The 143,020-nt window shown below is 47.8% G+C and overlaps 5 protein-coding genes and 1 pseudogene across 12 annotated transcripts in view; 2 read left to right on the top strand and 4 right to left on the bottom strand.

The window, feature by feature from the left end:
• Positions 1–19,767: 19,767 nt before the first annotated feature.
• Positions 19,768–45,432, bottom strand: LOC144144606 (eukaryotic translation initiation factor 4H-like). Of its 2 annotated transcripts, XM_077676114.1 has the most exons (9): positions 45,273–45,432; positions 43,827–43,962; positions 42,239–42,287; positions 40,797–40,861; positions 40,111–40,213; positions 38,356–38,533; positions 23,091–23,185; positions 22,133–22,288; positions 19,768–19,902 (listed from the first exon to the last, which is right to left on the bottom strand). In XM_077676114.1, the coding sequence occupies exons 1-9, from the start codon at positions 45,305–45,307 to the stop codon at positions 19,883–19,885; spliced, it is 837 nt and encodes a 278-aa protein (XP_077532240.1). In that variant the 5' UTR covers positions 45,308–45,432; the 3' UTR covers positions 19,768–19,882. The 2 variants fall into 2 exon arrangements, with proteins under 2 accessions (XP_077532240.1, XP_077532239.1); XM_077676113.1 differs by having other exon boundaries at positions 19,828–22,288.
• Positions 28,093–31,034, bottom strand: LOC144144603 (uncharacterized; annotated as a pseudogene).
• A 492-nt stretch (positions 45,433–45,924) lies between the features above and the next one.
• Pig-a (phosphatidylinositol glycan anchor biosynthesis class A) lies at positions 45,925–61,666 on the bottom strand. Its single transcript, XM_077676112.1, has 12 exons — positions 61,379–61,666; positions 61,099–61,255; positions 60,910–61,032; positions 59,981–60,156; positions 58,075–58,190; positions 56,849–56,956; positions 53,760–53,866; positions 51,787–51,869; positions 51,277–51,362; positions 50,350–50,533; positions 48,395–48,494; positions 45,925–46,099 (listed from the first exon to the last, which is right to left on the bottom strand). Exons 1-12 carry the CDS (start codon positions 61,402–61,404, stop codon positions 46,019–46,021), a joined length of 1,347 nt encoding a protein of 448 aa, XP_077532238.1. The 5' UTR covers positions 61,405–61,666; the 3' UTR covers positions 45,925–46,018.
• A 67-nt stretch (positions 61,667–61,733) lies between these two features.
• On the top strand, positions 61,734–63,574 carry LOC144144604 (2,3-bisphosphoglycerate-independent phosphoglycerate mutase-like). The gene has a single exon (XM_077676111.1). It carries the CDS (start codon positions 61,918–61,920, stop codon positions 63,448–63,450), a length of 1,533 nt encoding a protein of 510 aa, XP_077532237.1. The 5' UTR covers positions 61,734–61,917; the 3' UTR covers positions 63,451–63,574.
• A 3,022-nt stretch (positions 63,575–66,596) lies between these two features.
• Positions 66,597–109,680, bottom strand: Spt6 (transcription elongation factor Spt6). Of its 3 annotated transcripts, none has more exons than XM_077676117.1 (37): positions 109,526–109,680; positions 106,686–106,816; positions 104,806–104,916; positions 104,638–104,711; positions 101,854–101,970; positions 101,308–101,389; positions 99,948–100,029; positions 99,747–99,846; positions 98,781–99,206; positions 97,786–97,875; positions 97,037–97,182; positions 94,616–94,878; positions 93,284–93,413; positions 91,418–91,568; positions 90,892–90,987; positions 90,706–90,807; positions 87,069–87,212; positions 84,877–85,007; positions 84,477–84,594; positions 83,535–83,611; positions 83,072–83,207; positions 82,780–82,917; positions 82,049–82,216; positions 81,396–81,523; positions 81,007–81,172; positions 80,326–80,515; positions 79,808–79,956; positions 79,403–79,543; positions 77,469–77,575; positions 77,254–77,342; positions 76,924–77,039; positions 74,140–74,262; positions 73,307–73,540; positions 71,071–71,272; positions 69,887–70,029; positions 69,372–69,607; positions 66,597–68,144 (listed from the first exon to the last, which is right to left on the bottom strand). In XM_077676117.1, the coding sequence occupies exons 2-37, from the start codon at positions 106,789–106,791 to the stop codon at positions 67,946–67,948; spliced, it is 5,211 nt and encodes a 1,736-aa protein (XP_077532243.1). In that variant the 5' UTR covers positions 106,792–106,816; positions 109,526–109,680; the 3' UTR covers positions 66,597–67,945. The 3 variants fall into 3 exon arrangements, with proteins under 3 accessions (XP_077532243.1, XP_077532241.1, XP_077532242.1); XM_077676115.1 differs by having other exon boundaries at positions 69,372–69,610; XM_077676116.1 differs by lacking the exon at positions 109,526–109,680 and adding an exon at positions 109,363–109,381 and having other exon boundaries at positions 69,372–69,610.
• A 28,083-nt stretch (positions 109,681–137,763) lies between these two features.
• Positions 137,764–143,020, top strand: part of Coro (protein coronin) — a 21,140-nt gene continuing 15,883 nt past the window's right edge. The window contains exons 1-3 of one of the 5 annotated variants that reach the window (XM_077676121.1): positions 137,764–137,922; positions 139,134–139,334; positions 140,127–140,379. In XM_077676121.1, the coding sequence (XP_077532247.1) occupies positions 139,134–139,334; positions 140,127–140,379 (454 nt within the window). In that variant the 5' untranslated portion in view covers positions 137,764–137,922. Of the gene's footprint in view, positions 137,923–137,951; positions 138,119–138,463; positions 138,483–138,555; positions 138,703–138,727; positions 139,021–139,133; positions 139,335–140,126; positions 140,380–143,020 lie in introns of those variants that run through there. The other 4 variants (XM_077676122.1, XM_077676123.1, XM_077676120.1 and 1 more) reach the window with 4 other exon arrangements.

The following is a 143,020-nucleotide window of genomic DNA, read 5'->3' on the forward strand; positions in this document are numbered from 1 at the left end:
CCTATTAGCAGGCACGTGCGGTACAGAACATGTTTGAACCTCAAGTTTGCCTATGCATTTTGAGCATATTAGCTACTGATATCAATAGGCCCACTTTTCCGGATCAAAAGAGCCAAAATAAAAGTGTCTGCGTGCATGCATGTGTCCTACTCAGTGATGACCGCCATGAATGCTCAAGAGAAGTAAAACATGCTCATACATTTCGCCTAAATTATGTGTCACCTCTCTGTCGTGTGCTAAAATGCTTCGCTGGTCCTCCACCTTCGCAGAGTGGAATGGTTCGTGATGATTTTTCTTGCACTGCACACTGGAATGCCAGAGATATTCACACTCTCGTACAAACTTGCAAGCTCATTTGGAGCCGAAAACACGGCCCGCACGCCTGCTTTACCAGCCACCTGTTTAGTACAGTGTGAAAAGTTGTGTGTGTTAGGAATGAGACTCAGGGCTTTTTGTGCGCTTATTCTCACTCTTGTTGGCGCTGCTGTAAACAGACTCATCGCCACACTGCATCGGCAGTGCTCCAAATCATGGTCTGCGAGCAACCTGCCGACACCAACCACTGAACTTGCGTGTCCAAGCTTAGTTTTATTTCATGCGGACACGATCGGAACATCGCATTCAACAAGGCCGCCAGGGCTGTTCCACGCTTTGTAAGCTTCGAGTGGACAGAGGAAAATGGCATAAGTCATTCCTTGCGGCTGTAGGACTATTCGTCGAAAGGCTTTTCGTACTTAGCACGGCAGCTCGTAGTAGGTTAATTCGTCGCATGGGGCAAGTCGTAGTAGAGTAGTTCGTCGAGATGACAACTCGTCACAACGACGAACATGTTAAAAAAACTGGGGTTGATTCTTCTGTCATAGGAATCGGTAAAACACGAAACTGAAATGTGCAGCGAAATCTGCAGCATAATTTGCGAGTCGGCGGCTGTCTTGTGGGTGTGCTTGGCGAGCGACATCCTGCCAGCGGGTCGCTTCGGCAAAGGCGTACTGGCGTCATTTCCGTGATGGATATGACGTCAGTGAAATCCTGGTGTATTCCGGCATAAAACACTTTCGTGTTAAAATACAAAACCCGCAAGCGAACCCGAAGTATAACTTACTCTTTAGTACTAAAGGTTGCTTCCCCGCAAGAAGACCCCGTGTGCAGGGGTGCACTCTTTACAGGCCGCTTGCTTCGTTGTAATGGCGTCATTTCCGTGACGGATATGGCGTCAGCGAAATCTTGGTACATGCGGGAATAAAACACTTTCCTGTTAAAAAAAACTGTGAAGTGTTCTAGTTGGTACAGGTTCATTCTAATACTTCGTAAAACAACAGACTCAGGCAACAGACTCAACATACTCAACAACAGACTCAGGCGGAACAGTGCAGACTAACAACACTCTTCGGGAGCGCGCACTGCATAAGACCTCCCCATTCCAATGAATTCTGCATAATTCCCGACTGGTCATTCTTCACACCAGCGCCTTGCCGCCGAAAGGCCACCCGTCGTGCGCGTTTACGCAGCTGCACCGCCATGAGCCCAAGGCTACAGCAGGAGCCTTTTCGGCATTTGGTGATTAAAATATTGTTTTTAGCTCGTTGTTTTTCGCTTGATTCCGCAAAAATTACGCCCACGTCTATTTTTAATTAAAATAACAGTGCAAGTATCAGTTTTTTATTACTGTTTTGCATCAAATACCCCTATTCTTTGTTTTTTGGGGGACAAATGTTGACAAGTACGAAGCAACTGTTGCAGCTTTAGTAGTTTAAAATTGTTTTGCCTATATATTCGTCTCGTTCGAGAGTTCTAGCCGGACGGTCGAATCGAGGGACAGGCAGACAGAAATACGGACTATAATTTTCGCGTTTTAGTAACCCATGAAAGACTATCGTATATACAAATGACTATTATACCAGGCACCACGGTGCTCGCTGCCTTCTCCATGATGACACGTTTGGATGTATTAAATGTTGGACAAAGGAAGGTACGTCTTAAGCCAAATCTACCTTTTGGTGTTCTGATTATTCGATAGCTGAAGGCAGAAAAAAAGGGAGAATTTTTCGTGGGGCAGCTCGGCGTAGATTAATCGGAACAACGTGGTGGGCCTTTTCTGTTTTTTCTTCCCATGGGAGGACACTTCTCAAAAAATAGTGGCGCGTTTCATGCCCTGAAGCTACTCCTGTGCTAAAAGGCACACCGTATATTGCAAACCGGCAGAGTAATTTAGGCCACCTGGGGACAGTGATGCCAATTTAGCGGATTTTCCGCTAAATCTGGCGGATTTCATTTTGTTCTGACGGGGAAAAAATTAGTCTAGCGGCTAGTGGATTTTTTGGCGGGCCATTTTTATACATAGCGGATTTCTGGCGGATACCTCACGCAGTGCACCGATTCAAAATCGCCCTGCAAGAAAGACCTTATGACTTTGCTTTCAAGCTTGGTTAAAAAAGTCGCAATTCCGACAGAGCAGATTGACGTTCTGACGTGCAGACTTGAGGACCACTTGAACCCCAAGCCATATCCGGGCTACGTGTTGGAGACGTACGTTAACAACGTGAAAGCTCAGAAAACCGACGGGTTCTCTCTCGCAGATGAAGCTGTGATGCGAGAAAGCTGCATAAGGTTTATTACCACGCTAGTAGATCAAATCAGACAGCGACTTCCCTACAAGATCACAGTTTTCCAGGAAACATCACTCTTATCGATCGAAAACGCTTTGTGCGTCGTGAAGGAGCCATTGATTCCTCTGCTGGAAGCAATGGCAGTGCCCCCTGAGACAATAGAAAAAAATTAAAACCAGTGGAGCAAAATCACCCTCCTGAACTGGGGGCAAATATCATCCACGCAGTCGTTCTGGTGTGAAGTTCACTCCTGTAAGGACGCCTGCGGCGAAAACCTGTTCGCCGAGCTGGCCAGATTTGCCATGTCGATGCTCGTGCTGCCGTATTCAAATGCCGAAGTAGAGAGGACGTTTAGTCAGCTTAAAATAGTAAAATCCAAGCTGCGGAACAAGATGAAGCCTGAAACTAGAAACGACATCTTCGTCGTAAGAGCGGGGCTGAAGCGACACCAGAAACGTAGTTTTGATTACGAACTTCCCGCGGCAGTTCTTAGTGCCATCGGGACATCTGCAACGTATGTGCAACCAAGCCTCCTTTCTTTTCCCTGAACAAGTACCTGAACAAGTTCCTGTAGAGATGATATCAGACGACGACAGCGGCGACGAAGACCTCGATGTGTTTTTTGTTGACCTGTCAGTTCTTTTTTTCATCCGTGTGAACATTTATAACTTTTAGCCCCATCTGTGATGAGGTTGACAAATGACGACCACCGCCGCACTGAAGCCTCAAGTTTTCTAGTTAGACTGCTTGGAAGACTCTTTTATATGTTATTTCAGCTCTCGCAGTTTTGGGGAGATTCTAAAAATGATAAAGGTATTTATCATACGAAATTGCACTGTTTTTCTAATAAAATAGGCCCTAGCGGGAAATTTAGCGGATATGTTTTAGAATCTAGCGGAATCTGGCGGATTTCTTATGGCTTTTTAGTGGATATCTGACGCCCAGCGGTGGCAACACTGCCTGGGGATCTTTAACGTGCGTCAAAATCTGTACACATGGAAGTTTTCATTTTTCATATACGTCAGAAAAACGGCAGCTGGGTGCTGTGATTGAACCCGCATCCTTGTGGTAGCTGAGCCCTTGGCTCAGCCACCGAGCAGTTTATGAGGGTCGCACTTGTCAAGTATTTACACCTTCCAAGTGTGCGACCTTTTAGAAGCAAATTTTAGAGGGCCCTGCAACACTTTCGATAAACGCTTTCACTCTTTCCTACGCGTCTGGAAGCACTGCGAAAGCTACAGTTATCGCCAGCACGGAGCGGCAGTGCGTGTTTGGCTCGTCGCAGCAGCTACGCCTTCCGTTTCTACTTTGTTTTTGTGTCTTTATTTTTTAAGTTTCTATCTAAAAGCGTTCATTGCTGCAACTGAAGGAGAACCGGCCAACAGCCGCTACCTGGCCTCAGTGACGTAATTCGGGCCATCGAAGAACGCCAAGACCGGGAAAGAGAGAAAAAGCTTTTGAGAGAGTTTCCAAGTTATCTGATGGGCATTGAGCAGTAATTTCTGGCTGAGGTACTTTGCGACCCCATAATCTAAGTACTGGGTGTGCTGGGTGACTACGTTCTGCAAGCATTTAAGATTGCAAAAAAGTTGAAAAAGTGTCGCAGGGTCCCTTAAGAAACACAAGTATGTATGTACATTCTGGGTGTTGGCCTTCGTCGTTGAACAGTAAAGCAATTCTGCAGTCCGATCGTCTCTAAACAGTCGCAGCGAGGGAAGGGAAAAGTCGATGTTCCGCATCGCTGGCAGGCTGCCGGGAGTGTGACACTGCGCTTGCTCAGCCCTGCACTCTGCTAGCGCTACCAGCAGTAGCATCCCGTTGCAACATTGGTTCCTGTAACGATGAAGGGGGCGTTGATTGTGCTGTGACTGATCTGAAAGGAAAGGGCGTCCGAAGTTACGAAGTTGATGGTGCGGGAAAGAGAAACAAAGGCCGCGAATGGCATTGACCGCGCATTATGAACAGCATGGTCGAACCGTTTCGTCGTGAACCGGTAACCGATATTTCTTTTTTTATTATTCAGTTCCGATTCAGATTCAGCGGTCTCGAAAAATAACGGTTCCGGTTCGGGTTCAATACCGGCAAAAAAACTGTGGTTGATTCCTCTTTCATAGGAATGGGTAAAACATGAAAGTGAAATGTGCAGCGAAATCTGCAGCTGAGCATTCTTTGAAGGTCGGCGGCTGTCTTGTGTGTGTGCTTGGCGAGCGACATCATGCTGGCGGGTCGCTTCGGCAAAGGTGTACTGGCGTCATTTCCGTGGCGGATATGACGTCAGTGAAGTCTTGGTGTATCCCGGCATAAAGCACTTTCGCGTTAAAATATAAAATTCGAAAAGGAACAACCCCAAGTATAACGTACTCTTTAGTACTAAAGGTTGCTTCCCCGCAAGAAGACCCTGTGGGCAGGGGTGCACGTTTTACAGGCTACTTGCTTCGTTTACTGGCGTCACTTCCGTGACGGATATGACGTCAGCGAAATCTTTGTCTATCCCGAAATAAAACATTTTCGTGTTAAAATAGCGGTTCGATTCCGGTTTTCAGTTCGATACCCTGTTTTATTTACATAATTGATTATGGCGCGGTGGGCGCATCTCTGAGGGTTGCGACGACTTCAGTCGCTCGAGTTACGAGCTCCTTTTGGACCTGGTTGTCCTAGTGGCCCAACGCCTCCATTCACTGTTTAGGAGAATTAATGGCAGGGAATGGGTCTTCTGCACAATGCCACATTTGGTGTTGCACCATGACCCTTTCGCCGCAGCGGGGGCGAGCGGGGATGGGTAGAGGGAAGGCAGGACATGATGCAGGACAGCGCCCTGCAGGGTAGGGACTCCGTTTGTTGTTGACGTCAGAGGCGTTCCTCCTCTAGAGTGAGGCATGAGTGGCCGGGGGGAAGCTTGCAGCGGGAGAGGCGGTAATGCTGCGTGACCTCTCTGAAGGTCACGAGACTGTCCCTGGTTGATCTGGCTCCATGGAGGGTAGTGTCCACATCGTACGCCCGGATGACAAGAGCTCGGGGCTGTGGTGTGGGCCCGTCTCGATCCCTCTAATTCCCGTGTGAGCTTGGAACCATTGGAGTTCGAACGTGTGGGATGGCGAATTTAGACAGTGAATTGTGTGTGCCTGGGCCTAAATGAGACCTTTGGCGAAGTTCTGGACGGCCGTTGTCGAACCTGAGATTATGATTTCCGGTGTGGGCCAGCGCGCTTTCCGCCTCTTCAGCTACATGCGGGTGCCGGGTACGATAAGGCGGAGATAATGAAGAGTGAATAACGGCGATAGCGAATGTCTCTTCGTATCGACATTCTGCGGCGCCCACAGAGGGGGTAGCTCTGCAAGGGAGAAATTTTCGAGCTAGTGACATGGCTCGATGCGTCCGCCTTTCGGTATGAAATAATGGGTGCATATTTTGGGGGGTGGGTAGAACGAGGATGATATTTCTGATTGATGATTCAATGCTGCACACTAACGCATGTCCTTGAGCTGGGCCGATCCTAAGTCTTTCTAGGAGGAGCGCGGAGAAGCGCGCCATGCGGTTGACTTGGCCAGCGCGGTGGCCTTCTATATCAGTCCTGAGGCGGTATTATCGTGTTTTGTCTGTTTTGTGTCTGTTTGAAAAGTGTCTGTTTTGAGCAAGCCCTCATTGTTTAAAAGCGAATACCCGGATGTGACGCCATGCAAGCACGGCGGAGTTCTCGGAGCCACGCGGAGCAGACGATTTTTCGTCGCATTGCTGTTGGTTCGCTGGCGGAACAATAAACACATAAAAGATAGTTTAAAATAAGTTCAGTCATTTAAAATGTGTTTACAAGAACAGTTGAGCAAAATTCCACCCAAAGCCTGCCTACAACTGGAAGTATGTCACAGCAAAACGGACGCAAAACGGGCAATTACGAGAATACCGCCCCTGCTGTCGTATTGTATGCCCCTGTTTCCCCCCACTCTGGCAGTGGAAGCGTTCGGCGGTAACTGCAGGGCGGCCCGGAAGGCTTTGCAGATGAGGCAATCTACTCTTCTCATCTCGCTTTCAGTGAGGGAAACACAGGGAAGAGCGTATGTAATGCGGCTGATTAGGAACGCATGGACGAGTCTCAGGCGGTCTTGCTCGTGCGATTGGAAACCGCCGACCAGAGCCATGACTGGGCAGTCGTAAGGGGCCCCCAGTTTCGTTTGATCCTATCACTTGCTTGCTGACGAGCACTGACGACTATGTTTTTAGTGCCAGCCTGTAGTACGCCACTCTTGACAATACTGCGTCACGCAGTGCAGCGCGAGATTTGAAAGTTTCTGAATATTTTATGCGTTTTCTTTTTTCGGTTAAAAAACACCTTTTATGACTGGAATAGACCTCAGTTAATGACCAAAGGCTAGTTCTTTGAAAGTGAACCCGCTTTTATATTGTTTTAAAGGCATCTTTAATTTAACCTTGTTCGAAATATTTATATACATCCTGAATTTTTTTTCAATCCTTCAGTCCTTGGACGGAAAAATCATTTCAGTAAATTTATGCGTCTGGGAGATATTGAGAAAAGAATGAAAACATTTTTAACTTCTTTCACTTTCCCATAATTAGATTACTAAACCTTGGACAAAAAAATCAATTCAGTAAATTTATAGGTCTGAGAGGTATTGAGAAAAGAATGAAAACATTTTTAACTTCTTTCACCTTTTAAGAATTAGATCACTAAACATTGTAAATTTTTCCACACGCATTTGTACGAAATATTTTTCTGGTGCGAAAACCCCTTCTATAACTGTACGGTCCTAAAAGATATCTTGGGCAGTAACTAGTTACTAGTAACGCGTTACCGGTAACTAGTTAATTTTTTCAGTAACTCGTAACTGTAACTAGTTACTTTTAAGCTAGAGGAACTTGTAACTGTAACACTGTTACTTTTTTGTGGAGTAACTGTAACAATAAATATCGTTACAGTTACTTTGTTTCTATAAAAAATTATCCAACAGCAACACTCACACTCATTAACGACCGTTGTACAGTTTGCGCGTTTCACTTTTTCGGCTTTTACTCCCGAGAACCTTCGTCTACTTCATCTATGCCAGCTCACTCCCTTTGCATGGGTGCAAAAATCTGGACTAGAAATGTTTAGGCATGCACGTGTGCGTGGTGTTCCACGTGGTCTACTAAGGGCTCGAAGTTTCTAAGCTGCAGTATTTTCCTCAGCAGCGCGACATCGCTCTCACCCATACCCTGCGACACGCGCCCGTTGACGCTCCAGAACCTATAGTCCGATGCGCGGCTGCACCATTTTCGCCACATCTGGAGTGCAGTGAACAGGAAAACAAAGGCGAACCGGAATACAAAGGCGAACAGGAAAACAAACACCCACAAACGCCGCACAGCGCACTGAAACCTCTGCACTTTCGCGGAAGCCTGGAAAACTCCGGTGAGGGCGTCTCGTTCTCATTAGCGACGTGCAGCCCCGCTTGCAGGGTCAAGTCTAGTCTGTTTAAGTACAGCTTCTTCCCGCGAACAATTGAAAAATGGAACCTAGTACCAGGCGAAATTAGGTCATTGCCTTTGGAAAAATTTTTGCAGAATTTAAATTGATTGTGTTATGTCAGTTTTGCATAATTTTAATGTCTTGCTGTACTTATTATCTATTATGTTTAAACTTTATGAATAAGTAAATTTAAATGTGTTGTGTTTTTATATGTGTTATTCTGTGCAGGAAATTGTTTTGCATTCTATGTACCAACCCACTCCTGCGATAGCCCAATTGGGCTGCAGTATGTATAAATAAATAAATAAATAAATAAATAAATAAATAAATAAATAAATAAATAAATAAATAAATAAATAAATAAATAAATAAAACGACGCGAGGTGTCTTTCGGCGGCCTCGCGCTCGTCCAGCCCTAAGCGCACTCTAGAGTGTTCGATTCACAAGTCGCACTTGCTTGCGACCATTGTGCGAGACCCCTGGCCGTATTTGGGACCACGCGTTTGGGACCCCTGGTCTGGAGGCTTCATAGAGCTGTCAACAGAGCTCAAACGAGGTCGAGGAAGTAATAAATTTATGCCCCTCCACACATACGACGACCCCAACAATGGTGGCCCCCGGCTGCCCTCACACCAGCCAGCATCTTGGCCGGCAGACGTCTGACCACACTGCCACTGCACGAAGAAATGTTCTTGGAAAGCCTCGCGACTTCGTTTAGAGGGCTGTGGCCGAAACGAAAACAGTAGCTACAACTGCTCCTGAAGGTTGGGTGCAAGGAGTACTTCGGCGCATACCTCGGCAAAGTTTGAGCGGCTCACTTAAACTCACTCACAAATTTTGTTTTCGAATCACCACTCACTCAAACTCAGAGTCAATGCTTAGCAGTACATCTGCGCTCACTCAAACTCACAGTGAGCGCAAAACTCAGAACTCACTCGGACCCAAAACTCAAAATGTACTCAGAACTCAAGATGTACTCAAACTCAAAATGTATTCAGAACTCAAAATGTACTCAAACTCAAAATGTACTCAGAACTCAAAATGTACTTAAACTGAAAATGTACTCAGAACTCAAAATGTACTCAAACTCAAAATGTACAAACTCAAAATGTACTCAAAACTCAAAATCGGCTCAGAACTCACTCGGTCTCAGGAGTACTCAAACTCAGTCGGGCTCAAACTCACTCAAGCTCAAACTCACCATGCCACACTAGCCTTGCGCTCACTCAAACTCAAACTCACGTGTGAGTTTGAGTCCAAATGAGTCTGAGTGAGTGAACTCATGAGTGATTCCGCCAACCACTGCTTGGGCGAGCTTCGTTCGGCCTACGCCTCAAAGCAAACGAATGGAGGGGTTCCTGGGATCGGCGACGTGATTGCTGTGGAAGGCTGGGATTGTGAAAGCAGTGTTTTCCGGTCGAGACGGCAAAATCCGCCTTTGTGAGGACAGTGGGGAGGAGGCGGAGGGGGAAAACAGTAAAGCGTTCATTTCAGTTTCTATTCCCTTTGGAAATATCTTGTCTCATTCCGGGGATGGGGTTGGCGGGGAGTTGGGGCGAGAGAACGACTCCGAGGGACCACGGACAAACGTCGCTTCGGCAACGGCTCAAATTAGTCCCCGTCTCCGACCACAAGTACGAAATAAAAAGTTAACGAAGCACTTTCAAAAACACCTCCACAATCGGAGTACTCCCACGTCCATTTCCCCATTCTTCCAAGGACCTTCCGTCGATCCACCACCTCCGCCCCTTTTTCCCATTCTCTCTCACTACGCGGGGCAGTCAAGCGACGGCATTGTAGGAGAAAATAAATTAAGTTGACATTGAAAGATTGTTTCGGCTGTGTCGTCCTCCAGCTCTGTATAGTATAAGTTCGGCCTCTCTGATTCCAACTTTGAAAAACAACTAATTCTATGCTACAATCATGTTTCCAAATAAATTTCTTGCAGCGAGAGTGTAGCAACAAAAAAATAAAGTTCCTTATGATGGATAGCAAAACTTTCATAATAAAAAAAATGAGGCGTACACAACGATTGTTGGTTTGGGCATGTGAGTGCATCACTTTAGGTTCCCCTCGTGTAGGCTTTACTAGGTGTAATTTTTACTACCTGCATGCCTTCGTACGTTTTAATGAAATAAGCCAAATGTTTTTAGCTATTACTTAGTTTTATACAGTAACGGAAAAGTAACGACGTTACATTTTTGCAGTAACTGTAACTGTAACTAGTTAATGTTGGAAAAATGGTAACTGTAACTGTAACAGAGTTACTTTTTTGGATTAGGTAACTGTAACTGTAACACTGTTACTTTTTTTCGGTAACGTGCCCATGACTGCATTCAATCCAGGTACTTCGTTAATGGTGAAATTTCTAAAAATCCGAAACTTCGCTTGTCAAGATTTTTACGAGTAATTTCCCGGCGGAAAGATTAACGGACCTAAAGCGCTACCGTCGGATTTGGGAAAACACGATAATCTAGATTTTATTCATTTATTCTGGTTTTGAGCAGAATTTCCAAATTTCTTATTTATCCATTTGACCTATTTTTCTTCAGGCAGAAAAAGAAGCAAGAAAGAACAATGCGATAACCTCACGGTCTTACAAGATATATTGGAAATTTTAAGAATGCATTTCTTTGGAATATTTTTATTCGTACAATATAATCGTTAAATGGCCGTAAGATCAATATTTCTTAGTTAACACTTAAAACCAATTCGATAAATATATGTACATACCTTGGAATTATTGTAGGTAAAAGCCTTTCATCTAGGTATTACTCACTCAACCTCGTTAGGTCTGAGGGGTGTCTCCAAGTCCTTATATTGCATGTTTGCTATACGTTTGTACGGCTTTTTTTTTTTTTCGGGGGTAAGAATTGACGATTCACTTTACTGGTTTAAAGCGCATTGTGGTATGTGTTGTTACGGACGAACACGGCCCATCTCGTAGAGGGAGCGGATCGCGGGGGAGTTGCCTTCGTTCCGTCGTCGAAAAGGCGGAGTCGAAACTTAAGCTGTTTAATCCAAGGCGAGTAGAGAAAAAAAACTGTGGTTGATTGCTCTGTTTTGAGAATCAGTAAAACAAGAAAGTGACATGCGCAGCGAAATCTGCAGCTGAGCATGATTTGCGGGTCGACGGCTGTCTTGTGGGTGTGCTTGGTGAGCGACGTCCTGCTGGCGGGTCGCTTCGGCAAAGGTGTACTGGCGTCATTTTCGTGACGGATATGACGTCAGTGAAATCTTTGGGTATCGCGGCATAAAACACTTTCGTGTTAAAATATAAAACCCCAAAAAGAACAACCCTAAGTATAACGTACTCTTTAGTACTAAAGGTTGCTCCCCGCAAGAAGGCCCTATGACGGTACAGCACACTGTGGTGCAAAAGCATGACAACTCAAGCGGGCAGAGGCCCCACCCGAGCATGACAACGCCCTGGCTAGCTCGCCCAAAAATGAGCGCTTTATAATAACAACTCCAACGGCCAACATGCCTCGACAGGAAGTTTTCAAAGCTGAGTCAAGAACACACAAGCAAAAGCACTCTCACTAGTGAGTCAGGCGCAGGGGTGACCCATAAGCGACAACCAACGGCTCTGAAGCGATAAAGGGTCGCCAATTGCTGAGCTTGTACGGACAGGCACTTTGGAAGGACTCCGTTTCACCTGTTCTGGAGCGGCTGTAACGGAGACTCATCGGCCTCAAGCGGGCGCGTCGCGATCTCGCGAGGACGGCCTACACTCTTAAAAAGTTCCCGCAAGTAGTTTTCGCCACCGCGCTCGAGAATGACCAATTCAAGTGACGAAGAATGCAAAGTCGGCGACTGACGAAGCCCAACATATGATTTGACTAAAAAATGTGCTTGTGCGCAGGGACAACACGCAAGGCGTGAATGGCGTTTTACATTCCGCAGTGTCCCCGCGCATGTAAATGAATGAATGAATTTATTGTCAAGGAAAAGGAACGGAAAGACCACCAGCAGTCGTAAATTGTCCCGCCTAGGGGTGGACACCGGAACGCCTGCTGGTGTGGGGGGTTGGGGCAGAGGATGACAGATTCATAGAGAGGAGAGACAGAGGATAGAGGTGACATATTTACAGAAGACAGGGGAGAGAGGGGCATATTTACAAGTTAACACACACTCACACACACAAAGTCTGGTCCAGGAAAAAAAAAATAAAAAGTCCACTTTTTCACTAAGATTGGATGCTCGGCCACGTAATTCTCCGAATTCGCGCACTAAACCACTCCGATTGGTCACTCCGGAGCATTGGTCCGTCTGGAGCAAATCACTTCAGTGTCCCTTTAAAAGGAAAAGGAAGCGGGAAGAAGAATTTGTGATGGCCTCAGTCCACGCAGCCCTGACGCCTGGGAGCTCGCCAGCCTGTGTTGCTCACGTTTGTCCGCTGCATGGTATAAAAACCCAGTCCGCCCAAGTTTCATTCAGGCAATTAACTAGAAAGTATGCTCAATCGAAAATTGCAAACAAACGTGTATTGTTTTGTGCCCTCCTTGTACTGCGCCCGGGTAAAAGCATATTGTCGCTCACGTTGAGGCTAGTCACCACAGCGTCGCCGGTCATCCTTCTTCACAGAGCGGAAGGACCCTGAATTTTTTTTTAAAGCGAGAACTTTCTTAGGGGGACCGATAGTGTCCTGTCAAAAATCTAATGCATTTCCCCAAAGACTGGTTGGCCGACTGAAAAGCTCGCATAAAAAAAATTTAAAAGAAAGTCTTAGAACCTTTTTTTTGTAACTTTCCAGCAATCATCTGTGTTTACAGGTGAAGCATGATTTCAAGATAAAGGTGTATAAATGGAGCTGTATAAATGGAGGTGTATAAACGAATAAATGGAAAGAAAAAATGGAAGCTAAAACGTCGTTAGAGATGTTCAGGGCTGAGAAATTGGCCATCAGAAAGAAAACATTTCTACGCTAATTCCCAAGTCAGTGCTTAGCTTTTTAAGGCTAGAGCATGTTGCTTGCGAACTAAGAGCTTTGTGGGGAAGTATTTACAAAATGATGGGGTATGCGTGGTCTGCGGAAAAGAAACAGAAACTATGCGGCACCAAGTGTTAGAATGCGAGGGTATCCATCCAAATATACATGAGGGAAATATTCGGCTTCCAGAAGCCCTAGGATTTAAGCGCAGCACAGAGGAATTTAACTTCAAGGCTGTCGAGGCGGTGAAAAGAAGATTAGAATGCTGGTGGGCGAAAACCAGAGAGGGGAATGTTGCCTAGGGCAGTTACCACCTGTAAGAGGGAAAAAAGCATTTTGTGCCTGATACGTTTCTTTTTGTGCCTGCCCTAAGCAGCGCTAGTATTAAACCAAGAGTACAAAACATAGGTATATTAGTCCTTTTTGGTAAGATGACACGTCATCACCCCGCAACAAAAAGAAAACCAATAGCAATCATCATCATAGTCGTCGTGTAAGCTTGATTTTTGTATGCTGGCTTCCCCACATTGCCCCTTCTGCCCTTCTGCAGTGAAACATCGCCATCTACGAAGGATGCATGATTACACAAAACGGCTCTAACTCTTGTCTTATCAAAAGTATCCCAAAACAAATTGTATGACAATTACCCGCTAAGACGCCTCTATACATGCCTGAAACCGAGCTTCTACTGTGTAAAAACGGTCATTTGAAAATCCCAAAAAAAGGAACGGTCCTGGATAAGGCAATACACGTGTCGGTCATGAAGAAGGAGTACAATAATATCGATCTCATAAATCACGCATCGGTATACATTTAGATTGTTTGTAAATGCGTTTACTTAGTACGCAAAAAATCGTCGCTTTAGCGCTTCTCTCAACTTTCTTTAGGAAGCGGTGGTAGATTTTTTATAATTACTTTTTTTCAATTGATTCGTTTCAATTTTTCAGGCGGATGTCTAATCGTAAAACGTAAGTGTATTTGACCGTTCCTTCCCGCGACCTGTGCATTTCGGTGGCTGAAGTCTGCAACGGAGACCGCGAATCAATGCGCCAGCCAGAATTAAGTTCTCATGCATGAAGCCGCCTAACGTCCGACCAGGTCGCAGACCATGTACATTAAAAGAAGAAAATGCTTCTTAAAATTCCCAAACGAAGAGGCTCGCCAGTAAACAAAAAAGATCAATTGCATTAACTAACATCCCAGACAACTGCAGTTATTCATCAAGAAGCTTGCTCGCATTAGCGAAGGCCCGATGTTGAATGGCTGATTGTCCGAGTTTGTCTGTCTGATTTTAAACCTTCTGTTGGCTGTGTTATTTTAACCCTTTATAAGCAAGAAACCAGTACAGGCACGAATACGGCGGTCATTAAAGCGAAACAAGTAGTGCTATAGCTACTCTCACATAGCAGGAGCAGGAATAAGATCACCGTACTGCAGGGACCGATAAAGCGTCCTTTCTTTTTCGTAGAATACGCCCGCGAAATTATGGATTTTTCTACAATACCACGTACGCGCGCCTCCTCAATGGTTGAGTGTACTGCGCAGCGGAGAGGACCAGACAGAAAAGGAAACATCGGCGAAACGCGGCGAAAATAAAACTGCTGATGCGCTGGTTTCAGGCAGACACCTCAGGTAACATATTGACAGAGGGACAAAGTTTCAGCGCTAAACTTATTGATAGTGGAGTGTGGGCATCTTTTGGCTCTTGCACAGAAAATGCACATATATTATTTTTATATATAATCATGAATTTGGTCGGGGCTGTATAAAAGTGTCTCGGCTGTGGTCTGGGGTTGGAGCACGACTTTTTTTCACACACGAGGACGCAAGTCTAGCGGGGCCAAATGATTGCTGTCAATGAGCACAACCTCTTCAAGTAATGTTGTACACCATGGGAGGTTTGTCAGAATAGATCAGGTTAGTTAGCCTAATACAAAAATGAAGCTTTCTCTTGCACTTCAAAGGGCATTCTTCAGTCTCTTCTCTATCTCTCTAAACTTTTCAGTACACGTCAATAATTTAAGCATTTCTGTCTCTTTTCTTTGACAAACAGCCCTGTGTTACGAATCTAATCTGCTGCTTTGTGGTGGAGCCTCCACTACATGCGCCTTTCGAGTGGGCGCTTTTGTGTCGGTAACTCAAGCTTTCCGCGACAGCCAACGAATCCCAACACGCCCAAACGCGCCTGGGAAAGGCCGGCGCAAAGGCGCCTCGCTGTCTGCGTGATGCAAAATTCGGCGTCGGCAAACGGGACGTGTGGATACCGGAAACGGAAAAAAATGGTCCCGGAAAAAATGGTCCCGGAGAAAATGGCCCCGGAAAAAATGGTCCCAGTGACAATCTAGGAAAAAATGGTCCAATGTCAACGTTTTTCACTTCAAATTACTCAGATCTGAACGTTTTCGCGGTTTTGACTTTCACACTTCGCGTTTTAGCTAGAGGGTTGAGGAAGAGACGGAATGCTTTAATATTCTTATAAGGGGCAAGAAATTAACGCCTCTGGAGGCTAAAATCTAACAAAGCAAACCGGGTGGACAGACAGACGGATTGAAAGCACCAATTAAAAAATTTAGTCAAAGTAATGGGCGGACAATTTCGATTAATTAATTGGTTTGTCAATTCATGAATATTACGGAAAAAAAAAGCATTTCCAGATTTTGAGTTCCAAGTCTTTTTTTGTGCTATTAGGTCATCAACGCGGAGGAGTGGAAACCATGTACCTTCCCCATTTTAAGGCAATATCGTGCGTGCGCGCGCGGGCGCACGCGTGTGCGAGTTTTTTCTGTGTTTTGTATGTATGCTTTTTAAAGTTTTACAACTTATTGCTACCTACGCTATTCTATAACAAACAATTGTGGTACCTCCGCTGATTCTGTATTTTTGTGCAAATGCATGGCGTTACATGGTAAGTTTTCACAATTTTTTTCTAGTGTTTCAGTCTTTGTTTTGAGAAATTTTTATTGTCTTTGTTTTGGAGGGATACATGTGGTCTACCTCGTAAGCTTACATTTATAACTTTTTATTGTTCTATTTTTTTCTTTTTCTTTGTGTGAATTACTCCCTTCCCCGCTAGGGCACTCCTTGTAATCGTATCTTTGGTATGTTATACCCCTAAATATAAAATCTTGATGCAGTACATAAAACACCATTAAAACTACAGTATAGTGAGTATCAGACCTAGCAAAACACCGTGCTTAAAACAATGCGTAGAACTAACATCAAGAAGAGCGTAAAAATAAACTCAGAACATTCCTTTTAGGCCACTTTTCTACATTCCACGTCGAAACTATTGACGGCCGGGCCCATGAAATCAAGCGCCAGCCCGGCCCGGGCCCGCGGCATTCATCCTAACCCGGCCTGGGCTCGCCGATAATCCAGTTCGGGCGGCCCGGCCGGCCCGCGGGCCGGGCATTCGGGTAAGCCCTTGCCCATGCAGTGCTCTAATACACACTACTGGTTTGAAACAGAGATGCGCCGAGATTAATGCATGCCATTTGTGGTTGAGAGGAAACCATGGGAAACATCTGTCGATTAAGCTAGCGTAACGGCCAATTGGTAAATAAATGTGGGAGAGGTAATGAAAGCATTGATTGATTGATGGATTGATTGATTGTAGGGTTTAACGCGCCGACGCAACGCAGGCGATGAGGCGCGCCGTAGTGGAGGGCTCCGGATTAATTTTGACCACCTGGGGATCTTTATCCTGCGCCGAAATCTCGTACACACGGGCGTTTTTAGGCAATGAAAGCAACCCAAGCAGAATTTTGGTTACCCAAACGTTCATGGTTCGATTAACCAGCTTTACTCGAACAACACTACTTTTTCCTGCCTTGGCTTCGGGACCAATTTTACCGGGACCAACTTTTCCGGGACCATTTTTTCCTACCTTGGCTTTGGGACCATTTTTTCCGGAACCATTTTTTCCTACACCCGTGGATACATGCCCGAAGGACGCAGACACCGTTGCGGAGACCTCAGACCTCTTTCGCCTCTGTCGGACTCAGCGTGAGCCACTGCTACCGACCCATCACGAACTTTGGAGAGTGTTGTGTGTGTCTATACCATGCCGCGCCGTGTGCGAAAACCAGAGGGAACGCTTGTTTGACCGTTAGAGCTTTGGGTATTTACGAGACCCCCAAAGCGCAGAAATTCATTCCTGTTGGAGCAGTGAATCAATGCTGCCACTCTACTAGAGTCCTGTACTGTAACCTCGCCCTTTGGGGCAATGTTCTTGTCTTGCTTCAGCTCATCCCTCGCCATGCAGTAAACAAGTCTGCCTTCGGCTTCTTGCCTTCATCTTCAAGGCAGCAACATTTGCTGGCCGCTCGCTTCACTAAACTACCGCTCGCAACACGGAGGCGACGGAGCTCGGCTCGGGGACGCCTTCCTGAATGCAACAACGGGTTGGCAGCGTTGGGAAGGCAACGTCGCAATGCCTGCTTAGAAATGTGCACCAGAGGAGACAGTTGTAGCCACAGGTTGTCGTAATAAAGTTTTTTTTACTTTGTTTACAACATGGGAGAGAGATTTCAATCGAAGCCAAGAAATCCCAGGGATGGCTTCCACGGGGCGAAACCGGTAACATCAGCCTCTGCTCGATAAATAAAGGTTTTTCTTTCTCACTCTTAAAATAAAACCAATAACCCAAGCTTTAAAATATTGTCAGATTCCGGAAATGTAACCCCTCTTTCCGAAGAATCCAGACCACTGTACGAATTTTTTTCCATATCCATGCACACAGTAATAAGTAGTAGCAAAAAATCGATCTCCACTCACAAATAGGGTCAATTCAATTTTGTGCATTTTTTTTTCTGCCTTACTTTTCGGGGCGATAACTAATCGCGACAAGGTGCCATTTAAGCACAAGTTTTGTTCTTGTTTCAGCATAACTGTCAGAAGACAAAATTTACACTTGATTTATTTGTGTGACTAAGGCCTCCTCAGGCGGTTTCTCGGAAGGCCAATTTCACCGTCGCACCCTAGTTTTTGGTGTAAAATTGTGGGTCCGTGTAGGCTTTATAATTTGGGATTATTTGAACATGGGCGTTTTCTCCCTCACTTCAAAGTGCACCGCCGAACTCTCTTCTTTTGGACGGAAGACAGAGCCGGGTAGGGAGAAAGGGGAAGGAATGGGGGTAGGCATTCAGTGCAGGTCGGCGCCCCCTTTACGACGACGCCCTGTGCGCCCACCCCTAACAACTAGAAATTAAACTCAGGTCGGCTCAACGGGCCAAGGAACGAAGAATGATAGCAGTAACACTTAGGGACAGGAAACGAGCATCCTGGATCTGGGAGCAAACTCGAGTATAAGATATCATAGTTCAAATTCAACTTTTCGTGCAGAACAGATGCGTTTAAAAACTCGTTTTTCCCGCGAACTGTTCGCGAATGGAACGCGCTTTGCCCCCATGTCATGGAATGTTTGACCGTAGATGCATTTATGTCAGCTAGTTCGTTTCCTGTCCCTGAGTGTTACTCCTAACACTATTCGTTCCATGGCCCATTGAACCGAGTCAGCCGACCTAAGTTTGCTTTCTAGCTATTTAGTAAGGTGCCAAGTTTCAGCCCTGTATGTCATCACCGCCAGTATGCACTGGTTGTAGATTTTTCTTTTGAGTGACCGAGGTAGCTTACTTTTGATTATTTGGAAGTGCTTGCCGCTTGCTGCCCAACCTATACCTATTATGCACCGAATTTCGCTCTCGTGGTTGGGGTCAGCACTAACCAGATCTGCCCGAGCTAGTTATGATGTTTTACTTCTTCCGTTTCGTTTCCTAAGCTGAAGATGGCATTTTTGGCATGCTCATTCACTACTTTAGATTTCTTCATATTTATTTTTAACCCCACGGCCGCGCTTTCTGATTGTAGTTCCTCAAGCATTATTTGCACGTGTCCTGCAGTCTCATTCAGCAAGACTATGTCGTCCGCAAACCTCAAATATGGTTCAAGTGTTCCCCGTTCATCCTTAATCCTATTTTTTCCCAGCCAAACTTTCTAAATACCCCCCTCCAGACATGCTATGAACAGTTCTGGCAAGATGGTATCTCCATACTCCCTTTCGGATCGGGAAGTTATCGCTTTGCTTGTGGAAAGTTATCCTGCCCGTGTATTCCTTATATATGTCTTACGTAGGTTTCCTCTATCCATGGTCTTTTTGTAATTCTAGCACAGCCGAGGTGAGTACAGAATCAGATGCTTTCTCAGAATCTATAAATGCCACGTAAAGGGGTTTAATGTACTCTGTGGACTTTTCTATCACTTGACTGACAACATGGACGTGATCCATGGTTGCTCTCCTGAGCCCAGCCTGCTCTCTGGGTTGTTGGGAATCCAGGCTGTCAGCTATACAGCTAACTATATATAACAGTGGTAAACAGCTTGCAAACAACCGAGAGTAGGCCGATGGGTCTAATTTTTGAGGTATTTGGGACCTCCCTTTTTATGAATCAGAATGATGTTGCCTTATACCATGATAAAAATTTACGCCCATAAAAAATCTGAAGTGGCCAAGAATCACACGTCAATCAACACAAGGAAACAATGGGTGGGAGTGAGCCCGAGTGAAGCAGACGACAAAGGCGAGAGTTCCTCAAATGGCGTCGCACGAGTGCCCTTGGTCCCACTTTTTGCCTACAGCAGTTAGTGCAGCTGCCCAAAGGTGTGCCTACATTTTGTTTTAGCATTTTGTATCACAATGGTACAAGCGTCTTCGATTCTCTTTTGTGCTCAGCTGAAACGTCCTCTGGCAGTGAGGCGAACGCCTACCCTCCAGTACGTTGTTTTTATTCATAATCACAGAGTACAAAACTCTCAATCCACACAAAAAAGACAAGTCTTAGCTTTTAATAAACACAACATGCTGAGCTTTTCTAGGAGTGGCGCTTAGTCAGCCTCAGCATCGCCTGCAAAAGAAACAGAAACATTACGGCTGGCACCGACAGTCACTCGCAAAGCCCCTGCCCCCCTTCCCTTTGTTCACCACTAGCACGCACCCACCAAAGGAGAGACGACACAAGGAAGGTAGAGCGCACATCGGCCAGAATGAAAGTACCCACACTGTTGCATTGTAATCAAAATGTCAAGGCTCACCACAATGCACATTTCACTTCAATAAATCCTACCACGTAGCTCTGTCGCAACCATTCAGCAGTCATTCTGCTTCCAGAGACATACACAGTTCGCTCAGGTGTCTCTCGAAACTACCCTCACATTTAACAGGCCATAAAATAGCTCTGAAATCGCACAGGACACACTTTTTCAGCCCTTACCTTTTTTATCTTTTAAAAACAGTTGCGTATAACTCTTACCTAGTGCCTCTAAGTGCTGTCATGACCACAAAGGAATGGCATTACTTGCGTGCTGAACAAAACATTATTTCGCTTTTTTCTTCTTTTTTTTTTTTCATTTGGATTCTTATATTACTACTTGTGTTTCACTTCCCTCCTCGAGGTGCATCATTTTACACTGTTCCTTGCATTCTTAAGCAACAGGAAAACACAAAAAGAAGCTCCCTAAGCCAGACAAATACCAACTCTGCCTGAACTGGAAAGGTTCAGTCAAGTGCAAACCGGACAATTCAAAATCACCGTTCCACTCTTAGTCACAGCACCGCCAATGAGATTGACAGTATCAGCACAATTCAATCAATGCACTAAAAACATGGGTCACGTGAGATAGAACTAAATTAAGCTCCCTGCAGAGTTCTTCATGCAATGTTTGGAAACCAGCCATTGGAAGTGCCATTATTTCATTTCGCTAAGACTATTTTTCAGCATCATTCTTTTTAGTCCGACTGCCCAAGAGACCCAGTGCTAGAGATGCAGTCACCATTGCCATTCACATGATAGGACTTCATTGCCCTGCTTGCAGTATCATACGACAGTTTCACCATGCCCAACAAGGGTTTTTTAGAAGACTACATGTAACTTCACTGAACTGACTACATTTTACCAACCAAGCAACAGTTTATGAAAAGAACAAAGACTTTCCCTTCCGCTAAAGTTTGATGTGACTGAATTGACCATAATCTTTCCTACCAATAGATAAAATGGCTTATGACATGGTTGCACTTATGCACAGCGATGTGAAAAGAGAAAGAAAGAGAGAGAGATGTGAAAACGACCAAATCGTTTCGGGCGTAAGGGTTAATGCGTGACACACCACATTCGCACGCGCACACATCACAGCAGAAAGCGGAGCCCACAAAACAGCAGCAGCTGGCGACATGTGCCGCTAAGCAACCATTCCCAAAGCAGCTAAGGCGACACGAATTTCCAAGAATGGTCACGGCACAGGGCTCCCTTCCACAAGTAAACAAAGCCCTGCTGTTGAGAGCAGGTCTTTATTCTGCTTCACACGTGGGTGCAAAATGGGCCAATTTTCTTTTTTTTTTTAAAGCTGCCAAAGGAGAGGCAAAGCCCCCTTCTTTGTACATAAAGCTCCCCACTGAGACTTTTGGGGCTTGGCCCGAAGCTGAGGAAGCAAGAGCCACATTTCAACTTTTGGCCACGCTGCTCAACAGTGTACAGAAGCAGCACGGTAATTGCCCAATGGTGCGCCCTCTCCTACAAATAAGGAGGAGGGCCAGAATTGCCCGAGGTGCACAACAGAGCGGCAGCATCGCTCATCTCTGGGTGGCCATTTCCAAGAGCTTCCTTGGGTGCCAAGTCGGAAATTTGGTCTTTCCCTCCTTCCAACACCTTCTCAGTGCATGCACGCACTCCTCGCACTGCCCAGAGGGCCAGCAGTAGCGGCGTGAGCGAGTGAGTGCTGCCACAAGTGTGGAGGGAAGTCAGCGAGAAGGGGTTTAGCAGAAGAGAAAGGTAGACGAAAGGCCAGTCCGTCGCGAGTAATGCCCCGTGTAATGCACCACAAAGGCCGTTCTCCAAGCGTGTTCAACCAGGAAGGGGATGAGAGGAGCCTTGCGCACAGTCCCACAGTGGCAGCCCAGGAGGAAGAAGAGGGGGAGAGCAGAGGAGGAGGAGAGGGAGGAGCAGGAGAAGAAGCGGCAGGCAGCTCAGTGTCCCCCACCACCATCACCAGCGCGGCGGGACGAAGCAGCGGCCGAAGAGGGTGCCGACGGGCGGAAGGAAGGCAGGGGGTCACCCCCGGTATGGTGCGGGAAGTCATCACCTTCGGACGACTTGCGCGCCTTCTCGTAGACCTTCTCATCGCGCGGCTTGGCGCCGCCAAAGATGCTCGAGCGGTTCGACGTGTCCGCCACTTCGCACACGGGCGCACGCACCGTGCGCGGCAGCAGCTTCAGCCTGGGCCGCTGGGACAGCTCTTCTGCAGTGCGCCAACAAGAATTGGTGACGGGGGGAGGACAGAGTCAGCAGTCCACTCCTAGGAGCTACGGTAACCACCTTTTTTTATCACTAATTCCTGAAAGTATTGTGAAGCATCTTGCATAGCAAATTTCCATTATAAATTTGTTCTGTGTGGTACCATCTGCAGACGAAGTGTGTTAAATAAGCACCTTACAAGCTGTGACCAAACAGCATAGAAAGCTACCATAATGATGAATGTGGCAGCGCCTAAGGCCATGGCTACCCACTGCAAATGCTGTGGCCGTAGAAGTGCTCCAAGCGAATCTGCCAAGGGTTCAGTAAACGTAGCCAATGCATGAGATAAGTACATGGCCACCGTTCCAGCCCCTTTCCAAGAACACTGCAAGTAGAGGTAACCTGTCATTTATGCTACATGTGCTGCCGTGTAGTGTTGCGCTGATTGACACATGCAAAATCGAGTCGCTTGACCTGGCTAGTTAGTGCAACCTGTAGCATTGCTGTAACCATTGCACGGACACTGCTTCACAAGGTGTAGGTTTGGGCGAGTTGGTAAATCATACTGAACGTTCCCTACCCAGAATAGAGACAAAGACGACAGAAATGACCCAGGACAACGCGCATTGCTTCGTACTCTCTCTACCATCTTTGTCTCTATTCTGCGCAGCGAACATTCAGACACTGCCTTTACAGACCAGAAAGGCTTGCTTTACCTCAAAGAAGCCCTGCTCTGGCTCGTTGCCCCCTGCAATATTGAGTAGCCCCAATGGCTCCCCTTCCACGTAAACCGAAAGGCTTCCTACCTGATGTGGGCTCCCGGAACTCCTCAGAGTCCGCTGGCCGCCGGTCTCTGGGAGGTCCACCACCCCTGGACGAGAACCCACCCTCAGGTGGGCCCCTGCAACCACCACGAGAGAGCACGCCCTGTCAACACGAGCTTCCCGTGTTTCGATACTACGTTCACTCCCTTGGGCACGTAACCAAGTACCAGGACCCCCACGGTAGTGGTAACGGAAGTAGACCACCATTCATTTACAGCATTGCATCAGTTATCTGCACAGGAGGAACTTTACGCACATTTGGAGACTCACAACAGGCAGCACAAAGCACTGCAAAGCACTATTAGGCACACCACTGTAGGAACCGGTTCAATGCCATGACTGGTAGTGCCAGCAACTGCTTCTGCACGCTGCTTAGCACCGTGCAGGGCATGCGCACTTAGATGGTTACGCTGCAGTGAACCAGCCCAGCCTAGTGACCGCATTAAGGATTACCACGGAAGAGAAACTTTTGAAAGGATCACCCAACTTCTATGCACTTCCTTTTTATCAGCATCACTGACATGCAGGGCTGCAACTCTTTTCACAACTCTGCACAGTCAATGCGGCAACCTGTCAGTTTTGCGACTTTTAGAAGAGTTCGACGTCTCCGAAGCTTATGTAACTTGGACAACTTTGATGCTGCAAGCCTTGCCGAAGCATGGTGTGTTGCGTGTTTGCTCATCTCGACTAAGCAGACAGACCACCTTCATTTCGGTAAGTGGTAGGATGACAAGCCCCTGTTTGACGAAAGCAGTGAAATCACAATGCCACTTCTTATGCCCTTCCTCCCACCATGGTTGGTTAGGTGTGATAAAAGCACCAGGTAAGCTAGATCAAAATTCCCTTCCATAGGTACTACACGCTGAGTGAACGTGAACACCACAACTTTGTTAACACAGATCACGCCACAGTGAAAGTCAACTAGGGTCAGGTACAACTTGAGAACAACAATGGATAGGGCCTCTGCGCCTCATCATCATAGCATAGTGCGATACTTCAAGTATTTTGAACATGACACAAGTCTTTCCAATATTTTTTGGACTTGATCTGCTTATAAATTACTGCAGTGACGACAAACTATGTGAGAAAGGCAGACAATGTCACACACTGACTCCAATCTCTTTTCAAAACACATGGACATGCATTGACATCCGGATCCCTACGGTTCCTGTATCGACAGATTACGATGACAGATAACAACAGATTACGACAGATTACAATACACCATTCATGCGACTACCAGTTGCAATATGGCAGAAAATGCCAGAAATGTGAAAACAGCGGATGACGCCCCATACGGTTTTCAGTACTACGGTTTGTGACGTCACAAGAGTTGTGAATGGCGAGAGCTCACTGGAGAAGCATCTATAGACGGTTTCCTAAAATTGACAGTTTCGAAGTGGTTGAGCACGACAAATAAACGTAAATCAAAGCTTTCTGTGAGCTCATCGTATCTAAATAACACAGACTACAGATTTTGTACGCTGCGAGGCAGGCTGCTTCCCTTCCTATTCAGTCAGCCATCATGCTTTTCAGTTTCATTTTCAAAAAGTGTTGGTGTGCAATTAGCGCAGTAAATAACCTACAACAGTGAGCGCCCGAGCTTGTGCAAGCAATACACCCAGCAGGAAACAGCTAAAGCCCCTTCATTAGAGGTGGCAAAAGGAACAAGGTGCAATGCAGGTGGTTGAAGGAGCCATGAAGACAAAACAAAAGTTTCTTTTATTCGAAAGATTAGGTGTTTCATAGTACCCCAAGCGCTTTCCCGGAAGCAAACGATGCTTTATTCACTGAGAAATAAGGCAATTTTTTAAATCTCCCGCTAAATTGTACATTTCGTGACGTGAGCAATGGCGTCATATGAGCCAGTACGTGAAACAGACACTTACCGTATAATGCGGAATATAGGTCGAGGCGGAATATAGGTCGACCCCCTTACATTGTAGCCGAAAAAAGCAAAAAAAAAAAATAATAATTTGGTACCAACCATTGTTTTATTGAGGCTATAACTTAAGGGGGGACGAGGATCTTAAAACTAACTTTTTTATTTATGGGTAGAAACTTATGAAAATTTGCACACTGATGTGCTTTTCTCTGTAGATTTCAAATATGCAATTATATTTGAGCTGGTGCTGTTAGTTCAAAAGTTATCATACAAAGTCTAAACCGCAATTAGGTAATTTCTTACGCAGCTTTAATGAACTTTCGCATTGCATTTTGTCGCTTTTAATTACATGAATGGATAGCCAGAGAGTTCCCATACCCGATGACATTCTTCGTTTTTCTCTAAAGTCACGGCATCCTAAAAAAATATGTCAAGTACAAAAAATGGCAGTATTGGATATTTTGGCTCATCAAAATAACTGCAAGTCATCATTTATGCGTAGCCTAAACAGAAAAACTAAGAATGTCATCGGCTGCCTCAGGCTGTACTGAAAAAAATGGTACCAAGATTGACCTTATGAAGCAAAAATAAGTTTCCAAAAAGCTGCGTAAGGCTGAGGGAAGTGACCAAAAATATGAAACTGAGAAAACTGCATTTGAAGTTTGGCCATGTGTTATGAGATGAACCATCAGTAGTGTAGCTTCAAAATTTCCCAGTAACAAAGACATGTTCTTCCCATTTTCAAATCTGTCTTTGGATTCCAAAAATGTCAACTAGAACTGGAGATACAAAAGGCCAAGTAACGGACCCCAACAGGAATTTAGCAAAATTTATCGACTTCGAATCTGTTGGCATTTTGTTAGCGTTGTGAAATCTGGTGGTGTCTTGCTGGCGTCGTGAAAACTGCATTAGTCCTTCGTGAAGTGCCATCATCTATTACAGTGCACTGTGGTACCCAGAATATTGTGTACGGCAAAAGTGTGAGGGTGAAACTTGCTTTAGGTGCCCCCCTTTTTTGTTCTTTGGTGAGGCTATTTCATTCGCGGTTTTTATGCTGGAAGTTTGAGAGGATACAGGGGTGGGACACTGCGCAGTGCGTTTTCCGCAAATGCATCATGTTGTTGGCCCTCAAAAGAGTCTTTTGGGGAAAATAAATGTAGCTGGAAGGCAAACTTTCTTGGCCTCAGGGGATAAACCCATAGACGCCTTTTTCCTTCAAGCCGTGCATGGTGCGGCTATCTCCATCGGACATCACGGTTGTGTACTGCAGCCCATTCTTGGAGAGCGAGCGCTTGAACATTATCAGGGCTGCCTCTACCTCCATGCGTCCTGCACCACAGTCAATGTTTCGCTGACACTCATGGTCTGCCAGCCAATCCTCGTAGCCCTCATCTGAAGCTTTGGGTCTGATGGTGCAACCTAAGCAAAAGTTAGAGAGGACTACATGATCAATCACCAAGCCGGTGTACACTCCAATGATGCAGCCCACTCCAATGTGTGACAACCGTCCCTTTGTCATCCACGTGCCATCAAACATATCATCTATGTTGTTTGGCGGCTGACCAAGGTGTACAAGTCCTTGATGGCACGCACACTATCAGCTTCAGAGGCTGCTGCAGTGTCCTCGCAAACCTGAACCACTTTCCTCAAGTGCGCTTGGAATGTCTTGTGGTGCAGGCCTCTGTGGGACAAGTTCATACCAGCACAAAAATCTGAAAGAGCAGTCACCCCCTTCCCCATGCTTTGAATACTTTTCAAAGCCCTCATATTCACTTCAAAAAGAGTGATATTGCCAGATCCTTCGGTCCTTGGCGAGGAAAAACGTTCCACACGGTGTTCACAAATCGAGCACGTCACCTCGAGCTTCACGGCGAGGCCGTACTGCCGGTCAGGCTTCCTCAAATCCGGCGCCGCCAGCCCGCACTTGCCGCACCTGACGTGCGCGAAAAGGTCCTTCAGCATTGCAAAATCCACTAAGACAAAATCTGTGCCAGATTCTTCCTCTGAGTGCGCCAAATCCACTTCAAGGAGGTCGAATTTCCGCTGCGTTGCTGACTTAGTCTCCGTTCCGCGCTTGACCTCGTCCGCGTGTTCCGTACGCGCGGCGATCTCCTCCGCCGTGTAATACCTCGTGTCAAGCCGGCAGGACGTGCTTGGACCAGGTATGGATTCCGGAGGTGGTTGGTCAGGCGATGGGGCAGGCGAGGCAATACGAGGCGGCGAACGATTCTCATCCGGCGGAGTCGAGCGGCCCGAAGTCGCACCACGCGACCTTGGGATAGGCGGACGACGCTTTCGCTTCCCGTGCGCATGAAGGGTCGTCTTCTTCAAACGTACGTCTCCTGGCATCATTCACGAAAGTACGCAATGGAAGAATTAGAAGAAACTGTAAAAAAAAAACTGCTCTAAGCGAGCGCTGCGCCAGAAGAGCGGACTCCGTCAGACGCGCGTAGCAGACGCCATGATGGCGACCGCCATGACAGCAGTCGCGCCGACCAATGGGAGGGGTCGTATGGCGAACTCAAACCGCGCGCGCCCGCTCTAGCCAATCAGCGGCCGAGAGGTGCCTTCGGAAAACTGGCAAGGCCGGTCGTTCTACTCAAGCGACGCCATTTTGAGATATCGCAAAATGCGCACAAAGAAACAAGCTTCAAAACAAGACCAAGATGGCGGCGATCGGTCGGCTGCTTCGCCCGCGGGGCGCGCGGGAATTTGAAGCAACTTTTGCCCAATTCTGGGCATTTCGTGGCCCTCGAGGCGTTTCAAAACATGATTTTAGAGTATTTCCCGATGGAATTTCGCGTTGATATTTTGAAGGCAGGTGCTTGAAGGTACAATAATTCCAAAAATTGGATTTTCTCAAAATCAATATTTTGGCCATTTTTGACCATTCAAAGACCCGCGTCCCCCCTTAATTCGTCTCAGATTACTCATTTAAAACTGTCTGAAGTATCGTCAGACCACTCAGGGTTCGTACAGGTTTCGAAGAGAAAAATTCAAGGGTTTTCAAGGACTTTCAAGCCCCTGTGGGAGAATTTTTCAAGGCCCTCTGCGCGAGGTTATTTTGATTTTTTTACATCAAAGATCTGCAGACAAGGCTTTCAAAAGGCCCGACATATTTATTGCACAAAGAAAAAAATCTCACAATGCAAATTTGCTTGCACTGAACAGAAAAAATAAGAATAGGTTTATCATATATCACAATGCAGATTTGTTCATGTCACACACAATAGAAAATTGTTCTATTGCCCCAAATAGCATTAACTGCACAAAGCAAAAAAAAAATTAAGCAGCTCCTCCTAGCCACCCTCTTCAGGGGAGCTCCAGTCGCTTTTGCTGAATTTGGACCTTGATCGAGTGAAGCTCAGCTGTCTTGTCCTTTGCCGTCTTCCTGAGGCTATTTGACTTGACAATGTGTGTCACATCATTTTCTGCCTCTGCTTTTTCCGCATAGGCATCTGCAGAAGCCACGAGGTCATCAATTGTGGCTTCCAGCTTTTGTTTCTTTCTTTTCATTGCGTCAAGCTCTTCCTCTATGCAGTGCTTTTTCCTCTGCTTTGAAGCATCAAGGTCCTGCTTTTTCTGGGCTTCCAAGTATGCTCCGTACCTCTGCCTAGCTGCCGACACAGCAATCCTCAGTTCCTTAGTGATTGGAATTTGTAGGACACCACCTGCCTTCTCAACCGCATCACACACAACCCGTTGCGACACGTATGAAAGCTCCTTCAAGTTCTCTACGCACACCTGCCGGTTCACACTGAATCCACGTTCAACTGTTGCTTGGCCGTGACTGAGGACAAGCAGAAGTTTCACAATGCTCCACAACTCCGAGTAGGTTGAATTGAACTTCAAGAGGTCAGCATAGAATTCATCCAATCAGTGCCCTTGTCAAATTGTCTAAGTTTATGTTTTTGCTCATGCAGGAGCTCCGTGTACTCAGCCAACACTGTGTCTCGAACGTGGTCAGCCATTCTACCCACAGTGATGAGGGTATCCAACACTTTTCTGAAAAGAGGAAGGCATTCGTCTGGCTTTGTACACATCTGTCTTGGGTCCAGTGAAGAAAGGCCCCTAACAAATGCAAACTTCAGGGGGCTTCTCTCTAGAACCTTCTTTGTGGCATAGATCAAGAACTGTTTACATTCCATCCGGAACTGAAACACATCCTTTGCGCTTGCATGAGAATTCTTGATGATTTGCTCTGCCTTGTAGCCTATATCCACCTTTTCTAGTGGAATATGGTTCTCAGCATTCTCAAGGTCGACCTTCAGCAGGCCCACGATTCCTTTGGCAGACAGGACTGAACATTTCAGAAACTTTGTGAACAGCTTCCTTAGAACAGTCTCTAAATCCCTTGCGAGGAAAAAGGCCATTGCTTTGTCTGTCTGGTACTCTACCAAAAAAGGCTTCAGTGCATTTGCCACACACAATGCAAAATTCAACTTTGCTGGGAGCAAAGCATCACAGCTGAACTCCAACAAGTTGTTAAACGAGGCACATTTAGGCAGGTTGACAGCTTTTTTTCTAGCAGCCTCAATGTACTTGTTGATGTCAGACCACACCAACAACGCTCGCTCAATTACAGGGACATTCTCTAACCACCGGTGGGCGACAAACTTGAGAGGAAAAGTGTGCTGGCCGGTGACTGCAGAAAAGTCCTCTCTCCGTGCTGGGGCATCTTCAAAAAGTGCATTCAGACTAGACAACAGGCAATCAAGTCCCCATTTAGTTGCTGAAACTCCTGCCCTGTAAGCGTTGTGCACTGTGTGAAGCCCGCAAGTGCCTAAGTCCACACATTGAACCTGGTAATTTTGTTGCAAGTGCACTTGGATGTGCCTAAAGAACTTCAGATTAACATTTGGACCATCCATAGATATCTGAAGAACTTTTGCAAGGGGCAATGGCTCAAGGGCACTCAGCAACTTCTCCTGGATGTCATCAGCTGTAGAATGCCCCAGAAAAACGGAGGTATAATACCTCGTCGTCACTTTCTGAGCGGAGTCCCAACACCTCACGTGCACATCCATTTGCTTGCTTTGGAGACAGTCATTTGCCGACTCATCGAAAAGTACCACAAAAACTTCACACTGTTCTATCTCTCGCTGCAAAGCTGAGAGAAAGAAAGGCCTCAGACCATGACATGTCACATAGGCGCATTTCTTTTCACCACACGAAAACGCCTTTGCCACTTCACTGTCCGGGAACATGCGCTGAAATAACTCCCCTGCTTGCGATGACATCCGGTACGACATGTGGGATGTGACGACTTTCAGAGTCCAAATAATTTCAGCGTCAGTAACAAGCTCGTGCGTTTTGCAAGCGTCGTTTAGGCTTGGTGACGGCAACGGAGCCGTGGTAGCGGACTGCCCTGTCTCTCTCGCGACAGCAGTGAGATGGCTGTCCAACACGCGACCTTGCGTTATATTCACTGCAGCAATATGCTTGGCACTTTTCATGTGGCTTTTCAAAGCCGATTCACCCATGGCAGTCACATCAAAGGTTTTGCAGCAAAGCTTGCACTTAGCCCGATGCGGACTTGTTGTGTCCGGTGCAATCCACTGCTTGTAGTCGTCATGGTGGAGCCACGTAGTCTGAAACTTGCTTTTCCCGGGCATTGTCTCACATATCAACACATCACTTTCACTGAACCGAAGAAGCCACGTTCAAAAAGCGCTGAAATCACGATTAGACGAATACTAGCGCACGGACGCGGCCGTATGACTCAGCGAGTGATGGCGAGGTAGCGATGCGATAGCGATGGGGATGGAAACGGCTCGTTGTCTTCAGTGTTGCCAGCTGCCTAACAGAATCGGTTACAGAGGTATAAAAACCGGTGTTTTCTTGACTGCGGTTCAGAATGATTAAACAAGAACAAAAGTTCAGCAACAAAGTCCGTTTTCTTGATGACAATTACTAAATTAAATCTAGAATTCAAGAAATTCAAGACTTTTCAAGGACTTGTAAAAAATTCAAGGTTTTCAAGGGCCTTGAAAACAGACTTCTGGAATTCAAGGGTATTCAAGGTTTTCAAGGACCTGTGCGCACCCTGCCACTGCTTCTGGCTCGCTGTCGCCCACACAGCAGGTCGTCCTTGGTGCAGTCCAGGGAATTGCTTATGCAGCACTTAAACACTCGCAAGATGATGTCATCGTGAAGCGAGCGCAAAGCATGGGACACTCGTGTGCAGACCGGAGCGACAGCCAGTCTGTGCAGGCGGTCAGCAAACGTCTTGGGGTGTCCATTCGTAGAGACATCGCACGACGCTAGCGGACAAAATTTGCCCCTTTGTACAGCAGCACAGGTGCACAGAGCAGCGCCCATGAAACGAGACCTTCCGAGCGTTGCATACTGAGAGGTGCCCCTTCAGCTAACGCCGCTAGCAACACTTCTTTTGGTGATACCGAACTGGCGCAAGGCGGACACGTCACTGGCCTTGGAAAACCACCAACTTTTCTTTTAAATGCTGCTGTAAACTGGCACCAAGTGCCTAAACTCATTTTGAGCAAGAAGAAAATTGCACGAACATTTGCCGACAGCGAGAGAAGCAACAAAACAAAGATGGCGTCGCGTGCGATTGATGGTGGTGGCGATGGTGCCTTTGGGGTTTGGATGGGCTCGATGGGCTGCCCGGCCGCCAGATGACAACTGCCAGTGACTGCAATATAGGTCGAGGGTGACTTTTCGGCCAATTTTTCTGTAAAAAATCTCGACCTATATTCCGCATTATACGGTAGTTTGTCGACTCCATATAGCACCCGCATGCGAAAATGCCGAAACAGAGACGGCGGCCATTTTAAAAATACTAGTAAAACCTAGTGCACCCGCAGCCCTAGTCATGGAATCGCCTGATCCAGAGAACAAAACTCTCGCCGAGGAGCTCGAGCTTGCATTTAACAACCTCACACCACTTGAACGCTCAATGCTTCTAAGTGTACAAGCGGCAGGAGTTGTGGGATACGCGGATGGACCGGAAAGTGACCATTTCGCGATATCCACAACAGACGAACGCCCAGCCGTCGGCACCGCTGCCTCGTCAGCCCCGTCGCGACGGACGAATACAGACTGGTACGTATGTGCCGTATTTTTATTACGGTTAATAATAGTTCAATTTCAGTAGCAGTATCACTTATGCCAGTTGGCCGGTGTCGTGTATGGAAAGCCGTTCGCGCGAGCTCTCTGCTCCGATCAGAAAGATACGAGCGTCAATGCGCGGTGTGTACGGCACTTTTTTTACCCCAAGGTCAGAGCGCTTTGACGGCGATTTGACGAAGTCGGCGACGAGCGGCGGCGTGTCGCAGGAATGAGCTAACGTAACGGTCCCTGCCGTAATCACTTCGTCGGAAATGAAGTGAGCACACTCGTACTTCCTTTAGCCCCCTTTCTCCTCCGTTGCAAAGTTCACAAAACGTAGCCACTTGCTTCGCCGAGGTTCGTCGTTGGGCAGCGCATGAAAGATCTCTTCACCGGAGGGGATTTCGCACTCCCTTGACAATTTAACCGTACTACATGGGCGTTTCAGGATGCAGCAACAAAATTGTACACTGAAAACGAGCTTGTAACGGCAGCAGCAAGCCAACACGACCACCACCATTCTGAAACTTCTGCGATAAGTGGCACTATCTCGTCGCTGCTTGCTCTTCCTTTCTCCCTTCGTTTCTATTTTACCTTTGCTGGTTGGCGATATGACGACAACTTCCTGTGAAGGGATTAAGATACCAAGCAAGGTCGCGGCTGTGTGTGCTATACTCGGTGACAACTTGAGAACGGCACCGGAAGTTGCCGCTGTGCCTTATCACCGTAGCCGGATGTTTCTCCGCGCGGCGCAAGTAGGGCGTTACTGGGAATATTTTGAACATGGCGTGAGCCGTTCCCGTGATTTTTTGGACTTAATATGCTTATAAACGACTCCAGTGACGACAAAAACACTGCGTGAGACAAGGCAGACGATATCACGCATTCATAGCAAACCCCTTTCAAAACGCGCGCGCACTGACGTCACGGGTCCGCCGTTTTGACGGAGTGGTACACTACATGAGGTGGTGCCGTTCTTGAGTTGTAACAGAGTATAGAATGGTTCACTGGCCCCAAGGAGCCTTGTCTGCGCGACGGCGAGATATCCACCTCGGCCGACGATAGTTTCGTACACTTAGGCGTACATGTTTGCATGTTCGTTCGGAACATCAACCGTTTACTCCACCGTTGTTAGTGTCAAAAAGGAATAAGCAGTGTGTTTCACGGGCACATAGCTCACTATGCAAACTGGTAAGCCCTGCCTAACCTGCGCTTGCTTTTGCCGGCCTCCGCCAATCGCAGAGCATTCTAGTACAGTCTACGCTCGTTACAGCGGATCCGGCAACAACAGACTTTCGGTTACAACAGACTATTTCTGTTGGTTTGTCTGGTCGCCATGCATTTTAAATGGAGTCCGCTCCGCTCACAACGGACCCGGCTAGAGCAGACTATCGGCTACAACAGACTAAATTTTAGGCGAAAATTGTTTCGACTGAAAGTTTATAGTGGACTTCTGTGATGCCGGCACCCGATGTGCTTTTTCTTTGTTTATTTTTGCAAGAAAACTGCTATGTCTGGCAACATTGCTGGCAGCCGGGTCATTGGCGCAGCCAAGCCAAGCCAGTGCCAGTGGCTTTTTTTTGGTGCGACTAGCGGCATGAGCGGCAGGGTAGCCGATTTCACTGTCAGATAAATTAAGCGTAATTAACGCTGTTGAACATGAAGAAAAACAGGCCAACATCACCAGAAGTACAGGCCTGTCTAAGCAGACAGTCCGCTCTACCATCAAGAACAAGGCCTCTACCGATAAACGCGACTCCGGTGAGATTGAAAACAGGGCTATCGAATACTCGAAGTGGTGCACTCGGAGGAGAGTCTGCCCTCGTCAGTTTTTTTATGTAATAAAAAACTCGGGTTCAGTGAAGTTCAGCTTTTATTATTCCCACGCATGCATCGTTCCCATTCCGTTCAATGAAAAAGGTAAGCAATGCCTCAAGTAGGGGGGTTGTTCCCCGTCCATTGTGTGCAATCTGCCGGTAGTGCACAGTCCAACTGGTCTAACTTTCGATTTTACAGCTGACCGTCATCAGATTATTTCATTACAGCTGTTTCAATGACCAGACTAAAATCGCTAAAAATGTGGAAGCTGCCTTGAGGGAACGTCAGGCAGCTATCCGATTTGTTTGACGAACGGTTTAGGGAAAACCTGCCTCGTCGTGAGGGGATTTAAAAGAGCCTAGCTAATGTCGATGGCCACGACTGATGTTTTATAGCTGGTTAATAATTGCGCCTAGTTATATTCTTGCTTTATTTTCTCAGCTTATCATGCGTCTTTACACTCTTGACCGCATGCGCTAGGCCTTCTCCAAGTGCCGGGGCTAAGCTTTGGAAACGGTGTTTACGCGATTCTTTGCCCTCGCGCGAACACTGTGCAGAGGTGTTGCAGGTGTTTAGAAAGACCAAAGTGTATGTACTATGCATATGCAATGTCGATCAAAGTACCCACTTTAGGGCTCATACCCCCCCCCCTTTGCCGCCCTCTCGTCGGATACTGCATACTTCGGCTACAGCGGACGCTTTTTTCCGAATTCAGAGGGTCCGTTGTAACGGGAGTAGACTGTATGACATCATAGGTTCTGTTGCGGGAAATGAGCTGGTGGGTCACTTGGTCATTCCCTTTTTTCCTAATTATGTAGCTTGTTTGAGCGAAGTTTGCGTTGAAAGTGGTGTCAGTATGGCTCTAACGAGGCAATCTTTCGAATGAACCAAACTTGTGTTTTCTCTTCATGGCTCCTTTAAGCTACCCGCCTGATATTGCAATCACTTGTTCTAATTGCGTGGATATTGCTATCGGTAAAGTGTGCCCGCGCCAGACTGTGAAATTAACTCAGTGGAACTGGTTAGCGGCTCAATGTGCCCTTGTGCTTTTCGTTCACCCCAAGCCGGCATCGATAATCCGTAAAGCGCACGTCACTCTGCCCTTGTTATGTTTGAGACAGGGGGAGCGCCTAGCAATGACAACTCCTCAACACGGTTGCCGTGAAGAGTGTTTATTTCACGGTAGGTTCACACCGCGCAAGAGAAGGTAATATGAGATGGCTGTAATCGCCAGACGAGGTGAAATAAAGGCGCCCTCCTGAACGGAGTCATCCAGGATCCCGAGACGCCGCGCTTGATATTTGAAACGACGCTTGTTGCTTCTAAAGTGACTTCACTCGCAGCCGGCTGGATGGTATCTGGGAATCCTGAGTAGGCAGGCACACTGGCCGCTCGAGCATCTAAAAGAGTATCTCAGTCCATTGGCGAAAAATCAAACGTCCAAGCCAGTCTTCCCAGCCGGAGAAACGCTGCCATAGTCAGCCATGGCTTGGAGACGTAAAAGCTACTGCTGCCAGCATTTACACTTAGACCGCACCAGTGCTGTCGGTGCTTTGCTCCTAGTTTTCGACACAATGGCAACGTCACAAAAAAATGAAAGGGAAGCGGGTGAGATAAATGCCAGCTTTGTTTGCTTATTTCTCAGCAAATAACGCATCGTTGCTCGTTGAATAAAAGCCGAGAGAGCTACGAAATGTATGATCTTTCAATTAAACCATAATTTCATCTAGCCTTTAGTGTCCCTTTAAGGGGGGACACGGGTCTTAGAATGGTCAGAAATGGCCAAAATGTCGAGCTTGAGAAAATCTAATTTTTGGAATAATTGTACCTTCAAGCACCTGACTTTAAAATATCAACACTAAATTTGATCGGGAAATACTCGAAAATCATGTTTTGAAACGCCTCGGGGGCCACGAAATGCCCCGAATCGGGCAAAAGTTGTTTCAAATTCCCGCGCGCGCCGCGGGCGAAGCAGCCGATTGATCGCCGCCATCTTGGTCTTGTTTTGAAGCTTGTTTCTTTGTGCGTATTTTGCGACATCTCAAAATGGCGTCGCTTTAGTAGAACGACCGCCCTTGCCAGTTTTCCGAAGGCGCCTTCTGGGCCGCCGATTGGCTGCAGCGCGCGCGCGCGGTTTGAGTTTGTCGTCTGACGCCTCCCATTGGTCGGCGCGACTGCTACGTCAGTTTTTTTTGTTTGTTTGTTTCGCCATCATGGCCTCTGCTACCCGCGTCTGACGAAGTCCGCTCTTCTGGCGCAGCGCTCGCTTAGAGTAGTTTTGCTAGACATTTTTGCGGTTTCTTTGGATTCTTTCATCGCACACATTCGTGACTGATGCCAGGAGACGCACGTTTGAAGAGGACTACCCATCATGCATACGGGAAGCGAAAGCGTTGTCCGCCCACGTAGTGCGACTTCGGGCCGCTCGACTCAGCCAGATGAAAATTGTTCGCCGACTCGTATTGCTTCGCCTTTCCCATCGCCTGACCAACTACCTCGGGAATCCAGACCTGGTCCAAGCACGTCTTGTCGAGTTGACACAAGGTATTACACGGCGGAGAAGATCGCCGCGCGTACGGAACACGCAGACGAGGTCAAGCGCGGCATGGAGACCAAATCACCAACGCAGCGGAAATTCGACCTCCTTGAACTGGATCTGGCGCACTCGGAGGTAGAATTCCGGCAGATTTTGTCCTAGTGGATATGGCAATGCTGACAGACCTTTTTGCGCACGTCGAGTGCGGGCTGGCGGCGCCGGATTTGAGACGGCTGACAGGCAGTACAGACTCGCCGTGAGGCTCCAGGTGACGTGCTCGGTTTACGAACATCGTGTGGAGTGTTTTTCGTCACCAAGGACCGAAGAATCTGGCAACATCACTCCTTTCGAGTTAAACATAACAGCCTTGAAAAGTATTCAAAGCATCGGAAAGGGGGTGCGTGCTCTGTCAGATTTTTGTGCTGGGATGAACTTATCCCACAGAGGCTAGCCTACACCTCAAGACGTTCCACGTGCACTTGAAAAAAGTGTTCCAGGTTTGCGAGGACACTGCAGCAGCCTCTGAAGCAGATAGCTAGTGTGTGTGTCGTCAAGGGCTTGTACAGGGACCTTGCTCAGCCGCCAAACAACATTGATGTCATGTTTGATGGCATGTGGATGACCAGGGGACGATTGTCACACATTGGTGTTGTACAGCAAGCCTTCTACAACGTTACAACTCGGGAACCCCCCCACCCACCTACCCACTTAAAACTTCAGTGTTGCGAAATCAAAGCTCAGTGTTTTGTCACAGGATCGCCCGAACGTTTCCTGCCATACTGCCATAGGCCAACAAAGCTTGCCCTTCGGCTACTTTTTTTTCCCCAAAAAACATCAAGTCGTTTGACCCCTGTATCCTCTCTGCCCTGCATTTGACCCCTGTCTCCTCTCAAACTTCCTGCGCAAAAACCACGACTAAAATAGCCTCACCAAAAAACAAAAACAAAAAAAAAAGAGGGCAGCTGAAGCAAGTTTCATCCCTCCCTCCTCCGCCGTATCCAATATTCTGGGTAACAAAGTGCAATGTAATGAATAATGCCAGTTTACAAAGGACTGTTGCAGTTTTCACAACGCCAGCAAGACGCCAACCGATTTGAAGTCGATAAATTTTGCTGAATTCCTGATGGTGTACGTTACTTGGCCTCTGGTATCTCCAGTTGTAGTTGACATTTTTGGAATCCAAAGACAGATGTGGAAATGGGAAGAACGTGTCTTTGTTATACGGAAATGCTGAAGTTACACTACTGACCGTTCATTTCATAACACATGGCCAAACTTCAAATGCAGTTTTCTCAGTTTCATATTTTTGGTCATTTATGTCAGCCTTGCGCAGCTTTTTGGAAACTTCTTTTTGCTTCATAAGGTTAATCTTGGTACCGTTTTTTTTTCAGTACAACCTGAGGCATCCGATGACATTCTTCGTTTTTCTATTTAGGCCATGCATAATTAATGACTTGCAGTTATTTTGATGAGCGAAAATATTGAATACCGCCATCTTGACATATTTTTTTGGGGTGCCATGACTTTAGAGAAAAACGAAGAATGTCATCGGGTATGGGAACTCTCTGGCTATCAATTCATGTAATAAAAAGCTACAAAATGCAATGAGAAAGTTTATTAAAGCTGCGTAAGAAATTACCTAATTACGGTTCAGACTGCATGATAACTTTCAAACTAAAAGCAGCAGCTCAAATATAATTGCATATTTGAAATCTACAGAGAAAATTACATTTGTGTGCAAATTTTCATAAGTTTCTACCCATAAATAAAAAAGTTAGTTTTAAGACCCTCATCCCCCCCTTAACTTGTAGCCGAGTATAGAAAACAAGTCCAACTGGACATGTGATGATTCATGTATGCAGACAAGGGAAATCCACAGCCACTTAGTTCTTGTGCCCTAGCTTTGGTTCGCGACATGATTCAGCAGGGCGACAAACCTATCAAAGTCCCGGTCTCCTCCACGGTCCGGGAATCCTCCTCGATCCGGGAACCCTCCGCGGTCCGAGAATCCTCCGCGGAAGCCTCCACGGTCTCCTGGGCGGCCTCCTCGGTCACCGTAGCGCGGCGGTCCGCCGTCACGAGGTCCGCCTCCGCGGCCACCACCCCTGTCAAATCCTGTGAGGGGGCAAGAAGTCACCAAAGGTGGCCTTCGCAAGAGTCCGAAAGCATTTCTAAGGATTCACTACGTCACAGTTAAGGGGAGGAAGCGGCTTTCAACTTCAGATAAATGACCAAAGCATCGTTTTTTTGAAAGCCACATACTCAGCTTCTATGTATTCTATTCCGTGCGTTTGCAAAACTTTTCAGCGAAAACTGTCACAAAGTGGCATTGGCCGAGTGATCCTTTTTCTGGTTCCGGTCGTATCTTTTATCTTTGTTCATTCACAAACGCACGGACGGCAGAAAAAAGAAGACGCACAAACGAAGCCAGAAATAGATGGTGAAGTGTGATTGGCCCTCCATTCAGAGGGCGCTGGAACAGCCCTCCTTATTGAGCGTCGCTGCGGCAATGCAAGATGGCGGCCTTTTTTTTTCGTGTGCGCAGGATCGCACATGTGCTTCCGGGGACCAAAGGAGGGAAAGTATTCTGTCATTCAACAAGTGGAGAAGTGGGTTAAAGAATAGAGAGACAAAGGCCTGAGCGTATCCTACGAGGACATTCAGGGGAAGGCTCGCAGTGTCGCGAATGAGTTGATCACCCGCAGCGAGTTCAAAGTTTCAAAGAAGTGGGTTACAAACTTCATGAAGCGAAACGGGCTCAGTTTGAGAAGGCATACCACCGTTTGCCAGAAGCTACCCGACGCTTGCGACGAGAAGAAGAAAGCCTTCCTGGAGTTCGTTACTGAACTGAAGGAGCAGCATGCCTTCACACTCGGCCAGATCAGTAACGACGATCAGACGCCTGTCTGGTTTGATATGCCAAGTAAGCGGACTGTAGCAGCAAAAGGGGGAGCAGCAAGTGCGTGTGACGATGATGGGAAATGAGAACAACCGATTTACGGTGATGTGCTGCACTGCCGATGGCCACAGACTTCCACCCTTTATAGTGTAAGTGCAAAGCGATGCCCAAGGAGAAATTCCCCCCAAAAGTGATCGTTCGCGTGAATGAAAAGGGGTTTTTTTACTGGGGAGATCGTTCTGGAATGGTTCCGCCTTGTCTGGTTCCGGTGCCCAGGCGGTCTCCTAAAGCCGAAAAGCTTGTTGGTGCTCGACTCGTTTCGTGGGCACATCACGGAGCATGTCAAGAGAGCGGCGGCCAACGCGCAGTGTCAGTTGGCGATTATTCCAGGCGGCTTGACACCCGTTCGCCAGCCTCTCGACGTTGCTGTAAACAGCACTTTCAAGAATCGGATGGCGGCACTCTACGAGTGAATGGAGCAGGATGGCAAACCCCTGTTTTTTTTTTTTTTTTCAAGGTTATTATCAGTACGTATGTATGCCTTCTTTATTTTTTCGTGATACGGGGGGTCTAAAGTTGGGGCTTGGGGGGCGGTCGGCTTATATGCGGTGACATACAGTACTTATTTGAAGTTCGCGATGAAATTGGTATCACTGTTATCGAAACAAAGCAGTCTTTCTAATGAATCAAAATTTCATCTTGTCTTCATGGCCCCTATGAGCTGTGTTGAGCGTTCCACCTTGGGTGGGTGGTCGGGTGGGGGGAAGAGAGAGAGAGAGATGTTCACTCATACCGCCTCCTCCGCCGGGTCCGCCCCGCCTGTTGCCGAATCCCCCGCCGCGGTCACTCCGCCGGCCCTCGGCAATGTCCACTCGCAGCGATCGCCCCTGGAGGTCCTGCACAATGCCCACACGTGTCTCCCTGAGGCACAGTCCCGCAGAGGCCCTGCCATCTGCACAACTTTCAAGAACTGCAACTACTTCCCAGATAACCTTTTCGCTTGCTTCCAGGGTTGGCACAAGCTTGCCATCTCTCATGACAAAGGCAGCCACACCCAGAGTTTCACGAGTACCAATGGTTCAATGAGTGGGCGACGTTTGTAGGGTCAAAATGCCACTCCTGGTTTTCACCCCAAACAGGATTGTGCACGTCCCACTCCATGCTTGTAAATTTCACATTACAATCACAATAAACACACTGCTCTGGCTCTAAAATTTGTTTCTCTTAGCCTTTCATGCAATCAAATCTTTGAAGAGGGGAGGGGGGGGGGGTTACACAAGGGAATTTTGTACTTGGAAACAGAGTAACAATATGGCAACATTGAGTGCAACAAGCAGAATTGGCTGGTTTGGTGAAACAGTAAGTGAACTCTGAGGGTACTCGGAAAAGGCTAAGCAAAGCAAGGCACAGCACTTAAAATTTTAGGGTTACTGGCACTAACTCCTCTAATAAACAGGAAAGACCAAGAGGTTCACTTACAGCCGAGTCAAACTCCAAGGCTTCCTTCAGGGAGTCAAGGTCAAAGAACTCGACATAGCAGTAGCCTGAAATGTGGATATGTACACTTGAGCTGATGTCACAAAGAAATTATACGAACGGAGCAAGTGATGAAGTCAAAGCATGTTGTTGCAGAAGTCAGTTAGCACAAAGATCTACCTTAAATTTGTGCATTTACAGCAAACAGAGCCAACGCCACTTGGTGAATCAGCTTCACACCAATTTGGAGCTGATAATTGGAATTGATAAATGGTAACGACGAGTTCAAACAAAAGTAAACATAGAAGTGTAATTTGGTGCTCCAGAAAGCGAGCTTTTGAAGCCCAATCTTAGGCTTCCTACTATGTCACCGTCAATGGGCTCTGAAGGATGATACAAGTATTAAAGTGTCTGCACACAATTCTCTCACAGAAAAAGGGGGGGGGGGAGTGAGTGAGAGCTGACGTCATGATCCGCGCTTATCTGCTGCGGATACTAAGCCCTCTGGAGGTCAGTAGGTGCACTGACCTTCTAACGAAGTAGACCCACTAGAACACACTTGCCACTGCTTTGGGAACGTTTTGCACCCACTCCAGCTCATGAGTAACAGAGAAACCACGTTTTTCCAGAGGCTTCCTCTAGGCATGATCCAACAAGTGGCAATTACTGAGGCCAATGGAGGAGGACGACTACGCAAGGTGTAACAGCACCTTGAACCTGGATCCATTTACACTAACAGATACAAATACAGCACAATGTAGGAAACGGACGTGCCACACCAAAGAAATTCTGAACATCCTTAGGGGTCAAGCAGAGATGATTGTGCTGCTGCGAGTACAATTAAATCAAACAGGCAAAACTGAAACCTGCCATCTACATCATGCATAGTGGCGCTATTCGGTAGATCCAAATACCACAGCCAAAATGGAAGGGTGCCATCTACAGCATCATCTATGATGGGGGTCTACAGTAATCAGTCCTGGACTCATCTCGTTAGTCTGTGGATAGTCTGAGCCCTCTCCAGGGGAATCCATGCAGAAAGTTAATATCAGATTGCATCCTGGGCAGTGCACAGTAGGTCGAAGATATGTTCCAACTTCTTGGAAGACGGCAATGCCAGGTCAACCAGTGCCACTACCAAATTTGGGTTAAAGGTCTACCACAACCTCTGTCCCTGTCTCACGTGGCCAACACACATCCTCGCTGCCTCGAAAAACCTTGCAAGTTTACTGGCTCGTGAGCACATGCGGTGACTTTCAACTGGCACAAACGTAACACCACCGGGGAGAGCTTTATGTCAAAGGGGTAGGTCAATGGAGGAGGATATCCGTTGACGTTTATGTTTCAGTAGCGACAAAAAGAAATATAAAAAAAGAATGAAGAGAGAACACTGTCATGTACACCCCCCCCCCCAGGCGTGCTATGAAGAGGTGGGTGGCACGAACCCTTGAACTTGTCTGTCTCTCTGTCCCTCACAAGGCGGGTGCTCTTGATCTGCAAAACAAGCAAGGGCACAATGTCAACACACACAGAGTAGAAGACACCCCTATCCGGGAAAATTCCTGCAGGGCAGGCTGTACTACTACATTGTACAACAAAAACTACGGGCCAGCGTCACACGCCACAGCAGCACAGGGAGTGCACCAAACTTCTTCACAGTGAACACAAGCGATAACATGCAAGCACACCATTTCCTCTGCTTCAAAATATAAAACACTGGCTGCTCACAAAGTAAGGCTTGTGCAACAAGAACAGAAGAAAGATTAAAAAGCAGTTTCTTTTCTTGGCATCACAGAACTTCTTACTATACTCGGTGACAACTTAAGAATGGCACCGGAAGTTGCCGCTGTGCCTTATCACCGTAGCCGGATGTTTCTCCGCGCAGCGCAAGTAGGGCGTTACTGGGAATATTTTGAACATGGCGTGAGCCATTCCCATGATTTTTTGGACTTGATATGCTTATACACGACTCCAGTGACGACAAACAAACTGCATGAGACAAGGCAGACGATATCACGCACTCATAGCAAACCCCTTTCAAAACGCGTGCGCACTGATGTCACGGGTCCGGCGCTTTGGCGCCGGACCCGTGATACACTACATGAGGTGGTGCCGTTCTTGAGTTGTAACCGAGTATAGAGCGGCAACTGGCACTGCGGTCAACCTCCAGTGTGGGAATAAAGGGAAGAGTAGGCCTTATAATTGGCTCAGTCCAACACAGTGTTTTTATGGCCGTTGCACTATTCAGTGTGTGCTTAGGCGAGGCAATCGTGTGCGATCATGCCAAGGTGGAAATATGGGGCCGAAATCTCTGAGATGACTACTGTCATTTTGAAGCTACTTGGTGTTGGCATACAAGTGCATGTATTCTTGAGTTCCGAAGTCGTGCGGAGGTGCGGAAAACTGTAGGAAACACAATAGCTTCACGAGAAACATTTCATAAAAAAAAAAAGTCTTTATAACTAGTTGCCCCTCGAAATAATTGGGGTGCAAAGCTGATGTCTACCTACACTTTTCAATTAGGGACAGATATCACGCTTGACATTGCAATAGCCTCCAGCATGAAATATTGTGGACACAGACTATGACATTAATTAAACTAACAATGCATGGCCACAGCTGTGTCAAGCTTTCTCCTGCTGCACACACACCAACCATGCTTTCAGCATGCCACTAGTGCAATGCCATGAGCAGCAAAGCAGTGAATGATGGTGCTGCACATAATGGCAGGGACTGTGCTCTCACAGGGATACCTTGCACTCTTCAATTTTTTTCACGGAACGTTCACTTGCACAAAAAGACATTACAACAGATGATACACATGACACAAGGCATGTATTGGCATCTACCCTATCTGTTATCATCGTTTCTTTTTTTTTTTTGCACAAGTGAACATTGTGTATGGAACCCACACCTTGTTAGTTCTCTTAGCTACCAAGTGGCCACCGGGTGGCGTATGCACCGAAAGCCCTATATTTCATTGTTTACATCCGAGTGGGGCCTGATGGTACATTTAGAACGACCTTTACTGACCTTAATGCCGTGGAAGATCTCGTCGATGTCGCTCTGCACAACACCATCAGGCAGGTTCCCTACAAATGCTGTGAAGGGTGGCTCGGTGGGCATCGGTCTAGATGGCTTGCCATAGTGATCTCGATGGCCACCAAATCTGAAAGGACAGAGTTCACTTCTATGAAGACCCGTACCCCTGCAGGTGTGAACACACGCAAAGAGAAGCCAACTTAACGTCATGTTTAATTTTCTTTTTCGTATATGTTGTCCAGCTGTGATGTTTACTTGGGCAGGGTGTGTCAAGGTTTCCAGCACAGGTCGAGTGCAGCGTTTATTATCAAACATGTCCATTTCAAACTGTTCAACAACAAGTGCATTGCATCCAAGAACAAAAACTCCAAAAAAACCTATTCACTGACAGCCTTATGCGGAAATGTGACAAATTGCAGGCAAGATGATTACTATGAGTACAACAGCATTCAAGCGGGTTGCCTGCAGGAATAGACGCATCATAACAAGAGCTAAATAAATCCACCGATCTGAACACTGATATTTTCAAACCGCAGTTTCTTATAACTCGGCACCTCGGTGCGCTGCAAGAAGCCACGGGCTCGTGTAACACCTTCTGTCTGCGCTTAACGGCGATATTAAGATTCCATTTATACGGCGGTTGCAGAAAAATATTACCTAGGGACTGACTACAAAGGCCAGGAGATGCAAGGTTGGCCGGTATCAACCCTGTCTTGGGCGAGATGCCCGACCTACGCAGCAGGCCGGTGTAACGTCGCGTTTAATCGTAGGCAGGCGACAATGATAACCGCCCATGCCGCACAAGCTGCGTCAAAACGCAAACACCGAAATCCGCTCAAAACCGGGCAAATGTTGCCGGCGCCCACAGACTGAGCCCTAAAAATGCTCGATGGCCGGCTAAAAACGTGCCGTGAATCGCCCGCCTCTTGACATACACCCGAAATCGAAGTGGTTGACAGTGCAGTAGCCAACAACAGTAAACTTTACTCAAAAGTTACGCTAATTTCGGGCACAACTAGCAAAACTCGCGCAGCTGAAAAGAGGCGCAACGTTTACATCATCGGGTCACGTTTTTTTGGAAGCCGATCACGACCCGTTTTGGGCGACAGAGTTAAGTTTGAGCTTTGATACTGTCAGGCTCGGAGTTTCGCAATCGCCAACGGGCGAACGGTTAATCCAGGACGTCTGTCAGTTCAAGGCACGTTTATGAGTATGTTTACAGCCTGTTACGAACACGCAATTCGTTTAAGCCAAACGTGTGGCTTTTGGGGGGAGCTGTTGGTCTACGCTAACGCCGCATGTGCTCCCACACAAATTTACCGCAATATTAACGCCTGAACCCCCACTATTCCTTAACCTAATGTTTGCCGCCACTTCTAAACATGAAACTAAGGTCGCGAAATAAATGCAGTGGCACAAAAACGACGAATTACTTACCTAGACCCGTAGTCACTGTCATACCTGTCCGCCATGATATGATACAAAAGTCCCTGGGCGAGGACTTCGTAGAACTTAAAATTTCTTTTTTATAAATATTGCCTTCACTCTGTTTTTAAAAATATTTTTCCAAGATTTATTTGACTTTGTTAAATTCAATTATATTTATTCGGCTTTACTGACCACGTGCAGAGGCCGAGACCAAAAATGGCGCCACCCACAGAACGCCATCAGTACTGAAACGACTGAAATGGCTGTCGGCGGTAGCTGCTCGCAACTTACGCTAATGCGCGTATGCTTGTGTCCGAGGGCTTAAAAGTTTGCCCTAACTCCACCGTGCCCACGCACTTTTTTTGTGGCATCGACTACCTCCTTAGTCCGCCCTGTACGGCCCTCAATGCCGCTTGCATCTCAGCTCGCGCAGTCTCAGCCACGTGCACTTTGTTCCAAACCGTTCGACAGCTACTGTACGGGGTTCCCTGGCTGAATGCACAGACGTTAATTTTAGTACTAAGACGGCTCAATTCTAGCACTGCTACACGTCATAAGCTTTGAAGGCTTCACGGGATTGGGCTCGGCGCTAATCCAGAGCATGCAAGCGTTAATCACAGAAGAAAAATGCCCAGGACCCTCCCATAATCAAGCAGGAGGCTAGGGGAACAAGCAATAACATTCTTTATTTACACACTGAGATCAACTTGTCGAAAAAATTTCCTGAGACACAATGCTGTGACTTCCACACGTTTTCAGCTTTGAGTACTTCTGTCTTCGGATGTACGCTTGTTTGTATACTTGAGCGAAGGAAAGTCCACAGCCTTGTCGATTAACTGGAGACAAAAAAAAAAGAAAACAGGTACATTTCATTATAGGCACTGGACAGTGCCCAGAGGGCGACATGGAGCATGCAACACCCAGCACCAGCTTCGGCAGGTATGTGCAACACTGGGTCAGTCCCCCACACGCTGCCACGTTCCTGTCTAGGGCGCGCTCCTCTTTTTGCAGCATGAATGAAGCATATCAGCCGCCGCTTTTAGGTTTAAAACGAACTACGAGATTATAGATGCCGGACAGCGCCCAAAGGGCAACACGTAGCCCGCGACACCCAGCGCCGCCTTCAGCAGATATGCGCAACACTGGGTCGGTCCCTGCAAGCCGGTACGTTCCTGGCTGGGGGGCGCTCCTCTTTTTGCAGTGCGGATGAAGCATATTGGTCGCCCTTTTTGGGTTTAAAACGGAGTAAGAGTTTGTACAGTAATCCTGACACATAGTGCAGGTGAATGAAGAAGAATTTATTCGGCTGAACTCGCGTACGGGAAGGCATATAAAGGCCGCATAGGCGTAACGCCCAGAAGAGAAACGCTTGCACAGCCTACCGGCAGGCAAAACGTTCTCAAGATCGGCATGTTTCGCTTCAAAAGACAACGTAATTTATATAGTTCAATCTACAAAAAAGGAGGCTTTGTCTGCAAATATATCAAACGTTGCAAGATGTTTCCGTGCTGGGTATTCCATCCACGTCTGTGCACTTGCGACTGCAGAACTACTAACTGGACCACATGGGTGTTACATATAGGTCTTTGATATATGTTAGAGTATGAAATTCACATTTGTTTGTGTATAGCGAAAGTGCGCACGTTAATAAGTGCCCACTCTTCCAAGAAACCTTTGCAGTTCCACATGTAGCCCAGTACATAAGCTGTATACAAACACTCCCCGAAAAAAGAAACTCTTCACGAGAAAGCTATCACAAGAAATTCCATTGGATGGGGTGGGGGGAGTGGAGAGTTAAGCAGAACATCTAATATGCACATCGGAATAAATTACCGAATATTCATATTCAGGTACAGTAATCCCTCATTATGATGAAATCGCTTCTCAAAATAAACTTTGCAGGAAGTTAGTGCTCATCCTCGTCCCATCTCGTCTCATCCTGTGTCTGCCTCACGCTTAGCCTACGGGAATGCATCACCAACAAGCCCAACTCCACACTCTCGTCAAATGGCTGTGCACTTGCAGTGGTACCTCTAGTTCTGTTTGATCGTATCACTGGAATGCTAAAGCGCAGTAAACACACTGACAACATTGTTTTCAGCATTCCCCCTATTGCGTCATCATTGATGTCATGTAGCGCAAACTTTGACACTCAATGCTGCTTATCTTCCTTATCTTTTTTGGCAAAAACAACATCATTCTCTGGGGCCAGAGTAGGGTTAGGCCAGGTACCAGATGCTACCTAGTTACTCCAAGTAACACAGGATTGTGTTTCCTCTTTATGGCCTCATTAATTCCATTTCTTTCCAGCTACAGGAAACAGCCACATGGGATAAATTATTTAAAAAAATACAGAGTAAGAATGAAACTATTTTAGGATAAAGAGTGGAAAGTATTATTAAGGCTTTACCATGGTCCTTTACTGCCCAGGCACCTTCCCATATTCCCCCATCAATATCAGCTTCCAAGGACGAGGCTACGAGAACTAGTTTCCCCTGAATGTAGCCCTCACAGCAGACAAAGCAAAGTCCTGTCTGCAGGCTGCCTTACGATAGCGTAACAAGACTGTCATGTGGGCAGTAAGGCAGCTTAAAGAATTTTTTTAACACAAAGCACATGGCGACGGAACTTGACTATTTATTTAGAAATCAAAAACAATTTCCACCATAATGAAGCCATGATGAAAAGAATGGCCTCCTTAGAATGGTGGTGCCACATAGGGTATCAAAAACGACAAGTGTAATGTAGGGAGGGTAGATTATGTTATGACAGTCGATATCAACTCTAAAGTAACTCTTTGCAGTCGTCTTAAATGAGCGACGAAAGGAAATTGGATCTGTCTCTGCATTTGGCCACTACTTCCTGCACAATGGCGTCGCAGATTTGGTTTTCGATACCACAGGCGGATACCTCACAGAATGCCTTAGAGAGGCAGTCATACATGCTGGCCTTACGCTGTTTTCTTCTCTCGCAACAATGCGTTCCGAAAAATGCCTTTCGTCGGCTGATCTGCTTCAAAATCCTTCACCTTCTTGTAAAAATAATCAAGGTGGAGTAAATGCAACCAAACTTGTCAAAAAATTCAAGTGCCAACAATCAGTAATGGACACACGTGGACAATATCAACTCACCGAATTGGGCGTAAGATAGGAGAGAACAGCATGTGTGACATGAAGGACTATGACAACTACCCAGAAGACTTGGGCGAAGACAAAACCGGAGCGTTTCGTCCTATTTCAGGGTAAGGAAAACACACAGACAACAGCATCAATCGCCTGCTAACTCTCGGGAAAGGTAAGAAGAGTTAATAATTGACAGACCGTGGCTGCACAAGGCATAAAATATCGCACAAAAGCACATTTTCTATCATCAAATTTTTTGTCCCATAGAGGTTTTGGTTTTGAGTGAATACAGATTTCCCGCTCATGCCTTAGCATGCACCATGGGTAGCAGCACCTACGGATACATCATACATCTAGCGCTTTGCCCATAGAAGACATCCTGCTAAGGCATCAGCTTTGCAGCCGACAAGACCCAGGTTCGCTGCCAACTCCTGCAGGGTGATTTTTTTTTTTTTTTTTTTTTTTTACAGTCATTAAGAAGAGGGTTCATACAGACAGAGGCAATATCCGGGGTGGTAGGCTAGTAGTACCCTCGCACTAAAATCACTTGGCAACAGCATTTCGTAGCAGTCACAAAATACAAGGAGCCATGATGCTTTTGAAGTTTATTTCTGGGCGTTAAAAAAAAAAGGAAAAAAAAAATGGACCTGTATGTACTAGTGCGTAATTGATAACTATAATAGCACTGTACTTGTAAGACAGACTGCTTCATGGGGAACATGAGGTAAAAAAATCACGCCATATCCACGGAATGAATGATGATAAGTGGGGCGAAGCTCGAGAGGGAGAGATCATCGGTAACCGTAACTCTCCCGTGAAAGTTCGCCCATTACATCATTAAGAAAGACATAAGACTGTGTGCGTACATTGTACAAATCAACTTTTATTTTCGGAGTCAATGCTCCCAGGCCCAGACCTGGTGAAAGACCCCGCGCCATCGAGGACTACCCCGCACCTCCACCACAATTTGTCACGTAGGATGGGACACAACGGTAAAGAGCGAACTTGTGCCCGAACAAAACAAGAGGAAACGAGCAAAGGTCCTTGCGTCTCGTTCGATCTCCGAGAACGACTGCCTGCGTTCGTGGCGTGATCTCTTGCGTGATCTCCCCCTCGCAGTGCGCGTGCGCTCGCGCCTCCGTTGGCGAACACAGACAAGCTCGCGCTCCCGGTGCCGAGTTTGCACTGCCGGGTGCAGCCAGTTCTTGTGCGTGCAACGCGGCCCACTTTGCGACATCTCCGAAAGCATGCGGCGGTCACGTACCACGAGACACAAGGGATGGACAGACCCATGACTTAAGGAGCTTCGCCCCTAAAATAAGCAAGGAAAATAGATCAGACCAAATGCGAGAATAAAAATTAAGCAGTGCTTGCAAGATTTCCATGGCCTCAAAACAGGAGTGCTTGGCTTTGGAGATGCCTCATGCAAAAAGAAAAAATGGAAGGCTCAGAAGAAGGGGTCCACGGAGGTTAGCTCCAAAAGAGTGCCACAAAGGTTTCCCGCCTTGACATTTGCAGCACTGCTCCAAGCCACTGTTCTAACTTGAACACCTTTTCTTGATACCTTATTTCCTTAACATTTCCTCACCGCAAAGTCTCAGCCACCTAGACTAGAAACATTTCCTGCTAAAAATACACACGCAGGCAAGCAATGGAGAACCCACACATTTGCAATGTCTTCATAGACAAAAAAGTTATGCAGTTAGTCTCTGTGTAGTATATAATATGGAATAAGTAACCGAGGCAGTACCATGAATACGACCGACTATTCAGTGGACGCAGTTGGACTGCCAAGTTCAATTATGATGACTTGAAGAAGCCAACTGCCAAATGTCTGTTTTTTAAAATTTCAGCTAAGTGGCTTCATTTTCAAACGATGACACAGCACCCACCACACTATAGCTTTGTCGTCATCACACTCACACCCCCGCACCAGCAGGGTCCCACATAATAAACTGGCCCACCTTTCCAGCCTTTCCTGGAGCGAAACAGGAGGATCGCGGTCGATGGCGTCATACACACGCTCCGTACGCTTGGCCACGTTTTCCCAGCGGTACATCCGGCTCACTCGTGCGTGCGCTTCGGAGGGTGGCACGACGTCGCCTCGCCTGTGCCGCTCTATGGCACGCTCCAGACCTGCAAGCAGCCCTATTGCGGGCAGTACAGACATGCATCTTCAAGCAAGCAAGCAGTTTCCCTCTCTCTCTCTTTCCCTCTCCATTCTGGCCATTCCCCCGTGCAGCCAGAACTTCCCGTCCTGACAATGTAGAGTGCACAAATTTTTCACACCAAGCTCGGGTTTATGGGGCCAATTCACCACCAACCTGAAAGCTAGTCCCCATATGGACGTTGCGAGGGCATTCATGCCAAAAGAATTTGTGCGGGATATAAAAGTGTAATGTTCACACTGCGGAACAGCAAAATATGAGCAAAGCAAGAAAGACAGGACACAAAGGTGAATTTTGTCTTGTTCACTGCTGCGACGAGACAGCCTTGCCTGGATAGTAAGTAGCCTGAGCAGGTTGCGCCTGTAGGCACAGCACACTCTGTATGGGCGCTCTTACCACTTCATCATATTGACTGGCCACTGTTCTAGTTTTCTCAACGTTGTATGACAGTGCCTGCCCAGCCTTTAGCAGCTATCGTTATATTATCAACAGCCAATTGACCACTGAATGTTGTGTTGGCTAAGCGGCAAAGTCGTGGTACCTCGTTAGATGCCCAAGGACATGCAAAATGTTACCGTGTACTGTCGTCGCCAATTTCAACCAGTCCTCTATATGATGCAGACACAGGCCAGAAGACGTAGGCCACAAAGTTGATGCTTTTATTTTTAATTCTTCATCACAAGGGGGAAAAAAGATAAGCCTGGCCGAGGCCACTTGACATACCTCGCACACTGGGGTCACACAGCTCGATCAAGTCAGGCGGCAGGACTTCGGGTACGCCACCAACCCTGGTGCTCACAACCTGCAGGCTGGGCCACACGTAACACAGTGAGCCCACTTCACTCCACCAAGCTTGCCGAACAGGGACAGCTTCAATATGTATTGGCATAGGCGTGCGCACAGGGGGGGCAGGGGGGGCGGCCGCCCCCCCTAATCATCTGAAGGGGGGCGCCAAATTGGCCCATATTTTGCCAATGTAACACATTAAAGTAAAAATTTCTGCTCAGAAATATTTTGTGTGTTGCAATTTCATCGCATTGAAATAACAATTTTATAACCACCCCTCTTTGCACTGCGTCCTTCAGTGGGAAGAGGTCGGGAGTTGCTGTAAAAGGGGGGGGGGGGCGCAGCGGTAAGACTTTGCCCCCCCTAATTGAGAACTCTGCGCACGCCTATGTGTATTGGTCCTTTTTATATACGGAAACGAAAAAGAACAGCAAGAAAAGGGCTCACCCACAGGCACACGCTTCTACAATAGCCATGCAGAATGCTTCAGTCAGCGAGGCGTTGAGAAAAATGTCTCCTTGAACCATTATCTGGAAGAAATGACGCAGCATATCAGACAGGCTTCTTAGAGGTGAGACTTCAACCTGCAGGATTCATTCAAAGACGCAGACTGGACAGCCCAAAGGGAAGTAATAGGTCACGGTGTGAAAGCCTCGTGGGAAGTTGAAATGCAAACTGTGCATCTCGAGTACATTCACTCATATTACACAACGTCAGTGACAGTTTCAGGAAGAAACACAGACGCACCCGCTGCCATACTGCGTGGTCTCTCTCTCGCTCTCTCCACTAGCATCGCTCCCGACCTTCCTTTTTATCTCACGGGCCCCACAGCTCTGTTACTCTGCAGCACCACCCATCTGAGAGCAGCATCCTCTCTTGGGCCAATGGCGTCACAAGCAGAAAGCGCAATGTCATGTAGCTGATGCAAGTGTAGGCAAAGAGTTAACCAGGGTGTCTAGCAAATCGGCTAATTCAATTTCCCTGACTTTTCCAGGTTTTCCATGATCATTTTAGTTGAAATTCCCTGACCTATACAACAGGCGCCATCTTGTGGAAATGGTCCGTGGAGCATATAACAAGCGTAGAGAAAACACATTCTACCGTAGAGAAAAACACATTTGTCACAACTGCCCTAATTCTCAAAATGAACTTTGATTAACTTAAGTTTGTCTGTTCAGTTTGAGGTTTGCTTGCCTTCAGTTGCAGCTTGACAGAGTTTACTTCATCTTGCAGGGCAGAAGTTCCAAGTTGCGTTTCGGTGAGCACCTTTTGCTTTTTTTTTTTATTAACCTGGCTTGACATGCAACGTGATCCTAACGCATGTCTAAGACATGGTGATGCCTAAATCATATATCATGTTCCTTTTTGATCATGTAATTCTGGCTCCTGATGTCATAAGAAAGAGGTGTTTTCAAGATTAGCTCCCAAAAAGCACTGCCTTTTAAATTTCGCTGGAAAAAAAAAAGGCACGTTGTGCGTGCCATTTGGGCACCATCTACATCACCCCTCTGCGCAAGTGCACCCAACAACCTAAGCCAGCTGCGAGCTGTGTGAACCGCATGACGAGTTTTTGCACGCGATTCGTGCGCAGTATTTTCACAGCCATGTCGACGATTCGTGCCTGCAGTAGCTCCTTTCCGGCACAAGCAAGTGCGTTCGTGCCTTGAGTAGCATTTTAAAGAGTGGTTGAAGCGGTCGTTGGAGCTACCGCACTACTCCGCGGCCGGTGCCGCCGCCATGTTGCCGCCGCCTGCCACTCGGCACGCACCGTGCGAGTGGTTTCTGCGGTGGCGTCTCAGCGCGCCTCTGGCATGCGCAGCGCATTTTTACTTGCAGAAGAACCAGAAAACATTTTATGCAGTTCACGCTTTCATCACGCACGAACGTTTTGCATTCGGTAACTTCTTGGGGGCCTCCAACACTGGTTTCCCCTATTCTAAACCTGTGTGGGCAGGCCCCGAAGTGGTTTTCCCTGACTGGTACTACTTGATTGAAAAATTCCCTGACAATTTTCTGACTTTTCTCGCTGGCTCAAAATTCCCTGACTTTTCCCTGTTTTTCCGGTTTTCCCGGTCGCTAGACACCCTGGTTAACGAGGTGCTCCCCACAAGCTCATAACCCAATTTGCGTCCCTTTTAGTTTGTCAATAATATCTTTCAAAAAAGCACTCAGGAACTACAGGTTTTCTTGAAACTACAAAGGTGTTGGAGATTACTTGTGGAAAGTCAAAAGCAAAGAAGACACCAGGAACCCCTTGCACAATTAAGGAATCAGCAACTGAAAAACAACAGTGGTAGCTTATGTCACTTTTGCAGCATAAAATACGACTGCACAGTGTAAGCAACGTACACCTTTTCTCCTTTCTCGAGACCTCACATCATTGATGAAATTGAATGAGACAGCAGCATTCCGCTCCTTACATCTCTCACTGAGTCGTGCTCGACAGCTCCCAGCATTACAACTCTTTCTTGTAAACGATGCCTTTCACGGACTTCTTCAATCACCAACCGCTTTGGGCCATCGCCACCTAGGAGCAGGTGAGAGGAGTGCAGCACAGGTGAGCACTGGGGGCGACATGTTTGGCCAGCGAGCCACTCAATGAATCCTTCCACTTAAAATCAGAGAAAAACAAACTGTATCGCAGTTCACTGCCCAGTGGACGCGCACATTGGGGCTACTGCCGGAGAATTTATTTAATTAAGCAGTATTTAAATAAACCCGTGAGATCAGTTTCCTTCCACAGCAGTTCTGTTCAGTTAAAGCACCATTTGCCAAGGCACTTATGGTTAAACAGTTCAGAAGCAGTTTTGTTTCAATTCTCTTCAAGCAATTTCTGTTCAATGAAAGCCCCCTTAAAAATTGGATTAATCTACAGCTTTGTTTCTTTTCTCCTTCGCACTCATGCCGTTAGGGCATTTATTTGACTAGTGATGATAGCTTACGGAGTTAGTTCGATACTCTCGACCTACGTCTCAATTTTCCAACGCTGCAATATACATCAATTAGTGCTACATTTTGTGGGAATTGTAAAAACCCGCGATCCCGACTTGGTACACAGTTAGAAGACGTGGCACCTCAGGCGCTTAGAGACAGTGGCGCGGCTCTTCGACGACGGCGGGGTTCACTGTACTCCGTGAGGTGGCGTCACTGCTTCGTCGGAAGCACGGAGCTCGAGAGATGTGCTGGCGTGGAGAAGGGACTTCGGCAGTGGTGCTCGGCACAGGCGTGTGCTTGCGTCGAGCGGGGACAGCACAGCGTGCAGTGTTGTAGCAACCCGGCTCCTTCCCTTCAAGCCTGGACCAACCATCGCCCACCGGTAGCGCCAGAGTCAAACGACTCCGGCCACTCAAGCAACACGGGACCCATCAATGACGTAGAAGGCGGGATCACTAAGGTGGTCTTGGGAATAAACCGCCATGGAGGTTGGCATCGGTGGCCTTTGTGTCTTGCCTGCCTCCCAAAGCCGGTGCCGTAGACGCGGCAGTCGCGTGTGAAGGATCATCCGATTCAGACCCACACCACAATGTACTACTATTTGTGGTGTGGCTCAGCTGTGGCTCAGGCACAGCTGTAGCTCAGCTGTGGCTCAGCTGTGGCTCACGCACAGCTGTCTTTTTTTCTTTTTTTCATTGTCAGAAGAATAAATGCCGCACAAAGATGAGACAGCAGACACAGAAAAAACTGATTTCTGAACTGACACTCATTCAAACTCCCCGCCCCCCTTTCCCCCTGCAATGTGAATTACCCATCCCAAGGGTCAATATGAATTATCTTCCACAAAGGTACGGGTATTTACACGCAACAAAACATGGCAAAAAGTACGCGAAACACACAAGCTTAAAGGGACACTGAAGTGATTTGCAAACATTGTGGGATTACTTGTGCAAATTGTAGTCCCTAGGCCATGTTTTGACCACTTTTGGTGCGTTTACGCGGCTTTACTTGGCAGAAAAATCAATTTAAAAGTGCTGTCTTCCTCTCTGCATCCTCCTTGCCAGTTTGCTATGACGTCTGGTACAACGTTCACTCGAGATGGCTTGGCTTGACTGCGCTACTGCGAAGCTAGCCGACCCTCCAAGCTCTGAGAATGTTAGTCGGCCGGCAGCCGGCGGGTCGTCGCAATTCATTCACTCAGCTGAAACTAAGCCCCGACACCATTTGTGCCTGGAAGAATGCGCCTTTAGTTTGTTAGTTTGTAGACTGTACCAAGCTTAGTAAAGTCTATGAAGTCAAAGTAGCTCCACACAAGCACACATGCTACGCTTCACTGACTGGTACGCTAGTAGAAAATCTAAGGCCAATTAAAGCTGGGAGAAGAGTCAGCGAGGCTAACATAGGTACTAAGAAATTAAAGCCAACCAAAACTTCTATTGTAAAGCATAAGACCAAGGTGCGAGGAGCACGTTTTGCACTGGGTGAACTAGCACAGCAGTGAGCAGCATGACCACACATTTGCAATCACGCTAGAGAAATGATATTTGGGGGAATTTTGGGGACACTTATTGCACAAGCATTATCCAAGAAGTAGTCGTCTAAGCTGCCGGGAATGCTGAAACTAAAAAATAAATAAACAGGCTGCACGATATAGGTATACTTTGCATGTCCCTCAACAACAGTGCTGTCACAATGGCCGAGAGATCTCGCGCTGTAAGTTTATTTTTTTCGTAATTTGCAAGTTCGAATCCCTGATAACGCTTCTTTTTGTTGATTTTTTTGTACTTGGGTGTTGTTTTCTATACTGATTTCACCATTTTGCATTCAAACCTTCATTGTTTTATGAATGACTTTGGAGAATGTGTGCAGACTGACAATGAGTTCTCATTGGCGTGGTGTTGACATAAGCACCGACTGCTTGCGGGCACAGTGCCGAATCAGGCGACTCTTGGCCTGGTGCGAACACGCCTCTTACGACACAGAGACGAGACAGGAAATCTTCAAAGGTGGGGCAAAGAGCCTCGCATTTACAGAAATAAGATTCAGCGCAGCACGACAACACTGCTTCCTGAAGCCTCGTATTCAATGATGCAGAGGGTGTTCAGCCACTGCATACGCCTCGGCTAGCGAACATTAGGATTCTAAGCAATGCTTGCAGGCTTATCTGATGCATTTTACAGCCGCCAACATGGCAGAAGCGCGGTATACCGATTCCTGAGATATTGAGAATACCCAGCCAATGATAATGTTGGATACCAAGCATGTTGCTTCACCGAACCGAAACCAAAACTGGTTTGAATTCAATCTTGGACATCAACCAATCACATCACATTTCAAATGTGCGTCATTGCTGCCACAAATGTTGTATGGTAATTTTTCTTCTTTCAGCACTTTATAAATTAAATACTGCTTTATCGACCGCATAAACGATGAAAAGTGTGTTTATTTGAGCCAGTCTATGCGATGCAAACAAAAACAAAAGTTAGACAGATTCACTTCAGTGTACATTTAATTAAGAAAACTAAACTGTGTGTCCAAAAAAAAAAAAAAAGAAACAGAAGAAGAGTTTCCTCACCTATGATGAACCTCACTTGAGGGTACCTGCTGCAGATCACCGGAATCACACCGGCCATCAGGTCCACGCCCTTGCGGTACACCAGCCGGCTAACCACGATGATCGTCACTGGGAACACACACAGAGCACAAAACATGGGGGCCAGTTCCCAAGTGAGGGCTGCTTGAAAAGTGCCCCAGAATCCCGCTTGCTCTCACCTCTATGCAAAAAATACATGGTGGTCAACATAGCAAGTGCACGTATGCACAGCACTTGGAAATAAGAAGACAACAGGAAAGTTAATAAAAACTTTCTCCCCTTGACGGGAGAAAAGCGAAAAGAGTACCGTGAAAGAAAAAAAAAGCGGATCCACTACTATATCCCAAACACAGGGCCACAAAAAGTTTCTGTAGAAGGTGTGGCATGATAGGGGTGAATGAGGGAGATAAAGATTAGAGAACTGTAAAAACAAAAAAACGTGGAAAGAAAAAAAAAAGGATAAGTGAAAGCAAATGCTACAACCGCTTTGTGACTCAAGTTGCCCACCTTTCCCGCTCCATTTTAGCAAAGTTCTCAAACATTGTCTTCTATGTCAATGTACGTATTAAATTTGATTATCCAATCGTATCCACGAGCTCAAAGTGACTGCAGGCTCCAAGGAATGGGGCCCACATAGTGATAACCACTGCAATGCGCTCTTGCAAGCACCTCTTGCTGCTGCTTACAGGAATGGCACAGAAAGCAGAATGACAGCACTTTGCAAAACTGTATCTTCCCAGATGTGATAATATAAGCACGTGTCTACTGCCCACATCTCCTTTTTTCGGTGTCTTCAAGCGCCCTGCTATGTCCCCATCTTTGATAACTTGTGAGAAGAACCAAATTTCTAAAACGATTGTTTCTCAATAAATGCGTAGGTTTACGCTACGCTCTACTCGCAACAGCTCTTAAATGTAAGCATTTGACACTTTTCTTGTTGCAGTTTTCTCTCTACACTTACGTCCAATGTCCAACAGCTAAGAATTGGACGCCGACACATAAACAGACTAGGTACTGAAATGAACTTCTGCTGAATTGACCGATGCATGCAAGTTACTAATGCTACCTCTACATCCTTGCTCCTCCACTTGTTTGCTTCTCCTCCCACACCTCGTCCTCCTCAGCTGCCATCCATCTCGAGGTGTCTGAAGCCCGTAGCCTTCCAAAACAATAGGACTAGGATTTGCCTCCATGAAAAGATGTTTTACCTTGGTCTGAGGGCTTTTTGTTCAAGTCAGGGTAGAAGACTGCGGTCTCGACTGCATTTGGTATGACGGACACCCTCGAAGGTGGCACGTTGGCTCGTAACACGGTATTCTCTTTTCTGGGGGATAAAAAATAAATAAAGGAAACACGACGGCACGGTCAGGATCCTGCTAGAAAAGGAACGCGGTAGCTATTAAGGGGCTAAGCCAGTATTTGAACCATTTTAAACTTCACAAACACATTTTTCTTCAGCAGGAGCAGGGAATTAAGAAAATTTGGGCTTCAGCTGCCAAATCTACACATAGACCACAATGCATGCCTAAGAATTTGGCTTTAATAAACAAACAGCCGCTGGAGCTTGGTTACTCGCAAAATTTACACCTTAAATTACTCTGCACATGACAAAGCACTGGCTCTTGTATACGTTTTATGCTAGTAGCCAATATGAAGAAGTACACAAAAAATATTCGTTAGAAACAATTCTTGTCGTAGGTAATCTAAAAATTGAGCTAAAAAAATTGACAAGGGGAGCAATGAAGAACAGGCGGGACTAGTGCTCACTCACAATTGTGCTCATTCTGCAGAAAACATCGAACTATAAAAACCACTGTCAAGAGAACATACTGATGTGTCAACGACATACTTATTCCTTTCCTTTCTGCAATGGCGCACCTACACAATTTCATGCGCAGTCTGGTCATGACTTGAACCGACAATATTCATCTCCCAGAATAATGGACCGCACTCATGACAAGTCATGTACCCTTGACAGGTTGTTGATACACTTTCTGTTTTGGCCTATGTACTATCGTGATAAATTTAAATACAAACAACGGAGCGCGTGGCTTTCAGTACATGCCACGCATCCTGGCGACGGCCCGCGTATGCACAGTATGAACAAGTTACGAGAGTTCATGACCAACCTTGATATGGAAAGGCCATCGTATTTCCATCGTTCGTGGGGCGCCGAGCACGAAATAAAACTAAAGGAATATAGCTTCACGCCGTTTTCACTCATCGCAGCAGCAAAGTTAAATAACGCTTGCGTGAGTGGGTGCCGAACGCGCTGGGAAGACAAACCAAAACGCTCACACGCCGAACGACGGTGTTTACATATCAACGTTGGACACAAACTCTCGTAACTTGCTCGCACTGCGCATACGCTGCCCATTGCCAGGATGCACGGTATGTACTGAAAACCACGCGCTCCGTTGTTCGCATTTCAATTTATCACGATAGTACACCTTGCTAAATGTCAGCAGGACATGGTACACCACTTCGACTGGGCAGTCCACTTCTTACCACCTCTGGTGAAAGCACACAGCGAGCCTTTTTGGGGCAGACATTACCACACTGGCTGTACAGGCTGGCTGCTTTTTCCGAGTTGTGAGTTACCTTGTGAAACCATGGCCAACGTTTTTTTCCTTCACCACAAGATCTATCTTCTGGAATGGCCTGAATGAACTTGAATGAACTTCTCCTCCAGCAAGTATTATTAAGCTATCTTGTTGTAAGCTTTGCATGCACGAACACCACGAACGCTTAGAATTGTTTGATTATGTAGCTCTAGTTAAACAGAACTCTGGAGCAGACAAAGAAATCTTGCTGGTCCCTTCAGGTCCTGTTAAGCAGAAACCTGCATTAATTCCAGCTCTGACCATTTCAGTCATGGTTCACGAAGTAACACGAAGTCAGCAATCCAAGCAATACTTGTGGCTTTAGGCACTACAGCTAAATAAAAAAGGCTTGATATCAACATTCCCTTCAGATACATTACCAGATTTTGTAATTCCTTGTTAACTACATCCATTTTCAAACTGACCACTACAAATTACATGTGAAGTCGGCAATGTGCTTCTTTGAGTCTCCAGTTTGAAAACAAACAACGGAATGAACTGTCACCCTCACCCAGTGTGCGAGACGCATATGACGTGGTTGGCGAAAGCCAGGGACACGCTGAGCAGCTTGTTGGTGATGATTGCGCTGGCGTCCGCAAAGCCAAACAGCGAGTGGTCGGTGAAGACAGCCCGGAGACCCAGAGTGGCAGCATGAAGCATCACCTCCAGGGCCAGAGACGAGAAGGCCTTAAAAACATTGAAACCAAGACAGTGAATATAGGACACCGTGGCTCTTCTTTACCGAAGCCAAAGTAAACTTGGTCAACCAGTCTCACATCACTTCAAGGAAATGCCCACAGCAAGAACTAAAGGGACACTAAAGGTCAATAACATTTCTTTAACTAAAAGATCCCCCCCTTCACAGCTCTCCTGGCTTTTGTTCAACAGCCAATAATGTCTCGTTTTTTTAGAAGTAAAGAACTAAAGCTACTACCTCACGTTTTGGTCTGTCTATGTAGTTTTTCTTTTTTACTCAAGATAATACCTATACCTCCACGTTCTTCCTTGGCATCAGTGCTGCATGCCTCCAGGACGCCGCAGCATGAGCCCACCTCAGAATCCTAGTCTGTAGCACAACGCCTTACATTCCCTAAAAAATGTAAACATGGAAGACTCCCCTCCCCGATTTGTCATGACTCTGTGGCTGCCACCTGTGTCGTTACGACAGAAACTGGGCAGATCCTCAAGTACAATTGATATGATGTGTGTCTGCGCAATTTGTTTGGTGTTGTGGAGTATCTTTGCTATTTTGACATTTCGTTATTACGTTGCAATTACCTAAAAAGGTTAATTCTATTTGCAGCGTACGTTGAAGCGTCTGGTTGCCCGTTTCCAGCAACTTCATTCTTTTCAAGCAACGAGCTGCATTTCCAGCAAAAAACGACGACTTGTACAAGGAGAGGCGTACACTCATAACATACAAATAGAAGGCACACTTACTGAATGTGCGTGAACGACTGTGATGTCTTCCCTAATGAGGATGTTCCGTATGAGGGGAAAAGAGATCATGATGGTAGGCAACGTGCATTGGTTGTATATAACAAGGAATGGAAGGTAATAGACCTGCAAGAGAGCAGAAAGGTTGGAGTGAACATTCGTAAGGTGGTGCGGAGAACAATCGCCCTGTACCTTCAGTCCGCAGGTCATATACCGAACTCCTTTTCTGTCACCATAAGCGTGCGTTATGACGCACACCTTGTGTCCAAGAGATAACAGGCATTGGGAAAGCTGATATATGTGACTTTCTACGCCACCCGTATTGGGGTAGAAAAAATCTGAAACCATGCTGCAAAAACAAAACGAGTATGAGAAATCAGCGTCGTGAGCCCGGCGATGCGATTTCTTCCCAAACCAAGAAACCCGCCAGCGGAGTTGGATCAAGCAGTACCGCCAACAAAAACGTATTTACCATATACGGTGAAGCTTTCGTTCCATTTTGGTGACAAATAACTACGTCAAACGTGGCGGAATTGACTACTGTGCAACATAAACGACGCCACAGGCGAAACCATAACCGATGACACGAACTTCACGGAAGCGACCACAATCATCCTACAATCGCAGACTGCGCCTCTGCCAATGGGTTCGAAAATAAGGTATTGTCAAATTGCAATTCAAAGCGTATTTTTCATTCATTTTGTAACATCATTTTCATTGGTATTTCAACAGCTTCGTCGGCTTTGTTGTCCAATCATAACACCGAGTGTGAACCTTCTTTTTTTATTTATTATGTCTGCATTGTGGCGCCCCGTCACACCGGTCAGAAAAGTTTCATTCATTCCAAGCTTGCTCGCTGGTTCCGGGATTCGGGTCGCGGTTGTCGCGGTCGTCGCGGTGTCAAGGGTGTTCAAGGGTACGAGAAGTGCCCTTGGCTGGGGTCGGTTCAGTCAGTTCATCTCCACAAACACGGTACGGTCAGCGTGCGCCGTTACACCCTGCAGCCGCACTATGTCTAACGTCTGCCTGATCGTCATTGACGGATGGGGTGTGTCGAACGACCCGCACGGGAATGCAATCCTCAACGCCAAGACACCGGTGATGGACGAAATGGCTAAAGCGGAAGGTCAGTACTTGACCCTGGAAGCTTCCGGTCTTGCGGTCGGCCTGCCCGCCGGCCTGATGGGCAACAGCGAAGTCGGACACCTCAACATTGGTGCCGGCAGGGTAATCTATCAAGACATAGTCCGAATCAACCTGGACGTGGAGAACGGAGCCATCAAGTCCAACGCGAATTTCGTGAAGGCCTGCAACCGCGCAAAGACCACGAACGGCCGGCTTCACCTGCTCGGCCTTGGCAGCGACGGCGGCGTGCACTCGCACCTAAACCACATCTTCGCACTCCTGGAGGGTGCAAAGAGTAACGGCGTGCCCCACACGTTCATCCAGTTTTTCGGCGACGGCAGGGACACGAGCCCCGTAAGTGCCATCAAGTACGCGCAGCAGGTCCTGGACCACATTGCTCACATCAAGTACGGCTCCTTGGCCACTCTCATCGGGCGGTACTACGCCATGGACCGGGACAAGAGGGAAGAGCGCAACAAGATCGCCTTCGAGGGCCTCGTCCAGGGAATCGGAGACTCCGTGAAAGCAGGCGATCTTATCAAGCACATCCAGAGCCTGTACGACGCACCCGAACCCCAGCGGCAGACGGACGAGTTCTTCATGCCGATCATCGTAGACCCTAGTGGCCGCATCCAGGATGGCGACACCCTAATTTTCTGCAATTTCCGCGCAGATCGCGCGAGACAGCTGGCCGAAGCATTTGGCATCAAGCCCAACTTTGAGACTAACGTCATTCCCAAGGATCTCAAGCTGTTTACAATGACCCAATACAAGAAAGAGTTCCCTTTTGAGAATTTGTACCCCCCAACTGTACCGAAGAATGTTCTCGCAGAATGGCTCGCTGCTAAAGGCAAGACGCAGTTCCACTGTGCCGAAACTGAGAAGTACGCCCACGTGACTTTCTTCTTCAACGGCGGTCAGGAGAAGGCTTTTGAGAACGAAGAGCGCTCCCTCGTGGCATCGCCAAAGGTGGCCACTTACGACTTGATGCCCGAGATGAGCAGCAAAGGGGTAGCCGACGAAATGGTCCGAGTCATCACCGAGAAGAAGCATCCGTTTGTCATGTGCAACTTTGCTCCCCCCGACATGGTGGGGCACACTGGCGTCTACGAGGCGGCCATCAAGGGTGTGGAGGCCACCGACATTGGCATAGGCCGAATCAGAGACGCCTGCGTCAAGAACGGCTACGTGTTGCTGGTCACTGCCGACCACGGGAATGCGGAAGTCATGAAGACAGCGGATGGCAAGCCTGTCACGAAGCACACCACTAACAGGGTGCCCTTCTGCATGGTGGGAAACCACAAGTTCTGCAAGCCAAGTCACGTACCCGCACTTTGTGATGTGGCCCCCACCGTCCTTGCTTTGATGAAGATCCCTCAGCCCGCAGAGATGACCGGCAAGTCTCTTCTTGCCCAGTAAAGTGAGAGGTGCTGCTGAACTCTGAACTCCCCCCCCCCCGTGACTCCTAGCTACCTGTAGTTGGTTTTACTTGGTGTCTAACTTATCCGTGACTGAGAACCAATAAATTTGCTGTTGACTCCCAGGTATTTGTCATGGTCACTCGCAAAATCTGCACGGTGGCAATAAGAACGCTGAACTACGGTGATACTGCTGAAGAGAAACATTGAGCCAAAGTGAGGCAAACAGTAGCGCTTGACAGGGTTGCCTCCTCTGCAGTATGCTGGAGGAAACTGAAGCCCGGGCTTTACACGCAACTACAACCAATCGTTAGCATGGAAAGATTGTTGTGGTAGTTGCTTTTCACTCTTTGTATATACATACAGCATGGTTGCACTCGTCTGTTAGCTCGTCATTATTAGCAACACAGTAATGGAGGAAATGTAACTTTTTCACAAGCTGGTTCACTAATCTTTTTTTCCACAAATGCTAGTGATGACCCTACATGCACCACGTCACAGTATAACCCCCCCCCCCTTCGAGTGCTGCCACCACTGAACGCTGCCTAGCAGTACATTTGTGAAAGCATGTTGCCAAAGCGCATACCTGCAACCTCCTGTTTTCATGTGCTAAAAATGGTTACCGACGACAGTGTTAACAAAAAGGACGGCCACGTTGTAACTTAATAACGCAATTACCTTTGATGTGATTTCAGTGCGAGACAATCTGATGTGCACAAGTGTCGTCTGCCACAAACCAGCAACATAATGCCGGCATATAAAATGGAGCAATTTTAATTTCTCGTTTGTGAAGGAATTCATTAGAGACACTGGTTTATTTAGATTGTAAAGATGCAGCAAAGCAGTGATGAAAGTTGATTTGATGTACTGTGGCTCATCACAGCCATGCTTTTCAAAACGTCTGGTTACTTGCCTGGCCACAAGTTATGTTACAACATGCATGCAAAAGCAAGCAAAGAAATTTTGTCATGGTTGGAACGTGGTTAGCCCAAGATTGTCAAGCGAAGCTCTGTTTTCGCACTGAGCACGCGCAGTGAACACACAATGTGCCCCGGAAGACAAACCGACGCTGCTTGGCACAGTTGCCGCTCTAAGTGCAGCCCGCAGGCACCTCCTAGTGTCCTGCTCCGACGGCATGCCGACGTACACTTCCAGCCGCTCATCGTGCACTTAGCAGAAGGCAATCGGTTGCATGGCGCAGGGTACAATCGAACACCTTCCCACACCCCGCCCTGTGCCACCGAAACTTTCCAGAAATATACACAGATAAGTGCAAGTGGTGCGGTGCCGCAGCCGCCACGCTCCAACACATGGTTTGGGCGTGTCCCAGTAAACCGGAGACACCACATGTACGCATTACGAGGCACGAGCAATGGGAGGCCGCGCTGCTTAGCTCCCAACCCGACGTCCAAACAGCAGTCGTCCAGCTGGCGGAAGACGCCGCCAGGGCCCATGGGTTCCTGACCGCCGTCTGAAGGGGCGAGGACACTGCCACTCCGAAGCAGTGACTCCGTCTTAACAGAGACGACTATAATAAAGTTTTTTTCATCATCATCCCCCTTCCCCCTCTTTACAACCCTCCCCTTGGAATGAATGAGCTAATAGACAGTTTCATTTTACACAAAAGCACACTGCACTGGCTTGGCCTTGGCTGAGCTTGAAGGTCAGATTGATGCTACAAGCTGTTTTCTGGGTTTGTACCTGGAGTAAGAGGTTTCACCCTACGAACTTCATGCACCACTTCAATCTGCTTACGTGCTTTTAAAGTGAAATCTTGGCAATACCTATCAACTTCTCCACTGCTACATCCTATTTGTGTCTTTTTTTTTGCTTTTGTTTCTTCGTTTTTTAAATCCAAACTACTTCACTTTCAATCTCCCACAGTGAAAACAGAGTCTGCGTGTTCCTTCTTCATTGCTACGACGCGTTGGCGTCCCTCTCGTCGTTAGGTGCGAGAAACTTCCAACCGGCGGACTAGTGACACGTGCAACAGCTTGCCCATAATCGCAGTTGTATGCAGCCAGGGTAGCACCTGTTCTACTTGCATGCCGTTGTGTTTACTTTCCACACATTGCTCCAACTTTTCTTCCACTGCTGGCACTGTGTCAAGAAAGCGCAGTGGTACTGCACTGGGCTGCAACTGTAAAAACCCAGGTTCGAATCCCTCATGATTCGAGTTTTTACTCTTCACAGTGGCGACCGTTTTCTGTTCCGGACAATGGTTTTTCGCACTTAGGACTTCCGTCTCAAAAAAATCGAAAAGGAAATAGTTCAGTCTCACGAAGCCTGGTGTAGACATCACATGGCCACCAAGAGACGCAACACCACACAAAACCTGGCCCCCCATGTTTCCTCGCGAGGCAGTTATGAAAGCGCAAGTGTGAAGGAGAGTGTCCGGATAGTGCACTAAAATGCGTGGCCCACCTCATTTAAAAGCTCAGTGTGAATAAAGAATATGCCCCCAAACATAAGAGTAAAGCTTTCTGATGGATGCTTGAAATGCTGTATTCTGAAGGCACCTCTGCACGCCATACACAGCCATATTTAACACGTGGCAATTTAAATGTAGCATTACTTATGGTAGAAAGCAATGGCAGTACAGTTTAAGTAGTCACATGGCTAGGATTGGTGGCAATGCAATTAGAAATAACAGCAAAGCCTGAATGGGATATTTGGACACAAAACAAGGCCTTGTTCTACTATGTACGTGCAACTATAGAGTTGTGAAGCCTTTTGCTGCCGTATCATGTGCAAGCGATTGGAATTTGAAGTTTGCAACTCTGATACAAATACAAGCAGGAGGTACAGTAGAAGCAAAAACCAAGTTCATGTTCCTCCCTACCAGACCTCGCACTGCTCTTCTTACTAATGTGAAAGCATTAAACGACTTGTTGAGCAAAAAAGCCACTTTACCAGAAAGGCGGCGGATATGTTCCCATTGGCTCGGAGAAATGTGACTCCTAGATTCTCATTGGCTGAGAACGCAGCCTATGGGAATGGAAATTCAGGTTGATATGCAGCAGAGGAAGGGGGCAGTGTGGGTATGCAACGACCCGACGTTAGATTTGTACCCACAGCTTGACGTACGATGAGTAACAACATTGCTTGGCATGTTGTAAGGCCTAATGTTAACGAACACAATACACAATTTTTATCACACATTTATTCATTGTTTGATACTTGAAAAAGAGAGAGCAATGTTACAGTTTAAATACTGCTTGTATGAAAATCGTATGTACACAATAGGCCCACCGGTGCCACTTTTTGAACTGCCTACCAGAAAAGCGTCAGTGGCTGCGTGAAACTGACCAGGTTCCACAGAGCAGGCAAGCTGCAATTACTAAGTTACTCACCAATGAACAAATCTAGAAACGGCGCAAGGCGGCTCTCTACTCGAACACTTTACAGGGGCAATGAAATGTCACAATAAATTTACACACACCCTTTGTCCTTCACTTGCATCCACAAGGGCCTCTGTCGCCACACCCTTTGGCCACATTCCTTGCAGCTCGCTGCAGGCATGCCTGGCATGTGGCTCTATTCCTGGAAGAGCTATCTGGTTACTTTACACCACTCCTCATGTCTGCATCTCTTATTGAACGAGGAGACGGTAAAGGACGCTACACACAATGCCACATAAACCATTGTAAACCGAACTGCAATGGAAGCAATGCCATCTTTGAGCATTATTTAGAACGTCACCAAGGCCAGAGGTTCACTCTATCCCCTCTCCAAGCTCCCTCCCCACCCACCCCTTTTTTTTACACAACACAAAAGTACTGATGTTACCACACAAATTAAGAGCAAGGCAGAAAACCTGATGCTTGAGATAATAAAGCTGCGTGCATGAAGAGACTTCCATGCCTACACAATAGTGTGATGACTTGCTGCCACCTGAAAGTGCAAAAAGTGTGCGATAACTTGACAGGATAAACTTGATTGCCTGTCAATTTTTTCTCTCCTAATGCACACTTTGTTGGCGTTCTGTAGCAGAAAGCCAACAACAATGACATGACGAGAAAGAAAAAGAAAACAGAAGAGTGTAGCCCCAAGAGAGCCCTGCCTGCTTGTGACGACAGCCGAGACATTCCTTCACATGCCTGCTGAGATGCTACCAGACCCACGTCACACTTGCTTCTTCCACCAACAGTACACAGCATGACAAGAGTACAAGTGCAACAACAGTTTCAAAGTCACGTCGCCGTTTTTGTGCGTCTTCCTGAAGTGGACTCGTTAAATCGCCATCCACATGGATTCTTACATCTTGTAACCGACAAGGAGTCCTCTTTGCTGCCCACAAAACATCTGGCGAGCACGTTTCCTTTTCCAGTCACAGCAGCAGCCCCTGACCCGCCAAAAGAAATAAGCCTAAACAACGGAAAGAAAGGAGGAAAAACAGGCGACTTTCCACAGCACCGCGGTGGAAGAGGGAGAGGACAGTTCCGTCACAGCATATACACAAGGAGGTCCCGCCCCTTCCCCGAAGAGCAGGAGCGCTACTGCTCGTCGATGAGTGGCGTGGCGTCACCGGCCGGCGTGGACTCAATCATGGGGCTCGGGGAAGCCCGGGTGGTCGGTGTGCGGCCGCTGCGCGTGGGCGTGCGGCCGGGCGTCTCCTGCTGCTGCTCCATGCGCTGCTTGGCCCACTGCTCAGCCATGCGCTTCCAGTCGGCGATCGATGGGTTGCCCGTGGTCCTGCACAGGAGGCGTCACGCACGTGCTTAGAACACCACGACAGCACTAAGTCTCAGCCAGCTCAGCAGTGAAACGGCACTTCATTTTCGCTTTTTGCAACATCCCAGATAGAATACGGGAGGAAGAGGAAAGAACGCAACGAAGGTTGGGATGACACAAACATCACTGCACTGCCGCACTGGAGTGGAGCTGTGTTTTGAAGCAACACAGCGTCACCCGCACGACCAGCTTTGCTCTCGTGACGGGTTCAATTAGTTCGTGTGGACTATGTGGGCAAAAATATGGCATATGCTGCATTTAGCCTAATCTAACATGCACCTTTCTTTTCTAGTAAACTACTAATGAAACCAAAACAATAGAACTGATTTTGAAACCTAACCCCGTTAATAAGAGCAGTATTACCGCCCCCATCCCTTTCAAGAAAAGCTGCATATTGTTTATGTTAAGTTTTTTTTTCCCCTTTTTCTTGCTTCCCTGGAATTTCTTTTATTTACAGGAGTCACAGCACCCGTATTACTGAAAATGTGAAATACATGTACGTGTCATGTACTGGGCATACCTCCCCCTCACCCCCTTTCATCGCTGATGTGCTGTGGTTGTGCCGGGGTAGTACATACAATATTGCAGCAGGCAACAAAGTGTCTGCACCGCAGAAGCCAAGACTGTAGTAGCTGCCTTCATTCTATGCAGAAATATGATTGCAGCTTTAGGAAGAGGTCAGTTTCAGTAAAGGGGAATTTTGACAATCACCTGAAATGCAGCTGTCTACACTGTCCAAAATCTACCCAGCTTTCTCAGAAACTACTCAATTGAAGAGAAATACTTGTCGTAGTCCAGGAAAATGCTAATTTTTGTTTCACTCCACCAGGGTGCTCGATAAGCCCTGTGGTTGGTGCACTTGCCTCGTAAAAAAAGAGGAAGAAGCAGCAGCTTCTTAGAACTACTGGCAGCCTCCTGTCGCTCTTCTCCTCACCCGACCGTTACATGCCTCACTCCACCCTAAAGTCGATTGACACAAATTCTGTTTACAGCATCTCTAAATTCGTGCTGCCATTCTTTAAGCAAGTGCACTGTTACAATCCTGTGAATAGGACTGCAGCATCACATGACACAAACAGCACAGCACCCACTCCTGCCAGTTGCAGGGAGCCGGAAATGCTGGCCATTCATGCCCCCTGCTATTATCTTGGGGGATTAAATAGGCAAAAAAATCGAGGGGGCCCATACTTGGTGCCGGACACGACGGTGGGAATGGGGTTGGCCTGGATGACAGCCGCTGCGGCGGCCGCCGCCGCGGCCGGCGTGTGCCTGGGCGTGTGTGCCCCCCGGGGTGTCTGCTGTGCCGCCGCCCACGAGGTCTGTGGTGTCTGTGGGTAGCGGGGCGTTACCGAGGGCGTGGCCACAGCGTGGTGGTACGACGGGGTCACCATGGGCGTCGCCATGGCCTGGGAAGGCGTGTACGGCTGCTGCAAGGACGGGAGGGCACGTCGTGAGGCTCAACATGAAGAAGGAGGTTGCCAATGCTTGGCTTGAACCTTAGGCCTAACGTCACGCTTTGAGGACTGACAAAGTCAACCGGTGCCCATTAGAAGAAGTATTTGAAGCGGCGGGTGCCAGTTGACGTCGCAAAACCTCAATGCACAAAATTAGGCCTAAGCTCCAACATGAAACCGGCAGTCACTGCTGTTATTGTAGCAAGCTGGTACACCCAAATGCATATGAAAGGAGGAATGCAGGCTTACCTGGTGGTAGGAGTATGCGTTGGCATACGTTCCCCCGTACGGGGTTGGGAACGACGGCGTCTGTCCCGTGACTTGGGACAGAGAAGCAAACATGTGGCTGGGAATGTTTGCAGCTGCTCGCTGGATAGCCTGGGGGTCCACATCTGGTCAAGCAGGAGGAAAAAAAGACACGTTTCTTTGAGGTGAGGAGTTAAAAGAATGCAAAAATGGCAAGAAGTTTGGACCTGTAACCCTTTGACAACAACAACATTGTTGGGTCCCTGCGTATATTGTGTATGTACGTACCTTTTCTTTGGTTTAATTGAACAAATAAAGACTTCAAACCACTACGGAGCAGTCTATGCATGGTTATTGCTCACTGGTACCAGCATCAAAAAACTAAAGTAATTTTGCACCTGGTTGAAACAGTTAACCGCAAACAATACAAAAGTTAGCTTGCTCACAAACACAAGTACAAACTAACAGTTTTATGCCAGATGAAAATAGTTGGCAGTAAACAGAAGACTAAATTCAGCTTGCTAATGATTGGGCACTGCTTAGGCTTTTGTAAATTTTCTTTCTAAGTGATCCTGCAAAACCTTGGAATATGTGGCAAGCAAAATTTTTTCGCAAACACTTACCAATCCGGCAATTTTAATCAATGCGCCCATCCCATCAACAACTCCTCAGTCCTAAATTATTTTTTTAACATGTCTTACTTTAAATTTTGTGATGGCCTGACAGTTGGCAGTACTTTGAGCAATTTTGTCACTTGGCCCTCTTTTCAGAGTATTTCATTTTACTGGCTTTCACACACAGCAGATCATTTTGTGCGTGTGCAAGAAAGGAAAAGACTAAGACAACATAAAACACAAGAGCAAACACTTCGCTAAGACTTCCAGGATAGCGAGACCAAATTTACCAAAGAAAGAGCCTGGCGCAACAGGAAAAAGCCACGTAAGAAGGGAAAGCTGGGGGAGTTGGCAAATATTAGCAATTTCCTCAACAGTGCGACAAAGAACAGGACTAAGATGACAAAAAACACAGTTGTCCAGTGTTTCTTGTCTTAGCACCATTTTGTTGTCATGCTGTTCAAAAAATACTACACCAGCTCACCCAGCTTCCCATTCTAAGCTCATGAGCCTCAGCTCCCATCCCCAAGAGCGATGTGCAAGCCAGCCCGCACCCCCATTAACCCCACTCACTGGACATGTTGATGCTGGGCGTGGCCCCGATGTAGGAGGACTGGCCCATGGGGGTGCGCACTGCCGTCAGGCTGCTGGGTGTGCCGGGGATGGGGTCCCGGAAGTGCTCCTTGAACCACCGGAAGAGGGAGCCCACCGAGTGGAACATCTGCTGCCGGTACCGGAAGCCCTCCGGCGTCACCGTCACGTACTCGTGCCGCACCTGGGGGCACAGCGCGAGTTAAGCACACAAGCAAAGGGCGATTTTTGTGCAAAGTTGAACCAACATGGGTCTTTGGGACCAAAAAATTGCCCACACTTTTCTCTTGATTTGCAGTTTTTTCCTCCGAAACTTCCATACTTCGAACAGAACCAGTTACTGATAAAAGCCACAGAGGCCAGATTTCAGCAACCGAATAACAATTTTTCAATAATTGCCCACTTCTTCCCCACAAGTGGTATTGCAGTGATAGGAAATTCTTGAGGTACACCCCAGCTTGTTGTGCAGCTATGAAGATCATTTCTTTTGCACTGCGAAGCTGACTGTTTAAACCACATGATATGGGAAGCACATTTTGCGCATTTTGTGTTTAAGTAGTTGTTTAATTAGCGTTATTTTTAATTGGTTAGCAGGAGTACCTCAAACTAGAAGTTAGAATTGATGTAAACTTGTATGTGATGGCGAAACAAAAAAAAATTGCTTCCCATATTTCATTCTCCACAACTTCTGGTATTTATTCATGTTTTGCTGGTAATTTGTCGTGGAATCGTTTTTTCCATATTGTTCTCAAGAATAATCAAGGAAGATTTTTAATTAACTCAGAAACTAATTACATCAGATCAAAACTAATGGGATATTGGAAATCAGCCAAAAACACTGAACAAGCACATGAAGTTTCATCAAAATTCATTGGAAAGCAAAAAAAAAAAAAAAGGTTTCTAAGACCGGGGTGCCCCCCCTTAATTAACTCTGGTTCCCTCATTCCCTTATCTCATGAGCATTATGACAACATACGGAGGGCACAAAATCACATTAACAGTGTGAACCAGCTCTGCACAAGCAGAATATGAGTATAGGGCTAAACAAATTACGATTCTGCAAGCCAAGGCACTAGAACTGCCCGAATTCAGATTCTGTGAAAAAAAGAATGTGCAAGACACAGGTTGCAGTCCTATAGCGAACGATCGAAGTGTACTACAGGGTTCGTACAGGCTTCAAAAACAAAAATTCAAGGGTTTTCAAGGACTTTCAAGGACCAGAAAACACATTTTCAAGGTCCCGATCTAATGTTTTATCTGGGATTATTTATAGCTTTTTCAACGCAATGCAAAAGTTTTTTTATTGCACAATACCTAAGCACACTAGTGAACACCTAGATAGGCGCTAACGGGTTCGTGAATGCCCCCCAGCTTTATTTTTTATTTCATGGTTGGTATTTAGAGCTTTTTCTTTTTTCTTGGTGCTTTGCTCAGGCTGTTTGATTTCAAGACCGTTAATGTTGCCTGCATCACCTGCTCTGTCAGCAAGAGTATCAGCTGAAATTAAATCAGCAAGTGTTGCTGCAAGGCAGGACGAACTATGTACACGTTTACCATTTGCACGTAAGAGCAAACGCAGATGGAGCGTATGAGGCACAGCACACATGCAATGAGCGAGCATTCACAGACTAGATGGAAGATGCAAGATAGAGAACAGAAGCCGGCTTTCACGGGATTCTATTGTGGCATTGATTGGATTGAGAAGTGTCCACGCCCAATGTGGTTTCGTAATATGAAAATTCGCCAAACTTGTAATTTCACGCAACACACTGAATCCTGATTGTTAGAATATTTCTTTACATTTGTTAACAACTAAACTCCACGACAAACACTTTAAATTCTTGTAAAAAGACAGGGCCATTGGTTCTCTCCAGAAAAATCAAGGGTTTTCAAGGACTGTTTAAAAATTCCAGGACTTTCCAAGCCTTGAAATTGACACTTCTAAATTCAAGGGTTTTCAAGGTTTTCAAGGACCCGTGCGAACCCTGGTACTAGCCCCGAATTGGGCAGTTTCCGATTCTTTGTTAATTCACACCTAACCTACCAGCAAGGGTCCCAACACACCTTAAAAAAACGCGCGAACGCACGTACGCACTTGCACACGCACACACACACACACACGTGTTTGTGGTTAGCTTTTTTCTCCTTTTTTGTCTCAAACCATGATGATCAGCGTTTTCCTCTGCCCCTCTTTGCGGCAGAGCCGGTGGTCGGTTACCTTCACTCGCGGCAGGTACGAGAGGAGGAACTTCCCCGGGAACTCGCGCGAGGCCGAGACGAAGTAGTGTATCTTGGAGGGGTTGCGCTTCTTCTCCTCAGTGAGCAGCCTCTCGATGGCCTCCCGCTTGCCCCCCTCGGCATCCCGGAAGTACCGGAAGGTGGTCAGGTCCCGCGCATAGCTCGCCATGGGCTGCACGTGCCTCGCTATGATCTCATCTAGGTCCTCAAACTCCTGCAAAGGGAAAGGGAAGGCAGCAGCGCCGTCACTCAGAGAAGGACTCCAACATTACACTCCCGGCCCCGGCTGACGCACTGTGTGCAACAGGCTCAGCTTAGTCAGAGGCCGCTGCGAGGCACCACAGAGAGTAACAACGTGGCGGGACAAAAGAGAGAACATTGTCTGTAATATCTAAACGCCTGCATTGTAATTGTGTCTATTGTGCACACCATCGCAATGAAAAGCGGAACTCTTGAAAACGCCAGTTGCCCATGCCATTGCATTCAGCTGCAGCTCTGGGTTAGCATGCCCTTTGTCCTTTCATTTCCCCAATCCGTTACAACAAGCTTTACTTTGGACTGGCTTTTGAAGCTTTGCTCTGAAAGTAACTCGCCTCAAACTCTGACTGTTGTTGGAAGGAATACTTGCCCGGCACCACGCGCATGACGTCAAGGGCATGGCGTGAGGCGCGGGGCGGGAGAGCTTTATTCTCTTCACTACGCTACACGTGCGGGTGTAGCAGATTGTCCAACAACTGCAACAAGCAAACGTTTCCCGACCATCCTTGCTACACAAGGGGGCCGGAACTGCAAGCAGCGCAGCAGCCTGCCCACCTCGTTGTTGATCATGAGGGACGAGCCGAGGCTGAAGGCGTTCTCCTTGCCCTGCTCCTTGACGTCAATGTGCTGCAGGATGCCGTCGTGCACTTTCCACGTCACCGTCAGGTGGTCCACACCCTGCATTGGGGGGGGGTCAACAGAGAGAAGGCGCTCGCCACCGCACGCACCTATTGGCCGCGAGGCCCACCACTGGAGAGGCCGGCGCTGCGATCGTTTTGACGTCACTTGTAGGATCACCGTTCCTATCTTGCTGCGTAGTTGGCTTGCAGCGCATGACACTTCGCTTAGGAAGCGCGTTCTAAAAGTATTTTCGTGTTAATTTCCTTTGTTTGTAGTTAATTCTCATTGCGTCAAGCGCAGTTCGACGTAATCGTGACTGTATAACCGTATCAACTGTGGTAGATTATCCGCAAACACCATGAGCGTGGTGGTGTATTACGCATGCGACCGAAGCGTAAGCAGCGGTTTGTTTCCCCGATCAACAATGTGGACTACGATGATCGCCGAGTGAAGTTCCTCGATTTCCCTTGTTTGCAAGAAATGTATAAAGCAGGAAATCGTAAAGCGTTAACTGCTTGCAGAAGCACACGCACCCGCCGTGCCTGCCCGCACAGCCGACAGTGCGGCTCGAACCGACGCAGGTCGCGGCAGCAACTTGTCGCCGCTTTTTAAAACCACACAAGTCGTGGAAAATTGATTGATTGATTGATTGATTGTGGGGTTTAACGCGCCGACGCAACGCAGGTGATGAGGCGCGCCGTAGTGGAGGGCTCCGGATTAATTTTGACCACCTGGGGATCTTTATCGTGCGCCGAAATCTCGTACACACGGGCGTTTTTGCTTTTCGCCTCCATCAGAAAAGCGGCCGCCGCGGCTGGGAATCGAACCCGCGACCTCGTGCTCAGCAGCGGAACGCCTTAGCCACTGAGCCACCGCGGCGGGTCAAGTCGTGGAAAAGAAGTTCCAGATTTGTGAAAGTGGATGTTAGTGTGATGAAAAATTCTGATTGGTAGTGTCATCAGCTGTGGTTTTCAAAGCGATGCTCAAATATCTGCCGCGATTTACGCCGACCGGCCGCGGAGGTCGGTCCCGGCAGCGCCGGCCCATTCACGCACGGTGCGGCGAGCGGCCGAAGGATGGCTATGCTTGCGCGCAAGAATCGGCCGAGGCCGTGCAGGTATCTTGATCGTCGATCGCTTCAACGGAAATCACTGCGCTTACAGAGTTCCCAGTGCGGTGAAACGTTCTGTTAGGGACTGTCACTCGCAACTCTAACGGCGATGAAATATCTGCTGCGACGCCAAGCCCCCAACATCCGATTACGTGCATCCGAAGCCGGCTGCGAGCTGTTGGCGAAGGCCCTCCCGTCGCGCACGCGCGTGTTGCGTTTGGATTCCTCTAACTTCTTGAGGGCCCCTAACGCTCGGTTCTCCTATTCTAAATATCCCCATTACCCGAAATTATTAACGACGTGTTTCGCCTCGTACGCAGCCTCGCCTTCTGTGAGCAGTCGTGAGTTTCGAAATTGATGATTGAGAAATGCCGGCTTACTGTAAACATACAAAACACGCTGCAATTATAAATTACCACGCCGAGCACCTAATGAAAACTAAATATAGCCTTGACTGAACCCCCTCGAAGGCGTTAAAAACTCCGTTCATACCGTTCATACATTGCGGATAAGTCACGAAAAGTAAACATCAGCCGTAGAGAGTACAGGCTACGGCAGTGATCGTTAATCAAATCCGGGCATGACTATAAAAAATCGTAGGGGAAATAGGCACTGATTAAGCCAAACTGCAGCAGACCATAACAATACTTTTAAGCATGTGCGGCGAAGCAATCTGATCACCGTTCTCGCGTCATTCATTTATCAGGCAACACGAACAGTTCGCGCGGTGAGATCATAAGTGAGCGACGCGTTTCTGTCGCTGTTACAAGGTGTTTGCTTGCACACACGTCCCGTCACAAGTATTTCATAATGAATTTACAGCGTACTTTTCTCGGCATCAGTTGCATCGTCCTTGGCGTTAGCTGGCTGCGTATGTAAGAGCTGTGGGTCGCGATGGTAGCAGCAACTGCCTAAACGCGGCGGTGTCGCCGGGAACAAGCGAGTCGCTGATTGCTTGCCCGAATTATTTGGTTTACAGACAACTTTTTTGGTAATTTGCATCAAATCCACAAGGAGCGGGCGAGACGGTGGCCACAACAAAAAAACACGCTTCCACATACCCACAGGAAATGTGTTGTAGCAGACGACAACACGATTCGGCGTCCTACAAGTGACGTCACTCGTAGGTGGCGCCACGGTATGTCCTCGAGGCCAATACATCAAGGCCCAACAAGTGCGGCAAGAGTGATTTGATGATGGGAACTGGAGCTAGCCAGAGGTTTCACTTTTGCCATGTGCACCATTTCAACTCCAAACCATAGCAAGCAGTGCCACTTCACGGTATGGCCCTAGCATTAGCGAAGTTTGGACGCACACGCATCAAGACGTAGCATCATGATTAATTGAAAATGGACCAAAACAACAAAGGAGAGAAACAGCACGCTCAATTAACCCTCCATTAAAGCAACAAACATACACGACCGACTGTTACGAGCGAGCACAAGACAAATTGGAAGCCAGCAGGGGAAATTCGCCAAACAAACGATGCTTGAAAAACAGCGGCAGCATCTCAGACGAAGAGATCAGAAAAGAAAATCGGCATTGTCTTCACTCGCCACACTATCAGGGAATGGGAGGAATCCAGCAGGAACGTCGTCGCGTCTTACCTTGCTGCTGGGACGTATGATCACGTCCCCTTGGTCCATTGAGCTAAGGAGCTTCTCAGCTTCCTTGTAGGAGATGTTGTGGAATGACGGATGCACTATCACACGCTTCACATAGGCTGCAACAAAACAAACAGGCAGATGGGTCCGCATTAGTCACTCAAATAGCAAGTTCCTCTACCCCCAAACAATCCGCAAAGGAATACAGAAAACTTTAACTGTTACAGAAATCCGCTGGCTTTGCCTGCATGCAGAAATGCTTTGACACTGACTCCTTTTTTTATTGCCTTCCCAACAGCTACCTAGCCTCGGGTAAAAGTGCAAAATGCTCACTTTGCCGATTCTGCTTCTTTTTACTGTCATCGTTGACTTTCCTGTCTTTTTCTTCAGCCTCATAGTCGTAGTAGAGGTCCTTTGCAGGTCTGCAAGGGGCAAAGGACACAAGGTACAGGAGGAAACTGTGAGTCAATTTGCCAAGAATTGCACTGCATGACTGAAATGCACTCATGTAAACCAGCAAAGCTTAAACCCACATGTACATAACTCACCGCCATTCGTTGTTAACGTCAGCAAGGTCTGAAGAGCGGCAGGTAAGGTCGACTGCAAACCTTTCTATGTCGATCTTCGTTATTCTGCAGTGGAGAATCATGCCGGGCTGAAATGCAACAGAAGAGAAAAAGTTCTTAGCACAAAAAAGAAGAAAGAAAAAAGGGGAAAATATACACCGTGGCGGAAGTACAAGAAGGCAGGCACTGGACCCCCTTGGCTATTCACCACATACTCACAGCAAATTCTGCTCAACCCAAATACTTTTTAATGCGTACAGCTAAAACAGACTTTATACCCCTACTCTTTTTCTGACTTTTGACTAGTCCACAGACTATTCAGCACTGATACACTGATGAGGCCCACTTTCTAGGCCTGAAAATGTCAACTATTCTCTTTCTGGCCCTCTCGATCATGCAGATGATCTGCTGTTCGGGCTAGCTCCATACAGACTGTAGCCAAAACCACTGCCGTCATGTTCATGCCCATGTTCATCAAGCACCTTTGGTTGATGAGTGCTCCACAGACCACTTACAATATTCCCGTTTTGACAAAACAAATTCGCTTTGTTCTCAAGCTTTTGTTTCCCCTAGTGTTTTTGGCGGAATCTGGACCTAAAGTGAGGAGGCATGGGGCAAGATTTTAAATTTTTTGCCTCAAAATCTGTCCCTCTGGGTTCCTGTTGTTTTGCTTAGTAAGAAATAACCTAACGTGAAATTTTTCATGTGAAATTTAGCTTGATGATATGAAGAAGGCACCAAATTTTTTCCCAATCATCCTGGCTGATGCAATGGGAGTCTGCACTAGCAGGCTATTTGTCCTAACAAAGAATTTTTTGCATGTATTCGATCACGCCACTGCAACACACGTCTATCAATATTCATTCCAATAGCTCAAATACAAAATAAAAATTTTCCTAAGACCTATTTTGCGACCAACTGAACGGAACTCTGACAAGGAAAGCATGGAACATATTTCGGCACCTGTTGGGCAATACGCCATCCAGAGCACATCACCCGCCTCATTCACAACCACTCTCAACCCCCGGACTAGCTGCTTTCCTTCCTTCAAAAGCAGTTTTTTGGCTCCATCCTAACTCCATTGTCTGCTTCCCACCCTGATTACCAGGTGCTCCGAACCCCAACCTTGATGAGCCATACACGAGCGGAACTCTTACCAGCACTCGCAAGGTTAACACGCAAATCGGTGCCAGGGCACAATCAAATTACATACAAGCTGCTTTGGAACCTAAACGGTGAGCATTTAGATTCCCTTCTTGATAGCTACAACCGGCCCAGGAAAGAAGGAACAATACCCTCGCAGTGGAGCCACGCTGATGTTAACTTACTGCCAAAAGCAAACAAGCTCTTGGGGTTCAACAACCTACAACCTTCGACAACCTACAACCCGCGGTCGGCGCACAACCCAGTAGGCTGTGCGCCAACCGCAGTGCACAACCTACTGAAATAGGATAGCCACCCACCGCTCCAAACACTTTCTCTCCCTTCTCCCTTTTTCTGAATAAACGTTTTCCAATTAACCAACCTGAGACCTATGATAGCCCTTTAATGTTTAAAGGAGCATTTCAAGCACAATGTGAGAAGGTTTAACAAAATTTGCCTCCTTCATCCATATGACCATTTTTCCACTGAACATGGCCTCCCATCTTGTTGTTATAAGAAGGTTGTACTGTAGCTACACGGTTCCACAGCCTTGTGCACTCCTCGCTCAACGAGTGCAGTTGTAATTGCACAAGGCTACTTAATACGATGAAATGGTAGGTTAAAAGCTCTGAAGAGAAAGCCTCACTACAGGCCAACGAACATGTCCATCTTTCAGCCTTTACCAACCTATTGCACCAGCCGGGAAATAGGGGATAGGTGCTTTGCTGCTTCAGTGGGAGACACACGAAGCAGCAAAGCAAGGGCGCTGTCACCTGCACTCGCTCCTCCGGGTTGGTGACCTTCTTGTCGCTGATGAACTTGGTGTGGATGAAACCGTTGACGCCGTTGTCCAGGCGCACCCGAACGCCCATGGACTGGCCCGGGCAGTTGCCAGCGTCAAAGTGGTTCCAGACCTGCATGCCAGAAATGGGCCCTCTCCTTGAAACAGACTTTTAGGAAACTACGTGCATGCAGTCCAGCAGGAGCACAATGACGCATGCCGCGGGGGACACAGCGCGTGCCTTCTATGGTGTCAATGTACCAAAATTAAACACGGCGAATAGTGTGCAGGCAATCAGTTTCTTGCTACAATGCCCTCAGCCAGTGGTCATTTCGAGAAGGCGAAACGCAAGGGAGGAGGTGCAGATGCCTCCACATGAAGCGGAGGCTGCCCTCACCTCGCTGAGCTCGGGGAAGTCGTTCTTGAGGCAGAAGGGGCACTGCCAGAGGCCCGTCTCGTCATTGCGGATCGGGTTGGCCTGGTCCAGCTGCTGGCCATGCGGCTTCCGCCGGGCAATGCCCACCACTTGGCACGTGATCATCTTGCCTGCACAGGGGGGCAGAGGTGGACAGACTCAGCGGCAGCCGAGCTTGCTTTTCCCTCGCGTTGTGGCAAACACTCGAGAGCAATGTTTGGTGCTACCAAATGCTTCGGCTTTTTATCATTGTTTATGTAAAAATGAGCACAACTGTATTATTACAGTACAGCATACTGCACACTGTATCATGCCAGCAATACCATAATATGCTTATAGGGGCAGACCTTGCCTAAAACCAAAAAAATCACAAAATTTTACTGAAGAGTACATAGCTCTGTGTGCAAGCGTTAATGGTTGTTGGGCATCTCAGGTTTTGCGCATTACGTTCCCTGCAGCAGCAGAACTTCCAGCCACCAGTGTAGAAGCAGCAGCCTCACCAATGTAGAAGGTCTGCGGGGTCTCCTTGGTGAGCATGTTGAAGGTCTCCTCCGGGTTGGGGGCCCGGAAGGGGCTGCGCAGGTCCTTGTACCTGTGGTTCAGCTCGGCCCGGATGTCGTACAGCGTGATGCTCTTGTTGCCGTAGCCCTGCCGCTCCAGCTCCACCGCAAAGGCATCCAGGTCCAGGTCCTGCGATGAGTCAGGTGGGGGTTGGAGTGAGAGAGACGCAAGATCACCAACACTCAACGTCACAAAGAAACTTTCTGCCTACGAAGGCTGTTGCACACTGTCAGCACTGCACAGGTGTCATTACCATCGCAAGCTTGTCCCGAACTTCCGTCCTTCCCGTGATCTGGCTAAGTGCACACTTGGGTGTGCACTTAGCTATACAATGAGTATACCACACAAGGCTATCTGATGTGATTCAAGCACTGACACAAAGAACTGAAGGTTCACTCCTTGGTCCTTTTCATTACTGTCCGAGCTACGTTTGCCAAAACATGAGAAGTTTGGTGACGCTGGATGAGGGCACTCTCACTGCTGCAGTCAGTGCCAGCATCACAGTGCCGAAACAAACCAGCAGCAACCCATCCCAACGCAAGGGAATGGCAACAGCTTGCACATGCAGCCAGTAGCTGCAACGCTCAAATGCAACATCTGGCCATCCTCCCACTCCTTACCCTGAGCTTCTCAGGGTTCTCGAGGATCTCCTCCAGAGCCTCAGCGGGGTTGACGTCCTCGGTGACATCGTCGTACTCCAGGGCATCCACTGCCATCTTGCGGGCCCACTCGTACGCCTCCGGATGCACCCGCGAGCCGTCCAGCACTTCCACATAGGCGTTGGTGCTATAGGCAAAAAGGGGGGGGGGGAACAACACAACAAACTTTAATCAAGACCAGGTCTGTTGGAACAGTTAGCTTCACTTAAATTCAACATGAAAGTGACTACAACTTGAAAAAAAAAAAAAAAAAAAGGTCCCTGAAAAAGGAGTGGCCAAAAAAAAACATGGGTGGGGGTATGCGCACATGGCCCCCTTTGCTTACACTAAGGTGGTAGTGGTGGCGGTACCTGTTCTCAAAGGAGGTGGTGTCAATCTTGATGAAGCCTGCACAGTTGATGAACACCTTGGGCCCCATGTGGCAGACAGTGACAAGCTGGGTGCGGCTTTCCAAACGCTGGTGAGCCTGCTTCAGTGTCTGCGAGTCAGAGGGGAGAAAACCATTGCCCACGTCACACAAAACAGTCTCAAACCATTCGTAACATTGAGTGATTGTAGGGTTTAACGTGCCGACGCAACGCAGGCGATGAGGCACGCCGTAGTAGAGGGCTCCGGATTAATTTTGACCGCCTGGGGATCTTTAAAATGCCCCGAAATCACGTTCACAGGGGCGTTTTTGTTTTTCGCCTCCATCAGAAAAGCGGCCGCCGTGGCCGGGAATCGAACCCGCAACCTCGTGCTCAGCAAAACCATTCGTCACAACCGAATGCAAATGTGATTTCAAAAGGCGCCCTTTCTGCGCACGAGAGACCATGAAGGCAAAACACGAGTCTCATTTACTTGAAAGACTGCCTCGTCGGAACAACAGGCATGCTAATTTTAACAGGACACAGAGAGTGAGATGTAGGCACGTTATATCCGTTATTTTGTTACAGGCTGTCTCGCGTTGTTGTAAGTGCACAGATCGATGCGGAGGACGGGAAGAGAGGGCCCCATGGCTGACCTTGAGCAGCGAGGCCCCCTTGCGGGGGCCCAGGCCGCACACGAACTGCACCAGGAAGGAGGTGTGCAGGTGGGTGATGGCCAGGTTGATGTCCACGCCCACCTCGTTGGTCCGATTGACAAACTCCAGGTTGAGCGCATTCGTCAGGTCGTCCCTCGGCACCAAGTCCTGCAACAGTCAGACAGGATCAAGCTACGCACCACTTGTACCACTTGTACTTGAACTTGTACTTTCGGGTACAAGTTCGCCCACGCAACAGGAAACCGGTCTAGCATTGTGCGTGCTAGCAAACAAGTTATTGCAAAGGCAGTTAGCTGAAGTCAACATGAGACATCTTTAGCAAATTAGACTCACATGCCCGTGGCAGGGCCTGAGAGAAATAGCGACATTTGAAGTGCTCATTTATACGTAAGTCTAAATAACAGGTACTAAACTGCTCAATCAGTCATTGTTCTATTCAACTATTGGCTTGCAAACTAGGCGTCAAAGTTCGCACACTCCTGGTGATTTTTTAACGTTTTTTTTTTTTTCTTCACAACACTGACACCTAAACGACGGCACAAAAGAAAAGAGAGCAGATTGACTTCAAAGCACTCTTCTGCCAGAAGATGCGCGCAACGAATCTCCTCACTGCTTCGCTCTACTAGACCTAAAGAATGGCAGCAACTTGTTCAATAGTGCAGTGGTGCCCCCTCCAAAGCCAGAACAAACCAGCAGAGACAGCCCCTCACCTGGAGGGGGTGATACTTGAGGCAGAAGATCTCCTCATCGGCCGAGCAGAGCTGCGAGAACTCGACCAGGGGATCCTGCATCCGCCTGGCCAGTGAGATGGCTTGCCTCAGCAGCAGCGGGTAGTCCCGGAAGTCGTTCTGCACCACACACACACGACCACCCTCTCTTGAGCAAAAGCCACAACATCAAGAGAGCCCCACTCGTGGCCTCACTCTATTCGGACACAAAGAACCGTTGAGCTCAGGAGAGAGGGACGGTGACATCATGTGCAACAAGGGCCCCCACACGCACCTCAGCCTTCTTGGAGTTCATGTAGACAAGTGCGAGGTCATTGTCCTGAAGCTCCACATTGATGACGGGCATCTGCTCACTCTCTGCCAGGTCCGTCACCACTGCCTTGATGTCCTCCACGATCGTAAGGGCCTCCCTGCAAAGCATAAACACTGTACTGCACACACCAAGCGGTACACAAGAATTTCTTCAAGGGCGCACTGACACTGATGCGCCTGCATGCCTAACCGACCTTGGAAAGAAGCTGAGAGACCCACCCTTCTTTTCATTTGGAGGAAGGAAAAAAAAAAAAAAACATGCCACTGAGGCACACAAAAGCAATGCAGCACCAATCATGGCTAGCGAAATTGCAGGTAAAAAATATCGAGCAGCAAAGCCACCCCTGCGTGTCTATAAATCAGTTGACTAATTCACCCTGAACGTGCTGTTTGTGGAAAACATGCACACCCAATGTCGTACATACCTGGACTGCGCTCCGACGCATATGACGTGAGGCTTCTTGGTGCGGATGAACTTCCTGAGGACCTTGAGATCATGCTCCTGAAAGAACACACAGTGGAGTCCGTGAGCACACCATCACAACATAAAAGTTACTGCAGCAGGCCAATCCAGGACAAGTCCGTTGTGGTGCTAACTGAAAGGATTGCTTCTGAGCTCCAATACCAATTTCAGCTACGAGATAAAGGTGGGGGGGAGCTAACCCTTGAATATGTTTGTCATCCCTCAAACACTACGAAGCCTTCACTAAATGTTTATAAAAACAGATACAGGATCTGCCAACAGTTTTGAGAGAGTTATATTTGGCATTACAAGCATGTCATAGCTTCATATTATTAATTGGTTGAAACCAAAGCAGCTTTTTACTAGCAGCACAAAATTTCTAATTTCGCAGCGCAAGACTCTATAGAGAAGCAGGGAGAGCAGAAAAAAAAGTGCAGAGGACATGCACACAACCCAAAAACTGGGGTATTTGGATTGTTAAAAAGGGAGCTAAGGGGAAAAAAAAAGGAAAATTTAGAAGAAGAAGAAGGGGGGGGAGAGAGAGAGAGAGAGAGAGAGAGAGAGAGAGAGAGAGAGAGAGAGAGAGAGAGAGAGAGAGAGAGAGAGAGAGAGAGAGAGAGAGAGAGAGAGAGAGAGAGAGAGAGAGAGAGAGAGAGAGAGAGAGAGAGAGAGAGAGGGGGGGGGGAGAGAGAGAGAGGGGGATACATAAGGGCATTAGGCCTAACAGGCGAAGCCTCTCGTATTCCAATGCTTTCGATGGAACACCAGCGTGCTTGAATGCATTTATGCTGTACAAATTAACATGAGAAAAATAACACTGGTGGTGCTAAAAAGGTGCATGCAAGACAATAAGGCAGTCTGTGCAAGCAGTCCAGCTACCCCAGTGCTCCTCCCTTGGTCCCACCTTGAGTTCCCTCTCCTTCTCCCTCCAGGCGTTCTTCCTCTTGAGCAAGTGGGGCAGCCGGATGTACTCCATCACCTCCCCAGTGCCGTCTATCAGCGCCCCAAAGGCAGGAACCTCCCTGTGGAATGAGAGGACCTCTCTCTCACACGTGCACTCACAAGAAAAAGCATTCAGCAAGCATGTGGCCAAAAATCAGGCTCTGGATAAAATGTTCAAACAACAGTTATGCCTTATCTAACCTGTCTTACCTAACCTATGCCTGGAAAAATAAATTACTTCAGGTTTAGCTTGAAGGACCCCTCCAACGCTTTTCTTACAGGTACTCTTCGGGCCCTTTCGAGCGAGAAAAAAAGCAAAAGGGAAAAGCAGCGGCAGCAGCAGCGGCAGCCAGCATGCCCACCAGTTGTTCTCGTAGGCGATGGCGAAGACCCGGATGCCGTCCCGGGTGTCAAAGTCCTCGTCTTCCTCCATCTGGGGGTCCACCTGGTACGGGGCCACCTTGAGCCAGTTGTACAGCTTGCGGCTGCAGGCCTGTGACGCACGCACAAGAACCAAGAGGGGCAGTGGTATGTCACCAAACGGCACTTCCCACATGCGTGTGGCTGCATTTGTAGGGCACATCAGGGGCAGCAGGTATAAAACAAACACAATGCCAATGCCGTGTTCAACACTCATGTCAGCGCCACCTACAGTCGAACCCAGATATATCATACTATTGTGTATATTGGACAGTCTGAACATCCCCTCGAAAATCCCATGCAAAAGTATAGCGCTGTCGTACGTGTGTATCGAACTTCCAATCACGGCACATTCGATATATCGAATGCTGCACCCAAGTGTGCTTCTCCTGATGGGGTGGATGGGGTGGACTTGGTCAGAAGGAGGCGGCAGTGTGTTGCTTTGATGGACTTCAACACCTCCTCGCACGCTAGCATGGGGGCAGCCACAAGGTAGTGAGAACACAGGGAGTGAATGAGTGCAGAAGGCAATAGAGGAGGAGGGCAAAACGACTGGAATCGCTAGGTTTCTGGCATTTTTTTCTGCATGCTTGAGCAATTACCAGTGCCAGTGGTGGGTTCATACAGAGGGACCGATGCGGCATGGTGCATGTTTATTTTGTTTGCAGCACGCGTTTCGAAGCCATGGTCGCAAAAAAAATGGAAGAATTCGGATTTAGTGACGAAAGCGGACATCACTTGGTGGGTACAGGCCGCTGAAACGATGTCGGTTGCAGAGGGTATTCGAAATTCGTTGCAGCATATTTGAGCGCGATACTGCGCATCAAATCTGACATAAAAGTGAAGGCAGCACGGCCATGGCCCGGCCTTTCCAAAGCATATTGTGTTCAAAGCAGCTTCGTGCTTCGTTGCGCAAATCCAGACGAGAGGGGTTCCGATACCGAAGACGATGGCCCTGAGTGCCTCGACAGTGAGTTTAGAGAGCTGTCAACACTCACATGCGCCTTTCCAAATGACAACACAGCAGACGAGTTCGTAAGCGCCGATGACGATGTGCAGGCTGTGGCGAACACCACCGAAGATGAAGCAGCGAACCCTACAAGCGGCGCCAACAACATTTCCAACTACCTACTGCAGCCAAGTTTGCACCAGTGTTCAGGTTTGCTGCTGTTATAGCACAGTGGACAACGCCGCAATTTCTCATTTGGACAATGTTAGTAAGCTTGAAGACAACTTCATGAACTTTATGACACAGAAGGGGCAAGCGAAGCTCCTAGGCATTTTCCACACTAAATAAAGTGCAGTGGTCATAGCACTGTGGCTCGAATTTTCCGTGCTTTGAGGAACAAATCGGTAAGCTACCGCAAGTCACAATCTTGAAAAGCTTCCAGTGATGTGCGGAGTTATCAGAGAAGCTCCAGATGGATATTTTATATTTCAAATAATCGATATATTGAACTATTTCACAATCCCCTCGGAGTTCGACATATCCGGGTTCAACCGCATCATCAAATTCACAAGCTTCACCTGTCCGCACACGTCCAAAGCCACAAAAGAAGGTGGGGAGTGCACCAAGATGGTGCAGCACTCATTGACCCCAAGGTATGTGTGTGTGAACTATAATTCACGGACACTAGCACAAGGACGTCCCAACAGTACGCTGCAAAGTCATATTTTGAAACGTAATTATTCAGCTGCACTACCCCTCCTGATTGGAGAAAAATTGTGCAAAAAACACTGAACTTTTAAAGCACACGCCCACAGAGCCAAGAAGTCTAACTGGTCCACAAAAAAGCAACAGGCTGTTCCACTCATTTGTTTGAACTGACTGTGTTCACTGTTAGCTACGGTGAAAGGTCAGAATAAGACACGCAGGATCTGTATTCTTTGCATAGATATGAGGCCAGATAATATATTATTCAATGTTATTCACTTCAGTAAACTTCACTACTGAAAAGTTTTCATGTACTGAGCTTGAGCAGATTGTGAAGGCTGGAAAAATATTTGCTCCAAATATGGCTTGTGAAATGCATACTTGCGACTGCTGGTGGCCGTTTTTCTATTCTAGAGGCACGCAGATCAACTGAATTGTGCCACACGAGTGAGCAAGCGGCTGGAGGGAAACCCGCCTCACCTTGACAATGCCGTCCTGGGCTTCAGCGAGCAGCTGCGCCTTGAGCTCCTTCTCAAAGCTCGGGTAGAGGAACTTGCTGAGGGCAAAGCCAAGGGCTTCGCTGCGCTGGTCGTTCCACTCCTGCACAGTGTTGCTGAACTCATCCTGAAAAGGGAGGAGTTTGTTTTCTTTCCATATACTGGCTCCATCAAACAAGGAAGGGGACAGGGGGGCACAGTCCTGTTCCCTAGCAAATCCGGCCCCTCAGCATTGAAACCTGGGAGCTGGTCCATCGAATAAAGGGCATGCGTGCTGCAGAAGTGGACTCGGGGTGGTAATACCCGGCACTTGGCAGGACCTTTTGTTATGAAGCTGACCCCCAATTCCATAGGATCCACATTAAATGATCCAGAGAAAGTATCAGTGGCTGGATCGGGCCATGAAAAACACTCCGTTTGAAATAATGCCCGCCCCTTGTCAGCCTGCTGATGCAGATGACGACCAGGATTAAGGTTAGGTGAAATAGCTTCAATGCAAAACACGAGAAACCCTAACTGAGTTTAGCAGACTGGACGCCCCCCACTAGCATCTAAGTGAGCAGTAGGGGTGGCAGCTAAACCAGGAATAAGAGCATGGGCAACACCACCCTTCTGTCACCTCAAAAGCAGCCCGAACTTAAAGGAGCCATGAAGAGAAAACAAAAGTTTGTTTTATTCGAAAGATTAGGTGTTTCATAGTACCCCAAGCGCTTTCCCGGAAGCAAATGATGCTTTATTCACTGAGAAATAAGGCAATTTAAGCCAAAATTTTAAATCTCCCGCTAAAATTGCACATTTGGTGACGTAAGCAATGGTGTCACACGGGCCGGTCCATGAAACAGATACTTAGTATGTCGACTCCATATAGCACCCACACGCGGGAGTCGACCGAGACGGCGGCCATTTTAAAAATGCTAGTAAAACCTAGTGCACCCGCAGCCCTAGTCATGGAATCGCCTGATCCGGAGAACAAAACTCTCGCCGAGGAGCTCGGGCTTGCATTTAACAACCTCACACCACTTGAACGCTCAACGCTTCTAAGTGCACGAGCGGCAAGAGTTGTGGGATACGCGGTGGACGGGAAAGCGACCATTCCGCGATAGCCACAACAGACGAACGCCCTGCCGTCGGCACCGCTGCCTCGTCAGCGCCGTCGCCACCGACGAATACAGACTGGTACGTATGTGCCGTATTTTTATTACGGTTAATAATAGTTCAACTTCAGTAGCAGTATCGCTTATGCCAGTTGGCCGGTGTCGTGTATGGAAAGCCGTTCGCGCGAGCTCTCTGCTTCGACCAGAAAGATACGAGCGTCAATGCGCGGTGTTTACGGCATTTTTCCTCCAAGGTCAGAGCGCCTCGAACCCGAAAATTCGTCTGCGCGACGGCGAGATGTCGAGCTCGGCCGGCGCGCTAGTTTCGTACGCATTGGCGCACACGCTTGCGAGTTCGTTCGGACCTTCAACCGTTTACTCCACCGTTCTTTGTCATAAAAAGAATGTGCAGTATGTTTCACGGGCATTTAGCTCGCTATGCAAGCTGTAAGCCCTGCCTAACATGCGTTTGCTTTTGCCGGCCTCCGCCAATCGCAGAGCTTAGCCCATGTGACGGCATAGGTTCTGTTGCGGGAAATGAGCTGGTGGGTCGCATGACCATTCCCGTTTTTCCTAATTATGTAGCTTATTTGAGCGAAGTTTGCGTTATAAGTGGTGTCGTTATGGTTCTAACGAGGCAATCTTTCGAATGAACCAAACTTGTGTTTTCTCTTCATGGCTCCTTTAAAAAATGCATTGCAGCGCACAAGCCTGACTGTGACTCCAACTAAACGAGACTTCCTCATCACACAGTCACACTGGAAGCATTTTCAAAGTGGCACCTGTATGTGTCAAGAGTAAGGCTCCTGATTGCAATTGCACGTATTCCGCTGTTCTAAAAGTGCACTTCACCTTGGGAGAGACGGAAAATGACGGCGAGTAGATGAATAAGGGTAGCCTTTCATGTGACCCAGTGGTTTAACAAGACAGCTTTATCCGGAGAGAGAGAGAATCGCTTTATTATACAGTCGAACACGGATATATCGAACTCCAAGGGGATCGCGAAATAGTTCGATATATAAAAAATTCGATATAAAAAATATGGGCTCTGACACCTCACTTATGGCGGACGAGCACTTACCGATCGTCGCATTCAAAAATGACAACTAATTCCGCACTCACGACGCAACAGGGCGCTTTATTTCCGTGAAAAAAAAATTCGCTGACCTTGGCCTGCTTCTTCATCCTGGAAATTAAAGAAGGTGGTCTCGATCTTCTCGAGGCTGCACAACTACAAAATTCAAGCAGTACGCTGCGCCTTCGCACACCATGCACAACACGCACGCAAAAGAACAGCGCGCGCACCACAAGAACTTTGAAGGTAACAATTCCAAGGCTCTCTGAACGGACTCTAACAAAGCGCTCGCGATGGTCATCTTCGAGAGAAACAGTGATCTCCGAAAGGTGCGGGACAGCTCGGCAAACAGCAGCAACAGCAGCAAAATGAAAAAGAAGGAGGCCGCCAGCGCCTTCGTTCCCTCTTCCCTTTCCCGAGACGACATCGGGGGAAGACAGACCCAGAGCGAGAGAAAAAAAAAACCCTTTTTCGGCAAGCCGGGGAACGTACGCAGCCGCAAAACAAAAAAAAGGACGTGCGCAGTCGGGGCATCCCTACCTCGCATTGTCACATTTTCCGAGCGTTCGGGGTTGGGTGCCTAGAGAGATTCAGCATACCGGGCTCAGTCCGCTAACGCTACGGCGGCCGGTAGAGGGGCCTGACTGGGCAAGCGCAATTTCGTTCCGGTAGGGGGGATTAGTTCCGCGAGCCACTCTTCACCATGCCCGCGCATTCCTCCACATTCTCCTCAACCTCAATTGGGGGTGCAGCGACCGCCGAAGAGTATCTTCCAGGTCGCGCGGCGTTCGATATACGCAATGTCGGGAAAAATACGGTTCGATATAAACGTACGAATTCCTATACTTTTACACAGAATTTTCAAGGGGATAATTTATGAGTTCGATATAGACAATAATTCGATATAACCGTGTTCGATATATCCGTGTTCGACTGTATGAGCGGGGCATGAGTGCCCTGGAGGAGGATGGGGGCACGGAGGGAGGGATGATTGAAAAGGTGCCACGGTTCGAGGTTACACAGTATGTACAAGTTTTGCGAGGTCACAAATTACTTGAAATGGAAGAGATCATTTTGGAGTTTACGGTTCCATGAAGATCATACAGTAGCTCGTAGGTTGTGCAAGAATGGTTATAATAGGAGTTGGTCCACATTATCCCACCAGCTAATATGGACCAATTACTTTCTGGGACAAAAGTGCCAAGTCACAATACAGGTTGTCTAGCCCATGTACAACACTTGGTGGGAAGAAGACAATCCTCCTGGTCACATCCCGCACTCAATTTCCCAAATGTAAAATCAGGAGTGTTTGCAAAAAAATGAGTGGACCAATAGGAACAAGGCTGGTTTTTCAACGATTAGATGCAGCCAAAGCCAAAGCACAGCACACATCTGGCAAATGCCCTGTCCAGCCTACCTGATCCTTCAGTTGAACATTTGGCAAAGCTTACCTTGTAGTAGAGTTGCTTGATCTCATCGAGGTAGACGCCGGGACTGGACTGGGTGCTGCCGTCCATGTTGATGGTGATGGTAAGTAGCTTTTCATTCTCAGCCTAAGAACGAGGACACCGCAGCATTTAAGATCAGGCACCCGCTGCTCACCGCAGCATTGCAAACGAGCCGAGAGGTGCAGTCACCTGTGTCAGGTTGAGGAACTGTGCTCCCTCTAAGTCCCGCACGGGCTTGTTCTTCAGGTACTTGAAGGGATAGCAGGAGTGATTCTCGTCGATTTCCTGCAGAGAAAGCTTTCAATTGTAGATACTCATCTCAAAACCGTAGGGAACTTGGAATGCACTTGTCTGCAGACCCTGGTGAGACGCACATATTCAAGGTGTTACACTAAGATACCCCATAAGAAGCTGTAGAAAGCACACAGGCAATTTTGTTATACATGTTGCTTCCCTGCTACCACTGGCCACATCCCCTGTCAACAAGGGAAAAGAGAAACACGGTTACCACTTTGTTGCAGCAGGGTTGAGCTCTACCAATAAGTGCTTAAACGTTGCAAGAAAAAAAAATGTCATTTTAAGTTTCCATAGCGCAGCAGAAGAGGGCCGAAGGCTCCATACAAATTTCACAGCGACATTAGAGGTACAATGCCGACAGCCCTCTCTTTACTCGAGCAGCGGCAGCGCCAGAAGCAGCAGCGGGGGCGGTGCTTGCCTTGAGGCCCTTCTTGGTGGGCACGATGCTGATCTTGGCCCGCTCAAAGAAGGTCTCGCGGACGCACCTGCGCACCAGCGGGTCCATGGCGATCATCACGGCCACCATGTAGCGGGCCGCCTTCAGGGCGTCCTCAGCCGTCGTGAACCGCCTGCGACATGACAGGGACGCAATTCAACCCCACGCACGATGCTTTTACTTCTTCCTTCCGCCCAGCTTCACTTTTCCCTGATCAAGATTTGTCCAGGCAAGGTTTCTAGCTAGCTAGTTTGGTAGGGAAGCCCTCAGGTAAAAGTTAAGAATGACAATAGCTCGTGTGTATCGCTCCCCCAAAGGGACGGACCAGGATGTCAATATGCACATACATAAAAGTTTTTTTCCTTCCTTCCCAGTTCCCGGCTCCACAGTGAATGGAACACAAAGCCACCCACCAGTTTTTTTTATTGCGCCCACAAAGCAACCATCGGTGTAGCCTATGGTTGCCGCACCCAATTACATGGGTGCAAGCAACAGTTTGGACCCGCTCCAATGCCTGGCAGGGAGTAATGTCACTACAGCCAGCTTTAGGCGCACTTTGTGCCCTTTTTCTTCCAAACAGCAGCACTTAAAAGAACTGCACAAAAAGCTATAGTTAGTGATTAAGCTACAGCTCTCCCTTTCCTTACAAAAAACACTATTCTAAAACACTGTTAATTTAATTGTTGAAAGGAATCTGTAGCTAACTTTGAATACGGAACTATGGTACCGATACTGCAATACAATACGTCAGACACCTCCCTCAAGTTTTCCAAGTCCAATTCACGCAACGATTGCATGCTGCTGCACACATCCAAAAGTTGTACACATGTGCAATATAAGTAAGCGTTGCGTGTTCGGCACTACAGGCGCACCTTATTCTCAGTTGCTCCCATTACCTCCTTTGCCAGATGGTCATGCTCGTCGCCATTAATTAAGGTGAACTGAGCTTTACACACCTCATAAGGTGCTCCGCCGACCACTCCGCAACCTGCAGGCATTTTTAGTGCGAAAGCACTGCTAGCCTACCTCGGTCGATTTTACAGTTTATAACTCACTTGTGCAAAGGCAGCAGAGAGAGGGTCACATCGGTACACGATGATCCGACGTTAGGCCTAGCATCAGGCTTTGACATGTAATTTATTCAACCAGTACTTACGGTTCAACATACAAGAGTATGGCGTTGCTTGACGTGTGACGACGCTCAACTTGAAGGTTACCCAACGCTAGGCCTCACGTCCTACTATGAGATCTAAGGTCGTCAACTCACACCACTGGAAAAAGTGGTCATTGTACTCATTGCTGCAGGCACGGTTGGCGTCATAAGAGTTCATAGTGAAACGCGACACACGAGCTCTGCCTCCGGCCCACAGCTGCTGCTGCTACAGCTTATGAAAAGCAATACACATCCACAGAGCCGCATATACCTGCAGTGTAGTACTAAGCAACGCCTTATAAGCACAAATGTACGCTGCAACAGTGCACTTTGTTGCAGACAGTGCCATTTATGGCACATGGGGAGTATGAATGACGCAATCAATCAATCAATCAATCACTTAGGGCACAGGCACTACGAGGGTGGGCCCCAAAAAATCTGTGCCCACACCTTGAACCTTGTGTGCGTATTCGACAGCAGAGTTACACATACGTGCTGTGCGGTATTGGATAGCCCTTTAAAGAAAAGAACGTATGCTGCTTTTACACCACATTATGTGGTTGGTGCTGCCAAACCATGTTTTTTGTTGTTGCTGTTGTTGTTTCTTTACTTATCAAACTGGTTTGTCCTGTACATTCTTGATGTCCAGGACTTTTTTTTTTTTCATACGAAGCTGAACATGGAAAAGAACGCACTTGCTGACGTAGTCAGTGGCAGCCACCAGGGGCTCAACGGGAAACTGGTCCACTTCGTGGCGCTGGTAGTTGTCCCGCAGATTCTCTCCAAACTGCTCTGGTGTCAAGCCAAACTTCTTTGCAAGGCCATCTGAAAAGGTAATGCAACTTAGCACATGAGCCCGCCTCAGAACACTGCAGCCTTGGTATACAATTTAGTTCCAACACTTGGGCGCGTAGTACCACCATCTACCCTGGACTGGCCTAACAAGCTCATGATGCATTCTGTGGCCAGGCTCATTTTACACGCAATTAAACATGCAACAGTAGACGCAAGCAACAACTTAGACTGCAATTAGCCAACCCAGCGTAAAGCTACCCGCAGCACTTTTAAACAACCAAGACACTTTGCAATAACCTAAGAGTAAATAAATTCCCCACTTCCCCAAATCGTGCACCTTTTCATTTAGTGTGAAAAATAAGCAGTCCAATGTTACTTTTTGGTAGTTTCGGTTCAATTTACCCAATCCAAGTCGCAGCAGTGCTGGGCGGGAAAAACGCTTCTCCTCTCACTGTTTTTCTCTCTATGCCTCTTTGTGGCGCAACTAGAGGCACACATTCGCAACAACAGTCGCCGCTGTTGCCGGAGCAACAGCGGAAGGCTAGGCAAGGTGGCGGGGCTCACGTGCACGTCGCAGCGTAGGATAAATGTCGTATCAGCATTCCGAGGCCCACAAAAGAGAGGATGCCCCATCCAGAAGGACAAATCGCAGCAAGAAGTCTTTTTTCTTCCGTGTTAAAAAGGCGAGACACTCGTCCATATAGCGTGAAGTCAACAGGACTCGTGTCGTACAAACAGCTGTACGTGTACTGTGTTTGATGTCAGCTTTTGCTATGTTGCATCATACATCAGTGTTTCTCGCCACATGTTGCATTTGCGCACGGTCACATTTTTGTAACATGAATAAATTGTTGAAGTGCGATATTGGCTGCCATCTTTACAGTCCGAGCAGCGTACGCCTGCATGGCTGCACCGGTCTCGGTGAGGCCTAGCAGGCAGTGGGGCCAGCAGAGATGACGGAGTGGCGGGGAGAAGTGAGGGGACAACGGCATCCGCTCCTTCCACCCCTCCCGGTCTGTGCCTCCTCCCAGTGCTGCCATGACAATTGGATCACTTCCAAGCTCAAGATGGCGGCGACGTTGGTACAGCAATTACAGCTCACTTTTGCCCGCCCAGCGCCACCAGGGAAGGATTTGGCACTAGTCCCAGAATTAGCCGGGATGCTGGGTTGCCGCGGACTGGGATAACCTCGCAGAACCTGCTCGTGGGCAGAGAGTATGAGTGAGACCCACCCAGGCCCATGTCGCGGCAGATGTCGAAGAGGCGCTTGCGGACAGGGTGCTTGAGCTTCTGGTTCTCGCCGTCAGAGTCCTCGGCCTCCTTGGGCGGCGCGTTCTCGCCCCCGTTCTCGCCCCCCGCCTCGGCTCCGTTCTCGGCCTCCTTCTTCTTGCGCTTGCGCATGGCCTCCTGCATCTCGGGCAGCTCTTGCGAGTAGTGCAGCAGGAAGAACTGGTACACGTCCCGCAGCTCCTCCGGTGTCTGCACCTCCTTAAGCCTGCACCAAGACCAGGTCAATGCACTGGGAAGCTGGAAATTTATTGTAAAGGAGAATCTCAAAGCTGAGGTAACTATGTAAAAAGCTTCCTTTGTATGTGGAGGTAACTCCCTGGAAGTTTCAAGTACAACCATTCAGTACAACATAGTTAATTCAATTATAGTCTTTGCACGCACGAGAAAACTCAGAACGGATGCCTTTTCAAAACCAGCATCAGCATGACGCACTGAGTGCCTCGCCCCAAATTACTGACATCAGGGCTCCCAAGACGTCGCCAAGGCACTGGCTGCCGTTGGCATGCGATGCTCCACCCTGTGCATCACATCACCATTTTGGGACTGAAGTCATGCTACCTGGGCAACCACAGCAAGTTTAGACCAGCCGTCGTGCAACAAGAACAGTAACGTCAAGAGCGCCCACCTGTTATGATGGCCGCCTCGGTGTTTGTTACATCGAAATTAAAACTGACACGAATAAACGAGGCTGTGAATAATTATTTACACCACGATCAACCATCTAATGTGTCATTCTATGATTACTGGGTTGGTAGGCCCTAAGAGCAGTGAAAAAAACAACATGAAAGTTTCATGTCAGTACTAATTTAAATAGTTATACTTATAAAGTTGTCCTGTTTTTCCACTAAAAATTAGCTTGATCTTTCGCCCTCCACCGCATAGCTATAATGAATTGCAGCAAAATAAACTTTTGCAAGAACTTGAAGCATTAGTTGAAATTTTTTTTTTTTACCTGAACTGGTGTGGACGAGTGCAAAGTTGGGCAGACCAGTGCACAGTACTATTGGAGACATGTTCTAGTAAAAAGAATGAATACAGTTGAACCCCTTTATAAGAGACACGTACCGGGGAGCAGTTTCTGTCTCTTATACGAGATGTCTCTTATAAGCAGGGTACCATGTTTTCACTTACTAATAAGACCCTAGTTCAATGTGGGCACCCTATGACTAAAACAAGCTCAAAAGAATGCTACAGCATGTTTCAAAAGATTCATTCTAATTTATGTTTGGCCCCCAGAATTTATGAAACAGTTCTGAATCTTTGTTTGCTTCATGACTGTATTTACACTGTATATTTTACAACCGATTCTGCAAGCTTTTTTTTCTTTCCTCGTTTGTGGAAGATGAATCGTACATGTTGAGTTCACAAGCCTGATGAATAGGCGGAGCGCACAGCTTCTTCCGCTGTGTGCTCAGGCTATTCATTATGCTTGCAGGACTCAACATCTGCGATGCTTTTTGATTGGGAGCTATGCCAGTGGGAGAACCCGCATGTGCGATCGCGCTCCATCCAATGGATGGCAGTAAGCTTCACCCACTTCTGTAAGTTGCATTTCCATTGGCAGGGCTTCTCATCGTCATTTCATAGCTGACTGAACCACTGTGTGTTTGCTGAAGTTATAATAAATAGCGACTGCAGGCGTCTGTCGTCCACCTGTGCTTCCAGGATGGAAGCAACTGCAATTAGTGACTGGTGGCACTGCGTCTGAAGTTAAAATGGCTATTACAAGTGAGATTATTGATTAAAGTTCAAGGATGACTTGTCTCTTATAACCAATCTTCTACATCCGATGTCTGTTATAAAAGAGGTCGATTTAATGGGAAAGATAGGGCAGCCAACCATGTGGGTCAATAGTGTCTCTTATACCCATTTGTCTCTTACATCAGTGTCTCTTATAACGAGGTTCAGCTGTATACGCTGCACTGCTGGAATCAGTGCATCCAATGGAATTAACAAAAATAGTGCAGCTGTGCAACATACATGACTGCGATGACAAATGTGCTGTAAACACCTTTATTTGGATGACTCTTGCTTTGCCGCAGTGTGCCGATTGTGCTACTGTTTATCAACTGCTGACAAACTTAATTGACTCCAGGTAGTTTGCATCACACTCAGCGAGTTGCCACGGTGAGAGAAAATATAGTGCATTACAATTTCAGTGGAATGCACACAGTAGCCCAAAGAAATGACAAGAACATCACCTCGTACACCATGTGGCACCATTAGCCGACTACGGCTTTATTAAGCACTTGGAAGGCCAGAGATTCATGGTGCCAGCTGTAGGAAAATCCAGAGCTAGAGGAAGGTAGTCTGGAGGGCCACACCAGTGCTTTACACTAGCACTCAAAGAGACCAGTGCCCACCTCTGGAAGTCGTTGTCGTCGATGGGCCGCACGTTCTCCGGCAGTGGCTTGTCCGGGTCGTCTTGCAGGATCTGGTCGCACTGAAACTCCTGCATGCGCTGGAACAACTGGTGCAGGTTCTTCTTGCGCTGCTGCAGCTGGCACCACTGCAGGTCGGGGGGGCACAACACGAGGCAGGGTAATCCACCATCCCCACCTTAATAGACTCCACCACCAGCCCATTTATGTCTACTGCAGAACGAAGACACGTCCCACATACGTCCAACAGCTCCTGTCCTGTGCTATCAAATTCTACTTTGCGCCCCCTAGAATTTCTCACATCATCCCTCCAGCAAGTTTTGTTCCTCCCTACTTCGACACCCATCTCTCCGTAGCCACTCCATTGTCTTGATGGTTGGGCCACTGGTTGTCAGTTCCCTGCCCTACTTGCCTGGCGTAATTCCACATCTTTCTTTTAACTTGAGTTGGGATGCCTTCCACCCGTGTTTTGTCATTAATTTAAGGCCATCCCTAAGAAGTGTTACTGCTATCATTTTCCTTTCCATGGCTCATTGGTCTGACCTAGGCCCCCCTTTGAGATGTTTAAGTCCAGGTTTCTGCCCCACGAGTCGTCCCTGGAAAGGCAGATTTGTTGAATAGCCCCTTTTTTTTCACGCATCGTCCACAGCCCTCACTGGTGAATGAACAAGAGCATGCATTACGGCAAGCCGAGCTGACAACACCGGATTGAAGATAAAGGGCCCCCATACCTTTTCATCCCACTTGTAGACAGTCCAGAGGTCATTGATGTTGAGGTCCGGCTCGACGTATTCTTTCCGGTAGAAGGCAATAAAGGGGACCTGCAGTCATAAGGAAACTTGCTCTATAAACCATGCCTGCAGGTGCCAGCACGAGGGAGGAATCTCAGCAGTATTAAATTCTGCTTAAAGGCCACCTGGGGCCTTCTTGAGTACAAATACACACAGCAGCATTTTAGCACATGCTGCCTGGCAACTGTGCAGCTCTCAAGGACTTGTAAGAAGGAGGAGCACACTCAAGTATATACAGCTGCTCTATACACTTGAATGCGTCCCCCCACCTCTCCTTCCCCTTTAAAAAAAAAATAAGGAGCGCAGTTCTCCTAATTCTCCTCAAAATCCAGGTTAGTGAAAAGGCGGGGCTATTTGATATAGTCTCAGACTCACTGGGGATAGTCTGTGGCTAGCCCACAAATTCTCCATGCGTAGGAAATTATATCAAAAACACATGCCAGATTGCTTCTAGGGGAGTCCGCAATGAGGCCGGCATTAAAGATCAGAGCGCCAGTATTTTTTTTTTCAAATAGCAGAAATACAGTTTTGCCTGTCACCCAAGACAAATTCTATTCATCTTTGCAAGACCAGTACACTGTCAAGACCCAAGTCGTGAAAAGATGTGCAGTCCTTGCCCTTGCTGGCCATTGTAAGATTTGACCTTTTGTTGGGACTCGGGAAAGTCCTCCAGTTCCTTCAACAACAGAAAACGGAGAGAAATTACAATGAGTAATGGTAGACTCCTCCAGCTCCTCCTTATCAATTTCTTCATTCACCTTCCTCACCAAAGATCACGCATTGGCCCACTGCCATCTCCAGTGCAATCACTGAGCATAGCAAAGGTGGCCCCCCACAAGGCCCTCACACTTTCTGACCAAACAAGGCATCTGCTTCGAAGGCACATTTCCCACCGCAGCATACTGCAGCAGTTATGAAACAGAGGCAGAGCACACCTCAAAGAGCTGGTTCCGCATGAACTTCAGTGCCTCGGCAATCTTTGCAACGGCCGTGACGCTCTTGCGACCTGCCGGCGGCTGGTGTCGGCTCGCACGGTCGCTGGCCGAGACGGATGACCCCTTGGCCCCGGCCCCTTCTTCCTGGGCCGCCTGCACCGAGATGGTCGGGTTGCCGAAGGCGTGCTTGTAGATCCACTCGGCCTCCCGCGCGATCTCCTCCTCGGGCGCCGATGTCACCGGCACGGACCGCAGCTGGAACCGCTCGGGCACGTCCGTCGTGCGGATCTCGTTGTCCCGGTCCGTGAAGTGGCCCCGCTCCAACTCCACGGGCTCGTACACCTCGAAGATGCTCTTCTTGGTCTGGCGCTTCTTGGTCTTCTTGGGGCGCGGCCGGGCCTCCCCTTCCTCCTCTTCGTCCTCATACTGCATAGGGCACAAGGTCAGAGCCCTGTCACTGATGCCCCTCCCCCAAAATGTGTGCATCCTACCTGCACCACTCAGCTCCTCCGTACTCCCATATCGCTTACGGAAACTGAACCGATTTCCACCCCCTTTTTCTCAATTCGCTGCCACTACGAAATGCAGCTTATCTATGGGGCCTCGGGGTCTGCAGTGTCCCCCTCACCGCCACTATGTTTACACAAGGTACCCCATGCAGAAAGCCAAAATGAACTAGCAACAAACATTGTGTCTCGCCCAAAATGAACAATGTCAGGGCAAGCCCACTTCTCCACCCAGCCCCTTCCCCGTGTTTTCTTGCACCACCAGCCGTCCGATTCCAATACGACAGAAGTCAGTCCTTGACGCCTTGACAAACAATTGACAGCTTACCCTAGCGTTTCCTCCACAGCAACCATCCAGAATTCACCATGCACCGTGCACAAACCTGACCACTGCCCCCCTTCACACCACTAATCACAGGGAGTAAACAACAAAAATCGCCACAAAAGAATAGCAACTCACATCTTCCTCCTCCATGTCCTCATCATAGTCATCCTGGTACTTGGAGAACTCGTCGAAGTCAAAGTCCACCCCGAAGATGTCCTGGGCCTCCTGCAATGCACTGAAATGGCGTTCACGCATCGGTCACATGTGGTTCGCTTTCGAGCAGCTGCGGAATCTGGAAAAGACTTGCTCACTGCAATTCCCAAGACTGCCACTTACTGGTCTGTGTACTTGATGTGCCTCTTCTTCTTGCCCTTGGTGATGGGCTGACCATCGTCGTCAACGATGAAATCATCCGGGTCTGGTGGGGAGAGGCACAGAAGTAGGCTTCAGCACGCAATTTCCCACTGAAGCTGATTACATTTGCAGCATAGCCGTTGAGCAAGCACATCCAGCAGTAGTGCACAAAGAGTCACCAAAATATTTCCACACTGGCAAGTACAGCAGGCACACAAATAAGCAAAGTGAGACCATCCTATTATGTAAATGCGGGACCATCATAAATGTAAATGCCGCACCATCTGGCAGATGCCTACTGCAAACCGTGCCTGTGGTTCCAAAGGTGTCGGTAGAACTGTTTACAGGAAAAACTAAACTTCTTGTGCCAGCTGTACTGTCATACAAACTCTAGCTCATGTCACTGACACAGAAAACAAATAAGAAATGTGCGCTTTTAGATGAAAACTGCTTCCGTGAATGTGGACATTCTTGCATGGCGTTGCAGACGTTTACGTTGCAAACAAAACTGCCGATTCCTTTCGAATGCTCCCTGAGAATATGTGCTTATTTAAAGGGGACACATGCACAGGCAGAAAAGCAAGTGACTGTGCATTTGTGCGCAAGCATCAACACAGGTCATAAACAGTCTATGTCAATGGTAAATCCCAGGAACCGCACCACTTCGGCAATTATATGACAGCACGCTATGGGGATAATGCCAAAGCCTGGATGAAACAGCACAAATAGCCACTTAGATTTGGGCGCAACATAAAAAGTGCTTGATAATCGCGTAGCAAATCCCATTAAACCTGCCCTCTCCGATGCAACCGTGCTATTTCTGCCAGCTAACGACACGTTAGGAAATGCAACCATTAGACAAAGGCGGCGTGGATGGAGGTTACTGCACAGTGCAGAAAATGCTTTAGCAAGGTTGCATCCGTGGGTGGGAACAAGAGGCTGGAGCCAAGGTACTCCACAACAACGGTGACTCAGTGGCAGATTTGGGGCCACGCTTCAATGAAGTACAGTGCAGTGCTGCTGACAACGCTTAGGACAACTTTTAATTATTAATTTTTGTGCTGCTTCCTTCCCTATTTCTTGGGCATCCACTTATAATGAACAGCCGGATATAAACCAGCTGTGACATTTAGTTGGCCCCTTATAAACAGAAATCATTACCATCACCATCCCACTGCAGGACGAAGGCCTCTCCCATTGACCTCCAACCACCCCTGTCCTGCGCTGCTTGAGACCATTCTTTACCCCCGAATTTCCCTATTTCGTCCCCACAACAGGAATAGTACAGAACAAACAAATATGCAAGCATCAAAGGTGAGGAAACAAAAAAGGGCTGGCATACCAGACTCAAGGTCAGAGCCGGAAACCTCTCTCTCCCCCTCCTCTCCTTCCCCTCTTTCTTCATCTTGTTCTTGAACTGCTTCCTGAAAGTGGAAAGAGAGCCAATGAACACATGATGTCAACTTTTACACACTTCCATTTAGTGCTTGCGCCTTATTGCATTGTTGTAAAATTACACACAACCGCAAACCATATTTACTCGCATCATAAAAGCACTTTTCTACCTTTGAAAATCAACATGTATTCTGAGTGCATTCTATATGCAAAGTAAGCTTTCCGCATTTTTATTCTGCTGCAATTAAAATTTTGCATCTCTTTGCACATGGCGGGAGAAGCCTTCCTAACCTATTCTGTGAATTTCCCACCACTGCACGACATCCTAGTGCATTATTGATAATAGGGGTGCGAGGGCTAAAAAATTTCGAAATTTCATGGCGCATGTAGGGGGAATGTTTTTTCATGTGTGCAAGTAAATAAAGTGCATGACATGTATGTATTCCTTTTTCCTAGACGTCGGCAATCCACTGCAGCCTAGTTTGCCACTTACCGCGTCCGATCCCTCAAACAGCTCATTGGCAATGGCATCACGATTGGTGCTGTCTTTACTTTCCTCGTTGTCACTTTCTTCGTCCTCTATCCTCCGCACACGTTTGAACTTCTTTTTCTGGAAGCAAAAATGCACAACAAAGATGGCTGAAACGAGTCAGGGTGTGCAACTCATATGCGCTAGGGGTGAGAAGAAAACAGGAGTGGGGATATGGGAAGCCGTTTTTACAGTGTGTAAAATATACCTAAGGCAATGTTTAAAATGAACCCATGCTTCAGCTGTGCATGCATGTGTAGTGCATTTGGCACATTTGCCTTTTTGGCAAATGTGCGGCATTTTGATTACTAATAACGTCTTTCGTCATTTGATCCATCGTTGATCTGAAAAATTTGTTTGGTTTTTTTTTTCAAATATTTGACTAGGACAGAATAAGCAAAGCACACATTGATCATTCACGGCCGGCAGAGAAGTAAACAAGCGACTCCAAATCTTTCTTCCGCAGTATCATTTTTTGTTTTTGTTCCAACATAAATGATTTCCATTTTGCACGCTGATTTTAATATGCATAACAAACGCGAGAGAAGCATAGTAAGATTATCGTTATAATGCCAGAAACCTATTAAATCACATTTTACTCACTAAGAAAAAGAGTGAACTCTGAACTACATGAGACTGTGTGCTGTTTTGAATGATGCCCCATCCACACGCTCGCTGTCACTTTCAGGATCCTATATGAAACTACCTCAGCTGATGTCTCAGTGCTCTTCAACAGGACAGCTGTCGAATAATGTCTTGTTGACAGTGGGCCGCCAGATCAGGAAGGGAATTTTATGGCAGAACTAAACACAGCTGTCACTATAGAAAAACTCCCGTGTAAAACATGAAACAGTGTTTACGCAACACCCTGGAGAGTGGAACAATGTGAAAAAATTCTGAAACAATGCCTTCAACAAAACAAGACTGAAAAGAACTGTGTGGCATTGATGACTAATTTGTATTTGACTTGAAAATTTCTTCAGCATTTGCAGAAATCCGCTAAGTATACCGTCACCCTTTGTCACCAGAGTGTAAGAACATGTGTGCTCACTCTTTCCGCAGCATCACTGCTGTGCCCGCACATTTGCGACTTTTCGTTTGGATATCTGTGCTTCAGCGTCTTGTTTGCTTAGGTTTATTTCTGCTTTCTCGGGGATGGTGGCCCATGCTGGGCCTACTGCTCTAATGACCAACAGCTCTTCCCCTCTGAACAATAACCAAGCTCAGAACAGGTGATGACGTCTTGTCGTTTGAGAATGACAGGAATGGAAGCATGCGTGATTCAGAGCCTGGGAAGGCGTCATTATCGAAGAGCACACAGTCATATGAAACCAAGCAGAACAGTTCTGATGCACAAGTGTGAAAACAGCCCCAAGGGGGCACAGAAACCGTATTCCTCACCTTTTCCTTTTTTAAAGCTGCGTCTAGCCTTCCGTCCAGGCGGAATGATAAAGGCTAATGTGTCTAGTAGACAGAACGGCAGCTGTCACTAAAATTCCGTCCAGAGGAAACACCAACCCCACGCTCACTTAAGAACTCGCGTTTAAGCAGTTTGTCTTGATTTTTACCCAGCCGGCCAAACCGCCTCCACTCACTGACTAGCCAGGGTCACTGTTAAGTAAGTATAGTTACTATTAGCAATTAGGGATGACCAGAAATAACTACAGTTGTGTCCAAACAGAACTCCAAGCCACTATCTCACGCTCACCTCACAACTTGCGGCGAGATCAGTCCATCCCGATTTTTACCCAACCGGCCAAACCACTTCCTCTCACCGACCATTCATAGCCACTGTTAATTATGAACTACTAATTAATAATTACAGATCACCGAACATACTGCTAGCAACGGCTTCAGTTAGTGCGACATGGCTTTAGTTAGCGGATGCAGTACAGCCGCTTGGGTAAAAATTGTCTGGTTGCTCCCACTATGTGAAATATAGCTATCACAAAACGCTAGACACACAAAAAAAAGGAGATTTGCACCCAGTACCATAACGTCCGTAAGCAGACATATAACCAGCAGTATTTGGCAGTTTTTGTTTCGTCTGTACAAAACTTTGGTGACAACTACCTTCGACACGGCCCTTTTCTAAACCTGCCTTCTTTAGGAAATTATTCAACAAAACATCATGCTTGTTTCTTGCCATCACCAAGGGGAGCCAAGAAAGAGACTGATGTCGGCAGCACATCCTCCCACAAGAAAAGTTTACGCCGAAACGAGTAAATTAAATACCTGCTGTTGTCAGCCTGCGTCAAAGACACGATTAATTTGGTGCCCACGTCTACCTAGCGTTAGCAAACAGGGCCCTTGCACGCCTGCCAAAGCTGCATAAGACTTACAAAGTGAATGCATATGTATAAAATTCCATGACAGCGACACAGAAGAAAGCAAAAAAAAAAGAGGGGGGGGGGGCTCACATGGTGGAAAAGAAATTATGAAAAAAAAAAAAAAAACATTAGCAATAACCGTCCAGTGCTAAACCTCGCAGAAAGCAATGCTTTTTCCACCACTCAGCTAGTAACAGCTCATAATCAATACCACAGGCAAACTTGCGAGCACTAGGAAATATGTCAGGCTGTTATCACAGCGGCCACAGAGTTGTATGACTATACGAAGTGGAACATGACATAGAACAATAATTTTTTTTAAATCTAACTAACAATAAATAAGTGGAGGAGACCCAACATAAAAATTTAACACCAGGTAAAACAATAAAATCCGACCCGTGACACCACAGATGCTTACCCTCTGAACCTTGACTCCCAAATTCTCCTCTATGAGGTCATAATCTTCATCTTCCAAGTTGTCGTCAAAGTCATCTACAGCAGGGCAAAGACAGCAATCAAAGCACGGTCTCGCAAGAACCACAAGCAATGCAATTTCAGCCTCTGTTGCAATGAGCGAAAGACAAACCGTGATGCCGCCGTTTCTTTTTGCCCCCTACATCTTCGTCCGAGTCCTCCTCCACCTCTTCCTCTTCATCGTTGATCAGGTCCTTCATCTCCTCCCTCAGCCTCTCGTCATCTGCAAGCAAGGAGTCCAAGGCTTACTCTTGATGAAGTGAGAGACCACTCTTCCTGAAGCCGAAGAACTATCTAGAAACTACCCTACTCCATGCATTAGTACTTATGTCTTTTCGTGTTGTAATAAAAATTGCTTATTATCATATAATTCCGATCCCGACATAAATTGTGGACAAAGTTATTCCTTTACCCGCATTTCTAAATCTGAGGGAACAGTTTCAAAAGCCGCAATAAACAGGTAGTCCCCTTATTATCACCACAGCATCAATTATGTTACCCACTTCAACGTGAAAAGCAGTGATGCAACAGGCAATGTTTCCTTCTGTTCCGAAATGCTGCATTACACACTCTACCACACAATATCTTTGGGCTTAGACAATACTGACAGAAATGCAAGTTGCCGTCTTTCAATTTGCAAGCCTGAACACACAACGCGAGAATGCTGGATGCTGACATTCATGGCACGTGTACTAGACAAAGTGAGAAACAAAGCCCGTGCAAACCCTGTCTCTGGCGAAAGAATCACAACCATGTGCTCATAATTTTAAAAAAGGAGGGAAGCGGAGAAAGGAGGAGCAAACATGCGGTAACAAGACCAGAGACTGGAGTGATAATCCCAGGTCTCCTCACTCGCGCAAACGAAGGAGAAAAGCTGCATTTCATACCTCCTGTTTATCCCGTGAAAGCAGCAAAAACATGAACACACACCATTCCGTTCAGTAACAAGCACAGCCAAGAACAGGCGCTGCATGTTAACGCGTTATCCAATACTACACACAATGCCGTTAATGTGTTTCATTTATGTCCTCTCACTGACACGACCGAGTACAATGGAAACGCTTCAATGATCTTAATGATCCCTGCTATGTTCAAGCTCGGTTAACTCTTATTACACGCTTGCTCTCTGAGGCTGCAGATTAAAGGACGGCTACACAGCAGCGGCATCACCATCGCATCAATGCACTTAAAATTTATAATTCGTTGCAAATAGCACTCACTTCCCCTTTGGCTTCGCTAAATCCGACACCAGTATTGACAGAGACATTTCCAGCCCTCTGTCCTTCCTGGCCTATTACGACCAACATTCTGTCTCTCCTTACCAATTTCTACAACTAACACTCCTCTCCTCCCCTTATGTCTCTCCCCACCATTGTTTCATACCTCGTTGGCTGCTTTTGCATAACAATATGACATAAAATACTTCTCACTTTTTATTCATACCTAACAAATGTCTATTCGTTTCCTGTTACAACCTCTCGATCTCCAGCGATGCCCTCCCCTTGGTGTGATTGTACAAGACTTCCTAGTAATAGACACCTCTGCAAGTAGCCAACTAGGCTGGCAAACACATTTTAACCAACAAAACAGGCAGCTGAAAAAGGGCGCACCAAAACAAGCTAGAACAAGGCACAGTAATCGTCTGTCGAAAGCCTACTCCAGTCTCCTTTCCCTGTGTTGTCCATAATCTGTTTGCTTCAACGATAAGAGCGCACCAACTGATATAGTTTACCACTAACATCAAGTTGCCTTCTACATCAGGCTTTGTTCAGTCTTGAAAACATTTTCACAGTAGGCAGGGTCCACGCTTCCAATTGTGTTCATGTTTCTTCACTTCCACTGACAAGAGAGCTTAGCAGAATGGCATGCCCCTTGGACAACGTTTCGTAGAGGAGCCTCTGCCTCAGACATCAAACATCACCCCTTTTGTTTCCCATCATGCAGTGTCGCGATAACGTGGGCCCTATTCTCTGCCCCACAGAGCGAACCCACCATCTTCCTCCTCTTCCTCCTCCTCATCGTCGTCGATGAGCTGCCGCTTCCCAGTCACCTCCTCATCCTCCGACTCCTCAGCCTCACTCTCCAGGAAGTCCGCCATGGCCCGAGGATGAGGAGGCAGTGACCTGCAAGCAGTGTAGGAAAGCAAGGCACAGTCTTACAAGGGTGCCTCTAACAATGCACCGCACCAAAAATAGATGTATATATTATTTGCCCCTCCCCTTTGATAAATGAAGTTCCTCGATCAGTGGATCAGCTGAAGAGTCACAGTTACTAAAATCACAAATCAGACATCAAATATCAAATGCCAAAAAAAAGGAAAACCCTTGCTGACATGCTTTATTTATCTTCACAGTAGCATTATTCTCACAACTAAGCTCTACTTGATCAACAGCCCTTTTAGAACTGTTAAAGAATTCAAAGGCAACGAGTGCATCTGGTCAAAGCCAAAGATAACCAGTAGGAAGATTACCGGATTTTCCAGAATACATGCCTAAATGTTGAAATTGTATGCTGTACAGACAACCTACAGGTATGGTCTACCCATGGTTTCGTTTCAAGTACTGCTCATCATTTTCTTCCCCGCAGACATTTCAGTACAGTGCTTCCTTCAGAGTCGAGGGGGTGATGCGTTGCAGCCATGCAAACTGGCACATGTTATCATATATAATATCTCCCATTCTGTGTCCAGAAAAAAAGAATTATTCACGCAATTGCAGAAGCCTCACATCTTAGTATTTCTGCAGGAACACCAGTGTGTTTCACCTGGCACACAAGATAGTGAAGTCATCACAGCCTTTCAAGAATCACAGTCATGATGCCCCCGCTAAGAAATGCTATTGCCACTTCTTTTATTGATTCAGTGATGGCTGGACCTTTTTGCTACGACTCCCGATAATGCTGCCTCTGACTGATTGAGAGTTCGAATACATCTAAAATACCTGAACTTCATTTTTTACATGTTGATTGTGCCCTTACTTAAAGTGTTCTCTTACTAAAGTAGTCTCTGACTACACAACTTTCTTAGGAGGGCAGGGTCAAAATGAGAGCAAAGCACTTTTCGACTGGCATTTTTTAAACAGTGTGTGAAAATTACGTGACGAGCAGGGGTAGAAAACGCTCCTGCTGCAGGCACAGACATGCGACTCACACGGGACAGTCAGCACACCGCAACGCACGCATCTGCTCCCTATAAACTGAAGACTGCACCAAAGTGCAGCTATTGCACTGCATGTTGTTTGGCACTACAACGTTGCCCAAACTTGCATACTGTTCTTTTTGAACACAAGCTCTGCTAGCACACACGTCTATTAATGCTGACAGGAGGGTTATTCCAATGCCTCACTTGGTATGCAAGTGTGCCATTTAAGGCCAGCCTTAGAGGTTCACCAAAAGCTTGTAAACATAGCCGTTTTTGTACTTAGACTTCATTAGGAACACAGTCCTGGCAATCAAAAGCCCCCTCCTCCACCTCAGCCTTAACCCCTGAGCCACCATTGTGGGCCCTTCTATTTCACCTGATGCCTGTCAGTGACCTTCCTCACCAAGCTTGTAAATGCACTGATCGCCAATGGATCACATTGTCCTTTTTCACCCCGTCCATGCAAGAATGCTGAACAGCGGGCTCGAACAAGAACGACTCACATTATCTTTGAAAGCTCCCCATACAAACAATCCTTTCTCCCCTCTTAAAAACCACATTTTGTCTCAGCATCCAAACCTACACATAGCACAGCCCAACAATTCCATGACACATTATGCTTATGCCAGCGTTGCAAGAACCACCTGCTTCCTCAACTTTGCTCCCGTTTTCGGCCTCTCGAAACAAAGTGCACAAAACTTAGGTACGAGGATACCTGTAACACTGATTCCACTGAAAACCTTCCAGAACGATATGTCCTAATGCAACGATGAAATCAGGGTAAAATCAGCACTGAGCTGTCATGTTTTGCACAACTGAGGAACAACATAAATAAGCTGCTATATTTCAGCATGTGGTAGCTGTTTGCATTTTACAACACTACAACCATGCCCATTCAGACCAATGAAAAGAATGTGCTCTCTTACTAACAGTGCTTAGAGCAGTTTTTAATACTTTTGTGAATAAATGTATTTTTTCTCAGCGCAGCGCATTATTATAATGATTTGGTGAGTTTTGCTGTTCAACAGAGCCAGAAATCTGAACCGTTCTAGATACTGTTTAACACTATCCAGGAGGTATCAAACTGCGTCTTCGGCGCAACGCGCGACACACTGCCCGTTTAAAAGCACATCAGCAGACTGTTACATCACAGGCTGGCACGCCAGGTAACGATAACACACACAAACGCTGTTGCTTCAGTTCGTACCTTACTATGCTTCAAGACTTCAGGGAACAAAGCGCAATATGGACTTTTGTTTCTTCCACTAAGACAGGACACAACCTTATGCATTGAATGCAAAAAGGTGGCAAGATGCATTTCGCTTTCACTACAACCGCGACACGGGGCGACACATAACATAACCCAGGACCGAATGAAAAGAAAATTAAATGCGCAGATAAGTTTCTGTGTACGGGTGCCTCGATCAGCGCAAGCTCCGTACACAAAAGAAAACAGGACAATAATATCACGGTTTTTCGAATGTTACATCCTTAATACGGGCATAGTAGGCATTCAGCCTTGGCACAGACCGTTTGTTTTCAGCCAATTCAGCACTAGATCACTCGCACAGCTCGTACCACGGAAAGCCACTTTGAACGTCCCAAGCGTCAGGCCTAGGATGGTGCCGTACTTGTGGCTCGCGCGCCAGCGACAGTGCCACTTGGCTTCAGCGACATCGCGGAACACACTTACCGGAGGTGTGGAAGAGTGACTGTCGGCTTGTAACTTTATTATCCGCAAGTGTATGCAGTGTTTCTTTGCAATTACGAATCGGCACAAGAAACCACGCAAATTACGCAGCCCACCGAAACAAGGTAGAGCGCGCGAGGGCGCTTCGCACGCTGACCAAATGATGATGACACTTTGCTGCATGATCGTTGCCTGATCATTTTTGCAATAGAAAATAAAAGATAGGCATTGGAAACAATTTTTTGGCCAAAAATACAAGAGCGCTTGCGCTTATCGTTTGTGCCTTGTGGTGGCATTCCAAGCAGTTTTATAGTTACTGAATGGTTCCAGTAGACGGCGCACGAGCAGTAAACGCGCTAAAATTGAATTGACTCGAGAAGACCTCCACAAGGTCTCCGTGTTCTGTGACAAGGTGTATCGCGGGACAGTGGCGTAGCCAGGGGGGGGCTGACCGGGCTTCAGCCCCCCCCGAAATTTTTCCGGCCGTCGCCGGTCTGCCTGTATGCCTGGTACGTCGCCTGCGAACAAAGCTGCATATCCTTTGAAAGTGCCACTAGTAGAAGCATTCACGACTGAATGTCTTCCCTACGCAAGGGTGTTTACACAAAACCACGGCCGGACTCAACTCTTTTTCCGCGCTGCGGAAAGGGAGTCGAGTCCGGCTGTGACAAAATGAAGCCCCTGAAGGGTGCGAACCGCAGAGGGATGATTGCGGAGGGGGGCAGCCCTGAAAGCCACGGCGCCTTCAGGTAAGCTCAGCGCACTGGACGACACAGGCATGCGTTGTGTCCCTTTGTGCGAGACATGTGGCAACACCGAGAATAATAGGCCGGCTGAGTACTTCTCAGCAGAGGAGATTGACTCGGTCGGGGAAGCAAGGAGTGGTCCGCACTAACTCGCGGGAAAAAAAAAGAGGGACCGCCGGTCATTGATGGTTTAAGATTGGTACGATGCAGGCCCGTAAGGGAACAGACGATCTTTGTATGTTAAGCAGAACAACGTGCACGCGGCGGTGGCTGACCACGGCCGCTCCATCTCCTAGAAAAGGGGAGACCAAGCGGCCGTGGGCACGTGCACATTCAAGACTCGTGGAAGGTAACTGAAGAATGCGATGGGGCTACGTAATGGATGAAACATGCAGTTTAGCTGGATGAATGTCGTGCGCGGGCAAAGGGCCTTTGCGAATGAGACACACAGCAAGGTACGCCCCTCTTCCTCGCGTCAGCCCTTCATTCTTCCTTTTTCACGTTTCTGTCGAGCCCGGGAGGGTTTTGTTGGAGTGGGCTCAGACTGCGCGCACTGTGTGTCCCCTTCCGACGGCGATGTTGCGACAATCAATTTCACCCCTGCGATTAGGCAGCTTTGTTCGGCGGTATTCTCCCCTAACCTAGGAAACTGGAGAACAGCGGTTCGACAAAAAAGGCGCGCTGCAGCTCCCCGAGCCAGTCCCAGACTTTATCCTAAATGTGAAGGCACCGCGGTCACCAGCCCTGCCACAGGCAGACGACGTCGCGAGAGTAACAACGATCAGGTGGCCATATTCTACCTCGATCACAACTAAAGCCCCTCCATTGCGTCCACGGCCGCTTTTTCTCTGGACGGCGGCTGCCCAGAGCAGTGTATATTAAGGGCCTGAAACACAACGGCAATATGTCGCGAGGATAGAAGCGCCCCTGGTTTTGAGAAGCTCATGTTCCAAGTGCCAACACCCAAAAGAGGCCTCAAATTGTAAGTCATTTCCTTCCAGTGATTAATCCTTCCATGATCACTGATGTCTTTTGACGATGGAGGTTGCATTGTACGTTAAGTTGTGCAGTGCAGATCAATTATGCATTCTCTGATATTTAAATATTAATTTCTTTATATTTATACGATGCCCCAGTACCTTGCGTCTGCGAGCTAAAATTGTGTATTTCGTTTTATTCCGAATGCAGTATTTGCGTCTGAATTGGTTGTTAAAAGCGCCCACGGTGGAGCGGATAGGTGATTTTTAATGAGGGAAAACGTAAATTCAACTCCTGTAACGCCTAAATATTTTATTATGCACGAAGTTGGAGAGGGTTACTCAGAGTGTATCGGGACAGCGTGAGTATCAGTATATGAAGAGTGAAAAATATATTTGTTCTGGCTGCAGTTTTAATAGTTTGCTTTTACTGGAACGAAACTCCATGTGATGTCGCCGCTGTTGCATTGTGTGCGCGTTATCGGGACTTTTGTTACCGCGTTTATTATCTACGCGTGCATCGACTGCCACACCCAATTTTAAACCCATAGCAGCGTACGTGCACAGCGCAAGTGAAGGACATTCGTACTGGTGGCGAAGAAACGAACGTGCCTTTCTGGTAGAATTTTCTTTTAACTCTTCCTGGCCTTCTTTGAAGTTCTGTGGACGCAGGAGTATCGTTCTTTCAAGGCTCAATCGGTCGTGCAAGACAACATAATTTCCTAATTAAATAAACGGGCTACAGACAGCAGGCCCCCTCAAGAGCACCAGCACACCTCCGCCCTCCTCCTCCGCTCACCTCCCCCCCCCCCCCGCACACACACATACGGGTGCGCGCTGTTGTCTTTCTTCCTGAATCCACAACTGCTACTTATACATTCTAAAATGTTGCATGAAGGACATTTTGAGCAATCGTCAGCATTTCCTAAGTAACCGAAATGACCGAGGAATTATCACGGTAAACAACTTTGCAACTTTTAGCCAATCTATCCTGTCGTATAGCCTGAAACCATGCTTCAGTTTCAACATTACGCTCGCTGTCAACCAAGGAAATAGTTTAACTATGTCATTACTGTCCGCTTCATGCTGAAGCATGGTAGTCTTTGGTCTTTCTGTATACGGGGCCATGCCAATGCGCATGGTTTCTTGGTGCACTCCGGAAAACAAAATGCTGACTTGTTTCGCGCATCGCACCACGCCCGAAGGTCATGCTGGCTCTGCACAGCTGCCCAATCCTCCGTTTTCTGGTGGGCCAAGGAGATTCCCAACATAATTTCCATTTCCCGCGTCTCTAACAAAAACTACAAAACTCATGTGCGCCCTATACATTCCAGAGCCACCCATGCTTGTGCACTGATATTTTTTTATCGTTTAGCTTTAAAACCGGCAGTGTGTACTCGGCTGAAAAATGGCAGTGCACGCGTCAGCTAAAAAAGTATGTCCTTTCATTAAAGTTTGAAACCAAAATGGTAGGACCGCATTATAACTCTTTCCTCCGATCTCACGACAAAATTCAAAACAGCAATATTTTGCTCAGATTGCACAGAACATGCCTAACCGCAAGAGTACGGTCAGGCATCGTCGTCTTTGCGTTACTATTTTTTCTTGCTAAATATAAAGTTCGATACAGCATCGAATGGTGAACTTTGCAGTGACTTGCTCTACCTCATCTAGGAGTGGTAGCTAAATGGGGTGGCTGCTCCAGAAACGTTACTGGATAGTACACGCCTTCAGGCAGACTATAGGGCATTTATGCACGAAGCATTGAAAACTTGACAGGTAATAATGCAACTATTTGAGAACACCAAGCTCATCATTACAGCAGACTCTACATTTAGGCTGTGCCGAAATGTAAACCAGATCCATTATGTTACAAAGCACAAGCTTCTCATGTCCGCCCGGAGACCTGATAGAAGCTACGAAATGGACTGTGTTGAGACTCAAAACAGAAGCGCAAATTTAAACTGGCATGACTTAACAAATACCAATGGCTGAATTATTACGCTTTGGTGTGGACTAATCTTGCCATGTTCATGTAATTTTCGTGCTTAACAGCGCTGTTATTGCGCATGATGTCTGTGTGTTTAGGGTTGATATTTGTTAAAATTATTGCTAGAGATATAACGCTTCTTGCATGTATAATTCATAGCCTCTCATTTTTTAAAGATAAGATCTGCGCTACAGATAACGCAAGTGCATAGAATCGATGTATACTGCACAGAATGAGCTCCATTGGCCTGACACTGGCCGCTACTGTGCAGGCGTACGCAAAACATTTTATTTTGCATTTTGGACAAGGACAACTAAATAAAAAAAATCTAATTCTTACGGCCTACGTCATTTTATTGCGGTTGTCACACCTATCATACTCCACACGTTGAGATAAAGTCCACACGTTGAGATAAAGCAAGTAATTGTATGAAACTATGGCCGTTTAATGCAATGCCTGCACAAGGTTCCTGTGCGTGCAATGTACGTCCCGTATCACGGGCAGAGATTTGTACCACGTGGTCTGCGGATTTCCGCCCAGTTTACAACTTCAGCTGGCACAAATACAATCATAATCAACACCAATATCATGAGAGAACCTTAAAGAGCCTTTTAAAGACAAAATACAACCTTGTTCAATTGAATAGCAACTAGCCTTTGGTAACTCGCACAGCTCCATTCCAATCACAGGCGTTTTTTTAAACCGAAGCAATGCAACAAATGTCAAAATTTTTAAAATTTAGCGCTGCAGTGAAGTACCGGCAGGAGTGGTATATATATAGGCTAGCACTAGCGCGTAGTTATGAGTGTGTTAACTGCACGTTAGAATTCAAATGATAAGATCAATGGAGGCCCGTCTACAATCGCGCAATCATGTTCCTTGGCGGTGACTTAAGTCGTTGGGCGCCAATCGTACCAACAAGATCCTGAACTGTCATAGTTAAATCGCCGCCGGAAAGTGGGCGGGGATTCGCCATTGCTTCAAACGTTTAATTTAATATTTTGATTATTCCTTTGAAGATTGCGATAAAACTGGTATCATTGATATCGGGACAAGGCAGACTTTTGAATGAACCAAACACGTATTTTATCTTCATAGCCTTTAAGGGCGCTTGCAAACTACAGCACTTTTTTTGTTCGGGGGGGGGACGAGAACAATCTTAGCCCCCCCCCGAACAAAAATCCTGGCTACGCGCCTGTCGCGGGAGGCGCGCATCGAGGAAATCTTTCCTCCATGGAGAAGCAAGACAAAAAGGGAAAGGCTGCGTCTGCTGCAACCCGAGGCTTCCGAGCCGATTCCCCCCGAACTGGCTGCTGCGCCCCACGGACCTTTTCCGATTCTTTTTGTGTCTGTTCCGGCCCCTTTTCTCTCCTCTTCCCAGCCCCTCAAACAACATTGCTTGCGGAACAAAACTATCGCCTTTCGACGACATATCCGGTGAAGTAAGCAGATCCGCGCCCACTTTCTTAAAGGGACCCAGAAAAGCTTTGTGAAGGTGGCAATCAAATGCATTCAGGTGGCAGAATACATAACGGGGGATTTTTGAGCCAAGTGTGAGCCCCATACGTTGTACGGATAATTTGTAAACAATTTTTGAAGATCGCCTTTCTCAGCCGATGAGCGCGCCGCCGCAGCGAGCCGACCGCGGCTGGCGCAACGGCGAGGCGCCCCCCTGATTCGGCCCATCGTCGGTCGCCGGCAACGTCACTGGGGTGGTGGTGATTTATTAAGAAAGAAGGGAAGGGGAAAGAGCTGGGGATATTGTTGAACTCAGTCGGGGAGTTCACCCTCATACAACCCAGTCCAGGGAAGGGAAGGGGGGTTTGAAAGGATAGGAAGAGAGAAAGAGGAAGGAAGGAAGAGAGTGGGGCACAGTCTATGTAACGTTCGTTTCGTCCAAGGCGCGACGGCTACAAGCGCTGAACTAGTCCTGTCACAACTAGGAAGTTGAGGAGGTGCTGGAAGACCTCCCGTCGTAAAGCGTCCGATCCCGTGGGGAACAGCTAGGAAGTCTTCCAGCTTGTGGCTTGGTACCCCGAGTCGCTGGAATGCGGTCCGGAGCTCCTCTTTCGCGGTGTCGTGCTGGCGGCGAGAGCACAGTAAGTGCTCGAGCGTCTCGGGCTCTGGGCAGTCGGCGCAGGTGGGGGACGCCCGGCGGCCCTGGTGGTGCAGCGGGCTCCCACGTTGCAGCAATTAAGCCGCGGGCGAAGCAGGAGCGACCGGGCGTCTCTACTGATGCGGCCGGGCAGGAGCCGTGGGGCCTGACCACTGACCACTCGAGCATCTGGATGTTGACCCTCCACCATTCGGGCCAGGATAGTCCTTGCAGCGTCGAATGACACCACATCCCGAGAGGCTGGTACCCCTGCCTGGCGAGCAGCGCCCTTGGCCAGGGCGTCTGCAACCTCGTTGCCCGTGATGCCCATGTGCGATGGTAGTCAGTGAAGTCGCAGTGGACACCCCTGGGACTCCACTGTATGGAGCTTGGCCGCCAGCGACGGCTCCACATAGCCGCTGGAGCTGGCTGGCTGGTCGGCAGCTCTTAGACGGGGGAGGGCAGACCGAGAGTCAGTCAGGATGATGGCCCCCCGGTCATGGGCCCCCTGCTCTAGAAGAAGATCCGCGGCCAAGTGGAGTCCAGCCAGCTCTGCATAGGTGGATGAGGCCGGGAAGGGGAGGCTGCACACCCGGCTGGTGCCAAGTTCCAGGGCCGTGCAGGCAGCTCCGGCTCTGCCCATCGACTGTTGCACGGAGCCATCCGTGTACACCTGCAGAAGTCCGGCAGCGTCGTCCTGTAGCAGGGCGGCCACCTCTTGGTAGGTGGCCTGGGGTGGAGTGGACATTTTGCCACGGACCCCCGGCCATGTGGTGGCGATGCGTAGAGCCTGCCCCGTGCCTGGTGGTGGTGGCTCAAGGCGGGGCCGATGCGGAAGCTCGATATGGCTCTCGTAGGTACTAAGCAGCATGCCCATGCGAGAGTTGGGCCGGCTGCGGTAGCGCTGGAGGAGTGCCGCGCCGTCCAGTGTGCCCTGGAGGCGGTGGGTTGTGGAGCCCCACTTGAAGGGCCCGCATCTGGATAGGCCAGGAACCTGCCTTCGTGTACGTCGCCGCCACCAGGGATGTGCTCGGAAGGCCCAGGCAAAGGCGGATAGCCCGGCGCTGATCCACCTCCAGCTCCTCCCAGCGGCGCGGCTTGAGTTGCACCAGAGGCAGAGCATAGAGGACAGCGTACGACGCCATCCCGTGGAACACCCGCAGGGCCACGTTGTGTGTGCAGATAGATAGATAGATAGATAGATAGATAGATAGATAGATAGATAGATAGATAGATAGATAGATAGATAGATAGATAGATAGATAGATAGATAGATAGATAGATAGATAGATAGATAGATAGATAGATAGATAGATAGATAGATAGATAGATAGATAGATAGATAGATAGATAGATAGATAGATAGATAGATAGATAGATAGATAGATAGATAGATAGATAGATAGATAGATAGATAGATAGATAGATAGATAGATAGATAGATAGATAGATAGATAGATAGATAGATAGATAGATAGATAGATAGATAGATAGATAGATAGATAGATAGATAGATAGATAGATAGATAGATAGATAGATAGATAGATAGATAGATAGATAGATAGATAGATAGATAGATAGATAGATAGATAGATAGATAGATAGATAGATAGATAGATAGATAGATAGATAGATAGATAGATAGATAGATAGATAGATAGATAGATAGATAGATAGATAGATAGATAGATAGATAGATAGATAGATAGATAGATAGATAGATAGATAGATAGATAGATAGATAGATAGATAGATAGATAGATAGATAGATAGATAGATAGATAGATAGATAGATAGATAGATAGATAGATAGATAGATAGATAGATAGATAGATAGATAGATAGATAGATAGATAGATAGATAGATAGATAGATAGATAGATAGATAGATAGATAGATAGATAGATAGATAGATAGATAGATAGATAGATAGATAGATAGATAGATAGATAGATAGATAGATAGATAGATAGATAGATAGATAGATAGATAGATAGATAGATAGATAGATAGATAGATAGATAGATAGATAGATAGATAGATAGATAGATAGATAGATAGATAGATAGATAGATAGATAGATAGATAGATAGATAGATAGATAGATAGATAGATAGATAGATAGATAGATAGATAGATAGATAGATAGATAGATAGATTTTATTTACGTAATGGATAGGGCGTGGTGGACGCAACCCTGAGGGTTGCGACGACTTCAGCCGCTCGAGTCATTAGCTCCTTCTGGAGCTGGGGGTGTGAGCATCCCGACTCCTCCATCCACTGGTTAGTTGAATTAATGGTAGGAAATCGGTTCACTGCACAATCCAATATTTGGTGTTGACGCGTTGCTCTTCATGCCTGAAGGCTGTTAGCCGCGGGAAGTTAGGCCTAACGTCGCATTTTGATGTTAGGACGTTAGGCCTAACGTCACATTTTGAGCATTAACACCTTGAACAGACATCCACTCGAAAAAGTACTCACTGCACTACGCCAAGCAGCATTTACTGATTCACGCCGTAGACCACAAACCCAAAAGTTGGACCTACCCTGAGGGTTGCTGCGGTTATTCTAGAAAAGTGATGCGTGTACCTCCAGAGCAACACATGCTCACAGGTGGGATTGGCGAACCAAGTAATCCATCATGAGAAAGCTGCATGCGCGTTCAACCACCGTCGCCGTTATGGCGGAAGGGTGCATAATTTGTTTTTGTAAATTTGTAATATTGTAAAATCTTCTCTTAGCTCAACCCTAGGCATTCTTTTCCATAAATAATAGAGGGTTGGCATCTTTTAGGTCTGTATAGAGGTGGGATGCGGCACATCAACACGTCTAATTAAAGGGGAACTGACATAAAAACTGCTGCATCTTGTTTCTTTTTGTTGCGATAAGTAGCCAATGACCTATTTATCACGCGTAGAAACCTCCTTTGTTTCAGAGCGCGACGGTTGTTTAATTAGAGATGCTTTAATGTGGCCAGTCGCAGTTTCGGTTTTAGCGGGTGCCGCGAAAGGCTGTATTTGGTATAAACAAAGCTGCCCAAGTGAGTGTCGGACGGATTCCGCTGTCGATTCCGCGTCGGCGGTAGTTAATTCTGCTAATGCCCCTACGTACTGATCTCGTTAGCCACTTAATTAATATGCGACGTCTACGTGATGCTGGCGACGCGAGTGCAAATTGCTACTGTGGCTAGAGAATGACAAGTGACGCACGAGGCAGTGGGTAGGGAGACGCGCTGGGAGCAGCCGTCCGGTCTGCCTACAGGTCTGCCTACAGATGTAGCTCTGCCGCTCTCGTAAGCGTTGCAGATTTTTTAATGCAATTCGCCATCGCATCATTAACTCCTTTCCCGTATGTGACGGTATGTATGCCTAGTTTGGAACTTGATTCCCATTTCGTGCAGCGGTAACAACCTATCGCTCGAGCTAATTGCGCCGGCCTGCGCCACTTCGCGGTCGTGGCCGATCGCCTGTGCAGCGACCGTGCGGCTCGCTCAGAGCGCTTTTCGCGTCCCCGGCACATTTTCGCGTCCGGTGTAATAAAAAGCAATAAAAATAGAGTGCCTGGAATCGCTGTAGAACTTAGGTCGCTGCCTGCTGCCCTATAAGGTCGGAACTTATGCTCGAGAGCAAAAGTTTCGACCTCCGATCGGAGCGGCGAGCCGGCAAGTACCACGGCCGCTGGATGAGAGCGCGCGCTTTTCATCCCGCGGCCGTGCAAGTACGCTGCAGTGCGGAAGCGGCCAACAGAAACTCGTGACGTGTTTGGATGTTGTTTATTTACGTCACATCCAGGGAATGTCGATTGCGCGAGGTCCTCCGCTGGCTGCTCGGTTGCGTTTCGCACACTTTAAAATTGACTTTAAATACGTTCCAGACTATTTGCCGCTGATATTTTGCAGATGATGTATATTTGATCCCACCAATCTATCTCCGAAGTTATCTCGCCTTCAAAATTTTGTGTCAGTACTTCTTTAACCTTTCCCATCGCACTGGAAGTACCGGGGAAGATCACCACCGCCGGGGAACGGTAGAGGACCATGAAGTTTGACCAATCCTCCTAGTGAGAATGCAGCGCCTACATGACAGAGCAGCCAAAGCGAGGCGGAAGACGACGAGGCCGTGGCGACCTGCCGCGCTGGCTGTTGTGGCCGCGCTGCGTGGCTTCGCAGGCCACGGAGTCATTTCTATGAACGTGTGCGCGCACTGCGGCGCCCCGCTGCTCCTGGCCCTCGCCGTCCTCCTCGCGACCGCCGGAGCGCAGCTGCAGCCTGACGCCGGATACGCCGAGGACGGCGCTGTCCAGGACCAGGGGCAGCAGCGTCAGCAGCAGGACCAACTCTCCCCGCTGGGAGACGTGCAGCCACACAACGCCGGCGGCGCGCGAGACCAGGCGCAGCGGCAAGCCGATGCTGTGGGCAACGCTGCTCCCCCCGCTGGCCAAATTGAGGATGGCACTGGAGGCGACGCTTCGGCCGGCGGGCAAGTGGCACGCGCCGACAGTCAGCCGCTCGACAACGGCTGGGACCCCGCGATTGGCAGCGATGTACCGTATGGGCAGCAACCAGTCCCTATGGAACCGACAGGCGATAGCCCACAGTACGAGCAGCCCGTCTTCTTCCCGCTTCCCGACAGCGCGGGCAGGGCGTTTCCAGCCCCTCTCCCGGACGACGCCAGGCCGGGCGAGGCCTTTCAGGCTTGGTACGCGGCACAGGAGCAGCTGAGGCGCAAGCACGCGCAGCAGCGACCGTCGATGCCGCTGCCCTACGTTTTCAGCTACTATCCTTACTTCGCCAGTAACGCCGCAGCGGGTTATGCCCCGTACATCCTCGGAGCCACCAGGAGGGCTTCTCACGCAGCCCCGAAAGATAGCAACTTGCAATCGACGAACAGCGATGGCAAAGTGGTGGCCGGGTGGCCGAAGGACGCTTACGTGCGTTTTCCGAGCCCGCTAGTGCAAGCCGACCACGGTTCTGCCGAGGCCCAAATTTCTTCTTTCGGAAACAACGCGTTAGGTCTGGAATCTAATTCTGCTGCCGGCGCCAACAGATCCGCCAGGCACAGTTCACTGCACTCCCATAACGGCAACAAGCCCGATCACAGCGACAGCAGCCTCTCGCACTACAACAAATCCTCGTCAAAGCCACATCACAGTGAGATACTCCGATACCCCGCCACTGGAAGCGTCATCGCTGGTATTCCCGGCAATTTCGTCCTCAGTGATCTCCTTCCTGGTCACGCTGCAGCGAACGGTGTCGCCTACGCTACAAACATATCCGGTAACAACTTGTTCCCCGGCTACATCGCTCCTGGTAGCGGCGCTCCCGGTGGTCCTTTTCCCGCTTTCCTTCTGCCGCCCAAGAAGGTCATACATGCCGGCAAAAACTTAACGCTTTTCTACTTCGAGCTGAACAAAAACATGACCTCGAAGTCCAACGCTGCAAGTCTCGTCCGCAGTAAAGTCGACAACCCTGCAAGCAATGACAACGCGGAGGACCACCAAGCGCACGATGATCGCTCAACGGCGGACGGCCAAGGGGAAGCAAGCGACCACGAGGCTGGGCACCACGAGGCGGAAGACCACGAGGCAAACGAGCACGCTTCTACGGACAACGACCACCATGACGCTGAGGATAAGACACAAAGCCGCGCCCAACGATCGGCCAACGACAGGTCGTTCCTGACCAAGCTGTCCGAGTGGGCCTGTTTGGGCCGCCGTACCGCGAACGGCGAAGCAGTCTACTGCGACAGCATCTTTGGCTACGCCCGCATTCTCGCTGTTCTAGTGGGTGTAACCGTTGTCGTCACCTTCGGCTTCGTGCTGTTGATCCACGGCTGGGCGCGGAAGAAGAAGCCCGCGGACGACGAGGCTGCGGACCGGGAAGAGAGGGCGCCCCTGACTGCGGAGAATGACGACGACCAGATAGAGTGCGACTTTCGAGACGACAGTGCCAAACGCCTCTTCGTCCAGATCCTCAAGCGAGACATGAAGCGAGACCGGTGCGGCAGCTGACTTAACACTGGCCAGTGAGACGTCGTTGCAGCCGCGAGGCTTTTCCACGGCACCGCAGGTGTTATATGTGGCGCGAGTGGACGACGCTCTCGACAGGCTTACTGCCGCGTTCGATTGTGTATGGGCCGGGCAACGAATTTGCTCAAAATATATGATTTTGTTGTTTGATTTCATTTATGCGTATATTCTCGTTCAGACGATCCACACGCGTGTCGTAAAGATTAAGGGAGTTTATCAAATGATTACGTGCACTAGTCACAAACATTCTGGGGCGCAGGGTGACGAGAGACGGGTTTTACATTCCTCGTAACGAGCGCCTGTAGCGAAATAATACCCCAATAGACGGGCTATTTAAAAAATTAGTCAAGGTAAGCAGTATTGTCCCCTCCCCCCTGCTATAGGTTTTGCACACATATATTCCATATTTTGTTTCAATAACTGGCATCAGAAACAGCTTAGAGGTGTTCTGAAATACGTTTCGAATGTAAAATAAAAGTCGTTGGAGTATACGTGATCAACAGTATTTGAACCAAGTAAAACTTTTTTTTTACGTAAGCGCGGAAAGCTCGCAGTTTAGCGAAATGTGTAACCTGTTTGCTGCGTCGTGCATACAATCGCATTCAATAAACTTTACCAAACTCGATAATTACCAGCTAACGCTGCCACCTGTGCCTCACAAGGTGCGAGGTACGGGTAATGCGACGCGCATGTAGATTCATGCCAGTTACCTATGAATGGGCACTGGCATGCAGATCACTTCAATGAACCCTGCACATTGCCTGGCTTTGCTGCAAACGTAACTTTCGCTTTACATTGGCTTTGCCGCAGTGCACTCACTTAGCGTGCCCCTGAGTCCTATCACAATTCTCAGGCCCATGTGTCGGCTCAGGTGTCAGGCTCAGGCCCATGTGTCGGGGAGCTACATGCCGGCAGAAGCTCGGCCAAGGACCGTGCCAATGGCATCTCTTGGGCGGATCTCGTGCAGCAAAAAGATATTTCATTCCCTCGTCTTCCTACTACGCAAACCATTACAAACGAGCCCAAAAGTAATTCTCAATCGAAAGACTCTGACAACAATATGGCACATATTCTTGCTCAACTGAATGCCCTTCGTGCGGATCCAATCAGCAACTCAAGGCCGAACTCGTGGAACTTAAACGAGCCCAACAACCCAGACTCCCACCCACCTCTCAACCACCCCCCTGTCAACCGCCCTCCTCCCAGCCGTCCACATCCACGACCCCTCCATCCACAAGGCGCACTCGAAGCCCTAGTACTAAACGCACTCCCACCTCCAAATCCAGACTGGACCCCCAACTTACTCAAGTACTGCAAACTATACGTACTGACATACATCAAGAACGACTCGCTCGACAGGAAGATTGCAAAAACACGCATTCCTATATCGACACGCAGGTGAACCAACTACGAACACTTCTACTGCAAACACGTGCGCTGATGACTCCAGTAATAGCTAAACACATATGCCCGGAGGTGTACCCCAGTGATGTGTGTGTGATGTGCAAGAAGGACAGGGCCACGGCGGCCCACATCCTGTGGGACTGCAGAAGACACCCGAGCGAGGCCAGTGCAGCAGAGACGTTCCCGCCGTACCTTGTCAGTGCGGCGGCGTGCAAAGACTACGTTATACAACACATGGCCGTCCAGCAAGTGTCGGACGCCCTCGAGCTTCAACGCCCGAAAGTGTCACCCCCACCCGGGGGTAGGCATGAGTAGGTGACAGAAGCCGAGTGGCCGGCTGACACGACGTGAGGCCGCGTCGCGTTTGCAGGACAAATAAAGATGTTTTCTCTCTCTCTCTCAACAAGTCATTACACGCCTTCCACCCATTGACCCAACCAAAGAGCCCCCGAGAAAGATCCCACCCCCACGTCCGCAGATTGTTTCATGACTGCCCCAGTAACGGCACTACAGTGGGATTGCCGCAGCTTTCAGCACCAGCGCACTACTTTAATGATGAAGGTTAAACAGTCCCAACCTTCCTTTATTCTCCTCCAAGAAACACACGGAACTCCGAGTATCCCCGGTTATGTTGCACATACGAACCCATCTATCACGCAAGTGACGCGCGGTAGGTCCAAAGTAAAATCAACTCTTACTCCAGGATATGCCGCCGTTCTTGTACAGTCCCACTTCGCTACCTCTCCCGTCATCCTCCCCGAATTCTCATCCTGTAATCACGAAGTCATTGCAGTTTTAACACGCCTCCCTTCTGGCCGCAAAATTATTCTCGTCTCAGCCTACTACAAACCTATCGACAGTTCCTCACGTTCCTCCGAGTTTGCCTGGATCCCGGCTCTCGTCACCCGTCACCCAAATATTCCAATACTCATTTGTGGTGACTTCAACGCCCCTCACCCACAATGGGGTTACAGCCGCCCATCTGCTCGAGGAAGCTCTCTCGCCGACACCATGGATCTCCACAATTTCATTCTTATCAATGAACCTTTCCAAAAGACAAGAATTGGCCTTCATAAAGCTCAGGAAGACACCACACCGGACCTCACTTGGGCAACACCCAATCTCATCAAAAGTTGGTCCCCCTACTCTACAACCTGGGGCAGTGATCACTTCCCCCTCCTAATAACGTTTCGTGGCTAGAAGACGCGCACCAAGCAAACACTATTACGACTAGACTGGGACACCTTCCGCGAATATATCGACCAAAAAGACCCCCCTGCTTCCTTCGATGATTTTGCGAATCTTATTCGAACTTCTACCCAAGCAGCCACCGAAGAAATCGAGTGCTCTTCCGACACACCAGCTCTCGATGCCCACCTCACAAACCTCTGGAAAAAAGTGCACTATCTCACACAACTGTACCGCTCTACCGGCAAACGTCATATAATCCTCGTCCGCATCCGCCGCCAGTATAAACTCATCACGTCATACCAACGTTGCCTTTCCAATAAGCACTGGAATGATCTCTGTGCCACACTCGGTCATGGAAAAGGCCTTCGGGCTCTCTGGAAAATTCACCAAAGTCTTGGACCTAAGAAAAAACAGCGACTTCCACTATTTGCTACCCTCACGCTCACAAAAGACCCAGTCAGCGTTGAACATGATATCATTATGGCTTTCTTCCCCCACGCCCAACTCCATCCTTCTCCTCCTCTTCCACACATACCCATTTCATCGCCACAGGACGACCTCGACCGTCCCTTCACCTTCAATGAACTTTACACGGCCATTCACCAAGGTAAACCCAAATCTGCCCCTGGACATGACGGTGTGACCTGGAAACATCTCCGCAACTTGCCAAAACCTGCCCTTGTTGCCTTACTTGGCCATGTTAACCGCTGCTGGGAAAATGGTGAAGTTACTGAGCATCTTAAGCTCACTCTCATCTTCCCTATTCCCAAACCCAAGAAGCCTGGTACCGGCCCAACTGACCTCACCAACCTCCGACCCATCTCTCTTACTCCTGTTTTCTGCAAACTCATAGAAAGGCTAATCAATAACCGTATCACCCATTACCTCGAATATGTCAAACCATACTTTCACCCTGCACAGACTGGCTTCCGCCCTAACCTGAGCACTCACGATAGCCTTTGGCTATTACGTCGAGTGATCAATTGCTCCCATCACAACCACTCTCCTCCCGACTTGATCCTAGCAGTTGACCTACGCAAGGCTTTTGATCGCGTTAATCAATCTGCCATACTAGAGGAACTGGCGCACGCCTACCCAAGCACCCGGGCACAAATCTGGATCCGCAATTTTTTGAACGCTCGGCCAATACGACTTCAAGGATCTCACCCAGGCTGGACTCCTCGCACGTACTACCTTGACCGCGGGGTACCTCAGGGATCCATACTTTCCCCGATACTATTTAATCTCGCCATGGTGAGGGTCGCTCGAAATCTCGAACGTGACTCTGCTGCACGATTCACAATATATGCAGACGATGTAACCATATGGACTGAATCAGCCGACTTTTCATGCTACGAAGACATGCAAACCGAACTCCAAGCCGCCGCAAATAGCCTTGAATGCTCCTTGGCCTCTCTTGGTTTGGAATTAGCCCCCGAAAAAACCGAATTCTTACCTGTATTTGGCCACAAACCCCCTCCACACTATAACCTTCCAACTCTTCTTCTCGCCGGTACTCCTATAACAGCTAGTTTTCAACCCATACGACTACTCGGAATCCCAATCGGACACAAAAACAGCCCGTCAATATGGTTACAGCAGCTGAAAGCTAAATGGAAAACAATTCAACATGCCATACATCGCCTCTCGAACAAATTTGGTGGAGCAAGCCAGAAGGCAACCCAAACTTTAGCCCACGCCGTCGCAATTGGTACCATAACTTACGCAGCCCAAACCTACGACCTCAACAAAACGGCCATGAGAACGCTTCAACAGCTGCACCGAGCCACCCTTCGCACCATCAGCGGACTACCAAAACATACTCGTCTGGAGAACTTGCAAGCTGCAGTTGCTCTTCCCCCACTGGAAAATATAATTAAAGAGCAAGTGAATCAATCCCTTCATAAGCGCACATTAACTCATCAAGGTGTCTCTATCATCGCCTGGGATAATCTCAAGCCGCCTGAACCCCCCGACATCCCATCGCCTCTCGCTCCGTGGAGCCGCCCTTCTGTCACGGACTCTACGGCCACCCATCCCGTCCCGCTCAACGCCCGCCCCGTCCGCGCTGCCCGCATCAACGCTCTCCGAAACCGTAAACTTCCCAACGAAATCGACATTTACACCGACGCGAGCATTTCTCCTCCGCTAGTTGGCACCGCATGGGCTTCTCCTGACCTCCCTTCCATCCAAGGCAAACGATCCCTTAATATTCCATGTGCTACCCCAGGAGGCACAGAAAGTGTGCCCCAAGACCGGCCCGTCTATGGCCGCTTTCTGGCATGTCCGGCCAGCATCCAGGTTCTGGCAGCCACTGATCATGCGTTGAACGGCCAACATTCGGCAACCGGCGCTTCGGTATTTTTCCGTCCGCCCGTGTACGGACGCACAACGGCAGCTAACCGGCTGCCAGATATCCAGTTCTCTTACGGCTGCCGATGTTGAGAAAGAGAACGGCCGAAGTACGGCCTTAGGGCATCCGTTTTTTCTTCGGGAAGCGGTAACAGGCCGAAGCACGGCTAGCGACCGGCCACAGAGTATGCGTATTCTTGCGGCAGTTGGTGTTCGAAAGGAGACCGGCCGGAGCGCGGCTGCCGTGCATTCGTTGTTTCAACGGTGAACCGCGCGTCCGGCGGTAGAATATTCGTTTTCTTCGGGCAACCAGTGTTATGAAGGATACCGGCCGACGTACGGCCCTAGAATATACGTTTTTCATTCGGTTAGCTGTCCTCGGCCGAATTGCGGCAAGCGAATGGCCACCGAATATTTGGCAACCGGTGTTCAAGAGGAGACCGGCCTACGTAAGGTATTTGGTTATACGTCATTTTTTCGGCAAACGGCATACAGCCGAACAACGGCACGCGCCTGGGCGCCGAGAATTCATGCACAGACGTGTTTGGAAGGAGACCGACCGGTTTTTTCCTGGGGGCAGAAAAAGCCGTTAGGGAGCCGAACGACGGGGACGCGTTTTTCATCCGCTCCGTGGTTCTACGTTTTAAATGAACGAACATCGTTTTTCAAACAGTAATGAGTGTTCTCGGTGAACAGGGAAGGTGCAAGGACTCACTGGACATTAGCAGGGAACCTTTAAGGCCATCGAAATGTCATTTATTGCCACAAGAAGACTGTGCCACAGCGACGGGTGAGCTAAGCCTCGCCAGTCATCGCCGCTACGACGCCTCTGCCGCGACGCATCAGCTAGAGGCTATTCGCCCCCTCAAGAAATGGAGAGCATTGGAGACATCGACCCGGCAGAGATGTTCGATCCGAGATGGAGATGGTTCACCAGAATAACTGGCCTTCAAGGGCGTCGAGCAAGCGGCCACCACGCAGGAGCTAAAACGCCACCATGTTAAGGACTCCCACCAAAGAAAGGCAAGTGCGAGCAAAAGCGCAAGTTATTCTGCGTACAATTAAACTGCGACAAGCAATGTTGCACTATGTTGTTGGTGATAAACGCAGAAGAGACTCGCTCGCGCGTTGGTAGGATCAACTTCATGCCCTGCACTATGTTACTTCATGGGATTTTACGACTGCCTATTTAGAAAAAAAAACTATTTTAAATTTGCGATAACAACAGAGCCTTGTCACTGACGAAGCCTAGCTGTTAATTTAGTTCCTATGTTTGAAGGTGAGCTTAGCTACTCTTGGGATATGACCCATTTGGTTAAACGTAATCGCCAGCATCCTAGAAAACACGGATTTTGTCAGGATTTTCTTCCTCAACGCAGATTGTTGAGTTCACGCACGATTTGGCTCTTGCAATAGATAAGCTTAAAGTGGTTGGCTGTATATTCTTGGACTGCAAAAAAGCAAATGATGGTGTTCCATATCCCCTTCTGCGTAGTACATTTCATACTATGAACTGAATGAATCGGTTTTTGCATTGTTATTACTATTGGCCCTATAGCTTTGTTCAAAAGTACTGTGTAGTTTACCGGACTATAGCGAATGAACGCGATTCCCTATACCTGCAGTTTTATTCGAATTTAATAACATCCTGGTATGCTGATTCAGAAAAGTTTTTGGATGTTAAACCGTGTGTTAACGGGGCACCTTTACAAGAAAACCTTCATTCCAATTGAATACGTATACCGTAAATTATGCTGCTGTGACAACGGCCGAGGAATATAAATACCTAGGAGTTTATTTAGGGAGTGGTTGGAGGTTAAATAGGCAGGTTCACACTATAAAAGTTACTGCTGCATATGTTTTTGGCTTTCTCAGACGAAATTTCAGTGAACCTCCATTTAACTGAAAAGAACAACCGTATTTGACTCATGTGCGCTCAATCTTGGAGTACGCATGTGTTTTCGTGGATCCCTACACCAAAGAGCTGGTTGATACGCTCAAAAACATACAGAATATGTCAGTGCGATTCGTATTAGGTAATTGGCGCGCTCAACTTAGCATGAGAGAAAGTAAAAGTAAACTGAAATGGCAGGACGTGAAAGATCACAGACCAAACCACAGGTTGAACTTTTTTGTAATATCTATCATTCGAAACTGTAGTAGAAGGGGAGAAGTATGTCCAAGCGCCATTCTACATATTGAAAAGTGGGACCGCTAGCTTAAAGGGGCACTGACACAAAAATTTAGCATCTTGTTTTTTTCGTTGCGATAAGTAGCTAGTGACCTACTTATAACCTGTAGAAACTTCATTTGCTTCAGCGTGCGACGGTTGTTTAATTAGAGGGATTTTAAATGCGGCCAGTCGCAGTTTCGGTTTCAGCGAGTGCCGCGAAACGATGGATTTTGTGGATTTTGTGTGAACAAAGCTGACCACGTGACCGTCGGAGGGATATCACAGAGCAGAGCCGCCGTAGCACTGTCGAATCCGCATCGACGGCAGTTTCTGCGAATGCCCCCACGTACTGATCTCGTGAGGCGCTTAATTAAAAAGCGACCGTGGATGTGACGCAGGCGCTGCGAGTGCAAATGCTACCGCGGCTAAAGAACGACGCGCGACGCTCGAGACGGTGGGTGGCAAGACGCGCGCTGGGAGCAGCCGGCCGGTCTGCCTACAGGTGCCTACTGCCTACTGCGGCGGATATTCGAGTGCCGCTCTCGTAAGCGGTGCAGATGACAATTTTTAATGCAACCCGCCATCGCATCATTAACTCCTTTCTCGTGTAAGCCACTATGGTCGGGACTTGGGGACAATTTCGTGCAGCGGTAACAAGCTATCACTCGAGCTACCTGCGCCGGCCTGGGCCACTTCGCGGCCGTGGCCGCCGCCTGCACAGCGACAGTGCGGCTAGCTCAGTGAGCTTTTCGTGCCTCCGGCGCGTTTTCGCATCCAATGGTAATAAACAGTAATAGAAAAAGAGTGCCTGGAATCGCTGTAGAACTTTGGTCGCGGCCAGCTGCCCGATTAGCTGACGAAATCACGGCGCCTCCGCCGCCAACGATCGGGTCGTTCGTTCCCGAGAGCAGAAGCTCCGCCCTCCGGCCCTCCGATTGGAGCGGCGAGCCGGGCGAGCCCGCGTAAAACGCCGGTAGTGCGGAAGCGGCAAACACAAACTCGTGACGTGTTTGGATGTTGTTTATTTACAATTACGCGTGGTCCTCTGCTGGCTGCTCGGTTGCGTTTCGCACACTTCAAAATTGATTTTAAATATGTTCTAGGCTGTATTCGCCGCTGATATTTTGCAGATGATGTATATGTGTTCCCACCAATCTATCTCCGACGTTATCTCGCCTTCAAAATGTTGTGTCAGTGCTCCTTTAAAGCAAATTATTAACTTTCCTTTAAAGGTGACGCCTTGCGCGATTCATTTTATTTTACATCAATACTGCAGTGTAATTATCTTCCACGTATGATTGCATTAACTGTTTATATTGACGATTTTCAGCGCGCTTTGTAGAATTATTTTGTTATTTTGTCTCATATTTAATGCTTAGTGTTATGTATCTCCCTTCTGTAATGCATGCAAAGGCAAGCAGGCATCAAATAAATAAATAAATAAATAAATAAATAAATAAATAAAACAATGAATAAATAAATAAATAAATAAACTTCCAGAGGCGCAAGTTTGCCTCCGACGGGTTGAGATCCCTACGGATTCAACCTTGACCAATAAAATATTTATTGCCCTATTCGCTGCAGTATGCAAGGTTTCCTGTATGCATGCTATCATTGCTATGTTATTGGTTTGAAACAAATTATGTAACTCTTTACGCCTTTCCTTACGTGAACACAGAGGGATACAACTGCAGCCACCTGAAGCAGGGCGTCATTCGCAACGCGTCTAGAATTTTTTGAACGTAGATTAAGTACATTAAGCTAGTACATTAAGTTCTTTTGGACTATTAAGTGGTGTGGACCTATACTCATGAAAACAACATTAAAATAGATTGAAAATGAAAGTACCTGTTCGCTCCTTCTTATGATTAGCCCTGCGCAAGATCATCAGAAAAGTTGATCGAGTAGAAAATGTCTTTGCAAGAAAAATGGGCAAAAACTGGACATACTTTTTTGTGAAAGAGTTATATTAAATGCTCCTGAGTGTTTTGTTGAGAACCAAAACGCTTCGTAAAGGCATTCACGCCAGTTTTATATACAGCAAAATTGGTCAAGCAACTGTTATAAAAATAGTTTATGTAGTCATAGCATGAAAGCGTTCCGGAATATTGCCCTAAGAGAAATAGGCTAAAAGCGGCGCAATTTATCTATCTGAAATTCAACCCACTAAAGTATGCGCCCTCCCCCCCCCCCCCCCTCCTCTTTCCCCGTTTATTACAGGTAAGCCGCCCCACAGAGGATATCAGGACCTGGACAATACATCTATTCAAGCTCTACAAAGAACAGAATATTTTCTGTGTTCGGCAGTAAAAGAGGCAGAGCAATTAAAGGAACGACAATTTGTGAGCACTGTTTAATAAATGAATTTTGCTGTCAACTGAGACGGGTAATTAAGCAAGGCTGCGCTTAAGCTTGACGGCTGGTGGTTGCGCGCGAGCTCACTTTGATGTGGCTGCATTGGACCCAAAATGCTGGGTTTGTGCTGCTTCTGCACTGCGCGAATGAGTCATCTGCTTTGGCGACATGCAGTGACGGGCCTCAGTACAGTTAACGTACTGTGGCTGAACTCCAATGCCAGTAGCACGGCCGTATTTCCGGTAGCTTTAGTCCGGCTGGAGTCCGACGACCGCATCTCGGCTGTAATCCGGCGGCCGTACTTCGGCCGTACACGGGGGGCTTTGGAATGGCCGGAGCCCTACGGCTGGAATCTGGCCGTATGACCGTAAGCCGGTCGACTGGCCGACGGACACTGGCCGTTGGACAGCAATGGGAGTACGGCCGTATACGGCCAAAAGGCCCACATTTGGACATGGGCCGAACATGGCTGCCGGAAAACGGCCGGACAGAAAATCACCGGCCAAAGTACACCGGCCTGTTTTAGGCCGAACAGTCCTGTGCTGCCTGGGACCATCCTCGAAGCGGAACTCCATGCTATTGTTCAAGCCATAGACTACCTCATGTTTGACTTTGACTCCTCCGTGCCTTCCCAGATACGCATCCTGACAGACTCTTTCGAAGCCCTACAGACTCTAAAATGTCCTACGTCGACCAATACCATCGCCAACAAAATCATTCATCAGATCTCCATCCTGAAATCTAGCGGCATTCATGTTCGCATCGACTGGTCACCTGGACATGAGGGGTCATCACCGGGGAACCAGGCAGCCCACTCGGCTGCGCGGGAGTGTATAACCTCTAGTTCTCCGCTGCTACCCGACTTGGCTCCTCCACCTACTGAGACATTACCACCAGCGATACAGCTTCTACGTTACAAAAAGGAAAAAAAAGACCGCCTCAAGGCCCTGACTCCAACCGGCTTTTTATCCGCCCTGCCTCCGCTCCCAAGATCAGCCGAAATTTTCATAAACAAATATTTTGCTAATGCTAGCCTTACCCCTGAGACCTTCCGGAAATGGTACACCCCGTCTCTACCGCCTCGATGTCCCTTCTGCGCCTCCCCCACTCCCGCCAATCTCCAGCACCTAATTTGGCACTGCCCGAAGTTCGTGCGCTACAGAACCTTCAAGCCTCATCCTCTCTTTACATCGACCCTCGTACACTGGAACCCTCCATGCTGGCTTTAATTGCACACTTTTCCCTAAAAAGCGGTCTAGCGCGAGCAGTCTAGAGTCGTGAGCCTGCTCTCCTCACCCCACGCGGCCTCTTCAGCATTCTTAAGGAGCCCACCTGTTTTGGGTCGAACTGTACGCATTTAAGATGTCCCAAGTTACAACCCCCCCCCCCCTTCTATTTCCCCTTCCCCCACTTGACGTAGAGTCTTCCTGCCACAATAAAGGCTACCTCCTCCTTCCTCCTATTTAACGATGAGCGGACATCGCTAAAATGCAAGTTTAATTCGTTCAATAGGCTGCTCTGTCCCAAAAGCAATGGTGCGAATTTTAACGCAACGTTCGAGCAATTAAGCAGGACAAAAAGGAAAACAGATGGAGCAATGGCGACTCATGATGGCAGCTTAGGCGAAAATACGGGACAAGAACAGTGGGGACGACACAGACGCTGTCCTTGCAGAGCGTCCTTAGGGACTTGTCTGTGCGATTGACCGCTGGCCAAAGCCACCACCAAGAAACATGACTCTGCGCTTGTAGTAACTACTAGAGCCCAGTTCCGCTTGATCATACCACATATTCTCCCTATTACGTCACTGCCGACGTCATGTAGCGCAAAATTTAAAAGTCTAGGATATTTCGTATCATTTTTTGGTGAAAACAAACGTCCTTCGGGGCCGGAATGGAGTCGATTCAGTTAGCAAAAACTGAAAAGGGGCGTAGTTTGTCTTCGTGGCCCCTTTTAAAGTTTGATTTCGCTATAAGCTTGGCTTTGTCGCATATTCGTTCCCGGCGCGCTCCATGCGCACAGCGGAACCCACAACAACGCCCCAGCTTTCGCTGTACAAGATTGAAGGCGCGTGCTGTCGGGCCCGGGAAGAATAGGCACTCGCCTTTCACTGCCTTCCGCATCGTCGGGTGTGCTGAGCGCCATACCTGCCTGGCACCTTGCTTGAGCTGTTCGCGAGTAGCACTGGCAAAGGTGGCAATGCTTTTGTTCTCTTACGCGTCGATCCTAATCTAACGCAATTAAGGAGTACTAGAGGGCAACACACTTCGTACTTATAGCCTTATCCTGCCTCGGCCGAAAAGCGTTTTAAGAAAACTATTTTGACCTCAACGTTTTTTGTGAAAAGTTTGTGTCCTCAGTTTTGAAAGGTAACTAGTTCAAGCTGAACTCGTTGTTATAGACAAGTGTGTTGCGCACTGTACTAGTACTAGCAAGAATAATAAGCCACGTTGCTTGTTATTCTTTTTCTGGTCCCAATACCTCACCCAGGGCAGCAGCTAGAAATTTCTTTCTGGGAGGTGGAGGGCTATCGTTCATGGGAAATGAGTTTTGCCGAAAGGAGCACTAGCACTGAGGGTAAGGGGCAGCGCAACAATTAAACAGGGCGAAACGGGGACGAGACAAACAAACTAGTGTTTGTCTCGTCTCCGTTTCGTCCCGTTTAATTTTTGCACTGCCCCTTACTATGGCCTTACCCTCAAAGTTATGTACTAGAGCCACTAGATGAGCGTAGCTCATTTAGTGGCTCTATTATGTACCATCCAGCTCAAGTTTCAACTTCTCTGAGAACACAAGCACTCGCTTACGCGCTTCCTGGAAAAAAATTCGGTGGAGGGAAGGTTCGACACCCCCCTTCTCCCCAATTCTTCTTCTTGGCTACGTTCCTGGCCTTACTAAGTCTTTCCCTCACTCTAACTTTCATCAGTTCATCCTTGAGGCTGTTGTGGCGTCTTTTACGCGAAAGACAATAACAATTAGGCGGCAAATCAGGACGCACAGAAGCGGCTAAACAATGCGCCGGAGAGGCAGAAGACACGACAGCCGTGCGGGCTGCGATAGAGCGCGTCCTTTTCCTTCGTCCCGAGGTCGTTTCGCATTTTACCGATAGCAGCAGCCAGCTCCGCGGCGGAAGTGCGGTTGGCTGTATTTTATTTCCACCCACGACGACAAGCCGACGGCGACGGCAGCAGGTTCGCTATACCGCGGCTCCGAGGAAGCAAGGCACCGGTCGCCTTCGACAACGCGTGTGCACTCCTGATTCCGCCGGGCACGCAAACGGCAGCCCTGTTAGAAGCGGCCGATAACTTCCTAAAAAAGAGTTCCTCGGACGAAAAGTCCTTTGAACCCCGCCGTAAACCGAGAGAGCAGTGGGTATAGCGTGTATACACCTCCACGCACACAGGGGAACCGCTTCGAAACATATATATGCCAGCACGATTCCAAAGGCTGTCTTACAATCAGCTGGGCCGTAGCCAGGGAGGAAGTTAGGGGGTTAAGAACCCCGAAATATTTTCTGGCTTCAACATTTTATAACTCTCTATTATGTGTCACCGATGCGCATGATTCAATTTTCAAATTTTCAGCATGGCCGCCATTGCGCGCAATTCCCGTCTCGAAGAAAAAAAATGTCTGAGTATACGGCCCTGCTTACAATTCAGTTTTGTGCGATAGCATTGCTATCAGCGACCTTCGCGGCGAGTGTAATGTTGTACAACCCGAAACTTCATCTGTGGTCACCCAACCCCGTACTGACCGTAGTCGTGCACAGTTACATCACCCCAGCCACCTCCGTTATCTACATATACGTTTGAAGAAGGTAGATGTATACTCTGGAAGTGCCAAATAGAGCTGCAGATTTTTAAATGTGGTAGCAGTGCTCCTACTGACACCGAAACATGTCCGGTGCAGTAGCCTGAAATTTGTTGGTATACAATCCAGGCTACTGGAATTCATCGACTGGAAGTACCATTCGCCAATTTCGTTTTAGTTGTTTAAGTTGCCGACAGAAACACCCGTGAATATAGGTTGGATTTAGTTTCAGATCCCGCCTCTGAATTCGGGACCTTTGTTCTAGTTCGGCAACACAACTCGATTAGGCTTAGTGCGATGAATACCATGGCGCATGGTGAGCAGAAGAGAAGATGATTTCATCACTGCGGTACTATTTCATATATGCTACAGTGCTATTTAGGGGAGCGCTTGGATCCCCCACTGCCCTTCCATACCTTGCTAACCCTAAAGTTTCAAGAAAGTTGCCATTCTAACGGAGATGTGATTCGAATCGCACCTCCTATACTCTTTACATCATACATCATGCACACGCATAACTTAGAAAAAAAAAAGGGGGGGGGGGGGGCGTGGGGACCGTAATAGCCTAGAACATACGGTATATGCCGACGGCACCAACGCAAAAAGGGCATTTATGACTGAGAGGCGTTTCCGCTGTGTTTTTCTTCCGGGCGTTATCCTGCCTGAGACAGTTTAGTCATGCATTAGTTTTAGTTGTATATAACTCCTTCTGGCCTGCGGCATAGACCCGCCTCGGTTACGAAGTTCAGTCGCTATACAGGTATCGAGGGACGGGTTGACACGGAGGTATGTATATACACACTCTCGGATGTCTACAGGAAGGCGCGTACACACACAGACAAGTCGGAGGTAGGCGAACTTTTGACACAGCGCGTTTCGCTGAGCGCGCATTTGCATTCGCCCGGCGGGTCACGGTCTGTCAGCTTTCTTGGAGTTCCTGGCGTGCTTTCGGGGACGAGGCAGATAAACCACGCTGAGGAGTCGCCGCATCCATGACGTCGCGCGCCACCACCACGACGGGCTCCTCGCGCGCGTATGAGGAAAAGCGCGCGCATGCAAATACGCTTCGAATTCATTCTTCGCACGGCGCAATGTACGCATTGGCGCCAAGTTGTCGGGTGGCGTTGCTCGTCGGTCGCAAAAGAAAGACCGCTCTGCTCTCGCCTCGACGCTTCAACGGTGCCTCTGAGTTAAATAAGAAGAAAAAATGAAAAGGTGGGAGCTAAAAGGAACTGAAAAAGGAATTGCCGCGCATTTAGCGCCCTGTCACCGCATATCGTGTCTTTCCGTAACGAACTCGTAAACTATCCTGAATCAACAAAAAAGTGCTGCTATGCAGTAAGCAGGTACACGCATCCTGGAAGTAGCCCATAAGCGTCTGGGAGGTGAGACCAATGTTGATCAGAGCGTCCCCCATTATATTGTCACGGTGTCTTTAATTATATACAATGGCGACATGGTCAATCCCGCTAAAGGTATGAGTGGACTGGAAGAGGAGAACGACGAAGGCCTTTTGCCGGTGCTTGTGACCCAGCTGTGTCGCCATTTTGGACAATCCGTGTGCTCAGTTATTAAAAGTGCTTTCTAGTTTTATCTGCACGCTTCAATATTATAATGTTTTAGAGGTCATGCTTCGCTGACGTGTTTTCGGGTTCTTGCCGAGGAAAAAAATGTAATACGATTTGTTATTTTTATATAATGACAAAACTCGAATCACTTGCCCCTTTTTAATTATTCGAAGGGCGCAATTAGACGCTTAAAATTATACGACTGCAAATGTTCCATTAATTATTCGATTTCGAGCCGCTTGCACAATGCCTCACCGTCGAACTTTCAGTTTGATGATTGCTTGCCGCTGACTCCAGCGGGTGGGGATGTGCCAAAAAAATTGAACTGAAACACCTGGTTGAGGTCCCGGGCGGGGCAACGAAAAAACTCGGCTAATTTTGAGCGCTAGGTCCCGTGGAAAGAAAAAAAGAGCGCCCACACGAGCTCCGCTTTACGCTCGGCGATAAAGAAGCTCGAGGGAGTCCACAGTGGCTAGCTGCTCAATGGCGCGCAACAGCGGCTGACAATCAACTGCAGAGGTCATGGGTCTCACTCCACGGTTGCACTTTCTGTTGACGCACCGTGCTGCGACGGCGATTGGACGGCTGCCCTAGATGAGTGTAGGTGGAACGCGGCCGAGGCTAACTCCCTCGGCCGCCAGGACCGAGGCCGATATTTTTGGAACCACCGCCACGCAAGACATTTCTTTTTCTCCGACGGATTTTCGGTTGCCTGCGCGCCGTGTGCACTTCAAGGATCCTCGCTCGGTGACGTGTCGTGCGGGTTGACACCCGAGCGCCCGGGATAACCCATTTCTCTATGTGCCGCGCTCCATGAAAAGATCAGCGGGCCACGCGTCGCCCCGGGTTAATTAGCCGCCGAGTCAGTGGTGGGCATCGACTCGCGTTGAATAGCAATCGCTGAGGCAATTAGACACCGCGCTCGGCTGGCAACGCGCACCTACTGACGTGCATCGCACGCGTCATTGTTCGAAGCACATTTAGTGTGATTTATGTAGCAAAATGTTTATACGAACCCCTGGTTTTATTTTCGAGCATTACAATAAACGCCCACGGTGTGCGAAACCTCGCTTTTTTTGTTTTTAAAAATGCGCGCGCACTACAACACTGGGGCTCTTCGATTTACAGTCTCGGACTCACCGCGGACTCCCCGAGAAGCAGTCCGGCATTCAATTTCCCCATGTATCCCTATGGCTTCGGGGAATCCTTAGACTACCCGCGGACTATCCGCGGTGAGTCTGGGAGTGCAAATCGAAGAGCCCCACTGACAGCACAGCGTGTAATGCTGGTTTGTGAAGTGAGTTAATTTTTCTCTCCTGTTTTCGCAACCCGTGATACCATGAATGGCCACATGGAAAGACAGAAATACGCAGTGTGCCAAAATTTTTATCTTCAGCGCACACAAAATCCCAATATTTGCGCGCAATTTCAGTCAAGGTCCGTTTAAAATTATCCCCATTTCGAACTCGGCGCGCAAAACTTTGTATAAAAAAATAGAAAAGAAACTGCGAGCCCCATAAATGGCAGCGCCCGTTCCCGCCCGTGTGCGCATGCGTAACCCCCACACCCGCGTTACTGCTTCCATTTTGTGTGGTTATCAAATCGTAGTCGCCGATTATCGACTTCTACGGGCCTTCACGCTATGTTACGCTACTTCTAACCGTGCGACTTCGATACACCAAACGTCCACAGCCGAGTCTTTAGCTGAAAAGTAAGTAAAAAACGTGTTCTGAAGCTTCGCGAGGCATCGCCAGTGAGGGGCTCCGGCGAGCTGCGAGCGGACAGGAGTTGAGCGGCGTCGTGTGTGCCGCCGTCGTTCGCCGTGTCTGCCTTTCCGCTGTCTTTCCGATCGCCAGTTAAAGTAGCAGGTGGAGCTTCACAAATCGAGGACGTGGACTGCGACACCGGTAAAGTTTTAAGCATTATGTCATACAGATCGACTTTGCTAACTGGGCGTAACTCTCAGTGGGTCAAGTCTACCTCTCCGAGCCGCACTCCCGCAGTGGTATTTTGTTTTTCGGCGCGATCTACCTATTTCTTATTTCATCTCGAGTGCCTGTATCGGCGATTTTGTAACTTTCCGGACAATGGCTCGGTATGGACAGTTCAGGTAGTCGGTGAATTGTTTCGTAATGTTGACGTGACAACGCTCCTCTACCGCCCGAATTTCTAGATCGCCGGTTCTCGGGCGCTATCTGGGTTCGGTTCCGACACCTTCGTATCTGAAAGCAGCGAAACGGATACCTCACGTCGGTACCTGCGCCTGCTTCGGTCAGCAACGTTTTCTTTGTTTCTTTTTTTTCTTTTCTTTTGACAAACCTTCTCTGCAGTCGCCCGCGCGTGCTGTTTACGCAATGCGTTACATGTGAGCTCAGTCGCCTCTTTTCATGCCGCAAGCATTCATCGTGTGGCGGGGTGTGCATTTCCTTTGCTGGCTGCGAAGGCGCAGAAAGTTGGCATGAGTCAAAATCAGCGCTCCGATCCAGAGATCGTAAGGCTTCCAACACCGCATGAGCCGGTTGCAGAGGACGAAAATGTGGAGATGGCTGCAGCCTCGCTACTTTCCTGTTTTGTTTAAAACATGATTACCAACGACCACTTTTTTAGTCAGAGTGTGACCTGGGTTGCTGTTGGGACAGAAGGTTGAAATCTGACAACTGCCTAGGACGTTGAAGAACGCGATGCGGCAACTGTGCTGTCCGACCATCGCCCTGACAGATAATGATAACATTGTATTAGCAAGTGGCCTGACTAGCTCTGTATAGGCATCTTTGAGGTGCAGTGCAAGCAAAAAGCCAGTATTTCGCAGGTGTTTGCTTGGCTCCTTTCGGGAGCAAACAGAACATTGTTTGCTGGCGCCAATCTCGCACATGCTTTATGCGCCTGTAACCGTGAGCGATCGGTTTTTATGCTCGATTTCAGATGGCCCATCGGAGTATTGTGCGAACAAGCAAGTTTCGCCATGTGTTCGGTCAGCCGCTGAAGAGGGAGCAGTGCTACGACAACATAAGAATCACGAAACAGTCATGGGACTCAAACTTTTGCGCGGTCAACCCAAAGTTTCTGGCCATCATCATCGAGGCTGCCGGTGGTGGGGCATTCATGGTGCTCCCACTGAAGCAGGTGAGTCTGTAGTTTCCTTGCATTTTCAGTGTTCCACCCCACGCATGGTCTGGAAGAATTTTTGTCGCTTCAAGTTTAAAATTGTGGCCTTTTTAGAATGTATATATTTTTGCCGACCTGCGTACCTTTTTTCTAAAAAAAGGTATCTGACCTCTGTGCATAAAGTCTTATTTAAATAGCTCTTGTGCCATCATCTCGTACCGCAGTGAAAAAAAAAAAGTGTTTTAATCGCGAAACGTGCTCTTTACATTGCAGTGTCCATGCCAGCGACTGAATGCCAGTGACTTTTTTTTTCTTTTTGCTTAGGGAGTGAGGTGCTTTGCCTTTTTTATTTTCCTCTATAAATTGAATTAAATGAAAAGGTGAAGCCAAGGAGTACAAAGCTTGACATCTGAGAAAATTTGTATGTGCAGGTACCCTGAAAAGTAATTGAAACAACGGAACTTAAAAAGTAGTTGAAACAGGGGTTCACAAATAAAGCTGAATTTTTGGTCGGCATATCTTTCTGGTTGCAATAACAGTCCTGAAGGTAGTTCTTTTGTTTGGAAGAGCTGCCCCTTGTGCACACACCAGGAAATGATGCTCCATAGAGCGGGGAAATCTGCTTAACTTCATTAGCCCGTGTTTATAATACTTTTGACGGAAGCATTACGTTTCAGTGTATCTGGAGTGTTGCCAGTTAGGTGTTCTTAAGGTGGTTCTTTATGCAGCATCATTTGATAAGCTGTTTTGGGAGCTAAGTTGTGCGTAACGGTGGCATGTTGGTCTCACTGGCTGGTCTCCTGTACGCAGACTGGTCGAGTGGATGTGAACTATCCGCTCGTGGCAGGCCACAAGGGTCCTGTGCTGGACATTGCCTGGTGCCCGTTCAATGACAACATAATTGCCAGCGCTTCGGACGATGCTATGGTCAGGGTGTGGCAGATTCCCAACCTGGGCCTCATTCGGCCACTGGTCGACCCCGTGGTCGAACTGTGTGGACATGAACGCCGCGTCGGCCAGATCCTTTGGCACCCATCAGCTAACAACGTCCTGCTTAGTGTTGGTAAGCTGCCGCCCTTGGTAGTTCCTTTTTATTTTTTTTTTAATGTTGAGTCAAAGTAGTCCCAGTTGGGCGTGTCTCAATGTGCATGCTACATACATGGAGTACAAATCAGTAGAGGGGGATTGACAAACTTTTGATAAGATGGCTGATGAAAAAATAAGTTTAGTCGACTGATTACAATGAAACAACTATTCCAGTCAACCAGTAATTTCCATCGATAACTTAAGGGGCCACAAAGATAAAATACAGATTTAGTTTGAAAAAAACTAGCCTTTGGCAACTTACTCAACTCTGTTCCATCCCTGAAAGATGTCTTTTTTTTAATTGTAAAGAGATGAGAAATATTAAAATCCTTTTCAATTCCACTCTACACCAGGGACGTAATGGGGGCAATACTAAAAGCACAGTTATCACTCTATTAGCTGCACTTTAGCATTAAAGTGATGCCATCAAACGGAACTAGAGGCGCCACTACAATTGCACAGTCGTGTTTCTTGGCAGTGGGTTTGGTCGAAGGCCACCAATCATACAAACAAATCCCTATGACATTGCAAGGCCCAAGCAAGGCAATGGCTAATGAGTTGCAACTGCTTCATCTTTTTCCCTTTCTATCTAGCTCATTTGGTGGGAGTGCGTGTTAAAACCGGTATCACTGTTATTGGGCTAAGGCTGTGTTTTGAATGACCAGGCTTGCATGTTGTCTTGCTGATGCTGACATTTGCAGCTTCCTCGTGCGGTTGCTCCTCAAATCCACTTAGAGGTGGCAAAGGAAAGATGGGTGGGGAAATGGCAAAAGTGATGTCGTGGGACGTGTGACTGCCAACTACCGTAAAGTTCTGAGAGAATGCCCTCCCCCGAAACATCGCCCACACCCCTTTCGGGGTGAAATATTAAATTTACTAAAAGACCCACCTCCCCAAATTGGTGGCTTTATCACCCATGAGTGAACAAAATTAGCACGAATCATCTATTCATGTATTGGTACCGTCACTTGTTTGTCCTTTCCACACTTGACCCGAAAGTTCGCCCATCTCGTATTTTTTCTTGATATCTCTGCAGTTTTGGTTGGTGGTGCGGCCACTTTTTTGTACTTTTTCGCACCTTACCCGAAAGTTCTCCCATCATGTATTTTTCACTTGATATCTCTGTACTTTGGGTGGGCGTTCTTTTGGAACTTTACGGTAGTTTCATTGAAGGATAGAGGATGTTCTTACATGCTCATACATATGCGCAATTCTGTTTACTGGTTTTCCTTTTCCATCGCATCAGTATCTAATTTTATTTTATGCACTGCAATTAAACGTTATATGCCGTTTTTTTGTCGGATAATGTTAAATTCCAGCCGTTGGGGTTCCCGTAGTGCCATATGAAACAACTCAGTACATATGCCTTCACTACAGCTGACCCCACTACGTTTACCCTTACAGCGTCATAGTTGCGGCCAGGCGCTTGTTTCAGTGCAGTCATATAGGAATATACAGTTTATATTTTCAATGAACTCTTTGTTGTAACTTTGTGTGTGCCATTCTTTTCCGTGTTCTAATTGGTTTGGGCTGTTCCTCTTCACAGAGGGAAGGATATGTCACCTAGCTACCGTAAAGTTCCGAGTGAACGTGCAACTCCTGGAACATCGGTGACAATACAGTAAAAGCTCGTCAATTTGAACTCTGTTAATTCAGTCTTGCAGTTAATTCGAACTCACGGCCTGGTCCCTGTATATTTCAATGGGGGAAAACTCCCAATAATTCGAACACGGCGGTATCCAGAGCGGTTAATTCGAACTATGATCCCCTGGTTTCCATCCCTCCTGGCAGAAGAAGCCAGCCTGGAGTGTCACAAGTCCAAACCAACCAAACTTACTAGAGATGCAAAACAACGAAACAAAAAAGCAACAGCGTGGCGTGTGCGCTGCAACAGCTATTCCACGTCTACAGAGGGCGCCGCGCCAGTGCTCCGGTGCATGTCATTATTATTTACGAAATCACTTGCCACAAACGTGTAGTAGCGCCTAATTCGTGATAACGAGTCCAGAGGCGGCTTCTTTGTGTTCTACCCGCGCAATGAGGCGCGATTTCCATTCATTCTAGTGCCCACCCACTAAATCAAACTAAATTGAACAATTTTATGGCCCCCTTTGATTTTGAACTAACGTGCTTTTACTGTATTCAATTTAGTAAAAGACCCCAAAGATCACCCACCCCCTAATTCAATGGCTTTAGTGTCGATGAGTGAACGAAATAAACGTCAATCATCTATTAATTTGTTCATGCTGTCTCTTATTCATCCTTTCTGCACTTGAGCCAAAAGTTCGCCCATCTGGTATTTTTTTTTTATATCTCTGCAGTATTGGTTGGCAGTGCGGCCACTTTTTGTGTTTTTTTTCACCAGACCCGTAAGATCGCCCATCCCGTATTGTTCAATTGATATCATTGAAATTTGGGTGGGCGTTTTTTCGGAACTTTACGGTATGTATAGTTCTGTCACCCAGACCACTGCGCTTCCCTACAACCTCCAGCCCCTTTCGTTATACTGCTCCTGTATGTGGCAATGGAAGACAGCAGATACTGTTTGTAAACTCTGTGCTGGCGTTTACTCTGTCGTTCTTCTCAAGTTTCTGCAAGCTTTGTGAGCCGAGGGGGGC

The sequence above is a fragment of the Haemaphysalis longicornis genome, unplaced genomic scaffold (assembly GCF_048455015.1).
Source record: "Haemaphysalis longicornis isolate Haplotype H1 unplaced genomic scaffold, Haemaphysalis longicornis Haplotype H1 scaffold_7, whole genome shotgun sequence".
Taxonomy (NCBI): domain Eukaryota; kingdom Metazoa; phylum Arthropoda; class Arachnida; order Ixodida; family Ixodidae; genus Haemaphysalis; species Haemaphysalis longicornis.

What these genes read in the sequence shown, in the direction of transcription:
- Spt6 (XM_077676115.1), bottom strand. Translation starts at nt 106,791, where the DNA reads ATGGCGGACTTCCTGGAGAGTGAGGCTGAGGAGTCGGAGGATGAGGAG. An exon ending in TCTACAAGTGGGATGAAAAG is followed by an intron (nt 97,183 to 97,785) that starts GTATGGGGGCCC and finishes CCCGACCTGCAG; the next exon opens with TGGTGCCAGCTGCAGCAGCG. An exon ending in CCCAGGACGGCATTGTCAAG is followed by an intron (nt 85,008 to 87,068) that starts GTGAGGCGGGTT and finishes CGTGCGTCACAG; the next exon opens with GCCTGCAGCCGCAAGCTGTA.
- Pig-a (XM_077676112.1), bottom strand. Translation starts at nt 61,404, where the DNA reads ATGGAACGAAAGCTTCACCGTATATG. An exon ending in CAGTCGTTCACGCACATTCA is followed by an intron (nt 60,157 to 60,909) that starts GTAAGTGTGCCT and finishes AATGTTTTTAAG; the next exon opens with GCCTTCTCGTCTCTGGCCCT. An exon ending in CCTATCTTACGCCCAATTCG is followed by an intron (nt 46,100 to 48,394) that starts GTGAGTTGATAT and finishes TTTTGTCTCCAG; the next exon opens with TTAATCGACAAGGCTGTGGA.
- LOC144144604 (XM_077676111.1), top strand. Translation starts at nt 61,918, where the DNA reads ATGTCTAACGTCTGCCTGATCGTCATTGACGGATGGGGTGTGTCGAAC.
- LOC144144606 (XM_077676113.1), bottom strand. Translation starts at nt 45,307, where the DNA reads ATGGCGGACAGGTATGACAGTGACTACGGGTCTAG. An exon ending in AGATCTTCCACGGCATTAAG is followed by an intron (nt 42,288 to 43,826) that starts GTCAGTAAAGGT and finishes CTTGTTTTGCAG; the next exon opens with ATCAAGAGCACCCGCCTTGT. An exon ending in GTTCCGGGAGCCCACATCAG is followed by an intron (nt 22,289 to 23,090) that starts GTAGGAAGCCTT and finishes GGCGCACTGCAG; the next exon opens with AAGAGCTGTCCCAGCGGCCC.